General features: G+C 42.1%; 2 protein-coding genes and 1 pseudogene across 6 annotated transcripts; all 3 read right to left on the reverse strand.

The window, feature by feature from the left end:
• Positions 1–533: 533 nt before the first annotated feature.
• On the reverse strand, positions 534–114,436 carry LOC148012074 (ribose-phosphate pyrophosphokinase 1). Of its 4 annotated transcripts, XR_015689040.1 has the most exons (10): positions 114,142–114,434; positions 75,385–75,567; positions 52,191–52,439; positions 51,204–51,347; positions 50,954–51,121; positions 3,066–3,135; positions 2,851–2,932; positions 2,610–2,769; positions 1,980–2,403; positions 547–1,258 (listed from the first exon to the last, which is right to left on the reverse strand). XR_015689040.1 is itself a non-coding variant. In XM_087668990.1 (9 exons), the coding sequence occupies exons 1-9, from the start codon at positions 114,322–114,324 to the stop codon at positions 1,184–1,186; spliced, it is 1,314 nt and encodes a 437-aa protein (XP_087525116.1). In that variant the 5' UTR covers positions 114,325–114,436; the 3' UTR covers positions 534–1,183. The 4 variants fall into 4 exon arrangements, 3 of the variants coding, with proteins under 3 accessions (XP_087525116.1, XP_087525117.1, XP_087525118.1); XM_087668990.1 differs by lacking the exon at positions 1,980–2,403 and having other exon boundaries at positions 534–1,258; positions 114,142–114,436; XM_087668991.1 differs by lacking the exon at positions 547–1,258 and having other exon boundaries at positions 1,922–2,403.
• LOC148012075 (uncharacterized) lies at positions 29,974–32,615 on the reverse strand (annotated as a pseudogene). Its single transcript, XR_015689025.1, has 4 exons — positions 31,248–32,615; positions 30,775–31,121; positions 30,523–30,684; positions 29,974–30,429 (listed from the first exon to the last, which is right to left on the reverse strand). The product of XR_015689025.1 is annotated as an uncharacterized LOC148012075 (transcript).
• Positions 99,746–103,100, reverse strand: LOC148012076 (uncharacterized). The gene is made up of 3 exons (XM_087668709.1): positions 103,041–103,100; positions 102,627–102,820; positions 99,746–100,409 (listed from the first exon to the last, which is right to left on the reverse strand). The coding sequence occupies exons 1-3, from the start codon at positions 103,098–103,100 to the stop codon at positions 99,746–99,748; spliced, it is 918 nt and encodes a 305-aa protein (XP_087524835.1).
• Positions 114,437–144,179: the final 29,743 nt, after the last annotated feature.

Here is a 144,179-nt window from a genome sequence, read left to right on the forward strand (position 1 = left end):
TTGGATCACCCAAGCAAAGCATAGCTAACCCCAAAACATGGCTATTTTCTCCATTGTGCTTGAAACGGGAAAGTATCAAAGTGATCAAAAGTGGATGGCACACAAAGGAAAATCATCCTGGAACACATTCTTAGGCAAGCACAACGTAATTCTCCAAACATGGCCAATACAAATTTTCAAATAGACTCACTTTTAACAAGTCATGTCTTAAAAAGTGGCGGTTTTTAGCTTATTCAATGTTTTGGATCAATCCAAAATTTAACAAGACTTCATAATTAAGTTCAAGATTGAGAAAAAGAACACAAGTGTGATTCATCATTGTGACATCTTTGAGAGAGAGAGAGAGAGAGCTTGGGGGTGGACAAGTGATACTCTCTAACCAAACAAATTACTTTCTTGAAGTTTGTTGATGATTTTCAACACAAAAGTCTTTCAATCTGCTTTGTATCTTGTGTTTATAGTATATATTTGAGCTAGATCTAGGCTTCACACCTTCATAGCTTATAACTATAATGTGTTAATTAAATTGAAAGAAATCATAAACCACAAGTACAAGTTTAAAATCCATGGAGGCACAAAAAAATAGAATATACTTCTGTAGCAACCTCTCATGAAAATAATCACTTTTAAACCCACTTCTTATGGACTAGTTAAGGGCAATTTTCATGAGAGGCTACCAAGTGATTATAGTTCATGCTACACTAGCATATAATGTGTGGCAAATTTTATATTCCTTCTCTATTAACTTATTTGGATCTTGACTGATCAAGGTTCTTCATAGAAAATTAGTTTCCTCCTTCCTTCTCATCCATGCGATACCTCACTTTAAATAAAAACCTCATTTGTCATAGGCGATGGACCCCACACCCAAACATTTCGGATGAAGTAATATTGGTATCTTGGACTTGCAAATTTGGGTTTCTTATGGAAAGAGAGAGCAAAGGTCAGAAAGAGGAGAGACACACCTTTAAGGGTTCCAATGCCTAAGAAATTAATCTGAATTCAAGATGCTAGTTTTAAAATAAAGAGATGTAAATTGCTTAGGCCAAAGGAGATTTAGAAGAGATCACCTTAAAAGGACATAGAGCCCTCTTATATCATAGAGCCAATTGGGACTTTGTTGAGAACAAAAGAGCATCAGCTTTCCAAAGTAGTGATTCAAGAGTCCAGCACATTTCTCATCTCACAACCACATGCTACTCGACAAAGCCAAGGGTGGAAGGCTCAGCATAGAGAGGCAAAGTAAATAAGCTCTTCCCTGCCAAACATACCAACAAGTATTAGAGAGATCAGGTTGCCCATTTTGTTTAGTTTCACTTCTCATAGAGCTATCTATCCATTAAAAAAGTGTCAATCTCTCAAGACAAATCCTCAGTTTGTCAATAGCATACATGTTTTAAAGAAGCAGGCTCCAATAACAAATCAAAATGGTGAATCTGGCAAAGCCCATATGCTAGAGCAGAATGCATGATGAATGCACTCCCATCTGCTGCTGTGATAGTAGTCCAAGAAATGAATAGATATTCCACTAAGAAATTGATGTACTTAATGGCAGAGTTTCATCACTAGAGCTGTATAGTCTCATCTGGACCATATTTTGACTCGGATAATTGGAACAGGCAGGTTGGGCAGGTTATACGCTACCCACTGCAATTCCAACCATATATACCTTTAATAAGAGGCTCATTTAATAAGATATAAAAATATTGGGGAGCACTAGTGACCTCCATTTGAGCAGGTAAAATAGCATCAAGCCACTCCCAGGTAACTTTGAAAATTCGTGAATGTTCTTGCCTCTAAGCTGCGACTCGAATGCTTAGAATGCTTCAGCCATGGAAAATACTTGAGTTGCAGTTGATTTTAAGCTGACTTTATACTACTCCACAGTATTAAGCACAAAGAAAGAGCATGACATTGAAAATCCCTAGAAACTGTTATGATATTGCTCATTATTTAGTGAGCTGAGATGAAGCTCATACCTAATACATGCCAAGGTGTTATACAGTGTACATAACTGATACAAAATTTCCTTCTTGATAAGATAAACCTCCTGTTCTTTATGCCCTCCATTGAAAGGCAGCAGGTCAACCACGGCCATGTCAAGTGAGTACTTAAGATGGTTTTTTCCAAACCAGTTGATCAGAGGCTGCCTCAACAAGTTAACCTACTACTCCATTGTAACTTGACAGGTCTTCATATAATCAGAACTTCTGTGGGACTGAACAGCCAGGTTCTCTTGTCCATACATTCTTTAATATACACGACCATCCCTAAATGGCCCAGAAAACATTATTCCCCAGAAGACAACAAGCCAGCACCTTGACAATAGAAGTGACCTCCAACCGTACCCAGATATGAAGGTCTCTAGTCAATGCCGATGCTCGAATGCCTTTCAGAGCCAGCCTGAGAAACACGGCATTCGACATGCAAGTATCGAAACTCAGTGCCAGCCCAACATGTTCTCTTCTTAAAAACAGCCCAGGATTACATGCAAATCACTCCTAAACAAGTAGAAACTAAATGTCTACAAAAATTTCTCCAGCAACCTCTGAACTGAGGAAGCATCCTCAACTTCTGTTTAGCCAACATCATTGGAAAATGCTACTCACAGAACAGTCATCATAAACGCGCCAGATGGTCTCCCCAAGAAGGTTTGCTACGGAAAGGACAGTCAACTGTGGAAAATAATCTTTTTCTTTTACAGGGATCGTGTTTGTAATAATAACCTCCTGAAACAGGCCTCCAGATAAGCGCTCAATGGCAGGTGGACTGTCACAAACAGAAGCAAGTATTGATCCAATGATGTAAAGAAAAGAGCAGCTCAATATGAGTCAGCATCCAAAAACCCACCTGAAAACTGCATGTGTGCTACATGCATAAACTTCACGAGCACCTTCCTGGTGTAATAGGGCTGCACCATTGGTAATAGTTCCTGGTAGAGTATTATGGTTAGCAAATCCTTTGATCATGTCATTATGTTGTAGATATGACTGGATTAAACAGCAGGTGTAACATATAAATATGTAGACATGCTTCAGTCTTTCCTTAAGAGACAACTTTCATACCAGCTGTATCAATCATATCATCTACCATTACTGCAACCTTTCCCTTAACATCTCCAATGAGATTCATGACCTGTCAACATACACCCAAAAAAAACTTAGTATATCACAGCTCTTTTGTTGAGGCCAAGAAACACACTCACATACAAAAATACCTTATTCTCATGGTGGGTCACGATGAGCTGAATCATCAGGGAAAAAATTCTATTAATGATTTTTGCAGGTCTCTCAATTGAAAGAAGACACCATGTATGTCAGTCTGATTCCCGAGCCACATGATGCGTAGGTTAATTGAGTGCAATGCGAATTCCACTAGACAGAAGTTGAATACTCCTTTGCATATCTCATATCACTGGAGCACTTCTGTTTTTGTTTGCAGAAAAACGTGTGGCTAATTGTATGACTCAGAGAAAAATACAACAAAGTACAAATGCTCAGCAATCTAGCTGAAGCTGTATGCAAATCAAATCATGTATAACAAGGCCTCTCGGTTGAGGAGGGATGGGGTAAAGAAGCCATGGTGGAGTGAAATACTGCTGAAATTTATCATCCTGTAGGATGGAAGAAAGGCTATGACAACACCGAGTGGGAAGAACTGTTACAGAAGCTACTGTCAATGTTGATGGAGACCTTGAAGCTGCTCCCAAACAATGCCCTCTGAGGGAGTGAATAATGAATGACCAGAGCTCCACCAAGATGGCATACATCAAGAGGCTCTTGCCACTAAAGACCAACTAGCAACCGGCATTCCAGATATGCCAGCCTATGAGGCTGCCAATAAATCTCCCACTTCAAATTGTGATGCAGTATACTGCAACACCTAACGGTTGGGTAAAGGCTCCAAGTCAACCACTGCACGCAAGCCAGCCTCAATGATGAAGATCATGTCATGCATCTCCATTTCATAGAGGAGGTAACCAGGGTTGCACTCATACAGGGTACAAACACATGCATACCATTCCGATGTACAAAAAAAGGTATAAATCTGACGCATTCACCAACTTTTCAATCATGGATGCTGCTTGCAGATACTGAGACTAGTCATCAAGTAGGATATACGAGGAGTGATTCTGGTGGGGAGTTTTCTCTCCCACGAGTCCACTAGGTTTCTAGAGAAGTATGGCATCTCACCCCAACTCAACTCACCTCTAGCAACTTCCCCTATCAAGATGGAGTCATAGAGCATAGTAACCAGACTGTGATGAACATAGCATGCTCTATGCTGTTCGCAACAAAGCTTCTTGAGCACCTTTGGCTCAAGGCTGCTAACACTTAGATGTGCATCCTCAACCGGTGTCTGCTTGTGGCAGTTCCTCAAAGGAGCACATTCTGGCACTCTGTTGTCATTTCCCACTTCAAAGTCTTCAAATAACATGCTTACCCACACACACACTCTTGATGATAAGATATGAAAGCTCACTATTCCTTTGATGCAAATGCCTATCCTTTACTTGATCCTTGGACAAACAAGGTGATTGTCCAAAGAGATGTCAGTTTTTATGAGAGGCATATTGTACATTGCACTACACCAACCTCTAAGCCAATCCCTCCTTCCATATCAGAGATAATGCCAACTGATCCATGTCCACTACCCGCTCCTAACCCACCTGTAGTTTCTTCAATACCCAAACCCCCTCCAAGTTACCTGTTATCTTGTTAGTACTAGCACACTATGTGAGATTCCGGAATCCTCCCACCAAATTCCACTCTAAATAGCCCTAGAAGATCTATCCGGTATCTCATTTGCATCTATCTTGATGGCAGATTATATAGCACATTTTAATTGAAGAGTTACCACAAGCCTCTAAAGCATCCCCAATCACAAGAGGCCATGCAAAAGAAGCTTAAAAGCATTGAGCAAAATGAGATTTGGAACTTCATGGATCATCCGAGCCACAAAGTCATTGGACCAATTGGATCTTTAGGACCAAATTGAAAGCTGATGGGACTTTGGATTACAAGGCTCGCCTGACAGTGCAAGGTTCTCAACAAAAGCATAGCATAAATTATGAGGAGACCTTTGCACCCATTGCACAGTTGACATTATTCCATTCATTAGTTGCCATGCCACTCACTACGATTGGCTGCTCTATTAGATGGATATCAAAAGTGCCTTATTAACCACTTATTTGGAGGAGGAAGTCCATGTGGAGCAACCTCCCAAATTTCCTTCTGTGGACAGTAGAGGCAACGTCCTTTTACGGGAAGCCCTTCATGGGCTGAAGCAAGAACCATATTCCTGGTTCCATTGTTAAAGATTAGTCATCCCCTCAACTAGGATTTCTCACGATACAGTTGGTGCGATCAGTTCTCTTGGAGGGACTTACACATTTCCTGTCATTTGTTTGGCCATTCTCATTAGTCGCCAATGTCTACGTAGGCTTCATCAGCAATTCAGTGCCACGTGTGCAGCTTTATAGTGGTCAGTTTTGAGGTGGTCTAAGCCAGATTTGGCTGGTCGACCTACATTATTTTGTGCTATTTATAGCACCACTTCAGCCTGCCCTCCTCACTTGTTCATTTCAGGTTTGGAGAGAGATCCAGGTTGAGGAGGTACACCGATAGCCCATGTATATCTGTCCTCTTCATTTCAGTATCCATTGACTGCACATTCTAACATGGTATTGGAGCAACATAGAAGGGCTGATTGATAATGGGCAGACCTAATCAAGAGGATTCTTCATGACAAAAGTTCGAGCTTTTAGCCTTTGGAGGCTATCATGAACAGGTTGTGTAAGCGCGGGAAGAACCTGAGAATGACAATACTTTGAACTTAACCAACTCAATCAATTATCACCATGAAAATTTGAAGATAGAGAGAGAAAAGAGTCAACACCACCTTGAGGGGAACCGCCGCTCCCCCCCCCCCCCCCCCTCTACAGAACTTTATTGAAACAAAACCATAGGCACCAAGTGCTTGAACCATATATAAAAGGGCTGATTTGTTGCAATTCTAAAATTTAGGGTTTTCAAGCTCTAATTTCTTCAAACTCCAGGTAACAAGTTGATTTTTTTATTTAGTACTTGGATTAGATCAAGCTAAGTAGAAAGTGTTTCTTAGATAAGAGATAGATAGGAGAGTACAAAGTATAATGAGAGCTTGTTTCAAATGTAAAGAGAGACCTCCAATATATAGGTGTGGAACTTGGGTACTCAAAAATGAAAAATAGAGACTACAAATGACAAGTATTTGCTGAAAATGATAAGTGTGGAGCCACTTGTCTCTTCAAAATAACACACGTCCTCTTCTAAATGCCACATGTCACTTTTCTAGAGAAAGAAGCTTTCAAACCTTCTACTCTAAAAATCTCTCAAATGGTTAAGAAATTGAGATAGCTGCTAAAGACAAAATTGTTCCTTGCGAAATTCCAGAGTCTTTGATGCAAACAGAATTTCCATTTGAGTAACTTTGAAAAGTCATAACCTCCTAAATTTTAAGAGTCGCCAAATTTAGCTTCTGGAGAGCTTCATTATATAGGTTCACTGGTTCATGGTTTGTTTCTTCAATCATGAGCATCGGTTTTTACTTTCTGAAACCACTCATTATATGGGCTTCTAGTCAATGTGACTATGTATGTAAAAGTCTTAGTCATCTAAGCTTTCTGGTCACTCTGACCACCCGACTAAACTTTTAATTTCTCTTGGGCATCTTGTCAATAAGAACCCAAGTATAATTATAGTGCATTCTGACCATTGGCCACTCTTAAATAGAAAGATGAACATTAAATCATATTTTGAAATACTTAAATAATACAAATCGCCTTTCAAAAAACATGAGTACAATTAATTTGGAATCATTGAGTCAATATATCTTGGTAACAATTGGTATACAAAAAGTTTGTTACATCCCTCCCTCTTGAAATTCATCTTGTCCTCAAGACGATACACAAAGTATTTTTAATCATGTAACTTTTTCATAACGTATAAGTATTTCTGAATAGTCTTTTAAATACTCTTCTAGCATTCATTTAAAATCTAAACGAGAGTAATTTTTAAATAAATTTTCTAAAAATGATTCTTTCATATTTCCTCATCATATAAAAGACTATTTCCTCTGGTTGAAGTATCTCCTCCTATTCATCTGCTTCAAGTGGATTCTCTAGTAAAATTTTCAATGGTGGAGACCATAAGGCTTCAAAAATTGGATATAAAAAGCATTGTGAATTCTCCAATGCTCTAGAAGTTACAACCTATAACAAACATCATTAATCTTTTCAGTGACTTAAAATGTTTCTAATTTCTTACTACAAGCTTTGTGACTTGGGATGAAGGCTTGTTAGGGCTTTTTAGATGAGCTTTGTTAAATTTCAACCACACCCAATCTTCTTCTTGTAAAATCAATTTCCTTGGATGCTTATCTGTTACTTTCTTTTGTTTTTCTTAAGATCTTTAGATAGCTCATCTAACTTGGGCAAAAGCTATATCCATATCATGCACAAAGTCATATGCACAAAATATCTCCTCCTTGGTTTGAAAATAGGTAATAAAAATGGTTTTTCATATATGATCTCAAATGGTGCTTTACCTATAGAAGTATAAAATGTATTACTATAAGCATATTCTATCAAACGCAAATACTTTCCCATGGTTTATTGGTTTTATGGCAATAGCACTTCAACATATCCAATATTGTGAGATTGGCTATCTCACTTTCTGTCTCTTTAAGGATGATTTTTTAAAGAAAATGTAAGCTTTGCAACTAAATTTTCAAAAAGAGCTCGTCAAAAGAGACTAGTGGTTCGTGGGTCTCTATTACCCACGATGCATTGTGATAACCCATAATACTTAAAGATTTGTTGAATAAGTATTATCACCACATGTTGAGACTTCATAGCCTTCTTGACTAAAATGAAACGAGCATGTTTACTAAACTTGTCAATAACAGTCCATATGTTATCATTGGCATTTGCTAATTTAGGCTAGCCAAAAATTAAATCCATAGCAATGGTTTCCCAAGGGTAGCTTAGAATTGGTAATGGTTACAAAAGCCCTACAAGCTTTTGACACTCAAACTTAACCTTTTGGTAAATTGGCACAATATTCTTTGATAAATTATTTAATGTCTCATCGAAGACTTGACTAAAAAAAATACATTTCAAGTCCCTTGTTTATGAGCAAAATACCACGATGAGCTATGTTAGGAGCCGCATGACATTTTTCCATTATTTTAGGTCTAAAATCTTTAGTAACGCATAACTTTTTCTCCATTAAAAGAAATCTATCTTTGATAACATAAGAGTTCATCCTTTTATGAAGCTGTAAACTCTCCCAAATGATTTTAAAATCTTCATCAAAAACATACATGTTCCTCATACTAGTAAAATCTGTATGATGAATCATGAACACTGCATAAATCTAAGGTCTTCTTGATAAGACATCAGCTATCTTATTTTGCTTCCCAGAAATATGCAATATTTCAAAGTTAAATTAAGCTAAATAATTGGCCCATCCAATATGGTTTCAAAAATCTTTGGTTGGTTAAGAAAATATCTGAAACGGTCATGGCTTTATAAGAAATTCTCCACCTAAAAGATAGTGTCTCCAATCTTTTAAAGCTTAAATAACGGCCATTAACTCCTTTTCATAGATAGTAGCATTCCTTCCTGTATTTTGTAAACTTCTGCTTGCATTAGCAATTGCATGCCCTTCCTGGTTTAAGACTGCACCAATGCAGTCTCCTGAAGCATCACATTTCACAAAGAAAGGTTTTGATAAATTAGATATAACCAAAACAAGTCTTTTTCTGATACAGAACTTTAGAGCTTGCTTCCTTCTCTACTTTGGTCCATCGAAATGTCACTTCTTTCTTCGTTAAATCATGCAATGCCCAAACAACCACTACAAACCATTTAATAAAGTTTCTGTAATAAGAGCATAATCCCAAGAAACTTCGAACTTCATAAACACTGGTCAATTCTAGCCATTCTACAATAGCCTTGACTTTTTTAGGATCCTTCCAAATCCCATCTGTAGATACAATATGGCCCAAGTAGTGAATCTCTTCTAAGAAAAATTTACTATTTTTGCCATTCACATAAAGTTTGTGTTTACAGAGTTCTTAAAACACTATTTTTAAGTATTACTTATGCTCTTCTTCATCTTTTAATAACCAAAATATCATCAAAGAAAGTATATATAAACTTTCCATATGCACTAAAGATTCTTTCCAGATTCTTTCCACCATTCTATTAAAGGTTATAGGAGCATTTGTAAAACCAAATGGTAGCACAATAAACTCGTATACGCCGAAAGTTGTCCTAAATGTTATTTTATGAATATCTTGAGAAGCAATCCTTATCTAATGGTACTCACTCTTTAAGTATCATCAATTCTTGGAATGGAAAACCTATTCCAGATTGTAATTCTGTTGAGGGTCTTATAGTCCACATACATGCACCAAGATCCATCTTTCATCTGCACTAAGAGGATTGGAGAGCAAAAAGCTGAGGAACTGGATCTTATTATACCCTTCTCCAAAAGCTCATTCACTTCCTTCATGAACTCTTGTTGTATTGGACTCACACGATAGGGAGGCCTATTTGGAGGTGAACTCCCAAGAATGAGATCAATGTGATGATCTTTTGGCCTCTCTTGTGGTAGCTCGTAAAGTAAAGTGTCCGCAAAACAATATTCATACTCCTTTACAAAACTCATTTACTCCTTGTTTATATCTAAGATCGACTCTTTAATTCTAGACTCCTTGTTAGAAACTTTAACAAAAATCAAAAACGAGGAAATAGACTTTTTCATTGCTTTACAAATTTGTACATGAGATAGGATGAAAATAGAGTTTTCTTCCACTCCCACATCAAAAGATACATTGAAAGGAAATCTAAACTTATTTTGATTCGAATCAATGCCAGGATCTATTCTTCTATACCAAGGTATTCCTAACACAACATCACAACGACCAAGATCTTCCATGACAAAACTCTCATGATTTGCATAATCTCCTATCTTAATTCGTAGTTTTCCAAGAATGCGAGTAACTTCAGACTCCATTCCTTGAAAAGTGACACCTGACATTTTTGGTGTTTCAAACCCCTCCTTTGATAGATATAGAGCTTCAACAATCCAAGGCTGGATATAATGATATGTAGCCCCTGTATCAAAATGAATAAGAATAGATTGATTAGCAATCTTACACCAAAAAAGCTATTAAAATCTTCATTTTCTCTAATGCAGTTTCATCCTATTGCAAGAATTCCTTGGGTACAGGATTTGCTTGAGGTGTCTTTTGGGACTCATTTCCTTATTTGCCTTATTAGGGCATTGACCAACCATGTATCCTTTTTCTCCACAAGAGAAACATTGTCCTTCTCTTATCTATTCTCTAACTGCTGATATGTTACCTTCTTTTTGGATAGCAAAGATAGTCTACCTCTACCCTTATGCTTTCATTATTGTTTATCTGACTTCCTTTGGTCAAACAACTCGTATTCTTCCTTTCTCTTCTTCTAAGACTTTACCAAGCATCCATGGCATATAGAGTCTTTCAACTTCTAAGGCCGCATCTTAGGCTACTTCCAAAGTATCAAGCTTTGTCATCTTAACACCTTGTCGTACCGTCAGATGTAATCCATGGATAAACTTTCTCATCCCCATATTGGAAGGATTTTCATTAAGAGATGTAAATTTAAGAGAAACAACTACAAACTAGTTGATATATATTTCAACGTTGTGTCCATGACTTTGCTTCAACTCATCTCATTCTTGTTGCACATCAACTTCAAAGGATGAAGACAAAAACTTTTTGTTAAACATCTCCTTAAACTCTTTCCAAGACTTGGGTTCCTCTCCCTCTTGAATAACTTTGAGCAACCAATTCAAAGCAACACCTTTTAAATGCATTTTAACCATTCTAATTCTTTATTTTTCTATATAATCTACATAATCAAAAGCAACATCAAACTGTCTAGTAAAAGACAATTTTTTGAGAATCTCTGTTACCATAGAAAACATCAAAGTTTGACGCTCTTTTCTCCAGGCTAAAAGTCTCTTTTAGCATCGTTTTCCATTGCCAAAAGCATCTTCAAAGATTTGACTACCATGGAAATAGCCGATTCTCTAACTTTCTTTCTCCATGGAGAGATTCTTGGGACAAGAGGAAGCAACTTATGTATCATGAGACTTTGAAGTCATTGCTTGGGTGGACCCTCGAATGATAGGTGATATAGTACCTTTCATAGACTTAGTTGCATCAGTAACATTGATACCTTTCATGCTGAGATAGGCATTCTTAGCCATAATACCATCTATCGCAAGAGTCTTCTCGATAAGAAAATCTTCAAAGGCATTCGCTTCAGCCCCTGCTTTAGCCCTTCTCTCCATCAAAGCTTGAATTTTTGGATCGACCTCCAACTCCTTGTATCTTTGTATATTCTCATAATCAAAGAAGCATACAGATACAAGTGTTAAGAGTCGTCTAGTTGTTCACCAAAATTCTCATTTTTGCCTCTTGACATGGTGACAAAGTTGGGCCCAAAGATCGCCACCTAGAAAAGTTCTTACAAAGAAAAAGCCGTCGCTCTAATACCAATGTAAGTGCAGGGAAGAACGTGAGAATTGCCATGAAAATTAGAAGATAAAGAGAAAAAGAAAGAAAAGAATCGACACCATGTTGAGAGGAGAACGAAGCCTGTCCCCCTTTATAGAAATTTATTGAAACAAAATCATGAGCACCAAGTGTCTAAACCATATACAAAAGGGCTGATTTGCTACAATTCTGAAATTTAGGGTTGAAACCCTAATTTTCTGCAAACTCCCCAGAAGCAAGTTAATTTTCTTCTTTAGTACTTGGATTAGATTAAGCTAAGTAAAAAGTGTTTCTTGGATGAGAGACAGACAACAAAATACAAAGCATGCGGCTGAAATTTAATCATGAAAGCTTGTTTCAAATGTAAAGGGAGACCTCCAATACATAGGTGTAGGGCTTGGGTGCTCAAAAGTGGAAAGTAGAGGCTACAAATGACAAGTGTTTTCTGAAAATGGCAAGTGTAAGGACGCTTGTCTCTTCAAAACCACACATGTCACTTTTTAGAGAAAGAAGCTTACAAACATTCTACTCTAAAAATCTCTCAAAGGGTTAAGAATTTGAGATAGCTACTGCAGACAAATTTGTTCTTTGCGAAATTCTAGAGCCTTTGGCGCAAACAGAATTTCCATTCGAGCAACTTTCAAAAATAGTAACCTCCTAAATTTATAGAAGTCACTAAATTTAGCTTCTAGAGAGCTTCATTATATAGCTTCACTGGTTTATGGTTTGTTTCTTTGATCATGAGCATCTGATTTCACTTTCTGAAACCACTCATTATATAAACTTCTAGTCAATGTGACTATCTGTGTGTAAAAGTCTTAGTCATCTAAGATTTCTAGTCAATCTGACCGTCTGACTAAACTTTTAATTTCTCTTGGACATCTCCTAAACGATGACCCAAGTATAATTATAGGGTGTTCTAGCCATTGGCCACCCTTAAATAGAAAGATGAACATTAAATCATATTTTGGAATACTTAAATAATGCAAATCGCCTTTCAAAGTACATGAGCATCAAATTAATCCAGAATCATAGAGCCAATATGGATCATTCCTCTTCATGAAGGAGGAAAGACTGCATTTTCAGCAAGTTGTTATAGATTTTGAGTTTTCATCGCCTCTGGTGGGTAAAACCAATACTATTCGCAGAGTTAGAGAGGGTTGTTCTTGTTTTTGTGCAGGTCTTTCCATTTACAATGTCAACAAAAACTGACACGCAATTTCAGGGTATTATGGACCATAAGATCCCCATGTTACCAACTCTTCCTTCAGGTCAAAAGCTTGATGGGCAGAATTCCCACATTTGATACGTAATGATGCTTGCCATCTTGGAATCTTATGATTTGGCATAGCTCGTGACCGAGGCTATAGACTCTCCTATAACTCATCATGCCTCCAAGCTTTCTACAGATGAAAAAGATGAGTTGATGAAGATGCAAGCACATTGGCACAAATTGAATACCCGCATCCATTCTTTCCTCTTTTTCTCTTGCACTGTTAGAAATAAAGGGCCATCGTGCCTTTTATATGTGCACAAGTGTGAACACACCCTTAGCACATTGTACTTTCATACATATATCTATCTAAAACCAAAAGTGGTACACTCGTCATTGTACCAAAAAACGTGTTCACTCTATACTCTGCTCTCTTGCACTCTCCTTATCTCTCTCATTGCGCGTAATGACTGTCTGCCTCGATCTCCGTGCCTAATCGATTCCTTCAAATTGGTATCAGAGCGTAAGGTGCTACAGACGATTATCAGGCTGAGGCAGAAGACCAACGTGGTGACGAGAGCTCAAAGGCGAGCAGGAGAGTCACAAGTGTAAGCTGCAACCAGTGACTCTACGACAGGCATGGACCAAGCGTGTGACAGGCTATAGAGCTGACGAACGAGACTATTGTTGCGTGACACAGCGGCCAGACGGAGGACATACGGGCGAGAGGCCACGCCAGTGACGAGGCATCATGGGACGGAGGACACACAGGCAAGAGGCCATGACAACGATGATGCGTCACGAGACAGAGGTCACGCGACGGCGAATAGGCGCCGTGTCTAGCAGACGTCACATCGCACGGCTGATGAGTCTGTTGACCCATCGGATTTTTTTTTCTTTTCCAAAATTCAACCTTGTTTTTCTCTGAAAATTGCTTCACCCACTAACAGGGCTTCGTGCGCGTAAGCACAAAACTTCAAATCTGTGCAAAATTGGCTCAGAAATTTGGGGCTTTTCTCGAATCTGGAGATCTCAACACAAAAGTGGACAGTCTGACTCAGAAATTGCAAAGTCGGTGCACATTTGCCCGGAAATTTTGGGGCTTTTCACTTTTTTAGTGAAATTCTTTTAATTTCACTGAAATTAGTGCACGCAGGACTTGGAAAATTTGGGGATTTATCCAAATTTTATGCACCCAAGATGTAACAATGATATTTGTCTCAGAAATTGCAAGAATTTGTGACATTGTCCCCAACATTTGGGGCTTTTCATGTACATGCACAAATGGGGCTGAAATTGATCCAATTTCTCGACATTGAGGCACATTGGACCCTGTGCAATTTGGGGCTTTTGCGATTTGGGCAAAATTTGTGCAGCATTTGGTCATCTTATGTATATACAGGTTGAATTCCGCACAATTTGGACATCAATACTTTGTGAAATTTGGAGGTTTTTGCTGAAATTGCTTCATTTTGGCAAAATTGGACAGCCCTATGCATGACAGAGGAAATGCAGATGTGTGTTTGACGCTTTTAAGCACAAAATTTTGGGGCTTTTGACCGTTTATGTCAAATTTTATGCCCGTGGTTACACGTACAACAGAAATTGCAGCTGAAATTTTGGGATTTCTCATGTAAAGTGATGCACGTGCCTTTTGGAACAGCTGTATAATGCTGTAGCACTTGGTTTGGTGCTTCTGAAAACTGAATTACAGATATGAAATTTGTACTTCTGCGTGGTCATTTATTGTTGATTGGTACTTGTTTGTACCTTGGTCACTAGGGTGAAAATTTAGGCCTGCATTTACTGGTTTTTTGGTCACTTTTGAGCTGAAAACCATGGCTGGAAGCAATGACAGCAGTAATTTGATGCATATAAAGAAGCTTGAAGGCGCACATCATTTTGCAGTGTGGCAAAACCAGTGCTACAATATCCTGTTACAAAAGAAGCAGGCAAAGCCGATCAAAACAAAAGGGGCAAAGCCTGTGGACATGGATCAAGACGATTGGGATGAGTTAAATGAGCTTGCACGCTCAACCATAGAGCTATCGATTTCTAATGCCTTGCTCTTCAACATTGAAGGTTTGCATTCTGCATATGCTATATGGACTAGACTAGAAGAACTGCATGCACAGAAGAGCGCTGCAAGTAAAGTGTATTGGCTGAAAAATCTTATGGATTTGAGTATGAAAGAAGGTACAGCGATGTCTACTCACTTGAGTGAGTTTAACTCTATTTTCGGCCAGTTGGTTGCCTTGAAGTTCATGATTGATGAGGAATTTAAGGCTACTTTCTTGCTTTGCACTCTACCAGAGAGTTGGAATACATTCACAACTGCCATGAGGAATTCTAATGTGATCCTTTTGTATGCTGATGTAGAGAGTGCTCTACTTATGGAAGAGATGAATCGGCAGAACAATGCATCCAGCAAGTCTTCCAGTGCTTTGCATACTAGGGGCAGATCACAACAAAAGAGCAAATATGATGGAAAGGGACGCAGTAAATCACGTAGCAAAGATGTTGAATGCCATCATTGTGGCAAGAAGGGTCACTTTAAACGTGACTGCTACAAATGGAAGAAAGAGAAAGGAAAAGGCAAGAAGACAGATGATTGCAAGGAAGAGAAGAAGGACATTCAGCCTAAGAAAAGCAGTGTAAAAATTGAAGAGATGAATGTAGTTACTCATGACAGTGACAGTGGGAGTGATGTACTCTTTGTCTCTTCACATTTTGGTATACATGCTCTACTTGCAGATACAAACGATGACATGCATACCTGGATTCTTGATTCACGTGCTTCTTTTCATGTCACCCCTCATCGTGAGTGGTTTTCCGCATATACAGGGAATCGACATGGTGTTGTCCATCTTGGGGACAACTATGCATGTGAGATTATAGGTATTGGCAGTGTGCAGTTACAGTTTCAGCATGGTTCTGTCTTTACACTTCAGCATGTACGGCATGTACCTTAGCTTAAGAGGAGCTTGATCAGCACAGGGCAGCTAGATGATGATGGTTTTCATACCACCTTTGGTGATGGAAAATGGAAGATCTATAAGGGATCTAGGGTTATTGCCAAAGGTTGCAAGAGTGATACGTTGTATCCACTTCATGTATCTAGTGTGCGTGACCATGTTGTTGCCGTGACCGAGCAGCCAAGTGTTTCTTTGTGGCATGGCCGGTTGGGACACATGAGTCAAACAGGAATGAAAGTGCTTTCTCGTTTGGGTTACTTGCCTTGTCTTCATTATGGTGATTTTGAGCACTCTGATCATTGTATTTATGGCAAACATGCACAAACTTCTCACAAAAAGTCTCTTTCATTGAAATCTTCTCCTCTAGAGTTAGTACATTCAGATATATGTCAAATGCCAAGATTATCTTTAGGGACAAAGAAATATTTTGTCACCTTTGTCGATAATGCTTCACGGAAAGTATGGGTTTACCCTATTCGTAGCAAGGATGAAGTGCTTGACAAGTTTAAAAAATTCTTGGCATTGGCTGAAAATCAGACAGATAAGACACTTACGTGTCTTCGCTCTGACAATGGTGGAGACTATGTGCCCAAAGCCTTTCAGGCATTTTGTGACAGCAAAGGGATAAAGAGGGAACCCACTGCCCCTCATAATCCACCCCAAAATGGAGTTGCAGAGCGTATGAATCGGACCATACAGGATAAGGTCCGTACGATGCTGTCTCATGCTGCACTACCCCATGGTTTTTGGGCAGAGGCTGTTATGGCAGCCGTTCACTTGATTAATCGGTCACCAAACAGGTCTTTGGGAAGGGGAGTTCCCTAAGAAGCGTGGTCAGGCAAGCCACCTTCATATGCTCATTTGAAAGTGTTTGGCTGTGAGGCTTTTGTGCACATTCACAAAGAAAAACACACCAAATTTGAGCCAAAGTCCTGTAAATGCATTTTCCTAGGATATGGTGACAAGGGTGAAATGGGGTATAAATTGTGGGATCTGGAGAAAAGGAAAATAGTACACAGCAATGACGTTATCTTCCGGGAAGATCGCATACACAAACAACCCAGCAGCAAATACCTGCTGTAAATGAACCTGTAAATGTAGGATATGATGTTGGAAATGATCAGCCAGTTATTGCCCATGAAAATAAGCCATTACATGTGTAGGAATAGCCAGGACAGCAAGCTGTTAATGCTTATTCGCAAGCTGAAATGCCAGGACAGCATGCTGAAAATGGAAATTTGCAGGAACAGCCAGCAAATAATGACCATTGGGTTAGGAGATCGTCTAGGGCTACTAGACAACCTGACAGATTTGTTCCTGGTGCAATTAATGTGGCTGAGTATGTCATGTTGACAGATTGTGGTGAACCGTCTTGCTTCAAGGAAGCAATGGACAGAAAGGACAGCAAGAAATGGTATAAAGCCATGCTGTCAGAGATGGAATCTCTTGAAAAAAAATGGCACTTGGGACTTGGTGCACTTGCCTAAAGGGCAGAAAACCCTTCCATGTAAATGGGTTTACAAAATGAAGGTCACTTCTGGTTCCTCACCAAAGTAAAAGCAAGATTGGTTGCAAAGGGTTACAAGTAGGAGCATGGAATTGACTTTGATGAGATTTTCTCTCCTGTAGTAAAGATGACTACATTGAGAACCATTTTGGGCTTGGTTGCAGTTGAGGATATGGAGCTCATACAGATGGATGTAAAGACTGCGTTTTTACATGGTGATCTGCATGAAGACATATATATGCAGCAACCTGAAGGGTTTGTTGAACAAGGGAAAGAACAAATGGTATGTAAACTCAAAAGAAGTTTATATGGGCTGAAACAAGCACCAAGAGAATGGTATCATAAGTTTGATACATTCATGCAGTCCCAAGGCTTTCATAGAAATCAAGTGGATCACTGCTTGTACACCAAGAAGGCAGCAGATGGCAGCCTGATTATCTTGGTTTTGTATGTTGATGACATGCTGATTGCTGGCAGGGATACTCATGCCTTGGATTCAATGAAGCAAAGTCTTCATGGCAGCTTTGACATGAAGGATCTGGGTGATGCAAATCACATTCCTGGCATGCAAATACTCAGAGATAGATCTAAAGCAGGAGTATATCTCCAAAGTTTTGCAGCGTTTCAATATGGAGAGGGGGAAAACAATTGGGGTTCCATTGCCTCCATATGTGAAACTCGGTGAAGAGGACAGCCCTACATCTAATGATGAGAAGGCTAAAATGGCCAAGATACCATATGGTTCAGCTGTTGGCAATTTGATGTATGCTATGGTTGCTACACGTCCTGACATTGCTTTTGCAGTGGGAGTGGTTAGCAGATACATGGTAAACCCTGGCAAGAAGCATTGGGATGCAGTGAAAGGTATTATGAGATACCTCAAAGGCACAAAGGAGTTGTGCATCTGCTTTGGAAAGCAGAAAGCATCTGTTGTTGGCTCTACGGAGGCAGACTATGCTGGTCATGCAGACTGCAGGAAGTCCACTTCTAGGTATGTGTTTACTTTCACAGGAGGAGTGGTCTCTTGGATCTCCAGGCTACAAAAGTGTGTTGCATTGTCTACTACAGAGACAGAGTATGTAGCTCCCACTGAGGCATGCAAGGAGGCTTTATGGCTTTCACATCTGGTGGGAGAGCTTGGCATCACAGAGTTACATGTTCTCCATTGTGATAGTCAGAGTGCTATCATGCTAGCACGAAATCCTATCTTTTATGCAAAGACAAAGCAAATACAGGTGAAGTATCACTTCATTAGAGATGTACTTGACAGCAAGAGCATTGAGCTTGTCAAAGTGCATACAGATGATAATCTTGCAGACCTTCTCACAAAGGGTCTTCCAGCAGAGCGGTTTGCTTATTGCCGACAGATGATGAGAGTTGGATAGATATATTTATTTCAGCTTTGTACATACTTAGACTTAGCTGATCCTTTTCTCCTCTTAAGGCACATTGCCTTTAGGCGGGAGGTTGTAGGAAATAAAGGGCCATCGTGCCTTTTATATGTGCACGGGTGTGAACACACCCTTAGCACATTGTACTTTCATACATATATCTATCTAAAACCAAAAGTGGTACACTCGTCATTGTACCGGAAAACGTGTTCACTCTATACTCTGCTCTCTCGCACTCTCCTTGTCTCTCTCTGCGCGTAATGACTGTCTACCTCGACAAAGAGTAGAGAGCAGTAGAAAGGATAGTGAGCACAACACACTTGATGTTCGGTACAAAGACTAGTGTACCACTTTTTAGATTTTGATAATATATATAAGGTACAAGAAGTGTAAGGGTGGTGCGTTCACACCCGAACGCGGTAAAAGGCACGGTGAGTCTTTATTACCAACAACCTCCCACCTAAAGGCAACGTACCTTAAGGGAGAGAAAATAATCAAGTCTATGTATGTATAAAGCTGAAATACACATATACTATCCAACCCCCATCATTTGGTGGCAATGAGCAAACCGCTCGGCTGGAAGACCCTTCGTAAGAAGGTTTGCACGGTTATCATCTATATGTACCTTCACAAGCTCAATGCCCTTGCTGTCAAGTGCATCCGTGATAAAGTGATACTTCACCTATATATGCTGTCTTTGCATGAAAGACAGGATTCCGTGCTAGCACGATAGTACTCTGACTGTCACAGTGAAAGATAGGAGCCTCTGTAATACCAAGCTCTCTCACCAGATGTAAAAGCCATAAAGCCTCTTTGCATGCCTCCGTAGCAGCCACATATTCTGCCTTAGTAGCAGGCAATGCAACACACTTTTGTAGCCTAGATATCCAAGAGATTGCTCCTCCTGTGAACATGAACACATATCCTAAAGTAGACTTTCTGCAGTCAAGATGGCTAGCATAGCCTACATCCATAAAACTGACAACACATGACTTTTGCTTACCAAAGCAGATACACAAATCATTTGTTCTCTTAAGGTATCTCATGATTTCTTCCAAGTAAAATGTGGCTGATAATATTACTCAAAAAAACTGATTACAACAGAGTGCTCATGCGCAACAAACTAGCTGGAGCTGATGCAAAGTCACAAATACATCATGTATACAAGCCTCTCAAGGTAGTCTGAGGGGGATTGGAGCAAGAAGCCATGGGGCGTTCGCCAACTACCTGCATCACGAAAAACAAGTCCTGGCCGCCCCAAGTGCCAAATGGGCTGATTTTAGCGGTCGTGGGCTATAATTTAGGCTGATGGATGCGTGTCCAATAGTCATGCATCAAGATATTACGGTCAGCAACTTCGTGATCAGGGCATCAAAAGAATAAGTCCGTTCTGCGGTGACCGTGATTCGTAGGTAGGCGGGTGCTACTACTTCTTCATCTTGATCTGTTAGTTCCGTAATTGTGGCCATGCATATGTTGACAGGGGCTTCAAGCATAGGTGGCTCGTGCAATGGATGGGAAGGAGGGTAGTACTTTTTCATGCGACTGCCATTGAAGAAGCTTATTCCTTCCCCTTCGAGCTTCTCCAACTGATGAGCCTTGGACTCGCCCTGCACTTGGTCCCATTGGCCGCGGAGGGAGTGGATGATGGAGGTCCAGAGCTCTGCTAAGATTGCCTGTACTGAAAGTCTCTCTCCGCGAAAGTCTCTTGACACTGCACCTTCCATATATGCCATCCAGTAAGACTCCCTATGATCTCCCATACCTCCGAGTGGTGTACTATGGCCTCCAGTTCCTGGCAGATGGGTAGAGCCACCAAACCGACCACTATGCATGACCCTGCCTCGATAATGAATATCGTGTCCTCCCTATGAGATACATCCAAGGCTGGGTGCTATACGGCGAAGGATGCGGCATGCTCCTCTCCACAAGAGTTGCGCCTCCTCACATGACCAAAGGCAGTGCTTTGGCAATGCTTTGGGGTTTCCAAAGGCTGCTGTGTGCCGCGCTTACAACCTCCCTTCTGCATCTGAGCAAGCCAACTTCCCACTACCAAGCCTCCATGTGCCACCAACCATAAGAAATGTGACACCCTCCTTGGCCTTCAGCTGTACCATAGGCGGCGCTAGAAAGGTCCGTCGGAAAGGCTCTGTGATGCTGTGCTCCGCCCATTGTCTGTTAGCAGAGTATTTGTCAGCTCATGTGTAAGTCTGATCTTGATCTGGGCTGGGCATTTTTTAGGTATTTTAGGTATTTTTCTGGTGTGGCATTTTATGCCAGTGGAGCATTTTATGTACCAGTCGGCCAGCATTAAATGCTGTCCGACCAGCATTATTGCTCCCCACTTTTTCAGCCTATTTATACTCAGTGGCTCCTCCTCAGTCAGTCACTTCATCTTCACCATCTGCAGACTCTGTGGAGAGAGAAGCCAGTGCCAGTGTCCACGCAGCCAGTGACTCACTGTTGTATGCGACTGTCTCGTGTTCAGATATATGGATTCCATTTCCCGTGCATACATCTGAGTTCTCATCTGTATCGTGTTCTTTTCTTTTCTCTTTTTGTCTTGTGTTTCAGCAGTTTATTTCAGCACATGTTTATGCTTCCACCGCTGCTCCACTTCTGACATTGTCTACTACGTGGCGGCACCCAATCCATATCCTCTTCCATCAGTACGTGTCTGCCAATCCTGGCAGAGTACTCCAGGAACCTCGGTGACTTCTTGGTGACCACAGTGGCCGGCCATAGCCACTCTCCTGGATTCCACTCCAACTCATCAAGTGGTCTGCCCTCCCAGATCCAAAGGCGTCACTCCCTGAGCTCCTTCCAGAAAACATATGGATCCAGTCGCCATGTCTTCCCCTGAAGGCTTACATCCCGAATCCTCCTCCACAAAAGGGCGGCTATCCCCTCATCCTGCTACCCTCTGTCAAGGGCCAAACGCCCCCCCTCGTAAATGGCGAAGAAAGTCCCCTGCGAGGCGCCACCCACTCTACCTATCACCTCTAGGGGGGTGCTTGCTGGTGAAAACCTAGATGCCCATATCTCCCCGAGCTCTATCGGCTCTCGTATCGGGGGAGCGAGCCACTCCAGAGATATTGCTCTGTCAATCTCCCTTCCCCTCAACTCCACTCCTCTCTAGCAGCTTGATACTCATTGCAGCACCTCCTCGTCTGCCAACCTGTACACCTCCCGCCATGTCCTGATGGTACGAGCCAAGCCAGCCTCCCAACCAGCCCACTGGATGTGGGGGCACTCGCTGATCTGTGCCCCTATCCGATCTTTGACCTGGGGGTTCCAGATCACTGGCTAATGGTCTATCTCCTCCTGACAACCTAGGGGACTTTGAATTAGAGCCTTACGGAGGCCCTGCCATACGCCTCCACTCACCGCCAAGCCTCGGTCTACAGTCTTGAAGGCCCTCCTACAATAAGACCTTCCAGGTCTGCCCACCTGATGTGAGGCCGCGAACAATTAGCTTGCCCAAGAGGGCCATACTCTGATACTCCGGGTCAACGATCCCAAGCCCTCCCTCTAACCGATGCCGTATGATGGTCGCCCATGCCACCTTGGCCCTAGAATCCCTGGAACCATCTAACCCTAACCAAAGGAAGTTCTGCACTAGGCGGAAAATCTGCACTACGCATGATGAGAAGAGGCACCAACACGAGGCGATGTACCACCAGGGCTCGGCCGGCTAGTGAGAGGCGAGCCGTGCTCCAATAGGTCAGTTTCTTCCGAATAGAATCAAGGACAGGAAGAAACTGCTGGGCATGAGTGATGTGGAGTCCCACCTGGAACCCTAGGTATCGAACAGTCTGCCTTCTGCTCATCCATCTAGATCCCAGGTGGACACCCCACTCCGTGCTAGAGTCCGAGTCTATGAAGAAACCAACCGACTTTAGCCAGTTGATTTTCACTCCCGCTGCAGAACAGAACCCATCAAGAGCCAGCCTCACTCTCTTCAACATCAACTCATTGTCCTCTATGTAGAGTGTTGTATCATCTGCGTACTCTTAGTCTAACAACTCTGTCTTCTCTCTCAATGAAAGTCCAAGGCCGCGTAATCCGCTCACACGTGACCTGAGGAAGTGAGACATTGCCTCTGCAAAGAGTAGAAACAGGTATAGAGCCAAGGGGCAGCCCTGTCGAACTGATCTCTCAACTGAAACCCCTCCCCTCACCTTCCAACCTTGCGAGTGGCCAATCTGGAAAGGACGAAGATCCCACGAATCCAAACCTGGGGGAATCCCAACCTCACCATGGTGCCCTCTAGGAAATCCCAATCCACCCTGTCATAAGCTTTCTCGAAATCCAAGGGTAGTACGGCTAGTCTCTGCCCACTATGTTGAGCCCACTCTGTCGCCTCAAAGGAGGTAAATACATTGTCTAGGATGCTTCTATCCTGGACAAAGCCTATCTGTGTGTCATGGATGACGTCTGGAAGCACAGGGGGTAGTTGCCTACCAATCATCTTTGCCAATGCCTTATAGGCCACTCACAATAAGATGATCGGTCTCTACTGGGAAAGCTCCAACCGGTCTCCCCCTTTGGGAAGAAGACTGATAAGGCTTGCCAAAAGACTCCATGACATCTATCTGGAAGTGAAAATCTCCTACAAGGCCATCAGTGGGGGGTCCTTCACCACTTCCCAGTAGGTAGTGAAGAAGGCCTTAGAGAGGCCATCCTCTCCCGAGCATTTCTGCCCATCCTGTGTATGGAAAGCCTCCTCTAGTTCCTTCTCTATGAAGGGGGCTAGGAGGGAGCGTCCCATCTCCTCTATGATGAGGGACGGGATGTGATTCGAGACCTGCTGTATACATCTCTGTCCTCTAGCTGAAGTTGTCTCCTGCTGAAAAAGGCGCATGTAATAGTCAATGGCAATCTCCATCACCTCATCTAGGCTAAAATGAGTCCTCCCATACTGATCCAAAAGGCTACGTATCTGCTCTCCCTTGCGGTGCGAGGCTGGTGCACCTGGAAGAACTCCCTGCACATTGTGTCCCCCTTCCATGCCCAGAAGGTTGTTGAGGTTCAGAAAGAGAACTCCGAGCATCTGTCCTCTAGGCCAACAATGGCTGCTCGTGCGCACATCTTCTATGCGCGGAGGGTGGGATCTCCTGGTGCCTCCTATAGTAATCTGTGCGTGGCTACAAGGTCCCGCCAGACTGCTCTCTCCTCCTCCCAGCTTTACTGCCTGGCCTGTATGGCTGCCTCTTAGCAGATTATGCTCAACTCGGCTAGGACCTCTACAACCTCCTCTGCTATCTGGTCCCTCTTGTCCCCCTCTCTGGTCCAAATCTCCTTCATCTATCTCGTCACCTCCTTCCTCCTATAGATTGAGTCAGGGATCCAATGCGATCATGTGTCTAGGGCGGATGCTAGGGGATCAAGTGTCACGAGAACTGAGCAATGATCAGACAACGTGGTGTCTGCCAACTGCTCAATCTCGCCTCCACGAGAGCCTCCCCACTCTCCCACGTAAAACCTATCCAACCGCTCCAACAAGGCTCCACCTAGCCGCATGTATCTCCAAGAGAAGTCCAATGACCTCTCCCTCCTCTAGAAGGCAAGGTCTCTCCAAGCATTGCGTGCTCCTACTGCCAGCAAAAAGACCTCCCATGCCTCTTGCTCCTCCCTAGCCATACTCTAGTAGTTTCTGACTCTGCCCTGCTGGTTCTCCAAAGCCTCCAAGTTGTTGAAGTCTCCTCCAACAATCCAGGAGTCCATCTCTGGGAGTCCATCCGCAATCTCCACCCAAAACCTATTGCGTACCCTAACCTCTGTAGGGGCATTGACATTGAGGACTCCAAGGCATGAGTCCCCAATATCCAATCTAATCCATAGAACCCTCCCTGCCATTATCGTCCCGTGTCTCATACACAGGCCGTGAGACTCGGGCCAATAGAGGTGCATATGCCTCCACTCCTACTGTGGGCACCTATGGCATGCTCCCAGTAAGTATGCGAGCTGCTCAGAAGTACCTTCCCTACCCGCTGGGCCTGAGTGAGAGTGAGCTTGTGCTCCTGTAGAAGTAAGATGTCGATCCATCCGGCAAGGGCAAGCTGCAGTTCCTACCAAACAATCAATTTCTTGGAACCACGTACCCCACTGTAGTTGGTAGAGACTATTCACATTCCAAGATGCAAGGTGTAAGCTCATGGGGAAACTTGACTAACCGAATAGGTATCTGTTCGGTGTGGAGACTGCTGATGAAGAGAAGAAGCTATGAGGCATGCAAGCATGCTTTGCCACAGTTCTGGACGGTGAACTCCAGCCCCCCATGGTGGCCCTCGGCCGGACCACAGGGGTAATAGATGCTCCAGGTGGTACTATCAATGCATCTATCAACCATGCTGAGAGTGGAGACTCTATACATTGGTAGAAATGGGCCGCCTGTGCCAGGGGCCACTCGATCACATTCCTCCGAGCTCTCCACTGTGGAGGGGCTCGAAAGATAATGCTCAAGTGTGGGACCTCGGCACCAGCCCACCAATTAATGTCCATCATGCAACCATGCCACTGCTGTGCAAATAGTGCTAGTCCTTCTTCTCCCACCCACTGGAAGATGTGGTCCGCCACCTGACTCTTCAACTCTTCCTCTATCTGTGTAGTCATCCACTCCCCTAAGTGAGAGGACTAAAGAAAAAAAACATAGTTTGCTCCATCCGATGGTGCTAGGAGATGGACCTTGCCTCTCCTTGACTTATAAACCACGAAGATCCCCACCTCTAGAGGTAGTGGGAACTCTCTGCGCTCCGCAACTCTCAAGTAGAACCATGGGCCAATGAGAAAGAACTCCTATGGCAACAGTTGTGCCTGTCTCAAGAAAGTGTGACGAGCGGCAGGGGCGGATGAGCTGGTGGCTATATGGGAGGGGGGAGACTGCTGGTGCGAGAAGGATGTAGCCATGTGTGGCTCATCACCTCCTGTGAAAAGAGGGCGGGTGGGTCTGGGGGAGATCACCTGAACCGGGTGTGGATTAGGGGGGTGCTCGGTAGGGGAGGTGGTGGGAGAGAGCAGGATCAAGGGATGGTGGGATGGACAGAGGTGCATGGCGGGTGGGGGGGGAAGGGCCGTGGAGTTCTCTGCCGAGGGAGCATCGCTCACCCACCTGCTCCCTGCCTGTCGAGCCTGGGTCTGAGGAGCTGGTTGTGCCTCTCTTCCGTCTCTCTCTCTGACGTATCTGGACCCGTGTGTAAAGCCGTCAGCATCCACTTGCAAGCCTGTCGGCGGAGCCAACTTGGCTCCAAAATGCGTACAAACTATTGTCTGATGCCCAAAGTCATGGCAACGCAGGCACTGCCCTAGCTGCCCCGTCACAATAACCTGCTGCCTAAAGGAGTATCCGCCCACCTCAATCTCTAAGAACTGTGGGATATTCTTGACCTCTTTCACTGCCACCCGTACCTTTGGGACTCCTGCTGTCACTACATCCGCGAAAGACGCGAGAAGGACAGTGCTGAAGAGCCGTCCAAAGTCTTCCACCAACTGGCCATACTCTATCGCCAAGCCGGGGAAAAGAAGGATGACCGGGTGCCGAAGAAACCTGTTGTGGAGTGCAAATGCCTCCACAGTAAAGCCACTGTACCAAGGGACCATGCATATGACGACCTTCGTGGATGCATATGGTGAACTGACAAGTAACTCACGAGTTGTGTTTGCCGAACTGAGCCTGACCATGAAGATCCCTTGGCCCATTAGGACCGCCTCCACACCATTTGTGCTGTGCCGATACGCAACGTGGAGTGAAGCCAGTCCCAAAGCTGGGCCCTAGCTGGAAAATGTCCTACTACCTGACCAAAAATCGTTGTTTCCTTTAGCTCCAACTCCTTAGCTCGAATAGCTAAGAGCTACTCCTCAGAGAGGACGACATGCAAGGTGTTTGACTAGGGCACACTGGCTAAGTGTGCCGACGTCTGACCAAAGGTTTCCCTTAACGCGATCCTTCTGAGAAAACTACCAATCACGTCGCGGTGCTACCTGACGAGGAAAAGTTGCTGCAGAAGAGGGAGCAACTACAGGATGGGAGGGACAATGGTGAGCGGCGGGGGGGGGGGGGGGGGGGGAGGGGGTGTTGGACACCGCAAACAGAATCGAGATCGCGGACAGAGGCAACGTGCCGGGGATATGGCAGGGTCATCAAGGAGGGGAGGGGGGGAAGTGGGGTGGAATGGCAAGGAGGATGAAATAGGCAGAGACAGGGCGGCTCAGTCCCGAGGATAAGTGGGGCCGGGGGGAGGGGAGGGGAGGGCCTAGCTTGCAACATGACAGGCGTGAGATTTTTAGCAAAAGGATTAAGGTATCTCATGATACCCTTCACTACTTCCCAATGCTTTTTGCCAGGATATGTCGTGTATCTGCTAACCACTCTCACCGCAAATGCAGTGTCAGGACATGTAGCAACCATAACATACATTAAGCTACCAATAGCTGAAGCATAGGGTATATTGGCCATTTCAACCTTTCCATCATCTGATGTAGGGCTGTCATCTGCACTAAGTTTCACATATGGAGGTAATGGTACACTAATAGCTTTCTCCCCCTTCATATTGAAACGCTGCAAAACTTTAGTGACATACTCTTGTGACACATAAAGAAGACCCTTTGATCTGTCTTTGAGAATACGCATCCCAAGAATGTGATAAGCCTCACCAATATCCTTCATATCAAAGCTATTGTGTAGACTCTGCTTCAAGGAGTCTAAGGCATGAACATTCTTACCTACAATCAACATATCATCCACATACAAAACCAAGAGAATAAGGCTATCTTCTTGGTGTATAAGCAGTGATCGACTTGCGATGAAATCCCTGCGATCGCATGAATGTATCAAATTTCTGATACCATTCTTGTGGTGCCTGCTTCATCCCATACAAACTCTCGTTGAGTTTACGGACCATGTACTCTTTTCCCTCTGTAGCAAAATCTTCAAGCTGCTCCTCATGTAGATCACCATGTAAAAAGGTGGTTTTTGCATCCATCTGTATGAGTTCCATGTCTTCGAATGCAACCAAGCCCAAGATGGTTCGGAAAGTAGTCATTTTGACTACAGGAGAAAAGATTTCATCAAAATCCATTCCATGTTCTTGCTTGTACCCTTTAGCAACCAAGTGTGCCTTGTACTTTGGCAAAGAGCCAAAAGTGACTTTCATTTTGTAAACCCATTTGCAAGGTAGCACTTTTTGTCCATTTGGCAAATGTACCAAATCCCAAGTGTCATTTTTCCTAAGAAATTCGATCTCTCATAGCATTGCTTTGTGTCATTTCTTACTATCCTATCTGTCCATTGCTTCCTGAAAGCATGATGGTTCACCACAATCTATTAACATGACATAATTAGCCACATAGTTTACACCATGAACAAATCTATCTGGTTGTTTTTGCACTCTGGTCGACCTACGGACCCAATGGTCAAGATTTGTTGGTTGTTCAGCCTGCAAATCTGTATTAACAGCTTGTTGTTCTGCAGGTTGAGCATGTTGTACACTTGATAAAGGTGTTGCAGAGTGTATGATTAACTTTTACGGACCTTGATTAACAGCAGTTGATTAACTGCTCTCTCATAATCGTACACTTGATTAATCAATAGCAGTTAATCAAGGGAGCAGTTAATCACAAAGTCTAGGTTAATCAACAGCAGTTAATCAAGGGAGCAGTTAAAGGTGTTGCAAAGGGAGCAGTTAATCAAGTGTACGATTATGAGGGGCAGTAAGCTCCCTTTGCGGTCACAAAAGTCTAGAAAGGCTTTGGACACGCATTCCCCACCATTGTCAAAGCAAAGGAATTTTAATGTCTTGCTGATCTGATTTTCAATAAATGCCAAGAATTATTTAAATTTATCCAAGACCTGGATAAACCCATACTTTGCATGTGGCATCATCAAGAAAGGTAATGAAATACTTCTTTCTCCCTAAAGATAATCCTGGCATTTGACATACATCTGAACGTACCAACTCTAAGGGTGAAGACTTTAGAGAAAGAGATTTGTTGTGTAACGTTTGAGCATGTTTACCATAAATACAATGATCGCACTATTCAAAATCAGCATACCTCAAAGATAGTAAATAACCCAAACGAGAGAGCACTTTCATTCCAGATTGACTCATGTGTCCCAACCAGCTATGACACAAAGAAACACTTGGCTGCTCAATTATGGTGACTACATGGTCACACACACTAGATACATGCAAATGATACAAGGTATCACTTTTGGACCCCTTAGCAATAATGCGAGAACCCTTATAGATTTTCCATTTGCTATCCCCAAAGGTGATGTGATAGCCTTCATCATCTAGTTGCCCTTTGCTTATCAAGCTCTTCTTGAGCTGAGGCATATGTCTCACATTATGCAAAACAAGGAGCCATGCTGAAATTCCAGTTTCACACTGCCAATGCCTGCAATTTTACATGCATAGTTATCCCCCAAGTGAACAACACCACGTACACCACCATTGTAATCAAAGAACCACTCATAATGTGGTGTGACATGAAAGGACGCACTTGAATCAAGTATCCAAGTGTGCATATCATCCTGAGAATCTGCAATCAATGCATGTATACTCAAAGAAGAAGTAAGAAGTACATCACCATCACTGTCATTATCATGAGTGACTACATTAACCTCTTCTATTTTCACATTACTCTTCTTTGCACACTGGCTGCCCTTGTTTTCAGCCTTGTTGACTTCAGTGTTTTTGTTTTTGCCCTTCTCTTTCTTCAATTGAAAACAATCCCGTTGGTAGCAAGGTTGATGTGTACGTATTGTACGTAATATACGGTACATATTTGTACATTGTTCCGTACATATAAAAATTTTGTGTACGTAAAAATACATCCCATTGTAAAAAATATCAATCTATATGGCATTTCATATCAAAATAAATCTAAAAAGATCCAAATACATTTGAAATTGTGAGAGAGACCTATAAGACAATCTAATAAGGTATTTGCTAATACGCATTTGATTAGTAATCACAAAACCCTTGCCGCACGTTGTAAAACTTATTACTTCAAAAATCAAACATCAGATACCAAAACCAGTTTTCAATCAGAGATCAATCTTCAATCACCAATCACCACTCTTAGCTCTATATAAACTGATGAATCAATGTTTGCACAACAAAAGTCTCAACTCTCATCCATGTTAAAAGGCTGCAAATGCATCAAAACAAACTGAATACAATGCACATACTACATAGCAAGCTGCAACACAACATCATAGAAACGTCCTCAAAAGGCCCATAAGGGCTAGTCCAGAGTCTAGACTCACAATGAAACGTGATCTAAGAGTCAAAACTCATCATCAAATGATGATGATGACGATGCACCAGAAGAGAGCAAGTCCCCATCTATCAAGACATTGCCCTTGTCGTCATACTCAGGCTCTGCCATCACGGGCACATGTGATGATGTGAAAGATGTATCATGAGATCCATGTGCTACATCATTATCTCCTGGCTCTCTCTGAGTATGAATGAGAGTGATAGCCTCATTCAACCGAGTCCGTTGTGTACGAACAGGAAGCTTCCCCCGACAAATGCTCCTTCGCCTAGCACTCTCTGAATCTGCAGCCTCCTCACGCAAAGGTATCGCCAAAGCCCGTGCGCGTGACCTCGTGACACGGCGATCGATGCTCTCCAACTCTCTATGAAGGAGTCATATAATATATGCCTGCTCGTCTTTAACACGCTGCTCCACATCGTCCTTAGTAGAGACTGGCACCATCTTCACACAGGTCGGATCTGTCTATGGAAAATCCGACAAGTCAGAACCACAAGAAATGACTGAATTATATTGAAATGTGTCAAAAGATGTACGACATCGGACAGTTAAATATACCTGCTAAGGTGTCCCCAAAGCATGATAATCTCGCACGAGCTTCATGTTAGCTCAGCAATACACTAATCGCTCCAGCTGAGCGGTGTTAAGTTGATTGCGGATCTTCGTGTGAACCAAGGAGTAGGCGCTCCAATTGCGCTCACAAGCACCAGCAGAACAATCCTGCAATCACGAATCATGATACGATTTTGGAGTCAAAACCCTTAATTAATTAAACTTTAAAGATGGATGCAATTGTGAAAGAGTCAAGACCTGCGAGAGGATTCGGAGAGCAAGATGAGTCAGCTTTGGAAGACCTTGTCTTCGATAGCTCTGCCACCATGTGAGAGGAAATTTCGTCGCCTCCTCTCTCAAAACCACTACTCTAGCAAAGGATGGTCCTAGATTGTTCATAAAACTCACCATCTCTGCATCAACCTCAAGTTGCTCATCCTCGTTGTACATTATGTTGATGTACTGGTCTTTCTACGTGAGCAAAGTGCTCTCACTAAACAGCTCTAGCTTCCTGTAGAAGGGATGAAGCAATGCAGCCATCCCATGAATGGGACAGCTCATAAACGTCCATCGCCGCTCTACAATAGCCAGGATGTCACCCCGGTTACAAATTGACAAGCCAACATTCCAACAGTCATTATATAATATACCTTTAAACATATTGTTGCAATGTGCATATTATTTAATATTAATATAATCAGCCAAGAACAATATCCAAGTGTACACTCATCGAGACTCCGTCAATGTCGGACAGGTGGTAATATGGCACTTCATCTCCATGAAGAGATGATAGACCAGTCCAAGAGTAGAGCCCTCCATATCTGTGACCCGGAGGAGGACATGGATAGGCTGCAATGCCACTATCAAGCTCTGTACCTCTATCCAAAAGGCCTCGTCAAGCACTTTCCGCTGAATGTATCTAGTGGCCTATGTCTGCGCATGGTGCATAAACCTCCATTTTGAGTCCACCACAGCCTGTAGTACTAGGTCCCACAATCTAATGAGCCTCTGCAAGACCAGGAACATATAAGAAAACCTGATCTTCGAGAGTCGCACCATATCAAGTGCACTATGGCTCCTGAAGATGGGCAAAGCCTGATGTTTTTTTCGAAAAAATGTAGTAATCTTCTTGGCATCTGAAACATGAGGTTGCACCCATGGCAACTTTCCAATATCCTCCATCAACAAGTCCAAGCAATGTGCAGCACAAGGAGTCCAAGCAATGCGAGGAAACTCTGCCTCGACCAATTCACACATACGCTTGCAATTTGAAGCATTGTCTGTCACCATTTGAACCACATTCTCTGGCCCAACATCCAAAATTGCATGTCTGATGTGGTGATAAATAAACTCAGCATTGATGGATTCTCCTGCCTTTCCTGTATCCACAACCCGCAAAAAGTATGTGCCAAGACATGAGGACACCAAAATATTGATAAGGTGTCGTCTATGCATATCACTCCAGCCATCAGATATGATTGTGCATCTAAAAGACTGCCATCCTGCCTTGATAGGTACCAATGCCTTGTCTATCAAGGCTTTCTGCTCTTCAAGCATCGTGGTACGCATTTTGTTATAATCCATCCCGAACCACGAGTCTATGTGGTCAACCTCTGCCATGGCCCTCACCATTCTCTTCCATTGATCAGTCCTCGGTACATTGAAGGAGATGTTGCACTCCACAAGAGTGCGAGCAATCTCCATCTCAGCCACTTTTTGTCTCTCTTTCACCCACGAAAGAGATGACACACATGAAAGCAAAGTACTCTGTCTCAACACATGTGCATCATCATCCTCATCAACCTCCTGCATGACACGAGCCCTCTTTTTGCCCCCTGTAGGCTGGCTATCTTGTGTGGAAGAATCACCCATCTCCCCCACAAGCGCATCATGAAGTGCATCTTGAGTGTGCTGGCTGCCCCTTACCTTCTTTGAACCCTTTGTTGTTGATGAATTCTCAGCAATGAGCTTGTCTCTGATATCCTACGGCACCTACTTGCACCCACCACAATTGCCGGTGGTGCCAATACCTGTCAAGTGTATCACGACACGAGAAATTGTACTCGTGAGCTCAAAGTTGCAATACTTGCACTGCCATCTATGCATGCCAAAACTAGCTTGGGTCGGCATATTAATAACACCGATGACATTGGTGTGCAAATGCCAGTAGGGGTTACACGGCTTCAACATATTGGATCCTGGAAGCTGTGTGACACAAAGAAAGAGAGAGACAGAGCTTAGAGCATACTCCAAAGGAAGAAAGAGAGAGAGAGAGAGAGAGAGAGAGAGAGATTTTACGAAAAAAAAGAGAGAGAGAGAAATTTACGAAAGAAAAAAGAGAGAGAGAGAGAGAAAGGGAGAGGGACTCGGGAGGGAGCGAGAGAGAGACGAGATTAATCATGTAGTACATTGGCCACTCTCAGTTGCGAGAGAGAGAGAGAGAGAGAGAGAGTACAATATGAGACAGAGATGCATCATGAGGGACAAAGGCCATGAACAAGAGAGAGCGTGAGAATTACCTAGTTGCAATATGCACATTGTACAGAGACAAAGCGAAACAAAGCGCTGCAGGCGAAACTCCAAAATAAGCCCAAATTCGTACGTTGAAGGTCAAAAATGGGTTTTCAAAAAAAAATAAACATAAGGATTAATCCATATGCGTACGGATCCATACGTACGTACGGCTGCAACCTTGGTTTGTAGTACCCTTTTTTGCCACAATGATGGCACTTCACATTTTTTCCACGAGATTTTTTGCATGCTCTGTTTTCAGAACTGCCCTTGGGCTGAAATCAGCCTCTAGTGTGTAATGCATTAGAAGACTTGTTTGGTAAGTTATTCTGCCTGTTGAGTTCTCCATCAACAAAGAACTTTCCACACCAGGGTATAACAACTGAGCATTCAAATTACTCAAAGTTGGCTTGAAAGTATCCCAACTTTTAGGCAAAGTACATAGCAAGAAAGTAGCCTTGAACTCTTCATCAATATGGAAATCCAAAGCAATCAGCTGACTGAAAATTGAGTTAAACTCATTCAAATGTACAAACATAGCTATACCTTCTTTCATGTGAAAGTCCATTAGTTTTTTCAGCCAATAAACCTTATTGGCTGCACTTTTCTGAGCATACAATTCTTCAAGCCTTTGCCACATTGCATATACTGAATTCAACTTCTCAATGTTAAAGAGCAAGCTGTCTGACACTGAGAGCTCAATGGTAGAGAGAGCAAGCTCATCCAAGTCATCCCACTCGTCTTGTTCCATGTCTGCTGGTTTGATTCCCTTTGTTTTGATGAGCTTTACATGTTTCTTCTACACTAAGACATTGTAGCATTGTTTTTGCCAAATTGCAAAATTATGTGCACCCTCAAGCTTCTTAATGTGCAAAAGATTACTGCTGTCAATGTTTCTAGCCATAATTTGCAGTCCCAAATTGATGAACCAGTCACCAAAGGCAAGCCCAAATGTGACACAAGTAACCACAATACACAAAAGTACCACCAGCAATGAAAATCCCAAGATTGCAGAAATTTCAGATCTGCAAATAGATTTTCAGAATTAAAAGGTGTCTATTGCTGCACTCCTCGAGCAATTACTGACACATTTACAGACCAAGCCACCAGTTACATGTGAAATCCCCAAAATTTCATTGCAATTTCCGCTCCAAAGGCATTCCCGGGCACAAATTTGACAATTTTGATCAAAAGCCCCAAAAGTTTGAGAGGGTAATCTGTTCAGATTGCATCAATACACGTACCCAAGTGCATATACAAAACATTGGTTGCATAAATTGAAGGGATTTTGCAAAAGCCCTAAATTTATTGGGTTTAGAGTGCACAAATTTTAGTGAAATTGAGGAAATTCCACTAAAATGTGGAAATCCCCAAAATTTCTGAGGCACGTGCACCAAATGTGCAATTTCTGAATCAGATTGTCTTGTCCCACGTTGAGATCCCCAAATCGAAGAAAAGCCCCAATTTTCTTGGGCAAATTTTCACTTTGTGCTTTTGCGTATGAACACCCGGTAGAGAAAAAAAAACAGATATTTCTGAAAAAGAAAAAAAAAGTGTTGACTGCTGCCCGTCATTGCCTGACGCCGCATGCCAGTCTTGTGGCGACTGATCCTCGTCGCTGATCCCGTTCGCCTGGTCGCGTGCAGGTCCTGCGTGACCCCCCGTCGACCTGTCACCTGTCGCCTGCTCTCCAACAGCCTGCCTGATCCGTCGTGCAGCCTTCGCTTGGTCCCCCCATCGACCACCAATCTGTTACACCTGCAGTAGGTGTTAACAAAGCTGCCATTTGTTGGTCTCAATGAAGACAACTGCACTGTCAGCAGTGACTACGGGTCACGACTGCCTGCTTGTGTGAATCATCAACTCTGATTCCAGTTTGATGGATCCTGACGGAGCTAAGAGTGAACGCGACGGATAACACACACAAAGAGTAGAGAGCAGTAGAAAGGAGAGTGAGCACGACACACTTGATGTTCGATACAAAGACTAGTGTATCACTTTTTAGGTTTTGATAATATATATAAGGTACAAGAAGTGTAAGGGTGCATTCACACCCAAACACAGCAAAAGGCACAGTGAGCCTTTATTCCCAACAAGCTTCAAACATGCTCCACGTGCTTGGAACAAGAAGATAGACTCGTTCCTCCGACAAATGTTGGGGTATCGACCTTCCTCTTCCAATCCCCAGTTGTATATCTACACCTCCACTGGAGGGCATATATTGTTCTTGCTTTATATGGATGATCTTATTTTGGCACGTGACCATGCCCAAAAAGTCAAGGAGACAAAGAAGACACTAGATGAGGTGTTCGAGATGACAAATATGGGTCTTCTCCATTTCATTTTAGGCCATGAGATTTTGTTGAGATATTGAGCTCCACTCGTGATATGCCAGGGTGACCGTTGTGCATTTATGTCACCGACTTGTCAGTTGCAGATGCCGTTGGTACACCGCCCATGAATAATAGCTAGATGACAGCTATCCTTATCTACTCTAGTTCGTGGCTCAGTTAGTATGCCACCTTAGTTAGTTGAGTTTGGTTTGAGACCCATATATAGGGTTCTTTTATTTCTATGTACTAGAGTTCTTTTTGGCTTACACAACTAAGAAGAGAAAAACTGTTTTCAGCCTCCACCTTTGTTTCTTTTATTTCTATGTACTAGAGTTCTTTTTGGCTTACACAACTAAGAAGAGAAAAATTGTTTTCAGCCTCCACCTTTGTGTGTATTCCCCCATTGCGCAAGCAAGAAAGCTACAAGTGAGACTCCTTCCTTCTCTCCCACAATCTTGACATGGTATCAGAGCCTTGTTCGTGGTAAGGAGCTCAAGAAAGCAAGCCAAGTTCGCGGTGTTCTGGTAAGAGGACCAGTGTTGCTTTCATTTTTCTGTTTTGGGAGCGAGTCTCTGCAGGTAGCACAACCGGAAAGTGCAAGAGTGCATAGTCTCAGATTGAGACGCCCTTCGTGGTGTAGCAAGAGGGCAGTATATGCTGCGGGACAGGGCTTTAGCCCTTGGTTGCTCTGTTTTTTTTATTTGAGGCCATTTCGGGGCCTGTTTTGAAGGCGGAAGTTTTCTGCACGCACTCAGGAAAAGGCCTTGTTTTATGCTGTGCGACCACTGTTCTACAGGTCGGTGAAAAGTTTGTTAGCAGATATTAGTCAGCTCATGGTGTGAGTCTGTGTTAGAGGCTGGGCATTTTATGCAGTATTTTATGGCACATTTTTGTGGCCATTTATGATATATTTTTAGCATTTATTGCTGGCCGACCTGCATTTTATGCTCCCCACTTTTGTGGCTATTTATTGGGCTCCTCCTCCACAGTCTTCGGTGCTTCAGCCATCAGTGGAGATCCTTCTGGGAGAGAGGAGCCGGTGCTGAGGAGCCCACGCAGCTAGTGACTCACCGTTGTATGCTGCTGTCTCGTGTTCGATATGGATTCCATTTCCCGAGCATACATCTGAGTTCTCATCTGTCTACTGTGTTCATTCATTCTTTCTTTCTTCTGTCTTGTGTTTCAGCATTTATTTCAGCATATTCTTTACGCTTCCATTGCTGCACCACTTCTGACATGGTATCAGATTTCAGGCTGCAACCTATTTGTGCTGTGTTTTCTTGCTGATTTCAGGATTTACACCCTTCCTTACTGATCAGGCAGCTGTCCTTCCTACTGGCGACTGCTGATTTGCTGCTGGCGACAGTGTTTCAGCATTTGCGTTTTGCGTTTTTCTGGACAGATTTGCGTTTACTGCTGTTCCACTCTTTGCTGCCCGTGTTTCCTTCATCAACCTGCTGGCCACAGTCTTTAGACCCTGTTTCTTCAGTTTGCAGCCTGCGTTTTGCTGTTTACAGCATTATTTTTGTCTGTTTTTCTGATTATTCAGGCCGTTTTTGCTGTTTTTGGCAGTTTTTGACTGTCTTTCTGACTTTGTGCAGCAGCTTTTGGCTTATTTTGGTCAGCCTTTGGGTTATATTGCATGTGAACTCACTATTTTTGGTGTTTTTGGTTGCGTTTTGGCTGTGCTCACTCTCCCAACGACCCTCTTTTCTTCTACTTCTCTTCTTATCCTCTCCATATGGCTCCTCCGTGCACTTCCTACAAGCTCCCCCCGGAGTTTGATGGAGTGGCCAATGCTTTGCGGGCGCAGACATCATCGACTCCTGTCAGTTTTACACATATGACCTCGATGCTTCTTGAGCATGAGGCATCCTTGAGATTACAGGGGCGGCTTCTGGCACATTATGGAGGTGAGGCTTATGTAGCTTCAGAGAGGGGTGACGGGAAGAAGAAGTCGAAGGCCCAGTGTTACCACTGTGGCAAGAAGGGACATTTGCGGAAGGACTGCAAGAAGTTAGCGGCTTCCAGGAAGAAGGAGCAGAACACGAAGCGGGATGCTGACTCTACCAATGAGTCCTCTCCTTCATCAGACTCCAACTCCGATCCTCCGACCAAGGAGAAGTCCAAGGCGCGGAAGGGATCCTCTTCTTCGGATCGCGGGAAGGGCTTGGTGGCCCCTTCCTCGGCTGCTTTCTAGTGGTGGTGATGAGGTCATCCCTCACGACTCCTCGGTGCCAGAGAGGGAGTGTGAGCGGGTGTTGGTGGGGCTGCAGTGCCTCATCTATATTTTGATACAGGTGCACAGGTTCCAGAGAGGGATGTCCCTGACGCATCGACGGTATCTGGCAGTGAAATCCTAGAGACTGGAGTTGATTTCTGGGTTCATGATGAGCTATTCTTCTTGACAGAGAGCGAGAGGCTTTCGTCTGGAGCTCACATGAGGGGACACTTTGGTGGTTTGGCCAAAGGCGGGGAATCCATGGTCACATGTTCAGAGACATGTTTGACAGATTGGCTTTATATGTCCTGAGTGACATAGGTGACATTACACAGAGAGCTGCTATGAGTCTTCTCTATTTTCAGGCGTTGTTGGTACGATCGACATCGACATCAGATACTCTCCGAGGCATCTTGGTGGTGGGCTGGCCACTCACCGCTTGGACATCCATGGTCCTTCTGGTGTTTCTTTGTTGTGTAGTTTATGATTCTCCATCATTGTACTATTTCATTGTATCCGATCACACATGATCTGAGAGAGGGTGTTAGCAGATATTAGTCAGCTCATGGTGTGAGTCTGTGTTAGAGGCTGGGCATTTTATGCAGTATTTTATGGCACATTTTTGTGGCCATTTATGATGTATTTTTAGCATTTATTGCTGGCCGACCAGCATTAAATGCTGGCCGACCTGCATTTTATGCTCCCCACTTTTGTGGCTATTTATTGGGCTCCTCCTCCACAGTCTTCGGTGCTTCAGCCATCAGTGGAGATCCTTCTGGGAGAGAGGAGCCGGTGCTGAGGAGCCCACGCAGCCAGTGACTCACCGTTGTATGCTGCTGTCTCGTGTTCGATATGGATTCCATTTCCCGAGCATACATCTGAGTTCTCATCTGTCTACTGTGTTCATTCTTTCTTTCTTTCTTCTGTCTTGTGTTTCAGCATTTATTTCAGTATATTCTTTACGCTTCCATTGCTGCACCACTTCTGACAAAGTTACCATAGAAATTGCATTGTATGCTTGTGTGCAGAGACGTTGGGAGTTACAGAATCATCATTGGTTCTTGTTTATGCAAAATCGTCACTAGGAAGTGACTGTGTGGTCAAATACCACTTTTGCCAGTTTTGCAAATTTGCCCTTGTGAGGGTGAAGCTGTGTTTTTTGCCGTGACAAAATTTTTTGCAGTGTTCTGTAATGGCGTCTGATTTTCTTTCACAGATTGTAACTGAAAAGCTTGACAAGAACAACTTCCAAGCATGGAAGTTTAGAATGATGAATTTCCTTATGGAAAAAGGATATTGGGAATTTGTTGCAAGAAATGAAGAAGAACCAGTTCTTCCTGATATTCCCAATCAACAGCAAATGCATGCATTTAAAGCATGGCATGAGAGAGCCAGGAAAGTTATGTACTGGCTGTCTATCAGTATTTCAGACTCTATGATTGTGCATATTCAGGATGCAAGTATGCCAAAGGAGGCATGGGATACTTTGTCAAAAATGTATAGCACAAATACGCAAGCCAAGAAAATGCAGCTCAAGCAAGAGTTGCATAATGTGCAAAGAGAAAGTATGAGCATCAATGATTACCACATGAAGGTGAAGAAGATTGCAAATGCACTTGCTTCCATTGGGTCACCAGTGGAAGATGATGATTTAGTTTCTGTGACCTTGAATGGTCTAGGAAAGGATTATGCACAGTTTCGGACATCCATTTCAATTCGTGAAAGATTTCCTAATTTTGAGGAGTTGATTGCTATTCTAATTTCTGAGGAGCAGAGAAATGGTGGTGCATCTTCTTCAGGAGGAACTTCAAAAGAAACTATCTTCTACTCAAATGCTGAAAGAGGTAGAGACAGAGGTAGAGGAGGCCGATCTGGAAGCCGTGGTAAAAATCAGAATATGCAGGACTCAAGAAAACCAGTCCTATGGAGGAGGACGTGGTAACTCTAGAGGCAGAGGGAGCCAAAGAGGTCGTGGTGGATGGCAAAGAGGCCAAAATGCAAACAGCAATGTTGAATGCTACTACTGTGGTAAAATGGGTCATATGGCTAAAGACTGCTATAAAAAGCAGAATGACATCATGAATGGGAAATTGCAACAAGGAAATTATGCATCTTCTAGTAGACAGGGTGATGACAAAAATGAGCATTTGTTTATGGTGCAGCACATGAACAATTCTGTGACAAGTGCAAAAGAAAGCAACGAAGTGCGGTATGTTGACTCGGGTGCATCAAACCACATGACAGGTCATGCAGAATGGATGCATGATGCAAGAAAAATGAAAAAACCAGGATTTGTGGAGACTGGTGATGATACTGCACATCCTATTATGCAGATTGGAAAAATTCCTTTGTCTATGCAGGATGGGAAAAAGAAATACCTGTCAAATGTATTTCATGTCCCGAATATCACCAAGAATCTGGTTTCTGTTGGTCAAATGATTGAGCAGGGCTTGCAGGTCAGATTTAATCCTCATGGATGCTTTGTTGAGGATATGAAAAATAAAGGTCGCTTGATAGCAAAAGGAAAGAAGAAGGGCAGAATGTTTACATTGGATATAGACATGCCTGAATTGAGTGCAGCAATGTTTGCACATGGAACCGGTGTAGTTGCAGATATTGATATCTGGCATAAACGCATTGGTCATGTTAATGTACAGCGACTTAAATCAATGCAGACCCAAAATATTGTTGCAAGATTGCCTAAATTCAAGGTTGCAGAAATGCATAAGGTATGTGAAGCCTGTCAGTTTGGAAAACAGACAAGGAAACCATTTCCTAGACATGTTCAAGAGAGTAAGAAGCCATTGGAATTAATCCACTCTGATATGTGGACTACTAAAGCTGCATCTCTTGGAGGCTGTCATTATTTTGTCACTTTTATTGATGACTATAGCAGAAAAGTTTGGGTGTATTTTATGAAAAAGAAAAGTGAAGTTTTTGGGCATTTCAAAACTCTTAAAGCTATGGTTGAAAAAGAAACAGGCCTGCAAATAAAATGCCTAAGGTCAGAGGGAGGGGGAGAGTACCTCTCAAATGAGTTTACAAGGTTCCTGCAGGAGGATAGCATAAAGCAGCAATATTCATGCAGTCATACCCCACAACAAAATGGAATTGCAGAAAGGAAAAACAGGCATATTGAAGAGGTATCGACCTACCAGATTTTTATTGGGCTGAGGCAGTTGCTACAGCAGTCTACATAATGAACAGGACTCCCACTGCAGCAATACATGGGATGACTCCAGAGGAGAGGTATACTGGTAGGAAACCAGATATTTCTCATTTGAAAATTTTTTGTTGCATTGCCTATGTTCATGTGCCAGATGAGTTGAGATCCAAGTTGGATCCAAAAGCTGAGAAGTGCATCTTTATTAGTTACTCTCTGCAGCAGAAAGGGTATAGATGCTATAACCCTTCTACTCGTAAGTTTACAGTGAGCAGAGATGTTTTTTATGAGATGAGTAGCTGGTATAGTCCACATTGCAGTATGGACTATTTTATGAGACTCGGGTTCAGATACAGTTGCATGGATACACTGATGCTGATTGGGCTGGTAGTATTTCTGATAGACGATCTACCAGTGGATATGTGTTCTCTTTTGGGAGTGCTGCAGTCACTTGGAGCAGCAAGAAACAGCCTACAGTTGCCTTGTCGAGCACAGAGGCTGAGTACAGGGGTGCAGCAATGGCTGCATGTGAGGTAGCTTGGTTGCATAAGCTACTTTATGATATGCATCAGCCTATAGATGGAACAATTGTCATTTATTGTGACAACATGAGTAGTATACACTTGGCAAATAACCCAGTCTATCATGCTAGAACAAAGCACATTGAGGTGCATTATCACTATGTGCGGGAGAGGGTTTTACCAGGTCTTATTGATCTAGTTTATGTCAGCACAGAGGATCAGGTAGCTGACATATTCACGAAGGCATTGGGCGCAGAGAAGCTGCGCAAGTTCAGAGACCTGCTTGGTGTGCAGGAATTGGGATTGAGCTCGAGGGGGAGTGTTGAGATATCGAGCTCCACTCGTGATATGCCAGGGTGACCGTTGTGCATTTATGTCACCGACTTGTCAATTGCAGATGCGGTTGGTACACCGCCCATGAATAATAGCTAGATAACGCTATCGTTATCTACTCTAGTTCGTGGCTCAGTTAGTATGCTACCTTAGTTAGTTGAGTTTGGTTTGAGACCCATATATAGGGTTCTTCTATTTCTATGTACTAGAGTTCTTTTTGGCTTACACAACTACGAAGAGGAAAACTGTTTTCAGCCTCCACCTTTGTGTGTATTCTCCCATTGCGCAAGCAAGAAAGCTACAAGTGAGACTCCTTCCTTCTCTCCCACAATCTTGACAGATTTATTATGCTTCAAGGGGGATTTTCATCTCCCAGCAATGGTATATGCAAGAGCTTTTGACCACATTTGAGATGGATGGAGGTAAGGCCATTTCTACTCATATGAATCTGAACTAGAAGGCTACAGCCCATGCAAATTCACCGACGGGCTAGATTTGGCATGTCCACTACGTCTGGCAACAATCAGCTCGATTTGGCTATCTAGCTTGCATTCTTTTATGCTATTTATAGCACCACTTCAGCCTATCCTCCTCACTTGTCCATTTGAGGTTGGAAGTGAGATTCGGCTCGAGGAGATACATCGACAACCCTTGTACATCTGCCCTCTTTCAGCATTTGTTAACTGTAGATTTTGGCATTCTTCTATCTCTTTTCTCTCTCCCTTTTTCTCATGTTCATTGTCTTTCAGTCTTATTCATATGCTTTCGCATCCACTCCACTTGAGCATTCATAGCATGGATGAGTTTCCTAGAACTCATGGTTATCAATCTTCCCCTTATGACCCTAACTTATATATAGAAACCACTTCAAATGGGGTCAGCTATATTCTGTTATATGTTAATGATTCACTTAGTCTCATGAGTATGTAAAATTTTATTGTTTTGCTTAGCATTTGATTAAAAGTTAATCAAATGTGTTGATGTCACTGGCACATGTGAGGTGCAAGTTAATTATTTCACAATGTGAAAACCAAGACCTATAGATATCAATTGGTGCCAAATATAAAATTTGTAATAAGTTATGTCCAACAAGTACTAGGTAGTATCCGGTGTCAGATTTGGCATATTTGGGCCTAGACCAATTTATTGGCCATTAATATCAATGATGACATAAGAGACTAGCCATTAATTAATTAATTAATTAATGTCGGTCTAGGAATCAATAACTGCTCAAGGATACTTGGAAGACAAATTGGCCTAGCCAATTTAATTATTGACTAATGAAATTATTTTTTTGGGTACTAAAATAATTATTATATCACTTTTCAAAATTAATCTTCTGAAAAGTAATTTAATAAGTTCAATAATACTAAAAAATGGAATTAGAAAGCTACCACTTGGCAAAACCTGCCGATGCAAGTGAAAAAAACATTTTTAAAGGTTGGCGAAAGTCTATTCCAATCATTGTGAGAGAGAGAAGGCTGTTAGAGAGAAAGGATGTTAGTGGTCATGGTTGTCTTTTGGTTGCAACCTCTACACCAAGTTAATACTAGATATAAGAATATCTATTTGAGACTATTGATTTTCATCACTTTTAGTTATGTTGTCCTTTGTCTCTATTTTTGGGTCCCATCCATCTTTTTTGCATGAAACGCCATACCAAAAAAATTTAGGATTTATTTCAGGTTTCTTGCCTATTTATCTTAGGTTAGGATTCATCAGCACAAACACATTGTCACACATTGACAGCAAACACATAAACAGCAAGAGAGAAGAGTGCTAGAATATCACATCCACTATGTGAGAATGATATGAAAGTACAATCCCTAAGGTACTAAGTACTACAAGCTTACCCTAGGCATCCATGGTTGTTATGCATGACTGAATACACGGTATAACCTATCTTTTGCACAAGAGTGTAGTCAAAGCATATACTTGAGCATTGAGTCCACCCCATCTCAACTAATCAATGGTAGGAGTGTAGTAAGGGGCTGAGTCAAAGATCCACTTCTGGCAATGGATGAACTAGATGAACCTATAGCATTTTGTGTAGTGGGACTTGCAAGCCTAACCTTTGAACCACATGCATAACCCCAAGCCACATGGAATAATTAGTGTCAACGTATCAGAGTCCCCAAATATCTTTAGCAAACCATTTTACCTACCATTGCTTATTGCGTACAACTGATTTTTCACAATAGCTACTACTAAACGTGTACATTAGGTGCAGCAGTATTAAAAAGCAAAGAAAAGACCAAAAATTTTCAAACAATCGATAATGGCAAAGAAAATTTTGCAACTGAAAAGGCTCCAATCTCTATGAATGCCTCAACATCAATGGATTTGGACAAATTTTGCAAAAACACCAAATTTATTTTCTGAAATTATGTGAAAAGCCCCAAATCTTTTGTGTGAATTGGACAACTTTTGTACACCAAGCATACAGTCTAAGAAATTTCAGTGAAATTTGGGAGTTCAAAAAAAAAGCCCCAATTTTTTAGATGAAATTGAGTGAAAATAGAAGTCCTGCAAAAATCCCCAAAATTTGTGCCTATTAAGAGGGCTACATGTAAACAAGAGTTTAGTTATGGGACTAATGCTGATTAAGGCTTGGAAGGCATGAATATTGGGCTGAATTTAATTGTCGCAAACGAAGTAGCATGGCTATCGGCACATGTCTTGCATGAACCGCATCAAGTGGATATTGCTGGACAAGGTGGACTAGGTTGCTGGTCAAAGTTTGATCGCAGCGTGGCAAGCTGACAGAGCTTGGATAAAACGCACTAAACTATTGCGTGCCCGACAAGGATAGTGCCTCGAGAGAATGCAACAAACTGTCGGCTGCAAGAGCAAGGCGAGCAATAGGTCAACACATGCATGCAGATGCCACAGCACAAGGCGGCAGATTTGACGAGACTGATTGATATGAAGCGTGCTACTGGACAAGCTAAAGCAACAACCAATATATGGGAGAGCAGCCGAGCGCGAGGCTCAATGGCAATAGTAGCGGCAATGGTTTATGAGCTGAGTGGTCACGGCTAAGAAGAAGTATGGCATGGCTCTAATACCACTTTTAGGTTAGAATTCAACAGCACGCACACACTCGCACACACTCATAGTGAACAAGTGAACAACCGGAGAAAAGAGAGGGCTAGAATATCACATCCACTATGTGAGAATCATATGAAAGTATAATCTCTAAGGTACTAAGTACCACACCCACTGACAAGTGTTCACATAGGCAAAAAACCCTTCTCTCGCTAGAAGGTTAAAAGTACTTGTGGATAAGGGAGCGTTCACATCAAAACTTTGGAGAAACACGCTTAAGTGTAAAATTTTATGGGCACACCTATCAATTGATCATTATTACTTCCTGCCTTCTCTCTTCTAGCACCCACATTGCAGCTACATACTATAGCACATGGAGAGATTGATCATTTTATTCAACTTTCATTTGGTATTTATTGAGTTCTCTCTTCATTGCCTTCATATTTCCATTCTTCTTCCGCTACCATCTCTTACATACTCATTGGCAATAGACTTTCTCTCTCGATGGAGTGGATTATGGAATCAAAGGTGGCGAAAAGCCACTATGGCTAGAGAATAAGAGAGAATTTTGAAGAGAGAGACATGACATAAGCTTTCCAATAGATCTACACTTTAACATAAGTTTTATACGTGGAACAATCGGAAAATGTCGCAAAACCTTACGAGGCACATCCATTGACTTCATCTCCACTTCGTATCTTGATTCGCCACAAATAGGACACTCTCGTGCAAACTCATGAATCCCACGAAATAAGACGCAATCATTGACACATGCATGGATCTTGACATAGTCGAGGCCTCCCAAAGATGTCAAGCAATGTCTTGCTTGCTCTCTCTTAGTTGACAATTTGCTTCCTTTTGGAAGCATTTGTGATAATAACCTACATATATTTTTAAAAGTGAGTTAAAAAACCACCAACATATATTTCTGCCTGATTTCAAAATAGAACAATTAATATTATGATTCATAAGCCAAACTAAATTGATACCTACTTCAATAACGTATCCAATCCCTTGATGCACCATCTCTTGATTTGAGTAGGTTAGAGATTCGCAAGATCATCATGATGGACCTTACCCAATTGGATATTAAGCGAGCATGGTTGATGCAAGGGCAGGAGCTAGGGACAATGTGTCAGTTTGCCCCTATGACCATTAATTGGCCATTAAGTGTCAGTGGTGACACTAGGGACTAGGCATTAATTAATGGATTAATGCTTGTCCAAGGGTCAATTAATGCATGGGACCACTTTGGGTTACAAATGGCCTAGCCAATTAGTTTTTGGATGGGCAAGGTTAATTTTCTGGGCATGGATTAAGGGCTGAATTAATTTTCAGAATTAATTAATTCTGAAAATTAATTAAATGGTTGGAAATTGCTGAAAATGAATTAAGAAAGCTGCCACATGGCAAAACTTTCCCACGCAAGTGGGGGAAAGGCTAAATAGGGCTGAAGGGAGAGGGAAATCTCATTTTTTCATTTTTGAATTGTTGGGAAGAGGTGTTGGACTATTGCTGCCGGCTTTTGGGACCATTTCCCAGCCATTGGAGACCATTTTGGTGATGGAGATTGCATATTCTTGACCTTGCGAAGCTTGCAATCGCTGCTAATGCACTTTCTCCAAAAGATCACAGTCTCTGATGCTCCTATTGTTGTTGGTGCACCCGTTTGGGGCTGGTACAACAAGGCAGCAGCTGATTTTGATCAGTTCTTCGCGACAAATCTCAGAATTCTCTCTCTACAGCATTCTCTCATCCCCTTCAGCCTATGCTCAGCCATTCTCAGCAATTATTAGCCATTCGGAGGAGATCTCAACCATTTTTGGTGGGCTGATCTGTAATTTCTGCAACAAACCCAAATTTATAGCAGAAATTAGGGTTTGGCAACCACCTTGGGATCTGTGCCAGAGATTGAAGGCTCAAGGTACTTAAATCAACAACTGATAATTGAAAATTATCAAGGGATTTCAGGAGCCAGCCCATCCCAAATGGATAGCATGCACCGCACTCTTTCACATAAAGTCCTATTGTATCTTTCAGCCACCCCATTTGAAGAAGGGTTGTAAGGAGCTGTAAGCTCCCTTAATTCCATGCAAGTCACAAAAGGACTTCAATTCAGTAGATGTGAGCTCACCCCCATTACCAGTTCTCAAGCATTTCAACTTTCTACCTTTCTAAGTGGTCACAAATGCATAAAAAGTTTTAAAAACAGCAAACACTTTACTTTTCTTTTCCAACAGGTATACCGAAATCTTTTTGGAACCATCAATAAAGGAGACAAAATATGCAACACCACCCAACGATTTCACGGGCATACTATATACATCAGAATGCACTAAGTCCAAGATATTGGACTTACGAGAGACACTAGAGTAAAAGGAATTTTTAATTTGCTTTCCAAACTGACACTCATTACAAAAATCAAGTTTAGAGCCTTTTCCATCAACCCTCTTCATAAAGGTAACGACATCAAGTCCTTTCTGGCTCATATGGCCTAATCTCTTATGCCATAACGCCAAGTGACTACAAAATTGAGCAATTGCAAGAAACTTGCCATTCAAGGCTTTACAGTGTAAACAATACAAAATGCCCTTCTTGGTTCCTTTTGCAATCAACGTGGAACCCTTTTTCACTTTCCACAATACACCACCAAACAATGTAGTGTAACCATACAAGTCAAGCTAACCAACAGATAGTAAACTCTTTTTAATGCCACGCACATCTTTCAACACAAACTCTTACCCATTGTCTAAAGACAAGTCTATAGTGCCAATCCCATCAATGCCGCAAGCATGGTTATTTCCAAGATACACCTTTCCATAACTGCCTGCATTGAACATAGCAAAACACTCCAAGCAAGGCGTTACATAGAGAGAGGTACCAAAGTCTACAATCCGAGTCCGAGTGACACTATCATCAGCTAACAAAAGTGCATCAATCACATCAGCCTTGGTAATCTTCATATCCTATATGTGACATACAAAGGCATCATAATCAACTGCACATAATACATCAGCCTCTGTATTTGAAAGCTCCTCTATGATCACACTAGAGGCCACATTGGCCTTTTCCTTGCCTCTGGCTGCCTCATATGCATTTGTCTTATCCTCCTTCCTTTTATCTCCTACATTCTTCTTTCTCTCTTGTTCCTTCTTGTAATACCTGCAATCAAGTTTCTTGTGGCCCTTCCAACCACAGTGATAACAAGTAATGTCACTCTTTTCCTTTGCTTTGCTCTTGCTCCTATTTCTCTATCCTGCATTTGCATTTTTTTTTTCAACCATGTCTCTTATATTATAAGCTGAGTTGTTGCCTTCTCCACTAAACATACATCTAATTTCTTCATTCAAGATTGAACCCCTCACCCCATCATATGAGAGATTGGGGTTATTGCTAAGAGAAACCACCAAGGTCTCCCAAGAATCGAGCAGTGTCATGATCAAAAAGATCACCCTCAACTTATCATCAATGTCCAAATTTGCATCCTTGAGCTGATTTAAAATACCTATAAATGCACTCAAGTGCTCAGCTATAGGCTTAGACTCACCCAGTCACATATTCACTAACTTGCGTATTAAATGCAACTGATTCACAGGTGTGGTGATCTCATATGTAGTTTTCAGCTTCTCCCATATTGCATAACCTGTATCCAAACCCTTAATATCTATCAAGATGTCATCAGTGTGACACCCATCTTAATGTAAGCCACAGCCTTTTTTTTTTACTCTAGCCCAATCTGCATCAGACATTAGTGTGGGTTTATCTTCCTGCAAAGCATCCTCACAATCCTTTAGGAACAATATGCCCAACTCTTTCCAAAGGTCAAAGCCATGACCATCAAACTGTTTGATTTCCATCAAACTCTTGATGTCTGAACTGGAAGAAGTTATAGCTATTTTATCACAAGCACAAGAGTAAATGTCCCTGAATTGCAAAAGCACAAGCTAAACCAACAAACACACTATTGTTCTTCCTCAACCAGAAATAAGTCTCTACTGTTTGTACATGAACCAGCCATCACATGGGCAAAAATGCAGAAATTTACCAAATTCTACACAAACCCCCAAATTTTCAAGTCCAAAATTGCATAAATGTCAACCAATCTGACCCAGCTGAGCAAAATTTTACCAATACATGAAAAGCCCCAATTTTTTGGGATCCAATGTCAAGAAATTTTGCTCAAATAAGAAAAATTCTGGCAAATTTGACAAAATCCCTAATTTAATTGAGGTCACCACACTGTCTGCAATTTCAAACTTGAAAATCACTGCTAGGCATAAACGAGGTCAAATCTGGGAAAAGCCCCAAATTTTCGGGTTTAGATTTGCACAAATCTGAGTTTTGTGCCTCCAACATGTGACCTCCGGTAAGAGGAAGGAGTTTCAAAAAAACTTTGAAGAAAATAATGGTTTTTGCAAAGAAAAATAAAGAACCATGGAATGACGGGTTTGTTGACCTGTCAGGTCTGACGGCACCTAATCTGATCACGTGGCTCCCATCGACTACCCTGTCTGTCAGCTGTCCGCTGCATCAACGCCCCACCGGTCCCGTTCGCAGCGTCAGCCCTGCTGGTCACGGTTGCTGCGTCAACCCCGCTGGTCACGTTTTCAAGTTGTCTGCCCCTCTTGCCTAAGTGCTGTGCCTGCCACTACCCGACACGCTTAGCACCTAGACTCTCCGTTACCACACAGCAGGTCGCCTTCACTCGCTGCAGAGTCACCTACGACTTGGATTTCGCCTGCTGACGTCTGTTGACTGGGAAAGCATTGGGAAGCATGCACAAAACCTTAAGCTTTGATACCAATTGTTGGAGCTCAGCTGTGGATGTGCAGAAGTTTGAGGAGGAGTGAGCATGACAGTGTGATGACTGGTGAGCCAGAGAGAAGAGTGAAAGTACGATTCGATATGAAGTGTACCAACAATCTATTGGTACACAAAGGATAAAATGTATTTATACTTAGGGCACGTAAGGGTGCATTCACATGTACATCTAAATAATGTGTGTACTATACACACAGGTTAAATGGTGGGCCTTTATCATCCCAACACACCTATGGTGAATATACCTCCTAAGAATGGAGATCCTAGAGCCAATCTTCTCAATGAGCCATATGACTTGTAGCATTGCTATGGATGGCAAAGCTTTTTTGATAACAAAATAGCAAAAGGACACTCCTCCAACGGATGGATTTGAAAGAACACTAACTCTGTCATAATGGTAGAAGTATAGGTAGATGTAGAGGCAAGCTCCATCGCTCCTTCGTTCACACCAAGAGCATTGGACAAATTGATACAGACCCACTTAATCATCCTCACTCCCAAAGCATCCAACAAAAAACAGAAGATAAAAAGGAGGAAAAACTTGACACCTTCACATAGGCTCCTTGAGAAAATAAACACTATATGATAAACATTATTTCAACAAGAGCTTGAGACATCAAAGGAAATGATGTAGCAAAGACACCCCACCCCCGCACAAGAGTATTGGACATATCAATGTGAAGACCCAATTGATCATCCTCACTCCCAAAACATCCAGGAAAAGACAGAAGATAAAAAGGAGGAAAGACTTGACCCCTTCACCTAGATCTCCTTCAGAAAACAAGTGCAAAGACAGATGATAAGCAAACAGATTCACGAGATAGGTATGTCTACACCCACTGCGTTTGGCTTTTACATGAAATGAACCTAAGGCTTTAGCCATGGGTGGAGAATCAGTCCCTAGTATGCTTCATCCAATGGAAGTATCCTCGCAACAACCACACCGACACCAAAATGAATTACATAGTTTTGTAGACAATAAGATGTCCCATGAGCCAAGGCATGAGTAAAGGTATGATCATTAATTGATGACCAGAAATTGACAAGGATTCTAGGTTAAGCAGCTTGCACGATCACTATATGCAGATTGATATCTTCTGGCTTGTTGCAAGATGCTGCAGGCTTCTATATAAATATTTCTGTTTGCCCTTCCACAAGATCCTTGAAAAGTGGGTCAAGCTGGCAACCAGGCATGCGACATGAAACAAGTTGATGAGCCCTCATTGCAAAAGGTTTGTGTATGTTGTGGCCATTTCCTGACATTTTACATTAAATACAGCACCTTTAGTGATGGGTTGAGTGGCAAGCATCACAATATCATTAGCATCAACATCATTGTACCAGACCAATTCATAAAAGACATTGCTTAATCTTTTATCATTGAATCATTATATGTGAGTCCAATATTAAGCAATGTGCATCAAAGACTGTGCAGTGTGCCTTAAAACAACCAAAGGTGTCCCTCCTTAGTAGGTTAAGTAGGTACCTCTGCAACATTATGACCTTGTCGCCTTTTGTCCACAATTGCTAAAGGTGCGTCAGACAGCTTTTTAGCAAAGGCTCTAGCTCGTGCAACTCCACCAACATCAGGTGAGACAACCACAAGGTCTTGTGAAGAGATCATCTTGCTCGCCAAGTAATCCAAAATAACAGGCTGAAAGTACTCGAGTAAGACAATATTTAAGAACCAAAAAATATTAGCTTAGAGAGAATTTCATGGAATACTCAGTGATAACCTGGCCATAAACATGATCTACAGGGATGTCAAAATACCCCATTGACTGTCCAGAATGCAAATCGCATGCAAGCACACGATGTGCTCCTGCTTCTGTAATCAGGTTGGCAACTAGCTTTGCTGCAATAGATTCTCGTCCATGGGTCTGGTCAGTACAAAACAATGTATTTAAAATAGCATCAACCGTCAAAATACTAAACATAAGAAGTGAAAGTGAGTCTTACAGTTATTTAAAGTGAGGAGCAAAGTTACGAATGATGTAAGAAAGGAAATCATGCAGGCTAGACAGTACATGAGTCTGACAACTTAATATAGACCTGTTTGTAAGACAAAGGCTCCCCCAGGTGTGAGACTAAGCATGCATGTATACCCTTGTACCGTTTTTGTTAACACAAAGGCTCCCAGGTTTCAGACTCAGCCTACATTCTATTAAGGGCCTGAAGACTCAACAATTCAAAGAGTATAGATAAGGAAACCAGACTGATGAAGTTATTGATAGAACATACAACATGAAAGTGCACATGTTCACACCTTAACATTTTTCATTTTGTGAGAGCACTGCTTCTATTACTTCAACGCACAAGAAGGGAGGTTACCCATCTGAGGGAGCTTCCCTTAATAGCACAGAAACAAGTCCCCAAGCTGCTTCAACTCAAGAGTAAAAGAATGACTTTGAAGATGAGAGCAATCATACTTGTCATTACTTCAGAAATTTCTTTTTGGGCACATAAGACACACGACAAAGGAATATTATCACTGCAAGTAAAAACTTTTCAAAACAAGAAGAAACCTCTGTCACATCAGAGCACATATATTTCTTCCCTATCAGTGCTTTAGCAATCAAAACATCTTTTACAATGCCTCAGTCCAATCAAACGAAATGCCTATAGCCACCACATCAGTTTCTGTGAACTTACAAGCTTTTCTCTTCCAACTTTATTATATTATCTCGGAACATTTACATTGAAGTCAATAAGCCAAATATCACCTTACGATCTGCCCGTGCATAACCAAAATATGGAATAACAGCAGTGATAGTTTTTGCAGAGGCTCGTCGACATGCATCAATCATAACAAGTAATTCCATCAAGTTTTCATTTGCAGGGGGACAAGTTGGCTGCACCAAGAACACGTCACATCCTCTCACACTTTCTTGAAGTTGCACATATATTTCGCCATCCGCAAACCGCTTAATATTGATTTTGCTCAGGTCAAGCCCCATATAACAAGCAATTTCCTACAAGTTGAGAAATATGCTTTACAATTCAGACGAAATTGAATAATCACAGCTGAAGAAGGAAAATTCTGCAAATTCTAAACAATAAAATGATGTGCCCACTGACATAATTTGCACATTCACAAGTCTACTGAAATCATGATCAAAACTGAAACCATAAATCATTTGACATGACATAACATTTCTTAAACAAAAAGTCATTATATTAGTTAGAAAGACACCAATTTCGATCATTTAGATGGCCATGCTTAGCATCCCAAATTAACCACTCTTAAATCACAGCATAACAGAAACAAGAGCGACGGAAAAAGAAATTGCATTGGAACACGAATGAATATACTTTTGGTGGCATATCCAAATTTATTGTTTCTATAAGTAGTTGAAGTGCAAATTTGCAAAAAACATGCAAGTTCACTAAAAGAGGTATGTGATGTGAAGCTATATGGTATGAACACTGCATAGAAGATTGAGATAAAGAAAGAAGCATAACAATCAATACAGATGTGCTGAGATTAAAAGTATTGTTGCTACACTTCGCATCTCTAGGGCATATTACAATGAAAATGACCTTGATTCAGTTAGTTTGAATGGTTTGAAAGACAAGAAATAGATGCCTTTCCTTACATCTATTTTGGTACATGATATAGTTCCTGGTTTTTAAGATCTCATCTCACTAATGACTAGTTGTTTTTCATTAAGGTTAATAGTCAACTACTACAAAGCTGGTACACTTGTAACACTAGCCTATCTACTTTCATTAGTACACTTGAGAGTCTACTTCCATATAGTCTTTTATTGTCAAAAGAAGAAGAAAAAGAAAAAATGAAAGATCAGAAGTAGCTTAGCAATGGAAGCATAAACATGTGCTGAAATAAACTGCTGAATGCAACACCAAAGAGAAAGGAAAGAAGGAATATTGAAGAACACAATATAGATGAGATCTCAAGTGTATGCTCGAGAAATGGAATCCATATATATCCAACACAAGATAGTCGCATACAACAATGAGTCACTGGCTATGTGGACACCGACACTGGCTCCTCTCTCCAGCAGAAAATCCACATGCATGATGGTGTATGAGTGACTGAGGAGAAGCCTGAATAAATAGGACAAAAATATTTCCTCAATATGATCAGGTCAGCCAGCATTAGATGCTGGTTGGCCAGCAATAAATGTTAAATATGACCAAAATGAAGACCATTAAAAATGCCTAAAATAATCTCAATAATGCCTAGCCCTAAACATGCACAAACTCACGCAAGAGCTGACATATATGCTAACACCCTCTGTCAGATCATGGGCGATTTGATACAAACAATGGTACAATGATAATTTATCATAAACCATACAACATAGAACCACCAAGTAGAACCATGGATACCCAAGCAGTGGTGGGTGCACAAGTCACTACCACAGTGCCTTGGAGAAAACCTAATGTCGATGTCAATTGTACTAACACCTAAAAATAGAGAAGATCATAGCATATCTCTATGTTTGTCGCAATATCTCTCAGTAGCATACATGAATATCCTGTCAAAAATGCCTCTACAACATACATGACCATGGATTTCCCGACTTTAACCGACCGCCAAAGTGTCCCCTCATGTAAGCTCATGACTAGTAACAAATCCCGTTCATTGTCAAACAGCCCATCATGAACATGGATGTCAATATCAGTTCTAGGATTTGAATCTACCAGACTTTGATCAATACGTCGAGGAAGTCCCACTTTGGATCATGTGCATCTGTATAGACGTATAGATGAGATGCGGTTGCCCCATCTATCTACCCTCACAATCCCTCTCTGGTACTAGAGAGTCCTGAGGGATGCCATCATCACCACCACATGTAAGCAGTAGAGGAAGGGGCCATCAATGGAAGCATAAACATGTGCTGAAATAAACTGCTAAACGCAAGACCAAAGAGAAAGGAAAGAAGGAATATTAAAGAACACAATATAGATGAGAACTCAGGTGTATGCTCGAGAAATGGAATCCATATATATCCAATACGAGACATTCACATACAACACTGAGTCATTGGCTATGTGGACACTGACAACGGTTCCTCTCTCCAGCAGAAAATCCACATGTGTCATGGTGTATGAGTGACTGAGGAGAAGCCTGAATAAATAGGACAAAAATATGTCCTTAATATGATCAGGTCTGCCAGCGTTTAATGTTGGTTGGCCAACAATAAATGCTAAATATGACCAAAATAAAAGCCATTAAAAATGCCTAGAATAATTTAAATAATGCCCAGCCCTAAACATGCACAGACTCACACATGAGCTGACACATCTCCTAGCACCCTCATGTTGATCATACTAGCACCTAAAAATAGAGAAAATCATAGCATATCTCTGTGTTTGTCGCAATATTTCTCAGTAGCATACATGAACATCCTGTCAAAAATGCCTCTACAACATACGTGACCATGGATTCCCCGCCTTTGACCAGACCGCCAAAGTGTCCCCTCATGTGAGCTCATGACTAGTAACCAATCCTGTTCGCTATTAGACAATCCATTATGAACATGGATTTCAATATCGGTTCTAGGATTTGAATCAGCCAGACTTTGATCAATGCGTCAAGGAAGTCCCGCTTTGGATCCTGTGCATCTGTATAGATGTATAGATGAGATGCGGCTGCCTCATCTGTCCACCCTCTCATACTCTCTCTCTGGCACTGGAGAGTCATGAGGGATGCCATCATCACCACTACTTGTAAGCAGTAGAGAAAGGGACCATCAATCCCTTCCCGCGATCCGAAGAAGCTAATTCTTTGTGCGCCTTGACCCTCGCTTTGGTCGGAGGATCAGAATCTGAGCCTGAGGCATATGATGACTCGGGAGATGCTTCTGTGTCCCGTTCGTCTTCTTCTACTTCTACTTCGTAGAAGCTACTAACTCTTTACAATCCTTCCGTAAAGGACCTTTCTTCCCACAATGGTAACATTGGGTCTTCGACCTCTTCTTCTTTGAAACCCTCTTTGAAGCTACAAAAGCCTCACTTGAACCTCCATAAGATACTAAAAGCCTCCCCTGTAACCGCAAAGATGCCTCATACTCAAGTAGCATCGAGGTCATATGTGTAAAACTAACAAGAGTGGATGATGTCAGCGCCCTCAAAGCATTCGCCACTCCATCAAACACCAGAGGAAGTTTGAAGAGTATGTCGAAGTTGGTCTTGGATCTAGGTCACACGAAGTAGAAAAGACTAGACAATATCTTTGGCCTCGAACGTGGTTTGCTGGAGTTGCATGTAAAGAGTGGCTACCTTCATGGTGGAAGGTGCCGCATACATTAGCTGCTCCAACTTCGTCCATACTTCGAAAGATGTCCTATAGGAGATAACCACCAATAGGACTTCTTTAGAAATACATTGAAGCAAGGCCAAATAGGCATGTGCATCATCTGAATCCCATGTAAGCATCACTTCCTCATGGTTGTCGTAATCAAAATCATCCGGTGTCGGAGTAGGATGCTGGGGACGAGGAATAGCTCCACATATTACATACCATAACCACTTCTGCACAAATCAAGCTTTCATCACAGCACTCCATGTAAGATATTCAAGTTCATGTAACTTATCATCAGTGGATGTGCACAGAGGAGCCATCGATAGAGGATGAGAAGATAAGGAGAGAAAAGAAGGGATTTGGAGAAGGAACACAACCAAGCCACAAGCATTGATTGCAAAAAATAAGAGTTCACATGCAATATTCACCAAAATCTGACCAAAACAAGAAGAAATTTGCTGCAAAAAGTCAAAAAATCAGCCAAAATTTATCTAAAACAGCAAAACGCCCAATGATGCAATCCCCCAGCCAAAAGGAGATGCAGAAACATCAAAACGCAAGTTGAACACTGCCGCCGGAAGGAGAAAACTGTCACAAATGCAGGCTGGATCAAAAACGCAGGCAGCAAAGGGGCAGACGTAGGTTGTGCAGATGCTAACATCAGCAAACGCAGCATTAAATACAAGAAAACAGGTAGCCTTGGTCAGAACAGAATCGCTTGATCATCAATGGTCAAAACAGTCCTGAAATCAGTAAAGAAAACACAACAAGAGCACAGATCCTGAGCTTTGATACCATGGCAGAAGTGGATGCAGCAATGGTCAAAACAGTCCTGAAATCAGTAAAGAAAACACAACAAGAGCACAAATCCTAAGCTTTGATACCATGGCAGAAGTGGATGCAGCAATGGAAGCATAAGCATGTGCTAAAATAAACTACTGAACACAAGACAAAAGAGAAAGGAAAGAAGCAACATTGAAGAACACAATACAAACTCAAATGTATGCTCAGGAAATGGAATCCATATATATCTAACACAAGACAATCGCATACAACAATGAGTTAGTGGTTGTGTGGGCACCGGCACCGGCTCATCTCTCCAGCAAAAGATCCACATGTGTGATGGTGTATGAGTACCTGAGGAGGAGAAGCCTAAATAAATAGGACAAAAATATGTCCTCAATATGATCAGGTCGGCCAGCATTTAATGCTGGTCAGCCAGCAATAAATGCTAAATATAACCAAAATGAAGACCATAAAAAATGCCTAAAATAATATGACTTCATGATAAATTCTATGTTACTCAAAAATCAGGAGCTCCATATCATAACATTTACAATTTGCCTTAGATTCCACAAAAAATGCTACACATCCTATCTTTGATAAATCTAGAGCCGCCTCATCAATCTAGTAAATAGAATGTGCTTTGAGATTGGGGGTTCTAGGTTTGTAATCACTCATATTTTTTTATTTTTTGGAAAATTCTCTTTTGACAAGCAGCCCATCAAATTTCTTGACCTACTAAAATTTGAAACTATGTATAGCCATCCTGGCTAAGTAGGTGAGATCTCCTCAATCTTGGGGCAATCGATATCTTGATCCTCTTTCACTTCATCTCCTTGCATGTGTGCATCTGTTTAATTGTTAGCCACTGCTTCGCCTACCTCATCGTCATCTAGTTCTTCAAACTCTATTATCCAATCTGATTCTATCATATACAAGTTACAATTATACGAAGGCTTGAAGAGGAGAGAGGAGAAGATGGAGAGCTTCTCCACCACGGTCCCTCACCCTCACACGTTTACTCCCTCACTCTCACACTCCCTCTCTCAAGCACAAGCACATGCACAAGCAAGCAAGCAAGAAGAAGAAGAAGAAGAAGAGGAGCCACTTTTGCCACACACCAAGAATGAGTTTCTCTATTTACTTTTTGGCTTTTATACATGCCCTTATCCCTTTGGGCACCCAACCCTTTTTTATATGACCGGCCATCTTACCAAGGTCCTCTTTTCCCATTTCCTTCTATTTACATTATGCCTTTACTTATGCTTGTCTACTCTTTACAACTTGCACAAGAGGGAACCTAGCACTCTTTTACAAAAATTTGGGAGTGTCTTTATATTTTAAAATGCGCCTTTGCCTTTGCCTGGACTTTTAAGGTTCCCCTTGTGCTTTTGGCCTTTTCCTCTCTTATTCTTTTGTCAGGCCACCTTTTTCCGCTTTGCTCCGCATTTTTCAATTTTCTTTTACTTCCTTTTTCTCTGTCTTGCACTGGGGTTTGTAATGGCTAGGAGCACAAAGATCGAGATAGTTAGTAGCTGTTAGCACGGGGAGAGACAGAGTAGAAAGTGAGTACATTTTTGTTTGGGTACACTGACGAGTATACCACTTTAGGTTTATATATACATATATATACATATATATATATATATATATATATATATATATGTATATGTATATATACATATGTATACATATATATGTATATGTATACATACATATGTATACATATATATGTATATGTATATACATATGTATATACATATACATATATATGTATACATATGTATATATACATATACATACATACATATATATATATATATATATATATGTATACATATGTATATATATGTATATATATATATTTTATTTATATATATATATATATATATATATATTATATATATATATATATATATATATATATATATATATATATATATATGTATGTATGTATGTATGTATGTATGTATGTATGTATGTACAAGTGCTAAGGGTGTGTTCACCCCCGAGCACATTAAAATGCACGAGGGCCTTTATTTCCAACCACCTCTTACCTTAAGGCAATGTGCCTTAAGAGGAGAAAAGAATCAGCCAAGTCGAGGTATGTACAAAGCTGAAATACATATATCTATCCAACTCCCATCATCTGTCGGCAATGAGCAAACCGCTCTGCTCGAAGACCCTTCGTGAGAAGGTCTGCAAGACTATCATCTATATGCACTTTAACAAGCTCAATGCTCTTGCTGTCAAGTACATCTCTAATGAAGTGATACTTCACCTATATGTGCTTCATCTTTGCATGAAAGACGGGATTCTATGCTAGCATGATAGCACTCTGACTGTCACAATGAAGAACAGTAACTCTGTAATGCCAAGCCCTCCCACCAGACGTGAAAGCCATAAAGCCTCCTTGCATGTATTATATTTATAAGGTAAATTAAGGGAAACATGCAGGAGGCATGACCGTTCGGGGCCTTGGGCGCCCGAACGGGGTTTAGGGGAGCCTAGAATTAAAGAGAGTCCAAGAATAGTAGGACTCACCAAGATTTGACGGCTGGCAATCGGATCACGATGAGGGTGGCCAGCAATTAACTAGGCAAGGCTGGGAGGTGAAACGGATCTCGTGCCCTTTGAGTGTCGGACTGTTTTCCTCAAGAATTCTGCTTCATCTTCTTAGATGTCTTACATTGGTATCAGAGCCGCCATCGCATCTTGTTGGAGCTGTCGGGTCTTCATCTTGCTAGTCAGTCGTGAAGTTTTTTTTCGCGGTTACAAGCGCAAGGGCCAGACGATTTGACTGCCACGACACGTCATCTGTCAGTCGTTTAAGGTCGCCGCCCGTCTTCCGTCAATCGTTGAAGGTCACCACACGAAGTTGTAAGCTGTGATCGTGACACGTCACGAAAGTGTGACACGTAGCAGGGAGACGAAAGGCGTATGACGAAAAGCGTGAGGCGATTGTTGTAAGCAGCCGTGACGAAAAGCTTGAGGCGACTGGTGTAAGACGTGACGGAAAACATCAAATGGTACTTCAGGTGTTACACGTCATATGACTGTCTTTGAGGAGTAGTTTTACAGCAGGATCGTGTCCACCCGACTGAAGCCAGGAGTCAGATCACTACAGCTGACTGAAGTCAATCAGACCCGCTTTATACATAGAAGATATACCGGTCGTTCCCGTGATTCTTCCGTTTCTACCACAGAACTTCATTTCCAGCATGACTGGTTTACTGCTTTAGTTCGGGAAGGCAAAATTTGTTCCTTACTCTTCGGGTTTATTTACAAAACCAGCAACGGTTGCCTGCCATTATAATCAGGGAAGTACTTTACCTTGTATGCAAATTTTTTATCTTTGCTTTCCAATTCCAGTGTATTAATGGCAGAAAAAAAGAAAGAGGGAGTAATGGAAAGTTCTAGTTCTGGGGACCACCCTATGGTAGATCCCCATGAAATGGAGATGCAAGAAGAACAGTGGGAAGAATTCTTTGCTACACGAGAACAATTTGATGATCTTACTGCTCGTATGCAGGCTCAGGGGGTTCAAATGGAATTTTTAACTCAAACACTCACTGAAATAAAATCTCAATTAACTTTATTGTTAGAAAGGGATAAAAATAAGGTAGAAACCTCGGATATCCCATCTTCATCGAAAGATTTAGATGTGACTATGCGAGATCCTAAGGAACCCCACCACAAGTTGAGGGATAATCCAGTTCTAAAAGATATGAAACCCACTTAGTTTCACGGGGAGGAAAAAGATAGAAATAAAGATACAATCTTTAATTTTCTCCAAAAATGGGAAGATTTACACAAACTTAAAAATACTCCACCACATCTCCAAGCACTGGAGGCTAGTTTAACTTTGGGGCCCAAAGTGTATAAATGGCAGCAAACTTTAAAGGAGGCAAATAAAATATCTAAAACTTGGGCTCAATTTGAATCCGTCTTTTTGAAAGAATTCCTTCCTGAAAATGAAATGGAAAGAAATTGGGAAGATTGGGATTATGTCAGACAAAAGAGAAGACCCCTGCTGACATATTTGGAGGAATATCGTGAGATAATCCTCAAATTGGAAGGAATAGATGAATTTCAAAAGACAAGAGGATTCATTAGGGGACTAGATAAAGCCTGTAAAAAGAAAGTAAAAAGGAGTTCACCTAAGACGCTAGAAGAGGCAATTAAATTTGCATTAATCAATGAAAATAGTATACATCCAGGTACACTCACTAGTCTCACTGATATGGAGCCCAAGTCTAAGGAATTGGAAACCTCAAAATTTGTGGGCAAATTTAAAAGGAAAATGCCATTTTTTAAGGGTAAAAAACAACCTTTTGAAAAGAAACAATATGTAAGGCCAAAGTTAAGTCCAGACGACTTTGATAAGGCCAAAAAAGAAAAGCTGTGTTTCAATTGCCTATCCCCTAACCATGCTGCTTGGAATTGCCCTCAAAGGAAAAAGGGGAAAGGCAAAGGAAAGGATAAGGACAAGGGCAAGGGAAAAGAAAAACAAATCCATGTAGTGCAGACCTTAGAATTAAAGGGGCATGAAAGGTATAAATCTTTAGAGGTCTTGCACATGGATGTACAACACAAGTGTTGTATGTCAACTTCTATGTGGCAGCCTACCTTTGGTCCACATGATTTAGTTAGAGTACATGGATTGATAGCTGAAAAGAGGGTTAGAGTCATGATTGATGACTCTGCTACACATAATTTTATTAATTATGCACTTGTCAAAAAATTGCAACTTCCCCAACAAAAGAGTGGGCATCAATATGTTGTTCGTATGATGCAAGGACAAGATAATAAAATATGGGATACAATGGTATCCAATTTGGAAATTGAGATTCAAGGATATAAAGATAAACTTGATTTCCAAATTATGAACATGGAAAGAGCCGATATTGCTCTAGGGAGGGAGTGGCTATGGGGATTGGAACCATCCTTAAAACGTAGTTATCATCATAATACACTGGAATTTGAAAGGGATGGTAAGAATTTTGTCATTCAAGGTGAACATGAAATATCTGATAATCCTTTGCTGTGTTCCATTGAGGTTCAGAAGCTGATAAAGAAGGAAGTTTGTGAGGTATACATGTTATGGTCTCTTCCTATACAAAACACTTTTACTTTTTGTAATATAAAGCAACAATTTTCTTATGTTTGTGAGTTGAATGTAAATAATGAATTAAGTAGTCTGTTAGATGAATTTAAAGATGTGTTTCTTTCTGATTTACCAAGCGGCCTTCCACCAAATAGGGGTGATATAAATCACCCAATTGATACAAATAAGGATACTCACCCTATTTCTAAACCACCTTATAAGTTAAGTGAAACGCAGCACCAAGAAGTTGAAAGACAAATTAAGGATTACCTCGATAAAGGATTTATACAACCCAGTAATTCACCTTGGGCTTCGCCAATTTTATTAGTAAAGAAAAAAGATGGTTCTATGCGACTTTGTGTTGATTATAGAGCACTTAATAAAATAACGGTGAAGAATAAATTTCCTATGCCCAGAATGGAAGATCTTTTTGATCAATTACAAGGGGCAAAATTCTTCACCAAGATAGATTTAAGATCAAGCTATCACCAAGTAAGAATTAAGGCACAGGATGTTTCTAAGACAGCATTTCGTACTAGATACGGGCATTACGATTTTTTGGTGATGCCTTTTGGCCTCACTAATGCACCAGCTACCTTTATGAAGCTGATGAATAGTGTCTTACGGCCCTATCTAGGACATTTTGTAGTAGTCTTCTTAGATGATATCTTGATCTTTAGTAAATCAAGAGAAGAACATTTGGAACATTTACAATTAGTATTCCAACTGTTAAGAACACATTCTCTTTATGCGAAGAAAACTAAATGTGAATTCTTTGCACAAGAGGTCAAATATTTGGGGCATATTATCTCGAAAGAAGGAATCAAAATGGATCCAGAAAAAGTTAGGGCAATTATTGAATGGCCATCTCCAAGGAACCTGGAAGAGCTGTAAATCTTCCTAGGCTTATTCGGATTTTATCGTAGATTCATTTGAGATTATGCCAAAATAGTTGTTCCAATGAGACAGACCAACTTAAAGGGAAAGGAAAGAGCTTTAATTGGGAAACAGACCAAAAGAAAAGTTTTCAAAAAATTAAAGTAGCTATTGCTATAGCTCCAGTATTATTAATAGTGGATCCCAATAAACCATTTGTGGTTGAAGCTGATGCCAGTGATAAGGCGATAGGTGCGGTCTTATTACAAGAAGGTCGACCAGTTGCTTTTGAAAGCAAGAAATTAGACCGTGCAAAACAGAATTATTCTGTTTATGAGAGGGAGTTGTATGCAATAGTACATGCAATGAAGAAATGGAGGCACTATCTGTACGGTGCCAAACTTTTGATTTTATCGGATCATGAAAGCATTAAGTGGCTTAATGATCAACCGGATTTACACGGGCGTAAAGCCAGATGGGCCGAACTTCTCCAAGAGTTCAACTATGAGAGAAGATATAGAAAAGGAAAGTATAATATAGTAGCTGATGCACTTAGCAGAATGCCCATCATAAATGAATTGAGTTTTACTCAGTTCACTTCCAACTTGCTTGAATCTTTAAAAGGGAAATGCCAGGTTGATCCGGCATATTCCAACATATGGGAAGCAATAAAAAATGGGGATCCAAATGAAAGTGCTTCTACTGAGGAAGGAATATCTGAGGATGTTCAACAAGGAAATGGAGCATTAGGGGTTGCTCAAACCGGATTCAAGTGGAAGAATTTTACCATTGATAATGGTTATTTACTCTACAAGGGTAGGGTATGTGTCTCGAAAGATACAGAAATAAGGCGCCAGATAGCAGAAATTTCAGATCTATATGTAAATTTTCAGAAGCACCAAACCATGTGCTACTGTTGTACATGTACCCACGGGCATAAAATTTGACACGCACGGTCAAAAGCCCCAAAAAAATTTGTGCTTAAAGCATTAACCATACATCTAAACTGTCTTTGGCATGCATAGAATAGGCCAATTTTGCCAAAATAGAGCAATTTCAGCAAAACCCCCAAATTTTACTGACCAAACTGTCCCAATTGCATTAATACATGTTCCCGAAAGCATAAAACGGGCAAAATTAGCAAACTTTCACAAAATTTTGCAAAAGCCCCAAATTTCTCGGGTCCAGTGCACCAATGTCAGCCAATCTAACTCAGCTGAACAGATTTTCACCAATACAATAAAAACCCCAAATTTTATGGGTCCAATGTTGAGAAATTTCACTCAGATGAGAAAAATTTCAATAATTTTGGTGAAATCCCCAATTGAAATGCACACAATGTCTACAATTTCTGACATAGATGCCTCAATTTTGCATGAGCAATGCTCAGTCTAGAGAAGCCCTAAATTTCTGGGCTTAGATTGCATGAAAATTTGAATTTGTACCTCCACACGTGAACCCTTAGTAGGGGAAGAGGAATTTCAAAAAAGATTTTGAAAAAAAAAGAAATAGATGACGATTGACGGACTTACGGGTCCGTTGAGGGACGCGTCAGTCTACTGCCCACCAAGAGTTCGCCTATCAACTGGTCTGCTGCCCGTGGTCTACTGCCCGCCGAGAGCTCGCCTGTCAGCTGCCTTGTCATGCCTGCAACAACCGTCGCCCACGAACTCACGACCAACTCACCTTCTACAGCCCGGCACACTTTTGACGTCTTGAGAAGCATGCACTCCTTGCCCGCTCTGATACCAATTTGTAGTGGTTGGGAGCACGAAGATCGAGACAGTTAGTAGCTGTTAGCACGGGGAGAGACAAAGAGTAGAGAGTGAGCACATTTTTGTTTGGGTACAATGACAAGTGTACCACTTTAGGTTTTTAGATAGATAGATAGATAGATAGATAGATATGTATGTATGTATGTATGTATGTATGTACAAGTGCTAAGGGTGTGTTCACACCCGAGCACATTAAAAGGCACATTCAAATTGTTAACAAACATGCTATAAATTCTTCACAACAAGCACATACTGCATCATGTAAGCACACATTGGGTAATTGGTGTCATCGAGCTTGTCGTCGGCACCAAGCATACCCAGCAAATCACTATTATTGTTGGCCGTGAGTAACAGCAATAAAATAATATTTCCAAGTGAAGAGAAAAATAAATGCCCAAATATTAATTAACTAATGATAGACCACCTAAGAATTTTCTCTTGCTATTTTCCTACTTGGGAGAGAGAAATATATATGCTAATAATAATCATTTTTAGAAATAAAAATCAAACATTAGTGGCTGAGATGCTTCGATAATATGGGCAACAACAAAATTTTAAGAGAATTTGCCCACTAATGCACCTATTATAGATCCCCCTCGGTCCCGGCTTCATGCATCGTGACGCAGACCATCTCAGCATGGCCCCCCAACTCAACACAGCATCATAACTCAACACGGCACAACATGTCATGGCTTCCCCTTCAAGCTAGGAACCCACCTCAACACAGTCACGCAACATGGAAGTCAACACAACACAGTATCGCATCATGGCATAGCACCAACACGTCACAATAATCCACCTTGACACCTCCCCCCAACAGGTAGGGAGTTCAACATTCACCGAAACTTTTCTGGTGCTCGCATAGCGTCGAACCTCCAAAACCCATCATGGTAGCACAACATCCCACTCACCTCTCGCCCCACAAAACTCAAGCCCGCCCCCCTCACTAGTCACTGAATGCACTCACCATCCCTACTCTAATATTCTGTGTGGAGGCCCCAAGCCACCTAACCATGCCCAGGCATAATGCACGACGGCCCCATGCCGTGACGCACCCTAGGGAGCCAGGCCTCGAGAGGAAGATACCCCCCAATATAACCACTCCCCCTACAAAAAACTTGAAGCCCACTTTGAGTTGTGTAGTTACTAAGATTTTGTATATACAAGAATAAACCCAATACTCATGAGTAGATTCAAAAGAGTGAATATAACTATACGAATACCCCTACTTAGTTATGCTCTCAAAGTGTATTTACAAGCCGTGTCATGGTGTCGTCACCATGGTAGATGTGCCAATGCTAAAGTGCGGTGTCAACATCGTGACCTATCTCACCTGTTGAGCTCTTGATAGCTAGATCGTCCTTTGATGTGCTGCTAGAGTAAGTCATGGCTGTGCGTCGAATGGCCACGTATCGCTTTGCTCTCCTTGCCCTATTCATGGCGCACGCATCAAGGTGTCCCCTGCATCGTGTCTTACTTTGGAATGCGCACATTGACTTGCATCGGAGGGTTGGACTTTGCAACTCCTTCTATGGTGGACCGTCTCTTCGTGAAGGACGCATGTCGCCTGGCGTGAAAATCGCGATCCCATCTAGCCGCACCGTCCTTGGGTCTACGTCTTCTACTTTAAGTGCCCTTTCTGGCACAAATCTTCGAAAAAGTACCTATGAGGCATGCACTGACTCCTTTCAAAGCCACATGCTGACACTCTCTCCTTGCGAGGTCCATTGTCCCCGCATGTGTTATCCTTCTCCTTTTTGCACCACTCCATACGAAAGGGGTGTGGAGAAGAGAAGAGTTATGCTTGGTAGAACAAACTCGATAGCACCTGCCTACTGAAATCAAATGTATTGGCCCTCTCTCGCCGAATCTATCTCGGTGATGCACAAATAGATACAAAGGCCATTGCTATTAAGTTGCCACATTGCACTGGTTTGCACTAGAAGGCCTTGCTTGGCCAAATTGAGCTAGATCACCCATGTGTAAGTTAGAGCAACTTGGCCAGAACCATCAAACCGTCTAGCCTACAGCGCGAGGGCCATCTCCCTCGCTATGTCCACCTCAACATAGCCTTGTATGGCCTGATATTGCAAGTGGATCCAAAATAGCTTATACAAGTCAATACACAAGGTGGCCACATAGTGCCTTGTCCTCACAACCAAATCCATTTCTTTGGTTGTTAACAACGGCTGCCTAAGCTTTGTGGCCCGAGTTGAGACCACACCTTCAAACCTGGCCTCAACAACTAAGCTAGGCTCCTCGTCAAGCCGGATCTATCTTTTGTCATATGGAGGGTGAAGCCTCTGCACAACTTGCTCAGTTTCGCCATGAAGCCATCCAACCACAATAATGTCACCTAACAAGTTGCAACCCTTTGGTCCTGAGACCGGAATGGGCTTAAGCGCACATGTAGACTTTGTCACAACTCTATAGAAACAGAATATGTATCCTTTTTTATCAATTTGTCTATATAATGATTTATTAAATTTGTTTCCTTTGCACTAATTAGATATAAAGAAAAGTGCATTGGAGCTGGCCACTGATGAGTGGTCACAAATTATGGTGGACCCACACGGTGGGTTAGAGAAAAGATAGTTCACACTTCCATCTATATGGCCCGATTGGGCGCCTGTGACCAGAACTCACGCATATCAGGTTTAGACTCGCACACAGAAAGGATTGATACCTTGAAGTGTGGGCTAGATCCGCCAGAACAGACAATTACAATCAACAAGATGGCATGATCATGAAAAGCTTGTACAATGTGCATGTGTGGTCTGAAAGCTAGAAATGCACATTTCTTTGCATAGGAAAGTCACATGAAGATTCTGATACCGTTTTTGCAATGTACACGGAAAAAGCTTTCATATGACACCCATATTGGGCGTCCCTAAATTTTAGGAGCCTCGAATTAGCCTAAAAATGCTAGTCCTAAAAAATAGGAATGTCATTCTAAAAATAGTAAATTCTGTACTCTGACTGTGCTTACTAAATTTGGTTGTTTCTATTCTTGACAGTATTCAGCCCAAAAAGGAAGGCCATAGAGAAGAGATAAGTGTCAAGACACTTGTCACACAAGTTTCTAAGAGTCCCACCACTTGTCACATCTCATGACATGTGGCTGGACACTTGTCTTGTGCTACTCCACTTTTCCCTTTTGTACTAGCTCTTCCCTCTCCTATAAATAAGAGCTCGTTTTTCTTCATTCAGCATCATTTTTCTTTGCTGTAAACTCATGTACAGCACCCACAGATAGCCAGAAACTGGCCCCATCCATCCCCATCATCATCCCCCACTTCTCCATTATCAAATTCCTCCATATTTCCTCTTCTATCACTGCTGTTTTACAGGACAGCAAGCCTGTAAATTCATTACAGCACCTCCTTCTCGAGCTCTTTCTTCCATTTTAGCAACAAGAAGCAAGCCCTATCCATGTACTGCTGATCAACGATGGAGAAAGGCTGATTTCCCCTCTTTCTTCTCTCGTACTGTAAAGAAATCAGTTCTTATCATTGCATAATAGATAATGCATGTGTCTTTGTATATCTTTGCATGATCTTGTGAGGGTGAGAATTACTTCTCCTCACTCTCAGGTTGATTGTAACTGAGCTCTTCCCTAAGGGACTTGGGGGGGGGGGGGGGGGCCATCTTCAACCCTCAATCTTGTCTCCATTACTTTTACATTTTCATGGCTGTAATTTTGTGAGTAATTTTCATTTTCAGCTTTAAGTGTTCATTCTCTTTTATATTAAATCTCGAAAACAAGCGAATATCATAATTGTTAAGCATACTACGTTGTTCGGAGCTATTACAGATTTCAATGATGATGAAGATTCTCTGAAAGACACCCTCATCCGAAGCACAAGACTGCCACCATCCTGCACCTCTGCAACTTGAGTCCCATTCCAGAAAATCCATTCGTCATTGTCTATCCACACTAGGGGCACCCCAGTACCCCCGTCTTCTTCGCTATATGAGGGCTCACCTCCCTCGCAACCAACCACTATAGCATGTTGGGGGTAAAGGTGCCTCCACCTAGCCGCTCGTATATTACTACACTGACACTACCCACGCCTGCACACTGCAGGCGACGGATGCCCGTCACCATCACTTTATTCTTTTTTTTTTAGTGACAGATGAATAAAGGAAAGGCCGCTCACACATTGTGACTATTGGAGTTCCCACATTGTGAGTCTCTCTCTCTCTCACTCTTGCTCTCCCGCCATAGCTCTCTTGTGCAAGCTTCGATCCTTCTCACCTTTCAACTAGTATCAAAGTATGGTTGCTTGAGCATTCGAGCTTGGTCCATGACTCCTTCAACATTTATTTGAATCCCTACACCATTAGTTCTCACTCTTGGCAGCCATATCCGACTCCTTCGAGCTCCGATCACTCCTCCACTCCCCGAGCACCTACTCGGCCCATTTGGGCATCCTCAGGGCATTCCTTTAGAGCTATTGAAGCATTCTTTTAAGTGTGTATTTCAGTTTGCAAGGTATAGCAGGAAGGGGCAGCCATAACTCCAGCGTTGGAGCTCCCCCATTTCATATCTTGGCTCCTGCCTAATTAGGCTTGACAAGGCTTTGTGTAGGCATTCTTTAGGCCCTACTTAAGTCCCCCCTTCCACCTCATTAATGCCACGTGGACCAGCAACATCAGCCCGGTTTGGGCTAGCTTGAAGACCTGCAAAAATTCGTTTTTTTACTTCAGTCTTCCCTTGGCACTCATTGGCAGCTTAAAAACACTTCATTTGGCACTTGGGAACACCCCCTTGATCCTCGGCATTGGTGGTTATCATTGGCATTGATTTGTAGACTGATTTACCTCAGTCCAAGACTATTTTCCACAGTCCACAAGCAGCCACAAACAATGTTACATCAGCATTTATGTTTATGCTTGGTTGGCATTGACATTTGATGCCCAATTGGTCCCAAATGGTCCCCGAATGTTAGGGGAATGTATGCCTATTGATTGGCCATCATTTAGAGCTGATTTAGTGGCCTAAAATACTTAGTTTTACATAGTAAATCATTACTGTATACTCCAGGGCTGAAGCTTATTTAGTCACTTTATGCTTTGCCTATTGGTCACAAGTGCTTCTCGGGTGTTTCATATGACTATTGGAATGTAAATGAAGGTTGGCAAATGCTTTGGATGGTTTCGAAATATATTTTGGGCCTTGTTTGAGCTCTGTATTGGTTGGCATTTACTTGACCTTGGTCTACACTGGCATGCTTTGTGATAGAGGTTATATCTATGGTCTATGTATAACCCGTTGGTACATGCTTGATGCTTATGTTACCTACACATACTAGTTACATTGTTTGGACTTGAATGCTACTGGAGCTTTGTTTGGGCTCGGCTTTGGATATTCTAGAGCTTATTTTGGTCTTGCTTTGGCTTGTCAGAGATTGATTGGAATTGTGTTCATGACATTGGATACTATCATTAGATACTTGACCGCTCATATGCTCCGGATGTCCTACTGATGTATGATCTTGGATACTCCGTCACTGGTGCTCTTACATGCTTTGTTTGAGCTTATTTGCTTGACACTTACAGCTTTTGTACCAGTATGAGCATCTTTGTACGCTTACCAAACATTGAGCAGTGTGGGTTATGCATATTGAGCTTTTGGATCTTTGAGACTGAGATCTCCTAGTGAATGATGTATGGTTGATACGCCTTGGTCCGTGTAGATGTACTTGGGCTGATTCGACTTTATATTCACTGAGCAGACACCGACTTGTGTCAAGTCTTGGTAGTGGTATGTACATTTTGCCCTTTTGATTGGGGGGTGTACCGACTTTACTAACGGACTTTGTCTGACATGCTTGGGTGTTGACTCATGTCAATTTGACTGTTACATGCTTGTTTATGCCCACTTGATGCTGGTTTTGCATTGACAATCAGTGATTGACTTTGAATATTGGGTTTTGCCTACTGTCAGCTCTCATTGTACACTGCTGTCATAAATTACAGCAAGCATATATCTCCAAACTGTCATGTATTTTTCATGCTGAATCATCCTGGTTTGATGTACTTTTGATGGTACTTGGTGGGCAGCATCATTAAATACTCGTTTCTCACCATTTTGCCTTGGTTTTGGTTGTTTTTTTTGTCATTTTTTGTAATTTACAATAAGCAATTTTGAACTATCTGCACTGTTTCAGCTTGCAGTATGGCATCGTCTTCCACTGACAATCCTATCTTCAACATCATTAAGCTAGATGGTACGAATTATGCCTATTGGAAGAGCCAAGCTTGGCAGGTATTGGTGCAGAAATCGCAGATAAAGCCACTAAGGTTGAGTGGAGAGCAACCTAAAACTATGACTAATGACCATAGTTGTCGGGTACGAAAAGTACGATATGGTACGGTACGATAAAATACGGTATTAAATGGTACCTTAAGATTTTATAAGGTACAGTACGATATTAGTACGAAAAAAAATTAACTTCATTATTTTAAACTATAGATGATAGAACAGATGTTTAAAGTCTAAATAGCAATGCTATTGGAGTATATAAGATGAATACTTAAGGCTAACACGCCAAAACCTCTATGGCATATGCCGCATGCGCAACATGAGCTAGAACTTACAAGTACATACATAGGAGTGGATACATCATACATGAATGATCATACAAATAAGAGGCATGTATGCTTGAGAGAGAGAAGGTTGAGAGAGAGAGAGAGAGAAAGAGAGAGAGAGAGATGAAATCACGTTTACGAAAAAAAAAAAAAGAGATGAAATCACATGAGATGCTTTATTAATGTCTACAAGAGGCCAAAATGACCTGTGAGACCAACAGTTACCAAACAAACCACCAAAGGTTTTGCTAAAAGATTTATGAATTTTGTTATGGTTTTGTTTGGCATTGCTAAGGCTAAAGTAGCTACCGATGGTACATTCACTAATTCGTGTACTCTCAGAAGGTACATTAGGCCAAGCTATCCTCTGGGCTAGTTTTATTAGCAATGTGTACTAATGCTGAGGGTTGGGTGGTGCAAAATGAGCTGTGAACAAAGGTAAAATCAATAGGATTAAGCTACTTGATGATTCTCAAATGGTGTTGAGTTTATTTATTAATGACACTAACATATTGTGAAAAATAATGGGCCATCAATTAGAAACGTTTGGAACTGCTTGACTACCTTATGTATGGCCTTTGGCTCTAGGATAAATCATAACAAAACATGTATGAGGAGTGACGAGTCTAATCAAGCTTCCACCCCCTTTCTTGGTTGATCGATCAAGGCTACAAAATCACCACCACCACAACAACAGTCAACAACCCAAACCACCACCACCACCAACAACAACCACGCAAAAAAAAAAGCTTGTTTTTTTGTACGAATTCGTACGGTATGGTTTGTACCGTACTGTATAGTACGAACTAGTTCGTACTACGTACAAGTGCAACTATGCTAATGACGAATGGATGGAGCTTGATGAGTTATGCAAGTCCACCCTCATCTTGTCTCTCACTGAACAGATGCATTACAATGTGGTTGAGGAAGCACAGAGTGCTTGGCAGCTTTGGGATAAAATCAAGAACCTCTATGACAAGCAAAGTCCTACAAATCAAATGTATTGGCTGAAACAGCTTATGGATCTCTGCATGAAAGAGAATGTGACCATGTCAGCTCATCTAAGCCAATTTCATGCTATTCTTAAAAACTTGGTTTCGAAGGGCATTGATTTCAAAGAGGATATCACTCTGTTGTTTTTGCTTGGAACTCTTAATGAGTCTTGGGATGTATTCCGCATTGCCTTACGTGCTTCTGCCACTACTCTGAAGCTATCTGATGTTGAGAGCTCTCTTCTACAGGAAGAGATAAACCATAAAATTTTGAATGCCTCTCGTATGTCTCATGCTTTGACAGTGAGGCCAGCATGATGGAAATACAAAGAATGACCATGGTAATGGCCGTGGACAGGATTCGCAAAAAACTCGGTCCAAGTTGCATGGCAAGTCGCACGGTAAGTCTCGTGGAAGAAATGCAAATCTGACTTGTCATCATTGTGGAAAGAAAGGCCACATAAGGCCATAGTGTCATGAATTGCGCAATGAAAGGCGCAAAGACAAGGGGAAAGAGAAAGTGCATGAAAAGTTTTCTGATTGCGGTATAGTACCTGCTAAGTCAAGTGTTAAAATTGAAGTATGCATCCCCAAGATAGTGATGGGGATTATATCCTTGCAGCAACATCATCTAGTGCTTTGTAAATGACAAAGATACACTATATGTATGCATAGTGTTGGCTCTTGGACTCAAGTGCATCCTTTCATGTAACACCTTGCCGAGAGTGGTTCCATTCATACCGTTTTGTTTCAGGTTCTTTGCGCTTGGGGTGATGACAACAGGTCTCTTGAGATTGTCAGCATTGGTGATGTTAGGATACAATTTTCTTCTCACAGTAGCTTTGTTATGCACAATGTACGTCGTGTACCTACACTAACACGCAGTCTCATGTTCGCTAAACAAGTTGATGATGCAAGATATCATGTATCTTTTGGAGACTCTGCGTGGAAGATTACTCATGGTACGCTTGTGCTTGCGAGAGGTGCCAAGGCTAGCAACCTCTACCCCTTAGTTGTTTCTGGATCTACAGTTGATCATGTTTTGTCTATGGAATCTTTACCTCATGTATCTCTTTGGCATGCCCGTTTGGAGCACATGTCCATTAAGTAAAATGAAAATGCTTTTTGGTTTGCAATACTTGGAAGCTATACAGAAGGCACAAAATGCTGCAGAATGATATCTCAATCCTCTTGAATTGCTTTGCAGAAGAGAAACAAAATGCTACATAATGAAGATGCTCCATTAGACTTGATTAATAGCAGTAACTCCGTAATCCTGATTTGATAAGAACCTCAAGCATGCCAGCATTTTGATTCTTGTGATCATAAAATTAACTTTCAACTAGAGAAAAAAAACAAAACAAAACAAAGACAAAAACAAAAGTTCAATGTGATTCCATCCACCTTTGTAAGGCTTGGTAGGCCATTGGGCAACTAACAAGCACCCTTTGCCTAATGCCCTGTCCTCTCTAGGGTGACTACTTAGACTCCCTTGATAAGATAATCATCGCCTCTATAGCCTTGGTAGGCCACTGGGCAGCCATCATGTACCCTTTGTCCAATGCCCTGTGGCTGCTTTGGGGTGGAACCCCTCAAGGTAAACATTGTTGGCCTTCCCTTTTGGCTCAGTTTCGGACTTGAGAAGGGGTGTTGAGCTAAGACACACTTTACAGTTGATTAGCATCTTTAAACAACCCCAAAACATACATAATTAATGAAAAGCCCTAGCATATCTTCACATCCAAGTCTATCCAAAGCTATTGTAAAGCATCAAAAATCACCAAAATCATTGAGCCAAAGACAAATAAAATCCCAAATTCTATATATCCCAATGTAATGTCTCACCCAACCATGTATGCCATGATGCTATCAAGCCAAAGAAATGTATCTTTGTGTATCCATCTTATTAAGCAAAAAGAAATTGTAATGTATCTTATTAAGCAATGTATCTTTATGTATCCATCTTATTAAGAAGACTTGAAGTTAAAGAGCAATTGATCAAAGGAAATACCGAGATAAAAGACCAAAAAGAAATCAAGAAGATCAAGATTAGAGCCAAAGCCAAGGAGAAAAAGATCAATCAAGACTAAGGGTCGAAGAACGGCACGCACCAAAGATGGAAAACAAAATTGTAATATCCATTGTATACAATGTATTCAAAGAGGTTACACACAAATGTATGCAATGTATTCCATAAGTAAAAAGAGGTAAGAGAAGTATTAGCTGAAAAGCTATAAAACAATGTACTACCTTCACCATCAAATCAATCAAATCTACTTTGTGTTATCATTCTTCTCTTGCTCAATGATGTTTTACAACAAAAAAACCCTTCTCCAGCTAGAATGTAAAAAATGCACATGGATAAGGGAGCATTCACACCAGTACTTCAAAGGAAAACAATAAGTGCAACACATTTTTCAAGGCCAACTTGAAGAGACAAGGAAGCCACTACAACTAGAGAGACTAATGGTGGGCCTCCTTAATCTAACCCTCATGTACTCCGAAGAAGAAGAAGAAGAAGAGAGTAGGAGTCTTTTCACAACTAGAGAGGTGGATTGTCACCTATCTCCTCAACATTACAATATTATCACCAATGACTACACTCATCTCCCTAAAGGATAGGATTTATCATCATCTTCATTATGCAATGCACTAAAGATCGTTATACCTTAATGTCTTGGTTATCCTTTGTCTCGATTATGCTCTCCAATCTCATGATTACTACCATATCTAATTCAATAAAAAGAGATTACTAGAAACACAAGTGGTATTTGTATGGGTCGTAATAGTGGTGTCCAAGGTTTCTTCTTGTACATGAACCACAAGATTTTAGTTGAGGAATTCATGTTAACACTAACCCTAACTGTGTTTCTTTAACAATCTGTGCGTTTATCGTACAATTGTGTTCGTATTCCATAGACAAGCATTTCTTTACACAACCAAGTACAAGGGGCCAGCCTAAAAACTGTAATACAATGGCTGGAAATAATGAACAGCCAGAGTGAATACAGTCTAAACTGAAATACACTCAAATACAAGGCTGGAAACAGTTGAGCCCCTCTGTCTCCATCAGATTCTGACATAGCTCACAGTTAGCAGATGATAGCGCAAAATAAAACAGGCTAACACTTTGTTCATTGTCTCATCTTGTTACTTTTCCATCTTGTGTTGCTCTCACATTCTTGTTAGGGCACCATTGCATAGCTCTTGAAATAATGTATATGGTGGTTTGGATGAATTCTAAAACCAAATATGACAATCTATCATAGAGTCGAGCCATTACAAAAGATGCAACATAATACAGAGACTCCATATATCGGTGGAATTCTAAAACAAAATATGACGATTTATCATAGAGTCAAGCCATCCCAAAAATATGCAACATTATGCATAGACTCTTACAGTGAATAAAAATCTGCCAAGCAGTAAGACAACTTAAAAACTAGGAACTCATGCACACATTATGCTGAAATAAATTTGGCAGCTACAAGATAACATGGTGCACCCCACTGCAAGCACCTGAGAGAGTGGAAGATTGGCCGTGCCTGAAAATATACGAAGACGAGTATCACGACCATCTTCTAAACCCAAGTTTTTTAGGTCCTTTGGAAAAGGAACCCCATATGCTAGGCCTTGTTGTGCTGGAATAAGTGGTGTTCCTGGGCTTCCATTCCAAATTGCAGTTTCAGATAGGGAACACAGCTGCAATAAATGAAATCAACAACATAGAAAGTCAATTTTCTATACATTCACTGCACAAAAAAAGCATGTGCACCTACACAATTATGAAACTTTGAAGCAACTGTTATAGAAGGATAAACAATGCACTTGAAAATGGCATGATAAATACATCTTACAATTAATCCTCGTAAAATTTTACTCATCAAACTGCAGACTACATCCTATGTACCTCAGCTTAATCACATAAGACCTCAACTTAATCATCTAAGTATTCTTAGTGACCAAATTGGACTCTAATAACTAGTGCTGATCATACAATAAATATGAGGTTTTGACTCAAATAAGGCTCACAAGTGTCTTTTAAGTTTTAGGGCTTCTTAGTTAAATAAGGTTATGTATGTTTGTTGGATGCAACCTGCTCATGAAAAAATGTCCTAAATTGGAGATAACGATGGTCCTTCCAACCAAAAGATTATACCACAAGGCTCTTGAGTTGCAGTGGTGGGAACCTTAAGGCTCAAGCACACACCGATGGAATTATCCAAGGCTAAGGTGAAGGTGACCGATGTCTCAAAACAAACCAGCTAGGTAAGTAGAAAGTCACCTTGTTTAGTAATTTTCCTTATCGAGCAAGGTAGTGCGTAAAGTCTCAAAAGAGGGAGGCACATAGTTAGGTCCATACTCTCCAACCTTCTTCAACATGGCTCTAAAGTACTCCAACCTAGGGACATAAAATAATAAACACAATAACTATCATGATGCCATGATTTTAGAATAAGTTATAAGTTTATATTATATAAGTTATAACAAAGTTATAAATTTAAAATTTATATTATTTAAGGGAAAAAAATGTAAATAGTAAAGATTCGAGCATATCAATGTGTCACGACTCAAAACCTAGCTGTATGAAATGCAATATGGTTGTAGTAGAAGAAACAAGCCACTGCTGAATCTATCTCCTCTTTTCTGATTGGGTTCTAACTTCCCTCAAGAGTAGTCTGCCGTCTAATGGTTGAGGACGAAGGCACTAATGGTGAACATGGACTCAATCCAACGACTCCATGTGGTGTGGATGCCATACTCGTTACTGTAGATGAAGCTCTAGGCCTATCAACTGCTGCTGCTGCTGTTGCAACAAGTGTAGCTGGATTGACCGTCACTCGTGCACGCCTCGATGCAAATAGAGCCTCTTGTCCAACCACACAATCTAGAAGCTCCCTTCTCTTCTCCGCCGTGACATTGGGACAAAATTGCACTTCCAATCTTGGCTCATGCAATAAATGGACACTTACTTTATTTGTGCCACTCATATGCTGATATGGACACAGCTTGCATGACCAAGGGCATGATCCGCCTCCACTTGATGGGCATTCAACATTTACCTCATCCCACCACGACCATGTGTCGGTACATCTGCCTCTTCCTCCGACCCGACAAGCCGGTCGTAAAGAAGTCATGTTGGTTGCTCAGTTGCTCACTGAGGGACCCGCGTGCCCGATGTAGGGAGGCTAGGAGCCCAAGCTATAAGGAGCAAGAAGGAAGAGAAAATGATGATGATGATAATAAAGAAGAGGAGGAGGAGGAGGAGGAGACTAGAAGAAGAAGAAGAAGGACTATGGGCCAGGCTACATGGCAAGTAGTAAGGTGGGCAGTAAGGATGGCTCCAGGACGGGCTCCAAGGCAAGCAGTAAGGCGGGCTGCAAGGGGAGTGGGAGTTGGTAGCTAGAGTAGGCGTCGCAGGAGCCGCAAGTCAAGCGAGAGATGCATGAGGCGGCCTGGCAGGAGTTGCACAGGAGGCAAGACAGCCCAAAAGAGGGGGACAATAACTGTTCGTCTCTCGACAATCCATCCCCAACAGGCAACATGTACCCGCGACCAGGGGGGAGGACGGCCGTCCCCTTGTGACGCTTCTGGACGGGGACATCCCCCGTTCCACCTCCACCTCCCGCACATGCGTCCCGTCACGGGACAGCGTTCCAGCGTCTTGGGGACTTGGGACGGGCATCCCCTGGTACTATGTTCTTGAGCCACTACCACACCTCTATCAAAGTGCAACGATGCGAAAGCCTAGGACAAAGACTGAGAGAGAGTGAACACGGAGAGAGAGAGAGGAGCCAGTGTAAACGCAGAAAATCTGCAGTGTAGTATATTGTATGAGAGCGCAAAAAATACACGAGGGCAGAGAAAATATCTGCATGTGTCTCCAACTTGATGACCTCAATCTCCGTCAACTCAAGCACAATCGGTCTCAACCAACAAATCTCAAGATCATAATGATAACTGAGAGTGTGCCACAACCTGTCTATAAATAGCCAGGAAATAAAGAATGCCTAGCACCAGGTCGACTGCATTAAATGCAGCCGACCACAGAAAAAATAATAAAAAACTCACTGCAGCCTGCCACATGGCACTTGCACAGACTACTGACATGGTTGCTGACATATGTACTGCTGACGTGGCACTATAATCCTGTCCAAGAAATGACTCTCTAACAACCTCATGCAATTACCTAAGGGCTGCACTGTAGCCACAAGCTAAAGATGTTAATGCAAATGTTGATGCTCCAAAGCTAGTGGCACAAGCTCAAACGATTACACTCCGTCAAGCATGGGTGCCGAATCCATCTCATCAATGCTCCACAACTAGTGGCACAAGCTCAAACAACTAAACTCCATCAACCATGGGTGCCACATCCATCTCATCTAGCTCTTATAGAGGTCTCAGAATATTTGCTCCTCCTCTAGATCATGCTCTTTCTTTACACTTTTGGGTGTGCTTGTTGAGAGCATAAGCACGTCTACATTCACCTATCAATTCAAGATACAACTTAGTGTTGAGCTAAAAATGCATTAGCTTCACTTAAACAACCCCAAAACATGTTTAATTAAGGAAGAAACCTTGTTTATATTAAAGAAATGTGTTCCCAAACAGTGTCTTTATCCCATAAGCACAAACCCACTTGGGAGGGCCCAAACTTTTTATAAATAGGTATGCTACCCTCCATTCAGTCTTAGTCTCGTTTTTGCAGGTTTTAGGTGTCTTCACCTTGCTACCCACACCCCGTACGCGGAGGACATCGTAGTCCAAGCTGTCCATTGCAGTCTTCACTCATTTGGTGCCTACTTCCAACCCTCCATCATCATTTGCTTGCTGTTTCCAGCCAGGCGACTGCTGCTGTCCACCCATCCAGCTGTCGTAAGCCTACCACGTCAGCATATTGCTGTGTTTGCAGGACCCAGCTATTGCCCTCCTAGTTTTCTCTCTCCTCTAGCTGTCGCCATCATCATCTCAGCCTATGTTTGCAGATTTTCTCTCTTCTCAGCCTGCGTTTGCAGATTTTCTCTCTTGAATCTGCGTTTACAACACTCTCTCTCTAGACTGCCATTTGCATCAAGTCCAGCCACACATAGGCTGAGTTTACTCTTGTTCAACACTCCAAGGTTGCCTTGCGGCGGTTCGGGAGCCATTTGGAGTATGACACACTCTCCAGCTCATTACCCCTGCCCTGATCCTTGAGATACACGAGTTCTAGGATCAGTATTCATTCACTGCATATTGTGTTTTTTGCATGAGCATTGTATATTCCATAGTCATATCACTTCATTCATTCTCTGTGTTCATTGCCTCTAAGTTACCCTAACCCTAACTGTGTTCTTCTATCAGTCTATGCTTTGTCATACGGTGTTATTTGTGTTTCTGTGTTAGGATATTTTCTTTACATGGTATCAGAGCCGAGTTCTCTAAGAGAAACCTAGGCCTTGATCTGAAAGCTCTACACAAGAAGTAAGAACAATAGAAGGGCAAATGACTTTGAATACTACTTTTGTACCACTTCTCACACCCAAGCTAAATCCATCGAGGAATGAGTCGAAGTGGGCCTCACAGATTGCTTCACAAGCTCCTGACATGGCCAAACAAACATTGGACTACCATGGAGTTCCACAACCTTACGAGATCACTGCAGCTAAATACAATCTCATTTTGATGCATAGAGTCCAATAGCAAATAGAAGGTAAGTTTGAATTTCACCCTTTAGATTCGTCACCGATCTACTAACCATGGAAGAAAGGCGGAATCTCCACTTAGGATTGGCCATCTGCACGTGGAAACTTGCATAGAGTACACTCCATTGCCTTCATACTTATTCTCTTCGATGCCAGGTATACCTACCATTTCAGATTCTGTTAATGATGCTTCCCCTTCTCCTATTGGTATGGATGATTTTCATGATGAAGGATGTATGCAAAACAATTTCTGATTTATGAGTAATGAGGAAGACATATATTTCTTTATGAACTCAAGACTAGGTAAGTAATTGAAACAAAAAACTATGAGTACTCCTTCCCTTTCTTTTCCTTCAAACAATTATGTTTTTAAAGGTTAAAATGAAGTAAGTGCATCTTCATCATCATCATTTCAATTTAATGCATATAATGGACAAAGGGAATTTCCCACATCTACACCTATCACAAATCCATTTAATCTCCCTCCCATCCCACCCTCTTATTCCACTACCACATCCTTTCAACCTCTATGAAGTGCACCGCATGTTGCATCTCATGTAGGATCACATGTGTTTTCATTCACCACACTAGGAGGTTCTTCAAACTTAGGCACAGCTGTTAGTACCTCATCTTTTCCTCAACTGGGTGGTGTTCCACATTTTCCTCACAAACTTTCGGGATCATTGCAACCTGTGTGTTTCCGCCCAATGTCTCCCAAGTGTGGATCAATTGGTGCCACGGTTTGCCTCCATGGCATTATCTAATTGATCCTCTGGTCATTATGTTGTGTCCCAGCCAGCATTTGAACAAAGCTTACGTATCCCAATGCCTCCACCTCCACCAGCACCTCATGGAAACATTCATGTTCCAGTGCCTCTCCATCAATCAGCACTCATTGAACACACACAACCTATTTCTGCCTACCTACCTCTTCCCCCTCCTCCTCCTTATCAGACACATCCGACACCACCACATCCATCTTACTCCACATTCCCGATACCTCATGATTCTACCTCATCTTTCACCAAGCATGCATTGAATGACAAGACTCGTTTTAACAAGTCAAACTTTACAACTTGGTTAAACTTGATAAGACATGTCTTTGACTCATAGAAACTACGGGATCTTATGCAAGGGTTGGAACCCCAACCCGATCCCACACTTGTTCCATACAAGGTCGTCAACACATGGAAGGCTAGGAATGCATTCGCTATTGTCAAGCTGATACAGGACTTATTGCCCAAGTTTCATTCTCAACTTTGGCATTTTGACTTAGCGTTAGAGTGATGGGCACACTTGACTAACCGCTATGCAACTCGGGATAGGTCCCATCAAATAAATCTTGACCATGAGCTTTAAAACTTCAAAATCTCTGACCGGGATGACTTGAAAGTCAAGCTGGCTGAGTATCGGCGTCTCCTTGCCGAATTCTCCACTACAAGGACTCCTAAGTCCTCTAACGATCAAGTCACATTGCTTCTTTAAAAATTGCCACGTAAATACTTCAATTTTGTACAGCAAATGGTTTCTTTGCCCAATTTACCCACATTCTATGAATTTAAGTGTCAATTATTACATTATGCACGGTTGTTCAATCAATTTCATATGAATAATCCCTCAAAGGGGACTCTTGTTGCTCATTCTCAAAAGGAGCAATAAGGGAAGGATAAACAAAATCAAACTTCAAATCACAATCAAAATCAAAATCAAAATCAAGCAAGGGAATCACAAGGAAACTCCTAGTCTCAACTCAAACCCGGGTGGCAAAATGTACCTAAGAAGAAATGGTATTATGAACATTGTCAAAAGGCTAGCCAATTTGACGACAAGTGTCAATCACAAGTAAGAAGCATAGCACCAAAACCCAAGTCATAGACCCTCACCCCTCAATCGGGCAACCCCCCTCACGGGAGACATGGTGATGGCAAGGAGCAGTGGAAAGGACAAACTCACACTACCACCGGTCAACCATCTTAGTTGACAATGTTCTCAACTCCAGAGGGCTTGTCTGACTGGTCTGCAGAGGCCCACATCATCTCCGTAGAGACGTCCAATGTAAGTCTCGTTCATATATATGAGTTGCCTCTGGACAAGGTTATCACAAAGGCCCACTTGTCACAGCCGAGCACATCAACACCTATTTGGATTGTAGACAGTGGAGCTACACATCACATGACTCCTATAGAGGACATCTTTTGTACTCGAGCCCCTGCAGCCGCGCGAGTCCACGTAGGAAACAACTCCTCGGTCAAGATCCAGACTCAAGGTTGCATCAGTTTTGCCATTGATAAGGATTCGGATCTGGCTTCGTTAAACAACGTATACTATGGCCCTCATCTTGGGGTGAACTTGTTATCTATTCAACAGCTTTGCCATTGGGGTGAGCAGTTTTCTTTAGAGCGACCATAGTCGAGGTCCTTGACTCTCGGACTGGTTTAGTGATTGCTTCTGGTGAGGCACAACCTAATGGCCTATACCACATGACCCATTTTCTTATGGAGCCGACAACAGAGGGCTTCGTATTCCATTGCTTCCAAGCATTAGCCACATCTCAAGAGCCTATGACAAATGAGCGTCTTTAGCATTTTCGCCTAGGGCATCTTGGCTATGACTCTCTTTATGAGTTGTCTTGCTGTGAGATAGTTGAGGGCCTTCCTCGCCTAAAGCTAGCTTGAGATATCTGTAAAGCATATCAGCTTGGAAAGCAACATTGTAGACCCATTTCCTTAGCAATCTACACATAGAGGTGAGGCACCTCTGATTCACGTTGATCTTACAGGGCCAACATCCACTGCCACTTTGAACGGCGCACTGTACTTTTTTATAGTAAATGATCATTCGAGATACATGTGGGTGTACTTCCTCAAGCATAAGTCCGATGCTTTCACATATTTCTCTGCTTTGGTATTGCTAGTTCATAACCAAACACGTCATCATCTTGGTTGCATGAGGAATGATAGCAATGGTGAGTTCATCTCCCATGAGTTTTCCGAGTTTCTACAATAGCATGGAATCTCTCGCTAACTCACCTCTACCAACTCCCCCTCTCAGAATGGAGTCGTAGAGCGTAGGAACCGAATAGTCATGGAAATGGCATGCTCTATACTCTTCACAGCAAAGCTCCCTGAGCGCCTTTGGGTTGAGGCTACTAACACTGCAGTGCACATCCTCAACTAGTGTTCGACTATGGCTCTTCGGCATTCTTTGGCTCTCGACCTGTCATATCCCACTTCAAAGTCTTTGGGTGTCGTGCATACACATGCACGCCTAATGATAACATAGGGAAGCTCACTCCCCGAGCTGATCTCCTTATCTTTGTCAGATATTCCTTTGAGGTGAAAGCCTACTGTTTGTTTGATCCTCGGACGAACAAGGTGATTGTTAAGCGGAACGTCATCTTTGACAAGAGAAATATCATGCAATCCTCTGCACCAAATTCCGATCCAATTTATCCTTCCACATCATTGGAGATCATGCCTGCTAAGCGTGGTCTACTACCCGCTCTAGACCCACTTGCGGATTCTTCAACTCCCAAGCCCCCCCTGCAAGACCCATTACCTCGTTGGTACCAACAGACCATGCATGATTTGGGGATCTTACCACCAGATTCCACTTCATAGGGACCTAGAAGATCTTCCCGGCTTGCATCTCAGGCATCAATTGCGACATCATTTACAGTTGATTATGTAGCGCATTCTGAGCCGAATACATGGCAAGAGGCTTTTCAGCATCCTCAATGGTAAGAGGCCATGGAGAAGCAACTAGAAAGTATTGATTGAAATAAGACTTGGACATTGGCGGATCGTCTGAGCCACAAGAAAGCCATTGGGACAAATGGATTTTTAGGACCAACCTAAAGGCTGATGGGACTTTAGACAAGTACAAGGCTCGCCTTGTCATGCAAGGGTTTCGACAAAAACATGATATTGATTATCAAGAGACCTTTGAACCTACTACGTAGTTGACATCTTTTCAGTTATAGCTCGCACTAGCCGCTCACTACGGTTAACCGATACATTAGATATATCAAGAGTGCCTTTCTGAATGGTTATCTAGAGGAGGAAGTCTATGTGGAGTACCCACCAAGATTTTCTTCTGCAAAACCTGAGGGATAAGATATTCCGCTAGCAAAAAGCTCTTTATGGACTGAAGCAAGCACCGTGGTCTTGGTTCCATAGGATAGACAAGTTTTTACAAACTCACAAATACCATTCTACCCCTTATGACCCGAACTTATATATTCGATCTACTGCAGAGGGGATTAGCTACATCTTGTTGTACGTAGATGACTTACTCCTCACAGACTTAGATTCTACTGCCATAGCGGAAATCAAGGCAGAGCTTAGTGCAACATTTGAGATGATAAATCTCAATTTGTTGTTTTACTTCTTGGAGATAGAGGTAGTTCGATCTGGGGGTTGTATTTTTGTGTCATGGCAAAAGTACGCACTTCAACTCATGGAACAATTCACTACAAATTAGACACAGCCAATAGCTACGCCTCTCAATCCTAGTGTCCACTTGTCGAAGGATATCCTAGGTCAGCCCTTCACTACGCATACATATAGGTTTGTTTTAGAGAAACTTATTTGGTTAATTTATACTAGACCACACTTAGCTTACTATGTCAACATTCTCAGTCAATATTTCACAACACCCAGGATGTTACATTGGATTGCATATCTTTATGTCATGTTATTTACGATATACTTAATCTTAGGGCCTCACTTATGATTCTAGTTTATGTTTACAAGGATACACTAATTAATGAATGGGCAGGAGATCTTGACACCCGGCATTTCCATGGTGGCTACCTCTTCACCTTGGGCACGGCCCCCATTTCTTGGTCCAACCATAACCAAGAGATGGTGGCGGCTTCCACGACTGAGGCTGAGTATAGTGCTCTCTTCGATGGCACCACCCAAACCATCTATCTCAGAAGCTTATAGCAACGCTTCACTTCCCTTGTGACTCTCCCACCATTGTCTACTATGACAACTAAAGTGTCATTGCCCTTGCAAGCAATCCAATCATCACACCATAGATGTGGCATGTGGAAGTCCACTTTCACTTTTCCACAAAGCAAATTGAGCTAGGCACTATCTACCTAGAGTTTGTGCCTTCATCACACAATTTTGCAAACATTCTAACCAAAGCGGTGAACCGGCCGGTTCTTCAATACCTTCTACCTAGGATCGGCTTGGGTACACCCTCCCCTACTTCTTTAGATTGACATTCATTCATTCATCTTGCTTTCCTCTTGCTTTCCCTTCTAGTTTGAGAGGGGATGGCTACTTCTCTTAATAGTGACCGTGATGGTGCTTATGGTTTTTAGGCATTCATTCATTCATTTATTCTTATGTATTGTACTTATGAACAATTGTAACTTCTTCGCACTATCAAGATAACAAGATTGTAAAAAGACACTTGGACAAGTGAACAATTTTCCTGCAAGGACACTGTCCAAGTGGCACCATTACATTGCATTTTGTATGAGCAAGACATCTTGCATCTTCCTTTGCATTACCCCATGCATTAGCATTCTATTCATGTAAACATACATCTATACGCATTTATCCATTTTTTGTCTTTTGGAGTAGTCAACTATTGATCCACCATATTCGTGGCATTGCACATGGCAATCTCCAAGGCAATCCTCCCTAGCTTGCTTGTTTGCTTTGCTTGTCTTGCTTGCTTCACATCTTAGCTATAATTGTATTATCCAAACCTTAGCAATTTTCCTTTTTCACCGACACCCAATAATGGTAGGGATAGTATACTTGTCTGAAGGTCTTGGGTCTGACCATCCCTTATCACTCTCCCGTCCAGGGCACGGATACTCAATAGGAAGAAAGCCAACTTGAAACCCTAAATGTTAAATCTATCAAAACTACAAAGCTCTCAAAAAAAAAAAAACAAAGCTAATTCCATCCGCCTTTGCAGGTCTTCATACGCCACTAGGCAGCCGTCGTACACACTTTGTCCAATATCCTAGCCTCTCTAGGGTGATCACTTGGGCTCCCTTGGTAAGCTTACCATCTCCTCTGTAGTCTTAGTAGTCCACTAGGCAGCCGATGCATACCCTTTGTCCGATCCTCTAGCTGCTTTGGGGTGGGACGCCTTAGGGTAAAAGATAAAGAAAAAACAGGCTTGGCTGGCCTACTTCTCATGGCAACATTGTTGGGCCTAAGAGAGGGTGTTGAGCTAAAAATGCATTAGCTTTACTTAAACAACCCCAAAAAAAGCTTAATTAAGGAAGAGAGAAGAGAAGAGGAGCAGAGCAGACGAGATGCTGCCCTGAGAGAGAGAGAGAGAGAGAGAGAGAGACTGATTCGCAGCAGACATGTCTGAGTTAAACACTGTTTTTATCGACCCACTGGTGGATTCTTTGGGACCTGATTCAGATGCTAAGGGGATGACATGATTCCCTGTACTAAGATGGAGGTCTCTGTTGCCCTCATGCACAGCCACCAATTAAACAAAACAAATATGCCTCTGATGCCTTCAAGGAGGAAACTAATGGAGTGCCGCCAACTGATAATCAGGTGCGCTCTTATGTGCAGGTCACATCCATCACTAAAGACTCTCAGGACTTTGATTGGGAACACTTGTTGGAGTTTGCCAATACTTTGCTGCGTGATTACGATCAACACAACCATGAAGCATCCTCTAATCAAGATCAGGAAGATGTTTTAGATGCAAACATTGATACCAAGACAATGCTGTGTTCTTTCTTGGCATTTTATGAAAGAGGGATCATCCTCCTTTTCAGGGCTGGAACCCAATGCAGTCTTTCTTGGCATTTTAGGAAAGAGGGGTCATCCTCTTTTTCATGGGCAGGAACCCAATGTGTTCATGGATCCATCAATGGCTCAACTTCATACCATTGGGTGACTGTGGAGGAATTTTATGTGGGACCACAGGGCTTCTATGAAGTAGTTCTCAAATCAACAATGCTCCGCAACAACCTCTTGGCAAAGGTGCCTCTATAATCTATTTTTTGATCCATGCCTTGTTCATGTGGTACCATGGAGTCCGATGGATGACTTTCAACACCTGCTCCAACAGGAATGCCTGGTTTGGGAGGAAGTGGAGGCCTGCGCTGTTGTGTATTGGCCTTTACTTATGGAAGCTCTAGCAGCCATTGGCATGATCTTGGTGCCCTCCAGCTTGAGGGCCACCAATCGCAATCACATGTGCATGTTGTTGAATACTGCTTGCAAGCGGCCTAACTGGTTAAGGCTAAATTGTATTGGAATGCCATCTTTGCATTACCATTTGAAATGGGGCACTTTTGTTTGTCATTGTTTCTCTTACAGGCAGCTAGGGCATTTTATGGCTGAGTGCCTGGATAAGGTAATTCCAGAGGTGGGAATTCCACCAGTGGTGCTAAGGAAGATCTCATGACTAAAGGCCCTCAAGATGAGGAGGTTCCAACACCCACCAACATAAACAAAGGGAAAAAACCTATGCAATCCCATGATCAATCGGAACACAGTTGGATGGATGTCCATTCCAAAAGGAGCAAAAAGATTATTATGGACATCTCGGCTACTAAATCCGGCACTCCCAAAGACTCCTTATGAACCCTATGTGTGACATAAGGATAAGCAATCCATGGTGCATCCATCTGTTGACAAGGTCTCTTTTGCTCCACGAAATGCTTTTGCAGGGAAAACCCCTGTAGATCGCTTCAAGACCCCCACCCACACTTGCTTTTGATACACAAGGCAAGGTGATCACTGCATGGGATTGGCATTATTCCAGGTTTGTTCCCAAGAAAGGGAATGATCCCTCTACCTCTAACTCAATGAGTCAACACATGAACTCGTTCACAGTATTGGCAGATTTCTTGGACACGGGAATGCTTCAGTTGTTAGCACAAAAAGTTAAAGCAAGGCATGACCAACCTTGGCCTTGATTTTGCTCCTGATTACATATGAAAGTTCCTACTTGGAATGTGCGTGGCATTTGCTCATGCAACAATCAGCATGACATGTGGTACAACTTGCACAAGAATCAATGGGATGCCTTATGCACCCTTGGACACAAAAGTCATGGTGAAGCAAAAAAGAATGTGGATTGTAATGGTTTTCGTCTATTTTATGATGGGGGCTCTGCACAACACTACTCTGGTATTCTCGTGCCGGTTCTAAGAGATTTCAGCCGATCCTTGTCATAACTGATGTGCATGGCCACTTTGTGGCGATCGAAATTGTACTTGATGGGGAGGTCCTATGGCTGGATGGTCTCTATGCTTCAAATGATCATGTGTCTAAACGTGATTTGTGGAGTAGATTAACAACCTCTTTGACACTTGGCGAACCGAGGTTGCTAATGGGAGACTTCAACATGTGTGTGGATTCATTGCAATCTACTTTTGGGCATTCAATGACCAATGCTCCTAAGAATCGAGTCAGGCAAGAGTTTGCCTTCAATATTCTTAAACAAGACCTTTGGTCTTGGCTGCATCTATCAGATTTTGAACTCGCATTTCATTTGGCGCAATATTCCGCTGCATGGTCTAGATTGGATTGCACGTTTGTCATGCACGATGATGCATTTCTACCAAAGGTCCTAGATATGCAAGTCCAGAATCAATATGTCTTATTAGATCATTTTCCTCTGCAATTCAAGATGCTTGCACAATCTGTTGCGCCTTTTGCACAATTCTTGGAAAAGCTTCCTTTGCGTTTTAATTCCTCGTATTTGAAACACCCAATTTTTAATGCCTACATGGGACAATTGCTTGACCACTTCTTGTCAGACTTTCCAATGAGCAACAATCAATCCTTTGAGCAATTGATTAGTAACGTGCAGTGGGTTGCTCAACAGTATGGTATTCATCATGCACCCCTTTGCAAACAGCACCAGTAGGCGGCAAACAAACTCCTAGCCTTGGTTCGTTCATTGCTTGTTGAGACACCAAATGAAGTGTTTCAGCCCCCATTGGCCACAAGATTGGTTGATCTTATTCAACAATTCCAGTTAGAATCTTCGCACCAAGCAAAATTGAAATCTCTAGCTGAAAATTTGCAAGATGCCTCCTGCCAAACCCATAAATTATTTCTGGGTTGGCACCCTTCCCCTACGCAAGAAAATATGGTTAGACTATTATTCGAATGTGCCAAAACTATTTTCTACATCTTCTTGGCTTGGCTCAAAGCCCTTCTACACTGTTCTCTAACGCTCGTGTGGCTTTATATCACTGGTCAGGAGTCATGTTTTGCCAACATCCATACTACCTTGGAAAGTGACATTCGTGAGTATACAAGTCATGAATGTATTATTGCATTTACCCATGGATGAAAGTCCTTGTTGGGATGGCCTCACGAACGAGTTTTTTGACACTTATGCCACTAGTCTAGTGAAACCCTTAACCACCATGTACCAACAGGTCTAGGAAACAAGATTTATGCCACAAACATTGGAGACCGTCTCTCTAATGTCAGAGTGCAGCAATGCGGAAGCATAGGACAAAGACTAAGAGAGAGTGAACACTGAGAGAAGAGAGAGAGAGAGAGAAAAGGAGATAATGTAAACACAGAAAATCTGCGGTGTAATATGTTGTATAAGAGTGCAGAAATACAAAAGGGGACAGAGGAAATATCTCTGTATGTCTCCGACTTGATGACCTTGATCTCCGTCAGCCCGAGCACAATCTGTCTCAGCCAATGGATCTCAAGATCAGAATCTGAAAAGAATAATGACTGGAGTGTGGCACCAACTGGCTATAAATAGCCCAAAAAAAAAAAGAATGCCCAGCACCAGGTCGGCTGCATTAAATGCAGCCGAATGTAGAAAAATAATTAAAAATTGTCCGACTGCAGTCTGTCCTGTCCGACTGCAGGCTGCCACGTGGCACCTGCGCAGATTGCTGACGTGGCTGCTGACATCCGTACTGCTGACGTGGCAATCTGCTGTCCACTGTCTGTCCAAGAAATGACTGTCTAACACCCCCTCTCAGATCCTGGACGGGTCAAAAGACTAAGGGATCTGGAATGCTGCCGAAGAAGACCCTAGGGAAGCGCCTTCGTAAACAAATCTGCAATATTATCCTCCGTCTTGCAATACTCCACATCAATGGTCCCATCCAGAAGCTTCTCCCGAATGAAGTGATACTGGATCTCAAAGTGCTTCGTCCGGGCATGAAATACAGGATTCCATACCAAGGCAATGCAACTCTCATTGTCGCACCGCAAAAGAGTAGGACGAGTCTGGGGGCAGCCAAGCTCCTCCAACAATCTCCGAAGCCACACAACCTCACATGTGGTGGAAGACGCAGCCCGATACTCCGCCTCAGTAGAAGAAAGGGCTACCGTGGGCTGCTTCTTGCTACTCCAAGAGATAACACCTGTACCCAAGGTAAAACAGTAGCCTGTAGTAGACCATCGGTGGTCCACATTGCCAGCCCAATCTGAGTCACTCCAACCTGCAAGAACCAGATCGGAAGCATATGTACCTGCGGGATAAGAAATCCCTAAGTCGGAGGTCCCCCTCAAATACCGAAGAATCCTCAGGGCAGCCTGCCAATGCACCTGTTTAGGTTCAGTCATGAACCCTGCCAAAAGACCCACATCAAAACAAAGATCAACAAGAGTGTTGAGAAGCTAAATGAAGGATCCAATCAACTGACGGTAGCATGAAGCATCCATCACGGGAGAATCTAAGTTTGAAGTGGCCTTCCAATTCTGATCCATAGGAGTAGTAATGGGCCGACAAGTCTCAATCTCAAAAGTCACTAAGAGCTCCTGAGTGTACCTCTGTTGAGAGAGAGATGAAAATCCCCCTCTGAGACTGATAAATCTCGTGACCCAAGAAGAAATTAAGAAGCCCCAAATCCGTCATCTCGAATGCCTGATGTAAAGCTGTCTTGGTCTCTCAGACCTTCTTTGCATGATCCCCTGTCAAAATCAAATCATCAACATATAACATAAACAGCACACGACCAACCTCAAAAGTGTGCACATAAAGCTGCGGATCCACCTGGGAGCGCCGATATCCCAACTTCAACTGAAGAAACAAGTCAATCTTCTCGTTCCATACACGCGGAGCCTACTTGAGGCCATACAAGGCCTTCTTCAACCAGTAAACTTTCCCATCCGAGGATCCAAAGCCAAGAGACTACTCAACATAGATCTCCTCCAGCAAAGTCACCATTCAGAAAGGCCGACTTCACATCCAACCGATAGACAAGCCATCTCCTATGGCCAACCAAGGCAAGAACAGCTCGAATAGTCGCCATACAAGCAGTGGGGGCAAAAGTATCATGGAAATCAATGCCTAGGCGCTGAGCAAAACCTTTAGCAACAAGGCGAGCCTTGTGCTTGTCCAAAGAACCTTCACTAAGGTACTTGGTCTTGAAGACCCACTTTACACCAATCACCTTCTTATGAGAGGGTGAGACACAAGAGACCAAGTGCCATTCCTCTCAATAGCCTCCAACTCGTCTTCCATGGCCTTCCGCCAATGATCAAACTGCAAAGCCTCCTTCATTGAAGTGGGCTCACGATCTTGCATAACACGGGTCAGCAAACAATAGTTGGAGCAAACAAGCTCCAAAGAATGTGTCTGGTTCCTCCGTGACCTCCACGGTCCATCCTACGGTTCCCACTCCTCAGGGACCCCCTCGATCCCTGAATCTCGAAGGGTGTCACAGGCCCAACGAGGAGGACGAACCTCTCCCCATCACTCTCCATCTGCTGAAGCCTCAGGAACATCCATCGACGGAAGCTCCTCGGGGGTTGCCGATGGAAGAGAAGACTCAGAATCAGAAGAAGAATCTCCATCAAGAAGCTCTGGCTCCAAAGGAACTGTCTCGGAACCCAACTCTTCCCTGGATCTCCAAGAACAGGGTGCTCCTCACCCCCCTCTATGGTCGGAACTTCCACGAATTGCACATCTCGGCTCGTGTAGACATCCCGCTTGACGGGATCAAACAAACGATAACCTTGGGACTGGGAGCTATAGCCAACAAAAACCTATCGTCAGGAAGTCGCCTTGAACTTATCACGCTATGTCTTCGGAATGTGCACATAAGCGTCACACCCAAAGATCCTGAAATAAGAGACATCAGGCTTAGTCCCAAAGTAAGCCTCAAAAGGTGTCATCCTGTCAACGGCCGAAGTGGGAGATCGATTGAGGATGTGAACTGCGGTAGCCACTGCCTCAACCCACAGAAACTGAGGTGTCTGTCGGTGCTCCATCATGGTGCGTGCCATTTCGATCACACTTCGGTTCTTCCGCTCCAAAATGCCATTCTCTTGGGAAGTGTTGGTGTTAGCAACTCCTAGTGAATGCCCCTATCTGCACAAAAACGAGCAAACTCATTAGACATAAATTCACCTCCCTTGTCTGAACGCCGGGTCTTCAGTCACCAGCCAGAACGGTTCTCTTCAAAGAGAAGCCAATCCTTGAAGTCAGAGAAAGCCTCCAACTTCAAAGTCAAGAAATAGGCCAAGTCATCCTGCTGTAGTCATCTATAACCAAGATGAAGTACAAGCTCCCCTTCAGGGACTCAGTCCTCATCAGGCCACAAAGATCCGTACATACAAGCTCCATGGGTAAAGTAGATTGCCTAGAAGCTTTGTTAGGAATCGCACCCCGATGCAATTTCCCACAAATGCAGGAGACGCATGGCTAATGGCTCACCACTATGTCTGGCAATCCTCGGACAAACGACCCTCACGATGCCTTCTGGTACTCGTAGTTCAAGTGGCCAAACCGAGTATGCCATAGCTCGGACTATGTCTGAGAAGTAAGAAGAAGAGAAGTAAGAGCTAAAGAGGACTTCAATTTGTAGACGCCATGACTTGAACAGCATCACTGTCAAACTCCACCAAGAGGCCAAGAGCACAAATCTTATGGACCGAAAGTAAATGATACCCCAAACTTGACACATGCAACACCTCAGAAGTGTGGGTACCACCACGTCCATCTAGAATAAGCTGCATCTGATTCCGCACAGTAATAGACACAGAAGAGCTGTCTCCAATGAGAATCTGCCTACACGAAGGTCGCAAATGGGCAACACCAACGGGAGAAGTCATGTGCCGAGAGGCACCACTGTCCACAATCCACTCACGAGCCTGGGGAGCTGCCATCGCAACATCAGAAGTCTTCGGTGTAGAGTCCTCAATGACTGCTAAGTGTAGAAAAGCAGCTGATGAGGGTGCAGCCACCACTCTAGAATCCTTCGCGTCCTTCTTCTTGGTGTCCTCCTCTTTGTCGGAGCAATCCTTCTTCCAATGACCGGTCTTTCCACAAATATGGCAAGTCGATTCCTTCTCCTTGTCCTTCTTGGATTTGTTGTCCTCTTTTTTCTTCTTTTGGTCCTTCCCCTTCTTCTGAGAGACTTGACCAACCAATGCCTCCAATTTGGAAGCATTCTCTCCCTTCAATTGTTCCTCCTGGTCCAAGACCATTGGTACCAACTCTTCCCACCGAAGAGTCGACTCCCGCCCTGATGCAATAAGAGCGGAATAAAAAGTACTGAATCGTGGCAGCAACTGGGATAGTAAAGTGATCGCCATGTCTTCGGAGAAAATAGGCTTCCTCGCATTTTGAACCTGCATCTAAAGCTGCCGAAGCTTGTTGATGTGTTCCCTAAGCAAAGAAGACTTATTCACGAACAAGATCCGCATCTGCACCTCCAAAGAAACCCTCTTCATCATGGTTATCCGCTTGTGCATCTGATCAAGCTCCAGCCATATCTCTCGAGCCACCGTCAAGTGCTCGATGTGAGCTATCATGGCTGTAGTGAAAGACAAAAACAGAAAAGATCAAATCCTGGCATTCAGTTTGCCCCAATGAGACTAGGCCTTGGTCAACTCCACGCGAGCATTGGAAGAGAGTTTGAACTAATCCCTCACCGAGGACCTGTTAAACTTCTCCATCACCAATTCTGCCAAATCATAAGACTCCAAAATGGCCAACATCATCACCCGCCAGATGCGGTAATTGTCACCATCAAGCTTTTGATCCGATGGAAGAGCTGGTAGGACAGACAACTTCCTGTCCATTATCGACTGGAACTCCAAATCAATCTCCGTAGACATGTTAACCTACAATACCTGCACAAACGCAAAATCAACCCCCTCTGACTATAAAAACGCAGCCTTCTATGGCTGGTTCCTCCGCTGCCCAAACCTTCTTCACCCGCCGAAGGCAATGAAAAGATAAAATCTGCACTGGAAGGCCTCAAACGCAGCTTTTCTCCCCTTCGTACAGCAATAACCTAGAGCAAATTCACCGATTAGACTCCTTTCCCGCACGCCCACGCTTGCTTCAGCCTTGATCCGATGCGCAGCCCTCCCACTCGCCCTCAAATCCTGGAAACGCAGTCATATGTCGCGCTGAAATCTCCTCTTCAGATAGGTTCAGCCCTTAGTTAGTCCATCTTCACCGCTCTGATACCATGTCAGAGTGCAACGATGCAGAAGCATAGGACAAAGACTAAGAGAGAGTGAACACTGAGAGAAGAGAGAGAGAGAAAAGGAGACAGTGTAAACGCAGAAAATCTGCAATGTAATATGCTGTATAAGAGTGCAGAAATGCACAAGGGGATAGAGGAAATATCTGCGTATGTCTCCAACTTGATGACCTTGATCTCCGTCAGCCTACGCACAATCTGTCTTAGCCAACAGATCTCAAGATCAGAATCTGAAAAGAATAATGACTGGAGTGTGCCACCAACTGGCTATAAATAGCCAAAAAGAAAAAGAATGCCCAGCACCAGGTTGGCTGCATTAAATGCAGCCGACTGCAGAAAAATAATTAAAAACTGTCCGACTGCAGCCTGTCCTGTCCGACTGCAGGCTGCCACGTGGCACCTGCGCAATTGCTGACGTAGCTGCTAACATCCGTACTGCTGATGTGGCACTCTGCTGTCCACCGTCTGTCCAGGAAATGACTGTCTAACATCTAATGGGGTCAATGTATAAAATCTTCCCCGAAGTCTTGGCCAATCGCCTCCACAAAAGTTTGTATGACATTGTGCACCCCAACTAGTATGGATTCATCAAGGGCAGGAACATATTGCATAATATACTAAATATACAAATGGGAATCAACTATACTAAGCATTCTAATCAGAAAGTAGTCTTACTACAGCTAGACTTGAAAAAGGCATTTGATTATCTAATTGGTCCTTACATTGCAAAACTTATACATATTATGGAATTTGGAATTGCCTATGTCCCAGTTGATCTACACAATCAGTACTAATGCATCCTCCCAAGTGATATTAAATGGTGGTGTCACTGATTCCACTCCCCTTCAGCAATCAATCGAACAGGCCTGCCCTTTGAGTCCTTTGTTTTTTGCTTTGCCAACTCATCCAATCCTTACTATGTTATCTCATATGGTGGCCACTATCAACCGTCTGGTTTATCCCTTCCTTATGGACAACATTTTATTAGTCAATCTTTGGCCGATGACAACTTCATGATCCTTAATGCAGAAAGGGATAATCTTTGTAAGGCATTGGATGTTTGGGATCTCTTTGATCATGCTTTTGGTCTTCATGTCAATGCTACAACATCCTCTCTTGTTAGCTGCATGAATCTGATCTTTAGTCCCTAGGATGGCAAGGGTTGATCATACCTTGTGACAATGTTGTCGGACATTTGGGGTATCCCTTAGGGGTCAATGTTCAGCCCAAAGTTTTATTGGATTGGATTTCACGAAAAATAAGAGGAAAAGATTGCCTATTAGAAATCCTAGGCTTAGCCCTTCCATGTGTCTCAAGATTGCACAAGCTATCATGTTACCGATGCTCACTTACTTCTTCCCACTCTTGCCCTTGGCTATTACCACTCTAAACACCCTTACAAAGCATATACGCTTCATGTTGTGAAAGAAGTATTCTTTGCATGCAAGAATATCTTGGGTTTCTTCGAGTCATGCTTGTATCCCTAAAAGTATGGGTGGTGGAGCTATTCTTGATGCAAAGACTCACATGGTGGCCCTTCGTTGATCACTCCTTCAAGCTATGTGCTCTAATTATTGCCCTTGGGTCTTTATTGTCCGATTTATCTTGAAAGATCAAGGTCTCATCCGTGGTGATACTAGCATCCAAGCTTCATGGTGGCACGTTCTTAATTTTGATACCCGCTTTTCAACACCTTCATCTTCTTTGATGAATCATTTGGTTTGTTCTTGATGCTTGGTTCTTCGAAAGATGTGTTGGCATCCTGCAAAGGATTGGTCAATGGCTAATTCTTTTCAGCTAGAGCTGATGGTTGTCGTGGCTGCTCTCCTAGGATGGAAAACAAGAGGGATCACCCCAAATTTAACCATATGGCGCATCTAAGTTTAACTTCTATTGTCAGCGCCACTCTTGTCAGCCATGGGCATGTCATACTGCACAACTAGGAGACGTTTTCAGATTCCTCATGGATATCGTGAGTTGGGAGGTTAGCTAGATATGATGCTACGGCCTCTGCAGCCCTTTCCTGTGCTTGTTCTTCCTAATTGTCCCTAGCAAGACTAGAATCTTCTTAGTCATCTTAACCTTCAAAAGGCTTCAACTAACCAAGTTTATCATCTCATGATTAAGGATCATCATTGGCTGGTCGATAACGCCAATGCGACTTGGAGTATACATAAATCTAAGGTTTGGTGAAAGATGACTGTAATGAAGAGCTAGTTGAATAAGACACCCTTTAAATGCAAGGTGTTTCTTTGGCAAGTGATCATTGGTGGGTTGCCTCTTGTCTCGGCTCTTTAGAAGTATCAAAGATCGAATACATATCACTTTCCTAGAGAAAGAAGCTTTCAAACTTTCTACTCTGAAAATCTCTCAAATGGTTAAGAATTTGAGATAGATGTTGAAGACAAAATTGTTCCTTGAGAAATTCTAGAGCCTTTGACACATACAAAATTTCCATTTGAGCAACTTTCAAAAATAGTAACCTCCTAAATTTTAGGAGTTGCTCAATTTAGCTTTTGGAGAGCTTCATTATATAGGTTCACTAGTTTATGGTTTGTTTCTTTGATCATGAGCATTTGGTTTCACTTTCTAAAATGACTTACTATATACGCTTTTTCTACTCAATGTGACTATCTAAGTGTAAAAGTCTTAATCATCTGAGCTTTTTGATCAATCTGACCACTCAAGTAAACTTTTAATTTCTCTTGGGCATCTCATCAATGACGACCCAAGTATAATTATAGGCATTCTGGCCATTGGCCACCCTTAGATAGAAAGATAAACGTTTAATCATATTTTGAAACACTTAAATAATACAAATTGCCTTTCAAAGTACATGAGTATCAAATTATTTTGTAATCATTGAATCAATATGTCTTTGTAATAATTGATATACAAAAGTTTTGTTACATGAAGTGACCAAACAGAGCATAACAAACCTTGGTGTGGAACTAAGAAGAAAGAAAATTGGAGAGAGCAACAATATCTATTAGGCTTGCAGGTACCATACTCCTATCGACTATGGCAAACCACCTTTCTTATCTGTCCAACCACCATCCCGAATCTGAAATGACTCAACATCAAACTCCACAATAAGCCCTAATTCACAAATTATGCTTATGAATAGCAAAACCCATTTCATATCTCTAATTTCAAAAGCCCTTGGCAATTAGGAGTGCAACTAGATTTTAGCAAAGTATATCAGCTCATATGTGAGTCTGAGTATGTATTGTGGACTGGGGACATTATGTAGATATTTTAGGCATTTTTACTGTGTAGCATTTTATGCTTTAAACCATTTATCGTTGCCAATTGGCCAGCATTAATACTAGCCGACCTGACATATTTTATGGCATTATTCATGCCTATATATTCTAGGCTACTCCTGCTCAGTCAGTCTGAAACCAGCCTTCCTTCTCAGATAGGGTGGTTTAACTTGATTAAGCACTTAATTACAGCAATCAATAAATGAACATAAACTGAAATGCTCACTTTACCTTCATAATCTTGGACAGTGGACACCCTGTTGGCCCCAAAACTGGTGCCCCTTTCGGTATTTCTTTAATTTCAATTGCCAATGGATAAATTACAAGCCGAGATTTCACGATCTCCTTGGTTGATTCAAAAGCCCCTTGCTGTTCCAATAATCAACAAAGCATTCGGGCAAATTGCCCCTTGATTTTCACCCAGGACTTGCTCTAATGGAACCCCAACTGGTCAAATGCCGCCCCAAATTCACAATAGATGGGCTGGCATTTGAAATCCTCACAATTCCACAAATTTCCGGTGTTGATTTCAATGTACAATGCCTTTGACTGATGGCACGGGTCCCAAGGTGGCTGCTAAACCATAATTACTGCTGTAATTTAGGGTTTACAGCAGTAAACTCTCTGTTGTCTACCAAATTTGGGTGTACTCTGCTACCAATGGCTGAGAATTACTAAGAATGCTTGAGCATAGACTGGAGGAGATAAGAGAATGCTGCAGAGACAGAGAAAATCAACTGAAATGTATCTTTTGATTCATAGCTCTGATGACAAATCTGATGGCACCTGTTGGGAATAAAGGGCCATCGTGCCTTTTATATGTGCACGGGTGTGAACACACCCTTAGCACATTGTACTTTCATACATATATCTATCTAAAAACCTAAAGTGGTACACTCGTCATTGTACCTAAAAACGTGTTCACTCTCTACTCTGCTCTCTCGCACTCTCTCTATCTCTCTCATTGCACGTAATGACTATCTACCTTGATCTCCATGCCTAACCTTTTCCTATAGCACCAACAGCTTCAAAAGGGGAGTAAAACACCAGCTCAGCTCAGCTCAGCTAGCGGGCCCTCCTCTTCTACCACCGCCTCTCTTGAGGCGGAAGAGAAAACCTGCTGCCCCCTGTCCTATCGCGGTGCGCGCGATCAATCATCGTGGCCTCTCAAAGTCAAATCTGATCACCTTTTCTCCCTCCACCAAGCTCAAAATGGCTGCCATTCAGCTTTCACCACCCTCCAACAGCCTTCTCCCTAGTTGCATGGGAAAGTTTTGCCAAGTGGCAGCCTTCCTAATGCTTTTTCAGCCATTAAATTAATTTTTCACAATTCATTCTGAAAATTAATTTCAGCCCTTTTGACCCTGCCCAAAATTAAACGTGCCCATCTGTAATGAAATTGGCTAGGCCATTTGCAACTTGGAGTGGTTCCCAACCTCTGTTGACCCTTAGACTAGCATTAATTAATTAATTAATGCTAGTCCCTAGTGTCACCACTGACACTTAATGGCCAAACAATTGTCCTAGAGTCCCCAACCTAGCACCAACTGACCACCAAAACCCAGTTGGCATAACTTAACACAACTTTTGCCTTTAACACCCACTCCATCCTCGGGGTCCTTGGCCCGTTCCCATGAAATAACTGCCATGTGCATCACGTGCTAAACAACCTTGCACATTTGATTAATAACTTAATCAAATGTTACTAGCAAGATTAAAGCATCTCAAAATCTCACATCCCCGTGACAGACCTCCCCCTTGAAAACCTTGCAATCGTTCTCGATTGCATTGCATTGGGCCAAAGCAAAAGTATATAACACTCGAATTTCAATTTGGCATGACAGTCACCACAACATGGGCCACTGTTGTCGAATTGTTGCATATGCGCAAAACTTATTGAAAATTTCCAGCCAGCAAAACATAATAGAAAACTGAAAAACTGTCCAAAACTGTTGCTAGAAACCATTGGATGCATCCATAACTCATGTTTCTCAACCGTTCTGACTTCAAAACCATAGTAAAGCATATTCTCAGCATAAACCATGGCTGAAACTGTCAATGACATTCGTTTACATGCGGCTGTCCATGGAATCAACTGTAAACCATTAAAAACTGAGCATGACCTGATCATAAACTGATCATGGACTGATATGAGAACTGATCACAAATGGCTGCAAATGTGACTCCAAACTGATCACAAGCTGATGGTAAAAAAACTTATCAGAAACTGATGCAAAACTGATCCCAAAGTGATCATAAACGGTTCTCAAACTGATCAAAAACTGAGCTGAAACTAATCAAAAATTGATCTCAAAACTGAGGAAAACTCATGCCAAACTAGTTCAAAAACTCATGCATAAGTATAGTCTCAGAGCCGCGGTGACAACCATACTCATATACATGTGTCTCACAGTGACTAGTACACCGAGTAGTGACCTCATGGCAGACATACTGTCAGTATAGTACCTTGGATGCATGCTGAATACATCCGAGATCCACTACATACAAGAGTTGTCCAAAACCGGCGAAGTGAAAGTGGTACCTCCCCCTTGAGCATCAGGCAATGCTCCGAACCCCCGCTCTACTGAACTTGAGTAAGCCCGATCCAAAGTCGGCTCTAGCTGAAAGGCATCAAGATAAAGTTGCAACAGCTGAGGATGGTCTGCCAAGTCATCCTCTTCCATCCATTTTGCATCCATTGGTGAATAGTTTTGAAACTTCACCAAATATCTTCTGGAAACTTTACCTCTGACCTTCCTTTCCTTATGTGCCAAAATCTGCTCGGGTACCAAGATCTCATCTAGTTCCTCAACCTCTGGCTGAATTTCAGCAGATACATCTTCTGGCACATCACCACGAAAAGGTCTCAACAAACTGACATGAAAGGCATTGTGTATCCGCCGATGTGGAGGTAATTTCAGCCGATATGCGACGTCGCTAATCTTTTCCAACACTTGAAAGGGCCCATAGTATCTCATGCTTAACTTCGGATACAACCTCTCTCTTCCCTTCATCTTTTTCAGCCTTGCCTTTTCAAAACGCAGCAATATGTAATCGCCCTCTGCAAACTGCAAAGCACGTCTATGGCGATCAGCTACCCGCTTTTGCTTGTCTTGTGATCTTTGAAGTGCATACTTTATCTTTCCATAGGCTGCATCCAAGCTTTCCACAAAGCGATCAACCTCAAAGATCTTAACCTTAGTGTGTAAAATAGGTAGAACCTTCTTGCCACCCTCAACCACCTCAAATGGAGCCTTGCCAGTGGAACTATGCACCGTACTCTTGTATGCAAACTCAACCAATGGCAAATACTGCTCCCATTGTGTCTTGTGGTCTGAAACATAGCACCTCAAAAGATCCAACACTGTGGAATTTGCTTCCTCAGACCAACCATCTGTCTGCGGATGGAAGGATAATGAGAATTTCAACGTGATACCCATATTCTCAAACAACCCTTCCAAAATAAACTGGTCCTCCGAGAGTCTCGATCACTGATGATCGACTCAGGCATACCATGATAATTGAAAATGTGCTACATAAATAATCATGTCATATGATCAGCCTTTATCTTCTTCCTCACCAGAATGAAATGGGCGTGTTTGCTAAACCTGCAAATAATAGTCTATATCACATCATTCCCTATAGGTGTCCTAGGAAGCTCAAAGATAAAGTCCATAGCAATGCTCTGCCAAGGCCTATCTAAAATAGGCAAGGGCTGCAACAAGCCCGGCATCTTTTGCCTATCATGCTTTACCTTCTGACATATGATGCATGCCCTAACATACTGCTCTACATCATGCATCAAAGCTGGCCAATAAAAGAAATGCTCCACTGCCTTGACTGTGGCATCAATACCTCTGTGTCCTGCATACAAAGGAGCATGACTTTCAATGATCACTCTAGGCCTCAACTGCTTTGTGGCACACAGTCGTCCATGCATCATCAAAAATCCATCTCTTAGCATAAAATGCTCATGCCTTTATCCATTGCAAAGCTGATCATAAACATTAGCAAAGTCTGAATCAACAGCATATTGCTCTTTCATGGCATCCAACTCAATGTGATAAACCATAGTGATGGCTAAAATTTGTGGCTTACGTGACAATGCATCAGCCACAACATTCTTTTTACCATCAATGTGTACAATCTGAAAATGAAACATAGAGAGAAAATTTGCCCATCTCATATGCTTCTCTGACAACTTTGTTTGCATCAGAAAGTACCTCAAAGTCTGATGTTCTGTCTGCACTGTAAAATCAGTCCCCCAACAAATAATGTTTCCACGTAGACAGTGCATAAATTACAGCCAAGAGCTCTTTCTCATAAACCTGTAAATTCCTCTCTGCACTGTGGAGAATTCGGCTCTCATAAGCCACAACTCGGCCATCTTGCATAAGGACAGCCCCAATGTTGTTACCACATGCATCACACCGAACCACAAATGACTTCCTTAGATCAGGCAACACAAGCACACGATCTGAAGACATCTTTTCCTTCAACTTTTCAAATGCTAAAATTTCCACTAATGTCCATCTAAATGGCACATCTTTCTTTTGCAAAGCATGCAATGGAGATACAATTTCAGCAAACCCGCGTACATACTTTCTATAGTAATAACATAAACCCAAGAAGCTGCAGATCTCATGAATATTCTTCAAAGCTAGCCATGAACGTATTGCTTTAACCTTAGAAGGGTCCATATGAATACCATCAGCCAATACAATGTCCCAAGAAGTGGATTTCATGGAAAAAAATTCACTCTTCTAGTCATTGATAACCAGCCTATGCTTACGTAGCTCATTGAAAACAATGTCCAAGTGCTTTCTATGCTCCGTCTCATTCTTTGAATAGACAATCATGTCATCAAAGAAAGTACCCACAAATGCTCTATATGGCCAAAAGATACGATCCATCATCCGATTAAAAGTGGCAGGAGCATTCATAAGTCCAAAAGGCATGACAAGAAATTCATACAACCCAAAAGATGTCCTGAAAGTTGTCTTAGGCACATCCTCCGGTCCAATGCGTATCTGATGATACCCACTTTTCAAATCTATACGACTGCATATTGCTGCCCCCTGTAATCTATCCATAACATCATCGATCCGAGGGATCGGAAAGCGGTTCTTTATCGTGATCTTGTTCAGAGCACGATAGTCAATGCACATACGCCATGAACTATCCTTTTTCTGAACCAAAAGCACTGGAGAACAGAAAGGAGATGAGCTGGGCTAAATCAGTCATTTTTCTAACAGCTCATTTACCCGACTCATAATCTCCTATTGGGCTGCACTGACTCTATAGGGTGGTTTATTAGGAGGGCTACTTCCAATGATAAGATCTATGCCATGATCTTTGGGTCTTTCAGGTGGTAGCTACCTTGGAAGTGACTGAGACAAGCAATCAGCATACATTTTCAGAAATGACATACGATCCTTCTCTAATTTAGACATATTCCCAACATTCTCACTATCATCCTTATCCTTAGCAAAAACTAAATATACTGAAAGATGATTTTTCATTACTTTAGAAATAGCAGCTACAGATACAACAAGGACAGATTCCCCTTTCAACTTTACATCAAGTGTGAGTGTCTTTCCCTTATGTTCAACAGTGATCTCTTTTGCATATGAATCAATCACTACATGAATACGATGGCACCATGGCATACCAAGCAACACATCACAACCCTCAAGTGGAGCAATGTAAAACTCTTCGCTGTCCGCATATCCCTGTATGTGCAACGAAGCTTTCCAATGAGTGGTGAACAGGTTCTGCATGACCCTTACATACCATTCCAACTTTCCCCATGGCTCCCATCTCATCCCCTTTGATGCCTAGACAGGCTGCCATTTCAATAGAGATGAAGTTGGCTCGTGCACCATTATCAAAGAAGATTAGCGCATGCTAATCCCTAATTTTGCCCCATGCTCTGCACAACTCAGTAGCATCATCATTGGGCTGATCATTAACAACATCGAGCACCAATCCCACTGATGTTTTGGGCCTTTTACCCTTAGGATCTCCCTAATTTTCTGATTTTGCAACTTGCTGTCTATTGGGACAGTTCTTTGCAATATAACCCTCCTGTTCACAAATAAAGCATTTATTTGCAACTATCAAATTCACTGCGTTGTGCCAATGTTTTCGAGCCCTTTCTTTGCTGTTTTGGCCTCTTTTTCGGCTGGTTTTCAAATATGCCCCTTTTCTCAGCCTTAAACAACTTTTTATTCAGCTTCTCCCCACTCTCTTGGAAGCCTGAATCCTTTGCACGTAGCAAAGCATCCGCTGTAGCAGTAGTCTCTATGAGCTGAGACATGCTACACACTGTGGATTTTATGCAAAAATCCTTAATTCCTTTTGGTAGCCCACATACATATTTTTCCACTAGCTCATGAAGGGGTACGGCACGATAAGAAGTGGCGGGCAGCAATGCATCCCAAAACTTCTTATTGTATTGCTCTAAATTATTGCATTCCTTTGCATCAAGCTTGTTCCAAGCTGTCATGATGTCCACCTCAAAGGTACTAGTCAACCAATTCAATGTAAACATTTGCTTGAATTGTACCCATGTTGACGGTGCTCTACCTTGCATCAAGAGCGTGGACCACCACTGCAATGCATTTCCCTTCAATAAAGTGGCTGCCTTTCGAATCTTAGAGGATTCGGTGAAGTTTCCCCCTGAATAGGCTGCATCAAACTGCTGAATGAAGGTCAAAGCTCAGCCTATCTTGTGCACCACTGAAGGACTCAAACTTCACTGCTTTTCCACCCTCATCATAGTCTTTTGCTTCCCCTTTGGGAGTCAAGTTGTCATACACTGGTTGATGCAAAAAGTGTGCATTTGTTGTATTTACAACATGACCAAGCCCAAATGAAGCATTTGGATGACCAGCAGTCATTCCTTGAGCCCCATACGAATTCGGGGGTGCAGATGCATTGCCAAACATTCCACTTTGTGCCCTAGGCATCAAGCCAATGCTACCATACATAGGGTTTTGCACATTTCCAGCCATACCCGAATACAATGGGCCTTGCACACCATGCATTGGCTGCTGCATACCATAGGAATTTGTGCCATGCATTCCCGTATGCAGCCCTTGGCTAACCATTGCATGAAAAATATGCTACCACCAAAGTATCCTGGCTGCCCCATCATAGCATGCATGCCCAGTTGTCCAAAATCCATTGGATTGGCACTTCCATAATGGCCTTGCATTTGCATTCCTTGCCCCATAGGAATCAACTATTTAGCTTCATTGGCCTCTTTAGGAGCTTCAAGTGAAGGATTTGGCACTACCTTCGGTGCACCTTAATGTCCCGAAGGTGTAGAAGTTGACTTCTTCTTCTTGCCCTTGCTGTCCTTCTTCGGAGCATTCAAAAATCAGGTGAACTGAGGATCCTTTGCCAATTCAGCAAAGAGATTTGTTGCAGTCCTCGTCCGATTCTTGAACTGGCCATCAAATTCCTCTTCACTTTGCTGGTCATCTACCTCATGACGGCTTGAAGGCCCTGCATCTTGTCCAACAGCAACATTTTCAGCTTGTTGTCCATCATGAGAGCCTTCTCCAAGATTAGGCATTGCATTTCCTTCATTCCCATGAGAATGTCCATACTGAGAGGCATCATCACTGCTTGATTCCATCTCACTGTATGAAGACATATTGCTGTAATTTCTCAGCTCAGCACAAAAATCAGCACTAGCACAAAGCTTTGGCTTGCAATTAGGTGCCTCAGGCTCACCAAATCAAGAGATTGAGTGATTGTCCCGGTAATGGAACCATGAAACCAGCCTTCCTTCTCGGATAGGGTGGGTTAACCTAATTAAGCACTTAATTACAGCAATCAATAAATGAACATAAACTGAAATGCTCACTTTACCTTCATAATCTTGGACAGTGGACACCCTGTTGGCCCCAAAACTCGCGCCCCTTTCGGTAGTTCTTTAATTTCAATTGCTAATGGGTAAATTACAAGCCAAGATTTCACAATCTCCTTGGCTGATTCAAAAGCCCCTTGCTGTTCCAATAATCAACAAAGCATTCGGGCAGATTGCCCCTTGATTTTCACCCAGGACTTGCTCTAATGGAACCCCACCTGGTCAAATGCTGCCCCAAATTCACAATAGATGGGCTGGCATTTGAAATCCTCACAATTCCACAAACTTCTGGTGCTGATTTCAGTGTACAATGCCTTTGACTGATGGCATGGGTCCCAAGGTGGCTGCTAAACCCTAATTACTGCTGTAATTTAGGGTTTACAGTAGTAAACTCTCTGTTGTCCACCAAATTTGGCTGTACTCTGCTACCAATGGCTGACAATTATTGAGAATGCTTGAGCATAGACTGGAGGAGATGAGAGAATGCTGTAGAGAGAGAAAATCAGCTGAAATGTATCTTTTGATTCGTAGCTCTGATGGCAAATCTGATGGCACCAACAGCTTCAAAAGGGGGGTAAAACACCGGCTCAACTCAGCTGGCGGGCCCTCCTCTTCTACCGCCACCTCTCTTGAGGTGGAAGAGAAAACTTGTTGCCCCCTGTCCTATCGCGGCGCGCGCGATCAGTCATCGTCGCCTCTCAGAGCCAAATCTGATCACCCCCTCCCCCTCCACCAAGCTCAAAATGGCTGCCATTCAGCTTCCACCACCCTCCAACAGCCTTCTCCACAGTTGCATGGGAAAGTTTTGCCAAGCGGCAGCCTTCCTAATGCATTTTCAACCATTAAATTAATTTTTCAGAATTAATTAATTCTGAAAATTAATTTCAGCCCTTTTGACCCTGCGCAAAATTAAACATGCCCATCTGTAATGAAATTGGCTAGGCCATTTGCAACTTGGAGTGGTTCCCAACCTCTGTTGACCCTTAGACTAGTATTAATTAATTAATTAATTAATTGCTAGTCCCTAGTGTCACCACTGACACTTAATGGCCAAACAATTGTCCTAGAGTCCAACCTGGCACCAACTGACCACCAAAACCCAGTTGGCATAACTTAACACAACTTTTGCCTTTAACACCCACTGCATCCTCGGGGTCCTTGGCCCGTTCCCATGAAATAACTGCCATGTGCATCACATGCTAAACCACCTTGCACATTTGATTAATAACTTAATCAAACGTTACTAGCAAGATTAAAGCATCTCAAAATTTCACGTCCCCGTGACATAGTCAGTTCACCACCTGGAGGTCCCATGGAGAGAGGAGCCGATGTCAGTGCCCATGCAACCAGTGACTCACTGTTGTATGTGACAGCCTCGTGTCTGATACATGGATTCCATTTCCCAAGCATACATCTAAGTTCTCATCTATATTGTATTCTCTTTCTTTTCTTTTCTTTTCTTTTCTCTTTTGTCTTGTATTCAGCAATTTATTTCAGCACATGTTTATGCTTCCATTGCTGCATCACTTTTGACATGGTATCAGATTTGGGGATCTATGCTCCTGCTATATTTTCTTTGCTGATTTCAGGACTGTTTTGACCATTGCTGATCAAGCGACTACTGCTCCAACCAACCAACATGTTTTTCCTGCGTTTTTGCTAACGTCAGCATCTGTACAGCCTGCGACAACCCCTTTACTGCCTACGTATCAATTCTAGCCTGCGTTTTGGTGTCTCCGCATCTCCTTTTGGCTGGACAACTGCATTCGCATTACGTTTTTGCTGCCTCAAGCAGTTTCTAGCTAATTTTTTGCATTTTCGCAGCAGATTTCCTATTGTTTTGGTCAGATTTTGGTGAATACTGCATGTGGACTCTCATTTTCTGCAGTCAATGCTTGCGGTTTGGCTGTACTCCCTCTCCAAATACCTTCTTTTCTCTACTTCTCTTCTAAATCCTCTTTAGATGGCTCCTCCGTGCACATCTACTAATGATACATTATATGGAGATTCTAGTGAGGCTTTTGCAGCTTCAGAGGGGCTTGAAGAAGAAACAATATACGCAATGTTACCATTGTGGAAAGAAAGGTCATTTACGAAAGGATTGCAAAGAGTTAGCGGCTTCCAAGAAGGAGAAGAAGACGAAGCCAGATGTGGACTCCTCCGACGAGTCATCATCTACCTCAGACTCAGACTTTAATCCTCCGGCCAAGGAGCAGTCCAAGGCGCAGAAAGGATCAGCTTCTTCAAATCGCGGGAAGGGCTTAATGGCCCCTTCCTCAGCTGCTTTCTAGCAGTGGTGATGATGGCATCCCTCACAACTCTCCAATGTCAGAGGAGTGTGAGAGGGTGGTGAGATGGGGCAACCACGCCTTATCTATACATTTATACATATGCACAAGATCCAAAGAGGGACTTTTCTAATGCATTGACCAAAGTCTGGACCAAAGTCTGGTAGGTTCAAATCTTGGAGCAGGGATTGGCATCCAAGTTCATGATGCGCTCGTTCTTTGACAAAGAGCAGGTGGCTTTCGTCTGGAGCTCACACGAGGGGACACCTTGGCGGTCTGGCCAAAGGAGGGGGATCCATGGTCATTTATGCGTTGCAGCATTGGTGACAGGATGGTCACGTGTGCTACATCAAAGGCATTGTTAATAGACATTGAGAGCTACTATGATCTTCTCTATCTTCAAGAGCTAGTACAATCGACATCAACATCAGGTTCTCTCCGAGGCACCTTGGCAGTGGCTTGATCACCCACTGCCTGGATATCCATGGTTCTACTTGGTGGTTCTATGTTGTATGAACTATGATGAGTCATTTATCATTGTATCATTGTATTGTATCAAATCACCCATGATCTAAGAGACTCGAGAGGGTGTTAGCAGAGTATGTCAACTCATGTGTGAGTCTAAGTATGTATCGTGGGTTGGGTACATTATGTAGATATTTTAGGCATTTTTATTGTGTAGCATTTTATGCTTTATAGCATTTATTGCTGCGAATCAGTCAAGATTAATGCTGGTCAACCTAACATATTTTATGGCATTATTCATGCCTATATATTCTGGGCTCCTCCTCAGTTGGTCAGTTCACCACCTGGAGGTCTCATGGAGAGAGAAGCCGAGGCTAGTGCCCACGGAGTCAGTGACTCTTTGTTGTATGCGACAGTCTCGTGTCTGATATATGGATTCCATTTCCCGACTATACATTTGAGTTCTCATCTGTATTGTGTTCTCTCTTTCTTTTCTTTTCTTTTCTTTTCTCTTTTGTCTTATGTTCAGCAGTTTATTTCAGCACATGTTTATGCTTCCATTGTTGCACCACTTCTAACACTAAAGATACTCGCAATGCTAATAGGAGAAAATGTAGTGCATATGTTATTGCGGCTAGAGTTCCACAAGACAGGAGATAAAATAGTAAGCCATGGGTGTTATGATCGCATGTGTAGCAAGCACCGATCGCCTATGCATCAGTTGTGAGGAGTAATCGCCATGTCTCAACATGTCACGCATATTATCACGACAACAAGTCATCATTTTTATTGTTGTCTTTTTTTTTAATTGCTAGTGGGCGGCCCTGGCCAAGTTATTGCTGACGTGGCAACATTTAATACGAGTGAAAACACATAGTCAACACTTTGAAGTGATTGAGCAAATTTTGAAAAAGACTGTTTTATTATGTACCACCAATGACCAAGTCTCAATATCATCTCAAATATTCACCTCGACTCAAATGGCATACCAAACTTAGAATCAAAGGTTCTAGACAAGGCTTTAAACCCCACTCAAACTAGAATGTAATAAAAGTAACTTCTTCACATCCAAGTACATCACAATCATGGATTGTCTTTATGACTCATGGTGACAAATAGCCTCACTAAGGCTCTCATAATCAACACTATATGTTCCTAACTATGTAACTATAGCACTTATAACTCATGTCAATGTGATCCCAATGTGAGTGGAAGCACAAGACCATTGCATGCCAATATATAATCCATTAAAGCAATCTTATTTATGGAAACTTCAACAAAAGCATATTCTCTTTCCCATCTATCACACAAGCTAAGATGAATTAGATGTGTCAGAGATAGAAGATGGTCTTCATGAGAAACCTATTCATCTACACTAAGATAGGGCTCCTTGCCAGCCCATTCATTCCATGCATTGTCTCAAATGTCCCTCATCCTGTGACCTTTTTCCTTTCCAAAGAACCCTCATCCTTAGACTTGCAAAGCACCAAAATTATAAAGTGATCTAGATAAGGTGAGAAATCTCAACCCTCATCCTAGAGAAGGTGGCCAAGGCATTAGAATGCCTGAGGGGGAGAATCAAGAGCTTGAAAAACCCAAAAGTGTGAGAGTGCGCTGCGGAAGAGGGAATACAAACACGAAGGGAGAGAGAGAGAAAGCAGAAAATAAGGAAGAGAAATCTGCACTGACTGAAATGAATACTGAATACAAACGAGAAGGCGGAAGGAGACTGATCAATCCCTGCACGCAGCCCACAGCGTCAGTGAGGGCACCAGATCAGGCTGATGATGATGGCAGCACCACCACGGGGGAGAAGGAGTGTCGGAATCTGCAAGAAGACAAGTGATCAAGTGGGGAGGGGGGCCGCCTATAAATAGGCAAAAGGACAAACCCTAACCCTAACCCTAAAATGGGCGCAAACCCTAAAAATGCCCTAAAATGGACGCCCCACATCAGTGACCAAAAAAGTGGCCGGGCAGCCAGTGGCTGCCCACTAAAAGAGGCCAAAAAGAAATGCACATTCTAAGGCAACCAGTCGAGAGTGACTAGCCTCCCCCATCAATACACATGACGGACATGTCAGAGCTCCTAATGTCCTCGTCTGACTCAGACTGAGGCTCACAGGCAGGAGATGACAAGGCATGACAAACATGACTGCTAACACCCCCTCTCAGATCCTGGATGTGGCTGAAGGCCGAAGAAGAAATAGATCCTAGGGTGGCAACAAGAATGCCAATGTCGATGAAGTCCGTTGATGTAGACTGCCGCTGAAGGAGCTCCGCACGATCCTGGGAATCCCCCTCTAAAACACTAGGGGCCACGAAATCCACAGCCGCATCACCGAGATCGTCCCCCTCTGAAAGGGATGGGGGGTACGAGAGAACCACCGGAGGAGAAGGTGGGGGATGGGAAGGAACCTGTGGAATAGAAGGTGCACAAGCGGGAACAGCTGTAGCAATAGACTGCCGTGGAGAACCCTGTATCGAAGAAGGGGAATGGAGCCTGTAAAGCCCGCTCTCCTGCCAACCTATAGATAAGACAGCTCCTGTAAAAGAATCCTCAATAACAACGGCATGCTCGGTGAAGATCACTCGTGTGCCAAGCCTCGTAAGGCCATAAATTGAGAGGAGGGGAAGGCCCAAAGCCGGAACATGTAGGGCTTGCGAAAAGGAGCTCGAAGGTCGGGCGGTAAACAAAGGCAATGTGCCAACACCACTAATAGGCACCGATAAAATGTCACCAACAGTGACTGAACCCTCTAATGGACGAAGATCCTGTAACAAATCACCTCGGGGAGTCATATGACTCGAAGCACCACTATCCACTAACCAAGGCTGCGCAGAAGACACTGCAACCACGGAAGAAGGATCCTCCTCCAAAGCATGGATATGAAGGAACATTGACTCGTGGGTAACAGCTGGTGTAGAGGTAGAAGAAGGCTCCGATGTAGATCCACCCTTCGCTCCCGGACGAAGGTGAGGGTACTTCTTTCAGCATTTCTCCTCAGGATGTGTCCCTTTCCCACAGTGTGGGCACTTCGGTCTCTCTAAATCTGGGTCAGAGCCTGAAGAACGGTCCTTCTTCTTAGCCTGTGACTTCTTCTTCTTCTTCTGTCCTCCCGAACCTGCAACAAAGGCTCTAGTGGAGTCGGATCCACTAGCACTAACCTCTCTGAGTCACTCGTCATGCTCCAAGACAAGCGGGGATAGCTCCTCCCATAGAAGCTAGGCACGGGTCCTCGAAGTAAGAAGGCTGGTGTAGAAGATATCAAACCGAGGCGATAGCAGCTGAGTCAAAAGAATCATAGCCATGTCTTCAGAAGATATCCTCCGACCGAGGGATGCAAGCTCATCCCTCATATCCTGTAATCTGTTGATGTGGTCCTTCATGGAAGGACTATCATCAATAGCGAGCATCCGCAACTTCTTTTTGAGAGATATCCGATGGGCAAACATCTTCTGTTGATAGAGAGACGCGAGCTTTCTCCACACATCTGCTGCAATCTTCAACCTGTGAACATGAACAAGGACAGAATCCTGCAAACTCAGAAAGAGGAAAGATCTGGCTCTAGAATTGAGCCGATCCCATAAGGCTGCACAATCCATAGATATCCCATCTACAGGATCCACCTTAGGCCGGGGAATAGGAACAGAAACAAGCTCCCAAAGATCGAAGGAGTCCAAGATACACTCCACCTTGCAAGACCATAGAGAAAAGTTGGAGCCATCCAACCGGTCCTCTTTGGGCAGCTGAGGAAGTACGGGTACCTGTACAGGGGGTACCAAAGGCTGCATCTTTGGCCCACTGGAAGGGGCTCGCCGAGATACATGAATAGAAGGGGGACGGGAAAGAGGAATAGACTCCGGACGACGGTCCTCATGATAGAAATCACGCCTCCGTTCAGATGAGTGTCAAGACAAAAGCTCGTCATCTGAGTAATCAAAGCCCGTAAACTGATGAGAAGACATCTTCCAATCTGCAAAACACCAAACACCAAATAAAACTTTGCCGATGCCGAATAATGACCAGCAATATGGTCACCAATCACCAAAAAGCAGGCGGGGGAGGCCTACAGACACCTGGAGCTGCAAAACGCAAGGTTGTCTGATGAATAGCACCAAGACAGAAGCCGGCAGCACCAAAATGCCTCCTAGAGATGGAACGACAACCAGATCAGCAAAACGCAGACTGGAGGAATGTCGCCCAGCTATAGGAGTGGCCGCCCTGACTGAAAACGCAAGCAGGAAGTGGTGGTTGATGACGTGGCAGGCTCTGGAGGAGGCGCCTGCAGCAAACGCAAGGATGGTGACCTCCTGGAAGGGCCGCCTTGGCTGTTGGGGATGAGGCCAGCAGCAAACGCAAAGATTTGGATGATCTCCCGCGTAAATCTCAGCTCCGTGTACTCTCCTTCGGCTCTGATACCATGTGAGAGTGCGCTGCGGAAGAGGAAATACAAACACGAAGGGAAAGAGAGAGAAAGCAGAAAATAAGGAAGAGAAATCTGCACTGACTGAAATGAATGCTGAATACAAACGGGAAGGCAGAAGGAGACTAATCAGTCCCTGCACGCAGCCCACAGCATCAGTGAGGGCACCAGATCAGGCTGATGATGATGGCAACACCACCACGGGGGAGAAGGAGTGTCGGAATCTACAAGAAGACAAGTGATCAAGTGGGGAGGGGGGCTGCCTATAAATAGGCAAAAGGACAAACCCTAACCCTAACCCTAAAATGGGCGCAAACCCTAAAAATGCCCTAAAATGGGCGGCCCACATCAGTGACCAAAAAAGTGGCCGGGCAGCCAATGGCTGCCCGCTAAAAGAGGCCAAAAAGAAATGCACATTCTAAGACAGCCAGTAGAGAGCGACTAGCCTCCCCCATCATAACACATGACAGACATGTCAGAGCTCTTAATGTCCTCGTCTGACTCAGACTGAGGCTCACAAGCAAGAGATGACAAGGCATGACAAACATGACTGCTAACAGAACTTAAAAATGCCATCCTGAAAATGTCTTGTTTGAGTTATCTAAATTTAGAAGTGGAAAGATTTCAAGCCTAGCTTCTTAGAGATCTCAGCTCCAACCAATTGGACAAGAAGGTCATTTAGACTAATATAAAGCTGTGAAACCAAGGCAGTTCTTTAGACACAAACTGCATCTAGGGTTATTGCACCACTAATGAACCACCCCATCACTTCCCTGATCAAGATTAATAAGGTACTATATACAAAATCAAACAATTGCATGCAAAAGAGCTTGATAAAGACTGGCTTCACATGTGTTGAGGTTGAAAGTTTTGAGAAGTCAATAAGACTATAGCCACTATAAGCTCTCGTATCAGCATGAGTAAAATATCCTAAGGGATTCTCTTAAGGAACGCATTATTATTTTGCTCATATCAGCATAGGCAAAATGTCCTAACAGGCTGTCTTAAGGGATAAAGACTAGTTTCACATGCATTGAAGTTGAAATTCTCGAGAAGTTGATATGACAAAGCATGGTCTCTACAAGCTCTCAAATCAGCATGAGCAAAATGTCCTAAGGAATTGTCTTCAAAGCTGCATTATTAGCTTATATTATTAGGATTTATGTAATATCTTACAATGCTTACAATATCAACATCGACCACTTTTCAGCCCTGCCAATCTGGGGATTTTAACATTGGGCACAATTCGCCCTTAACTTGAACCAAACCTTCAAAATTTTGTGTGTGAGAGCGAGCTTCAAAGTGCACATGCAAGAAGTTGAAATGCAAAATGAGTACCGTTATCGTGGCCTCATTATCAACATTGAGAAAACATAATCCAGATCGTGCATTATGTGGACACTATAATAATATATTATACTCTCTGCAATTACACAGTTGCAACTTGCATCCATACACCAGAAGTTTAAGACAAATTCCCACTATAATTCCCACATGTGATTATAACAACATCATGAGCTTCTGCAAGAGAGGGACCGCACACCTAGCTATGTTCGGATTCACGGCAGGAGTTCCCCTGCCCCCACCCACACCTAGCTAGTTCTGTAGTCCCTCCCTCACAGAAGCTCAGGAGGGGGCTGTCCCCCGACCATACCTAGCTAGGTGTGCGGTCTCTGCTTCCCCGAAGCTCATGATGTTGGACACTATAAGGAAAAGCAAGGGAAAAGACCACTTTTTCCTACTTGGAAACATGTCAAAAATTTCTTGCGATATGATCCGAAAACAGCTAACAGAAAAACCCCTAGATTTCATGATGTAGAGAGAAGAGCTCCATACAGTTTTCGACGCAGTGGCAGTTCGATGAAGGGCTCTATGGAAGTCGTGACCTCTGGAGCTCAAGTTGGCGGAGAGAGGGGAGGAATGATGGAAGAGACCCCTTCGGCCTTTCTGTGAGCCTTCGGGAGGAGGGAGGTTCGAAACCAGGCCCGTGAGACTGTTGGAGCAGGACACAGCTTCCATGGCTGCGCTGGTCGTACAGCTTAGGGGGCCCTTCAACTCAGGCCCTTCGCCAGAATTTCAAGGGTCTTAGCAAGCGAAGGCAAGCGCATGTTATTTTAGTAAATACAAGGGGACAAAATATCATACCACACACCATGTTTACTTTACGACAATGAGAGCTTGGTAGAAAATTTCCTATACAAAAAGTAACACCAAAAGTTTTACACCATGAGTTTCTGCAAAGAGGGAGGCATTGTATACCTAGCTAGGTGCAATTAGGGGCAAGGGGAGACCGTTGCGGTTGACTGCATGGAACTATTAACCCCCACACCAAGCTAGTAGCTCCTTCCCCTTATCGCACATAACTAGGTATCCAGTGCCTCCCGAGCAAAGCTTATGATGCTAAGCACTATAGGCCAAAAGAAGGGAAAGTGGCCCCTTTTCCTACAACAAATTTTCCCACTTGGGAAAATGTCAAAAACTTCTTGTGTAACAATAAGTTGTGTTTTTTTATCATAATGAGGCAAAAGATCATGGCGTACAATGTTTACAAGATTAGCATTAGAAAAATACATCTACAAAACATAAAGATAAACTACATGTGTCTTAATATATTTATTTATTTATTTAGGGGGAGGAAGAGGAGGAGGGGATCATGTTTTAAATTCCTAGTCTTAAACTTAAACAAGTGAAGAACCCAAAGAGAAGTAAAACCTAAATGATTGAAATCCAACTCGATATAAAAAGAATATTAGGCACACAATTTTATTAAAAATAATCCAAAAAGAGACAAAGACAAGAGGAAAGAAATACCAATATAAATATAAAATAAGCCAAGATGGCCCACCAATATTACGAATAGTTATTTTTCTTCATCTCACTTTGACTTCCCTTTGTTTCCTTAGTGAGTGTCACAACTCAAATGAAAAGGAGCATGTATCCTTTTGATGGAGTTTTCACATTTAATTAGTGTAATATATTCTTCTTTAAAGTTGAAAGATATCTAAAATGATGCATTAGAGTTCTTTTACACATAATGAAATTCTATTAATGACATCTCCGATGAAAACCCCTTGAGGTAAAACATACAATGTACTATGAAATCCCTCTAAATACAATGGTTGAGTAAACAACCAATATAGTGTGCTATAGTGCCATACAATATGAAAAGCTAGGTGGAAAATCTTACACATGCTCAATGTTGCACCCACATAAGGTGCCATCAATGATCCATGGTGCTCAACGTTCTAAGGCCCCCATTATGAGGAGAAGTCATGCTAAGCCTTGAGTAAATCAAACAAGGTCTATATGAGCAAATGGTAAAAAGGTGACCTTTGTGGGTCTAGCCTTTAGGTTAGATGGAGACCAACTTAAGGCACTCTACATGGAGTTGTGGGGTGTGTGAGTTATCAAGGATCCCTATTTTGGGTCCCAGAGGCAATGGAATCAACCCTCGATTAGGGAGTCTAGGGGGTTCCAATGGCCCTTCTAGCAAGGGTTTTGAGAGAATGGAGTCCATGACCCAACAATAAAGGAAATATTTAGCCAACTAGCAAAGGTTAACGATACGGTGTGTTGACCAAACCTAACTACCTTCGAGGGCTATAAAAAGGAGATCCCTTCAAAAATATGACCATCAATCATTCACCTAGTCAAAGTTCATCTAGCTAACACTATTTAGATTGCCATGTAAGCTTCACTTTAGAAGCACATGGGTTGATAGAACCATCATTGTTGTATCCCCTTGTTTACAATTAAAGAAATCTTAGTTCTTCTCTGATTTGTTGTGTGCTCTTTGCTCTTTGTTCAGATTCTATTTGTACACCATGTAATTTTTACAAGAGAAGGTGTTGATCTCTCCTCCTCCTCATCAAGCGAAAACCACCCTACAACTTATTCCATCTTTATAGAGAGTATGAACTAGCACCTCTATAGTGGAAACATCCTAAAGGTCATATATCATGGCTACACCTTATAGTCCAAATAAACCAAGAAATAATAAGAGCATAATCAACTCCTATCTATGATAGCGCCCTTGAGTTTGCTTTGTTGTGTACAAAATCTTTTATTCTTATGAGCTTCAAGAGACAATGGTGGGGACTAACCCATAACAACAACTTGGCCTCGACCCATGAAATTCCTCCAAATGCTAATCTATTAAAAGCTTGAAAACGAGGGAATGCAAATGATATGTGTGCCTAAGCAAATTTGGCCATGTGTTGAGCTTGATTTAGCATACAACCAAGGCATTAGTTGCTTGGAACATCTCAAATAGTCAATACAAAATGTGAAACCAAATAAGGATCTAAAACCTAAAGAATGAACTAGCAACAAAGAACTTTATTGAAGGGAGACAAATGCAACATCACTCAGATCAAGAATATGCATGACATGATGGTTGGCACTAGGATATAGACGACTAGTGAGCAAGGAGCTAGCTCCATAATATATTTGGATCTCCACTAAAGTTTGATGGATTGATAATAGCTCTTAACACTCAAGTGAGACATGAAGCATTGACATTTGAGGAATTCTGTGCATTGCTAATGGAGGAGAAGTTGTAGCTTAAAGCTTGAGAAGGAAGCAATAGTAGAGATACTGCATTCTCCAGTTCCTCCATCAAAGGCAATGGTGCAAAAAGAAGAAGTTCCAAGGAGACTATTTATATTGTAAGAAGAAGAGACATGCACTTGCAAATTGTCATGTTGATAACATAGAAAAAATAGTTGTCCCATGAAAAGTAAAAGGAAGGAGATAGGCAACATAGCTGAAGAAAAGCTAGAGTTATTCATGAACACCTTTGAGGAAGTATGCTACTTGATGCAAGAAGCACGTCCCACTCATGGGTGTTGGATAGTGAAGCCTCCCATCACATGATCAATAACAGAGATTTACATGGTTTTGTGTAGCCTTTACAAATGCAAGTCATGCTAAGGGCACTTTGTTGCTAGAAATGGTGAAGTAAAAAAGATTTCAATTTTGATGTATGTGCTAGTGATTAAGGGAAATTAGTTGTCAATTGCTTAGTGAAGTGCAAAAACTCTTGACTGTGTTGGCAATGGAGAATGAAGGAACAATCTATGTCAAGACATTGCTCATATGACCATTGCTAGAGTGGAGACGAGCAGACTTTGGCATGAAAGATTTGGTCACATGGGATTTGTTGTGTTAAGGAGATGCACGAGGTATAGTTTCTCACCTACTTATAGTCATTAAAACAAAGTAATCATGCAAAGCTTGTATAATAGACAAGCGACAAAGAAAGGCATTTTGATAATAATGTAAGAAGTGAGTAAAGTCTCCTCTAGAGTTTGTGCATGTTGGCTCATGTAGTAAGATGCCTACATAAGCCTTGAGGGGGATCTTCTTATCTTTGACCATTTTTGGTCTACAAATCCTACTAATGGTAGGGGGTAGGGGGTTAAACCTCAATAATGTTAGCATAAATTAACCATAGTAAGAATATGGGGCTTTATAAACATGATTTAAATTAACTCTAAACCTTTAAATTGTAGTTATGCACTAGTAGTATCACCAAGAAACTAACGCTTCCTCTAAATTATGTCAATGAACTCATAATGAAATTTTTGCTTGGAAATGCCAAGCCCCTCTCCTAAGGTGAATTCCACCCGATTGTTTAAGATCCGTTCTTCAAGAACCTTCTTAAGATCTGTAGCTGTCCCAATGTCAAATTGCAACTTATATCCTGGCTGCTTGCCCTTCTTTTTGCCCTCTTATTTATTATCATGTTTTTGCTCCTGACTAACCTCTTCCATAACATGCTCGGGAGGTGGCTGATTTGTAGCTTTAGGCTTATCCACACTTCTTCTTGTCATTTTTTTAGATGTCCCTACAATATCCTCATCTCTTTTTCGTTTTTCTTCCACAAGTGCATCTATGTTTTGTACCTTTGCTAATGGACCAAAATATGAAGATGAAGACCACCAGGATTGGAATGACAAGACTCATCAGTCCTTCTACTCTCATTACTCTGATAGACTGTTTTAAAAGCCTTGTATTTCCTTGCCCTAATGCTTCTTGCCATAAGCTTTGTAAACTCCTCATGTAACTTGGCACTACAGTCCCTGTACACTTTGTGAGGCCCCTGTTACAGCCTCCGGATGTCCATCATGTTTTGGTGTCCACACTTAGCCTTTTCTGCGACAGACTCTGGTGTCTACCATGTTTGTGGTGTGCCCACACTTTGCAGGTGGTTCTCATTACAGCCTCTACACACTTTGTGCCTTTCTAGTTGTGATTGAGGAGGGGTGTTGAGATTCAGCAATCACACTCACTAACAGCCTCTTTGTATGGAGCTTCAGGGCCAAGGACATCCAGGCTTACCTATCCCATATGCACAGTGGTGCCTACTGCAGTTTCCTACTTTCTTATAAAGCATTGTACTTGCTTCCTTTTCTTAATGCAATGATAATACTCTTTTCTTATCAGTAAAGTGTCAGTGTCATTGTCCACATACACAAGATTGTGTTTATGAGTCCAAGTCTCAATCTTGGAACCTAATTCACTTGTGTAACAAACAGTGTCTTTGTCTTCTCCATCATGAGTTTACTCTTCTTCTTTCATCCACCATAACTAACTGCCATGTCCTAGATCCGGCTCATTCGACACTTTTAACCAATCATTCCTTGAATATAATTTTAATCACATACGTGGAAACAATTGTAAATAGTCCTTTAAAAATAGTTTATTGAAAACAACTTGGTGTAACTTGTACCATTTTTTGCTCCCTTTGAGACAAATATGCAATCATTTGAATATCCCAACACTTCTTGGGATCCACCATGCCCTTATCTCGAATTGGGCATTTCAATAACCATACATATTGCTCGCATAGATTTTTTCTCCATCTTAGGACCATTTATGGGGTTACCACATGACTAGAACCCCCACTAATTTTCATGCTGCCATAGGAGTAAACCTTCCTCCATGGTTGTCCTTTAACTTAAGTGTTGGTTAGCACTCTAGGTAAAATGGTTCTTGGTGTGAGAGTCGTTGACAAGGACCTTGGGGAGCTATAATCATTGAAATTAATTATGTTTAGCTAGAAACACAAATGTTATCGATAACCTCCTTTCAAATAAGAACATGCAACCAAGTACAAAAACAATCTTTTCAAGGTATTCATCCCACTTCATGGTAATGCAAACTCATGATTCCAATCATTACTACTTAGCAATACATACTTGCCAACATTCAATCCTAAACAAAACACATAACCACAAGGGAGAAATACGCACTTAATTATTGTCGTGACTAAATGTTTCCCATAAATACCCTCAACTAGATATGATTAACTCTAGGGGTTTCACTATATGAAGACCCTTACTATCACGTTTGGTTTTAGAATCCCCTTATCTATACATTTATCATGAATAAAACATGCCTTTTCCCTATTCAACTTGTGAATATCCCTATTAAATAATACCCCTTTGTATGCAAAAAGCGACTTTTATAAATCCTTTCTATTGAACTCACATGATAGACTTGCATATTCATCACTATCCTCAAAGGAGATTAAATCCTTGCAAACAAGACTATCTTTAGATTGGCTCAAGAACAATTAGGAAATGTTTACCCTAATTAAGGTAAGTTTAGGATTTCTAGTTCATCATACTATATGCTCTTTCAAAAATGTTTATTCTATTTTAGTCTCTTAGGAAGCTATACATTTCTTAAGCTAGTGCTACTTTAGCAAATCTCTCTTGCAAGATCTAGTGACTTACTTTAAGGTTCGCTCTTTTCAAGTGTTAGTGTCATCTTTATCTACTCACCATTTCCTTTTTTAGTGCTTGATACATTATCATAGGCAGGAGGGAGACTTTTTAACAAGACACCAATACAAACATCTTCATCCATTTTTAGCTTTATCCCTGCAAGTTGAGTAAGCAGGCTTTCCATGTAGTTCAGACGGGATGCCAGGGATGTATGAGGCTTCATATCAAGTCGGAAAAATTCAATCAATAGACCATACTTAGACGACTTTGACTGTGCACCAAATAAGGTATCCAATTTGTCCCAAGTGTCATGGGACGTGTCACAGGCATCCACATGATGGATGTAGCTGTCATCCAATTCCAGCTTAATGATGGCTTGTGCCTTGTCATCATTCTTCTGCCAAGTAACTGCAAGGTCCGCATCCCGAGGTTTCTTCTCTTTGCCATTGGTAATGGCCCAAAGACCCTTCTTCATCAGAATGAGCTTGATGCGGGTTTGCCAGGTGTGAAACCGACTCCCTTGAACCGAGCATTTGGAGAGTCTTTTCCCATGTTGGATAGCTGAAGCAGCAGCAAATCAGTACCAAGATTCTCAGGTGTTACAGGTGAAGGAGCAGATTACAATGTGTCAAGAGACACAAGTAATGGTAGTGTGAAAACACACTATGTAGAGACTTGATGTTGAGCTTGAATCTTCCTTGCTCGGGGTCATTGATCCTTCTTCAATCTTCTCAGGTCCTTCCCCTCCTTGATTTGGTGCTGGGACAGTAGATCAGAGTGGGCTTTAGCTTGGTTTAGTGGCAGGAGTGAGAAAATGAGAGAAAAATGAGCTTGGGAGATTTTGGCTATGATGGAATTAGGGTTTCTGAGACAGGGGCCTGGTTTTTCAGTCTGTGTGGGTTGTAGCCTTGATCATTTTCCAAACTTTTTTTATGGATAGAGAGCTTATGACATGGGCTTCCAAAGCCCTAAGGTCATGGACCAGATTGCGCTGCGTGGGAGACGAACAGCTGTACGAACCGGGACTGGCGCATATCTGGACAGCAAGGACGAAAATTCGCACTGCCAGGGCTGTCGGTTGCCAATATGCCTCTGTGATGTGCCAGGAAGGAGCGTAGGGAGTCAAGGAATGATCCTCCAGAAGAGAGATTGGGGAGATATTGCCTGGTTCAAGAGATCTAAGAGCTCCAAGGAGGCAGGGTCCTGCAGGCTATGGCAGCCATTGGAGCTTTATTGAAGGTAGAGTCAAAATTGAGCTGGGAGTGAAGTCATGAACTCAAGCCGAGCTGAGGAAAGATAAAGAAGAGCTGGAAGAGCAGAGACGAGGCTAGGCCATGCCCAATCGAGCTCTGATACCATGTCGAATGAGCCGGATCTAGGACATGGTAGTTAGTTATGGTGGATGAAAGAAGAAGAGTAAACTCATGATGAAGAAGACAAAGACACTGTTTGTTACACAAGTGAATTAGGTTCTAAGATTGAGACTTGGACTCATAAACACAATCTTGTGTATGTGGACAATGACACTGACACTTTACTGATAAGAAAATAGTACTATCATTGCATTAAGAAAAGGAAGCAAGTACAATGCTTTATAGGAAAGTAGGAAACTGCAGTAGGCACCACTGTGCATATGGGATAGGTAAGCCTGCATGTCCTTGGCCCTGAAGCTCCATACAAAGAGGCTGTTAGTGAGTGTGATTGTTGAATCTCAACAAAAAGGAAGTTGCTTTTTAACCTATACATTGTGTGGCAAGATGCTTAATTAGAAAACTAAAGAACACCGTAGGTGTGTGAGTGGAAAGTGGGTGGATGTTACCTTAAGATGCTTAATTAGAAAACTAAAGAACACCGTAGGTGTGTGAGCGGAAAGTGGGTGGATGTTACCTTAAGATGCTTAATTAGAAAACTAAAGAACACCGTAGGTGTGTGAGTGGAAAGTGGGTGGATGTTACCTTACCCCCCCTGATGGGTGTGTTCTATGATTGGATTGACCCGATTTGTCATTTTACTTTCTGAAATGACAAATGTTAAATTAGTATACAAATTAGAGCATTATAATCCTAAAGAAACTTATTTTAGGGAAATTAGATGGTAGACCATTAGTCCTTAAGACTATCAAAGTTGGTGCCACCTTCCATGAACTAAGAGTGAGTTGATCTACATTTTATGCTAGTGCCATGGCTGAAAGGGTGTACCATTTAGCAGAATTAGAATTATTTAAGATGATCAAGATTGTTTTCACTTGATTCAGGTCATGTAATGAATGTAAGGTAGTTTGGGAGTTTGGACAATCCTTAGAGCTATGCATGAGGTAGTTTTTAGGAGAATAGTCAATTCCTCATAGCTATTAATTTATCGTTTTTCTAGTTAGAATGGCTCCATCACATCAATTGTGATCGATGGTAGTTGATGAAAGCCATATGAAAGAGATCTCTGTGCTCTAATTATGGAAGATGCAAATATACCTCAAAACCACTCCCTACCACCAAGGTCTCTTATTTTGATCTATTGAAAAATACAATGAGTGGTAGGCTGCAATGTCCTTCAAGTTCAGGTGTAGTAAGTTGTAACTTCCTCACAATAGGCTTTTCTATATCTCCACACCTAAAACGATACCCCTAATAAGGCTCTCCTTTGGCTATGTGGATCAATGATCCCCAAATCACCAAGCCATCTTTGCCTTGGTTGAGCTCATGTCTCCTCCTTAACAAATCAAATTCTCAATAAGGTGCTTGAATTGGTCAATGCATGACTTAAAGAATAGCTAATCAAAAGTCATATTCCACATGGTTGTAAGAAGAACTGATTGTTAACCACTACTAACTACTAAAGAAAGCTTCATGGAGCTCCATTAAAGGGGTTTCTCTCCAATGCTCTAGAGAAGAAGTGCCAACTATTGCTCTAAGGTTACGTTAGTGCCCACATGCCATCCAATATATCTCAACATGGTCCCATGGGGACCTCAAGTGAGATCCTCATGAGGCCTCTTGCCTTTTGTCTGATTGTTTAGTGACACACACCCAAAAACCATAAGATATGCCAATTGACAATATCAACACATAGAGAAAGTCAACTCAAGACACACATAGTCATCTTAGATATGTCATTTCAGTACACCAAGAGCTCTATTAGAGAGCCATCACGATAGCTTCCACCATGCATAGTATTAAGGATGTGGCAAAAGTGAAGGCTAAATTGAATCTTGTCACTACTGCATTAGAAAACCTAAACAATGGCCAATAAGTACACCACCTACATGGCATTGTATATGGTGACCTAAAGAGAGTTGAGAAGCCTTATGAATCCAATGGAAGAAGCCCATCAGCTTCCAAAAAGCAAAGTTTTACCAAGGTAAGCAATTGATCAAGAAAGGAGGAAAAGCGGACCAAACCAAACGACCCCTTCTACTTCAAAACAAATAGTAGCTCCCACAAAAGCCTTTCATCTTCTCAGTGTCATCTCATGTCTTTTTTGTGGATCCTTATCAAGTGATAAAGTGTCACATGCTCATGGAAGGTCTCATAATCAACAAAGACATCAATGTTCTCCACCTTCATTTCCATCTTCATGCTCATCAAAGCACTTCGTCCTCTTTCACATCAATATTTGGGAATGGACAAGACACAATAAGGTAAATATAAAATCATGTCCAAAGGAGATTACATTTCATGTGTATAATGGTTCAAATAGGCCTACTCTTTTTCTTAAATTTATTCATAAAGTCCAAACATTGTGTGGCCATAATAATTATATATAAAAATCCTAAGTTTGAAACTCTACATTGGTTAACCTAGCTCACATGGGGTGGACAAGTTGGAATATGCTCATACTACTCCAAAAACTTGGGGGTCTTTCATTTGTATGTTATAAGCCCAAAATTTGCATGTTCAATTCACAAGAGATACAAAGATGGAATGGGATCGGCTCTAACAAAGAAAAATTGAACCATTTGATGACTAAATAATGTGATTTTGGACATTTCTCTTGAAGTCTCAACACTTCAAGAGAAAATCAATAGCCTTGATAGATTGAGAAAGCCCTAGAATTGTTTGCATTTCAAGCTTCATACTACTCTCAATCACTATCATTGTTCTAATCTCAAGGAGCTCATTAACCATACTAATTCATGGAAAATATGGCAACAAATCATTCCAAAATAATAGCAAGTGATCAAGAGTAGTATTTAGCCTCTAAATAATGACAATAAAAAAGGAAAAAGGAATCACTAAGTTGGGAGAAGATGAAGCCCTACATGCCTTCTAACGCTCCCTAATTTCATTCCAACCTATACCCACTGTTGATAAAGCAATTTAATGAAGAGTAACATCAATGCTATATGAAGAAGGGGACATAAGGAAGGGGAGTTTCAAACGTGGGTAAACAAACTATGTAATTAAGACAAGATCTCTAACAACAAATCTAAGCACCAATTTGAATCAACACTACGAGTGATATGATGGAACAAACGCCACAAGTGACATGATGACACAAATACACATCAAAATTTGTAGATGGAGGATCTACTAAAGTCTTGGCAATAATTTCAAGGTAAGCAAGCATGGCTCTTGATAAACCCTAGGGCAATGAAAACTTCATTTATCTAAAGAGCCGGGCCTAAAGAATGAAGACATGGAGATAGGAATCTACCAAGATTTTAATGCTTATGATGGTGATACAATGAAGATAGTTGTACCATATATTGATAGGCTTAGGTTGTAGCTCCAAGGTTACAATGAAGCCAAGTTACCTTCTATGTTGGAGAACTTGATGGTTGAAATACACTTCATGGTATGCCTTTGAACCACAAGATAGACTCATATATGTATCCTATAAGAATAAGGTAAAATTTGCATACAAAGGCAAGAAGTATATAACTCAAAGCAAGAGTGATCAAAGACACCATATTAATGGTCACCCATATGCAAGCCTCTATAGTAATTAAGGGTCATGTTCAATGTTTTATGGTTTCGATAAGTGATATGCAAGATAATTCCAATGTTAAAACTAATAGCACCTCAATCTTAGCAAAGTAGAAAGACTATTCTTTAGAAAATCTTTCTTCTCAACTTTCTCAAGAAAGGCCAATTAACCATTAGATATATATTATGGTTGGTCGATCATCTCCAACTATTGTACACTACAATATATACCACCTTCATCAAATTTAAAAAAAGCTAGCGAGAGACTAACTTGATTGTTGGCTAATTAGGCCAAGTAGCTCACTTTTCTATTCTCTTATTTACCACATTTAAGATGTTCAATTACTCACAAGTACTCGATTAAAAAAGGGTTTATCCTTGAATCTGACAATATTTTATATCGACTGGGAGGCTCAACAATCTTTTGATACATTGTTCCAAAGAGTAGTTATCAGTAGATCAAGGCGATGCTATAAGATGTGTGCAAATTTTCTTTATTTTGGATTTAGGGTTATAGGAATGCACATACATAACCTTAGAGAAGAAAAAGATTGAGAGCACAAAACAAAAATTGCAATGAGAAGTATCAACATAAAATACTTACAAGACAATGTTTCCCTTAGAATGAATGGCATATATACAAAATCAATAAAAAAGCGACCTCCTAGTGAGGGAAAAAAGTACCTTGGTGGTCTTATGTGTGTGCACATATATCACTACCAATATATGGTAGCAAATTCCCCATGGAAGTGTTGTAATGGACAAAAGTTGATGCTTGTATAGAGGGAAGTGACAAGTTGGTAGACTGTGATCTATCAAAGGGGAGTAACCTCTTTTGTAAAAGGATCCACAAGGTTGTTCTTATATGTGCAAAGAGTCTCTCCCTATTATAATAATAATGCACCTCGATATGCTAAATTCTAGTATGGAACACTAGGCTCTATCCAATGCACTCTCATTGTCAATGATGAAAGTGGCAACATATGGTTTATCAAGGTCCAAATCAGCCAAAAGGTATACAAGGCAAACATACTCATCTCTAGATTGGAAAAGCTACCTTATACTTTGCTTCACAACTGAAATGGGAGCAATAGGATGCTTCTTGCCCAACCTCAATATAAATTATTCATTGACAAACTAATGATCTATCAATGAGCCCCTTCAAAATCCAAAAAAACATATAAGTCTAGCATGAATGACCCCCTTGGGATCAAACAACCCAAGGTGTTAAGTACCACTCAAATAGTGGAGAAGCACTTCATTGTGTGCCAACGCTTAGTGTATGGGCTATGCATAAACCTGCTCATCTATGCTAATGCAAACTAAGTATTAGGCCTTGTAATATGTACATAAAAGAATGGATGTAGTGCTACCTAATGGCTTATTTTAAGTAGCATTAAATATATTAGACCTCGTTAATGTTGACTTTAAATTACTCTTATTCAAACAACATTCCTAGCTATTAAAGTATATTCATGCATCACTTTGAGAGAGAAATAACAATGGGGTGTGAGATGGAAGCTATGGTGTGCAAGATGATTGAGAGAGAGAAGCACATAAGAGAATTTTGTGGATACAATGAATGCTACCCCTATTCTTTGTTATCTTCACATATATATGATTATACAGTGTGCACTTATACAAGGGGAGTCTACCCAACTATTGCCATTGGCCTTTAGCCAAAAAAACCTCCCATTTAACGACCAATGTGCCATTACAAGGAATAATGAGAAAGTGAAAATACTATCCAATGTCCATCAACACTCGGTAGTATGTGAAACACTTAGAAGGTAAACTCTTCGTGAAGATCTGTATATGGTTATTATCCGTATGGAGCTTGATAAGCTTGACAAGCTCAATGTGCTTATTCTCGAGTACCTCCCTTTTGAAGTGATACTTCATTTCTGTGTGCTTTGTCATTACATGAAAGGTAGGGTTCTGTGCCAATTGAATGGCACTTTGACTATCACGGTGGAATGAGGTAACATCTCCTACAATGCCCAAGTCTCTCACCTGATACATAAGCTATATAGATTTGTTTGTTGAGATATCAAGCTCTACATGAGTTGCATCCATTATGTGCCTTGATGATATGGTAGGATATTATTCACTGACATGATAGGTGACCGACATGAGGATATGCTAGTGACTTGGTTATGTCACATTCATTGTGCCATTTCTTCTTTCCTAGTGGGTTCACACTTAGTGACCACATGTACATATGTTGTGTGGTGGTACTTTCATATTAGTCTTTTATCATGTTGTGGACTTAGTTCTTTTGTGTGGAATAAGAAGAAAGAAAAAGAAGAAGATTTTAGCCCTATCTACATGTGCTTAAGTCTCTATTGCTTTTGTATGTGTTCTTTTAGTTTCTTCACCTCTCTTCCCTCTTGTCTGTTTTCATGGTATCAAAGTCGTCCCATGGCTGTGCTGAGCTCAATTAAAGGTTGAGGTGAAGGCATTGGAGCATGAAAGTAAGAGTGCAAAGCTCTTCTAGCTTGCTTGATTTGCCTTAGGTTATAGCCTATAGGAGGCTCCTAAGGCTAGTAGGATTGCAGTCTCTGATTGCACTGAAACTTGATGAGCAAATAGAATGGTGTATATACTATAGATAGGCCCTTTTGGGCTTGTTCACTTATGATTTTTGGCATCCAAGGTCATTTCGGTCTCCATTCTGGACTTGCAAGTGGTCCCGAGAGCAAACTTTGGGTGTATTGTAGTTTTCATTGTGTCCGTTGTTTATAGATGCACAGGTTATTGATTTCAAATGTGTAAGGTTTCACGTGTTTGGTAGATAGTGGACAAAAAAGGCATCTACATACAAATTGTTAATTGTAGGTATTGTTGTGCAGTCATTAGTGAAAAAGGCTACATATTTAGTTGTGGTGCACCTAGTATCAACTTGCTTGCAGATTACATATTTTAGCAAGGTTTTTTGTTTTGTCAAAATGCCTAATAACTTCAACTAGATTGTCAGCGGTGATGAGAACAATTATCATACATGAAAGTTCAAGATGACAAATTTCTAGAGGGGCAAAGGTGTTTGGAATTATATTGAAGGAGACATGGCAGTAGTACCTGAAGTTCCTACATGAAATGCTATTGTAGAATAGGTAAAGGCTAAGAAAGGTTGGGAGGAGCTGATATAGAATAAAGTAATGTATTGGCTATCTATCGGTGTCATAGATAGCATGATAGGCTATTTGCAAGAATCTGAAATCCCCACTATTGCATGGAAAATTTTGGCAAGGCTATTACAAGTAAATACAAAGGCCAGAAAGTTACAGCTCAAGTTAGAGTTGAACCAAGTGAAAAGAGGGAACTTATCCATTAATGATTATGCCTTGAAGATCAAGAGTATTGTGGAAGCTCTTGGATCTATTAGTGTGATAGTTGATGATGATGATGTTATGCATGCATGCTTAGATGGACTTGGAGATGAATACAAGAGCTTCAAGTTATCTATGAATACAAGGGATGATATCCCGAATTTTGCAGACTTGATTTCTATGTTGATACTTGAGAAGAAGAACCTTGACTTAGATTCCTCTTCTTCTCAAAGAAAAAACAAGTCTAACTATGTATTTTACTCTACTAGTAGAGGTAGAGGTCATGGTAGAGGCCAAGGTGGTAGTTGTGGTCAATGATATGATACACAACAAAATTGAGGAGGACAATCCCAAGGTAGGGGGAGTCAAAGAGGGCAAGTTGTAGATTCTAAAATGTAAAAAAGTTCTCATGTTGATAGCAAAGAGTGTCGATATTCTAGTAGAAAAGGTCACATTTTTAAAATTTACTTCAAAAAGAAGGTTGAAATTAGAAATTGAAAAAATCAATAAGGAAATTAAGCATCTAGTAGCAAAAAAATAATTATAGAAGTGAATAATTATTTATTATGCAACACCTTAAGAATACTATAACTATTGATGGTTCATCAAAGATTGATGTATGGTATGTAGATTCAAGTATCTCTAACCACATGACTTCTCATGGAGAGTGGTTTAGAGAGATACACAATCTAGAGTCTTTGGGCTATGTGGAGATAGGGGATGATAGAGCTCACTCGATTACTCATATTGGAATAATCCTTTGAGTACGTAGGATGGCAAAACTAAGTACTTGGTTAATATGTTGTATGTACCAAATATTGCAAAAAACTTGGTTTCTATTGGTTAGATAGTAGAACATGGATTACAAGTTTGATTTACATTTAATGGTTGTTATGTAGAAGATCTCAAAAATGTTTGTAGGTTGATTGTAAAAGGAAAACATGTTGGTAGATTGTTTACTCTTGATGTAAGCCTACCTGAAATGGATGTTGCCATGTGTTGGACAAGGTTTAGGTGTTGTGGCTAATATTGAAATTTGGTATAAGAGAATTGGTCATGTGAATGTGTAGCCACTAAAAGACATGCAATTTGTGGATGGCTTGCCCAAGTTTAGGGTTGATGGGATACATGAAGTATGTGAAGCATCCAATTTGGAAAGCAAGCAAGGCATGAGTTTCCACATGAAAAGCATGTATGCAAGAAGCCACTTCAATTGACACATTCTGATGTGTGGGGTCCTACAAAGATTCCAACTTTGAGTGGTTGTTGCAGGCATTATGCTTCCTTCATTGATGATCATATTGGCAAAGTATGGTTTTACTTTATGCATGAGAAAAGTGAGGTGTTTACTCACTTTAAAAGCTTTGATTGAGAAGGACATGGAGTTGTATATTTAAATGCCTAAGGTCAGATAGAGGGGAAGAATATATCTCAAGTAAGTTTTTTTAATTTTTTGTAGAAAAATGGTATATAGCGGCAATATACATGTAGATATACTCCATAGCAAAATGGAGTTACTTAATGAAAAAATAGGCATATTACAGAGGTGACTTGAGCACTGATGTTAGAAAAAAACTTGCCTAATTTACTATTGGATTAGAGTAGTTGCTACTACTAGATACATTATGAATAGGATACCCATTGCTATTGTACATGGTATGACATTCAAAGAGAAGTTTACGGGTAGAACACCAAATATGTCCCATCTGAAAGTATTTGGATGTATTGCTTATGTGCATATTCTTGATGAGTTGTGTAGTAAATTGGATCCCAAAATAGAAAAATGTGTATTTTTTGGATATTATCTTGATGATAAGGGATATATATGTTATAACCCGATTACATACGAGTTGAGAGTTAGCAGGGATGTTATTTTTGATGAAACAAGTAGCTGGTATAGTAATGTGTAGAATACAGTTGGGGTTGATGAACATGAGAGTGTGGTTGTGTTGAAAATATGTCAACAGTCACAAACATTGAGTGAACCATAAGAGTCTCCTAGTCATGGTTCTATTGATAGACCTTGGAGTGGCAGATTGAGGTCACAGGTTATTCCACCAAGTACATCTCAGATGTCAAGAAAAGGTAAAGAGAAAGTTGGAAACTCACCCAACCACTGTGACAAATGTATCATCAAGTTTTTGAAAAAAATAGTATAAACGTCAAAAAGACCCCTACATTAGCACTTCTTACATTTTTATAGTAAACCCTAGTATCATCATGGCTAAGGTATTTACATGGTTTATTTTGGTAAAGGTAAGTGAACTAATGTGACTAATTTGCTTCATTACAAAATCTTAAAGGGGTAGTTTGATAATTGTCTAGGGATCCACGATCCAAGCTGTCACCATCCATGCTACTCATGGATTTGCGGAGTTAGGCAACTAGTTGATCTTTAGGTTTACTTACCATGCAAAGCATTTGGCCTCATACCATGAGGATCGACTTGTATGTTTCTATTGACACATCTATAGTCTCTAGTTGTATTTTAGCACCAAGCTAGGATGGTCATTATTGTGTGAGCCATCAAACACTTTAAGGTAGGCAAGCACTACACTTGGTTCAATGAGAGTAAGAAATGAGGGGGAGTTAACCCCTCTACACATAAGGCATAGTCTCACACTGGCCCCTTAAAATGGTGCTAAATTGGATCTAGAACTCGACCCTAGGATGGTCACAATTTCCTTATCTTTTCTAATTTTTAGGAGAGAAGCCACCTGGCTAATCGGGTCCAACTTGCCATAGGATGGTTTCATCAGCAATGAAAGGTGAGAAGGATTGAAGCTTGCTTGGAAGAGCTATGGCAGGAGAGCAAGAGAAAGAAAGAGAGAAAGACCAAATGGGAACTCCAACAAACACAATGTGTGATTGGGCCTTCCTTTATTCAAACCATCACTAAAAGAATAAAGAAGAAAGCGATAGTGACAGGTGCCCGCCACCTGCAGTGTGTAGTGGCAGGTACTGTCAGTCTAGTAATACACGGGTGGCTAGGCGGAGGCACATTTACCCCCCCAACAACCTTCCACTTAAAGGTGAATCTACCCCAGTGAGGAGTGAAAAGAAAAAGAAAAGATAGTACAATGTACACATGTACAACAGGACGAGGAAAAACATTATCTCATCCAATGCCCATCAATCTCCTGAGGAAGGCAAAGCGCTCAGTAGTGAGGCTTTTTGTGAGCAGATTTGCAGGATTTTTGTTAGTGGAGATCTTGACAAGGTCAACAAACTTGTCCTCCACGACCCCATGTATGAAGTGATACCTCACCTCAATGTGTTTAGTCTTCGCATGGAAGATCGGATTCTTGGCTAGTTGAATAGCACTCATAGAATCCAAATGCAGCATAGGTACAATATCAATCCCAAGGTCATGAACCAAATGACCCAACCATATGGACTCCTTGCAAGCCTCAGTGGCTGCAACATACTTGGCCTTAGTGGTAGAGGGAGCCATATACTTCAGAACCCTGGACATCCAAGAGACAGCACCTCCAGCATAGGTGAGTACATAGCCAGAAGTGGACTTCTTACTATTTGCATGTCCTGCATAATCGGAGTCTGTGTACCCCACAACTCCTGTATCCTAGTTGCCATAGCAAATACACATATTTGCTATGCCCTTCTTTCAGGTATCTCATGACACTCTTCACGGCATCCCAATGTTTCTTACTAGGTGTAGCCATATAGTGAGCCACAACACCAACTGCAAAGGCAATATTTGGACGAGTGGCTATCATAGCATACATCAAACTACCCACGACTGATGCATAAGGGATGTTGGCCATCTCGGTCCTTTGCTCATCTGTTTGTGGACAATCGACTTGTGAGACCTTCACATAAGAAGGTAATGGACAACCAATAGGCTTCATGTCTTGCATGCGGAAATGCTCAAGGACTTTATGAATGTACTCCCTTTGTGAGAGGTAGAGTAGTTCCTGATGCCTATCATGCTTAATGTGCATACCGAGAATGTGAGAGGCGTGTCCCAAATCCCTCATCTCAAAGCTCTTCTTCAATTGAGATTTAAGAGCATCCAGCTCATCATGAGCTTTCCCTGCTATCAACATATCCACATAAAGTACCAAAATAAGCAATGAGCCATCACGAGCTGACTTCATATAAAGACACGAATCCATAGCACTTCTGCTGTAGTCCTGTGACTGCATAAAGGCATCAAACTTATGATACCACTCCCTAGGTGCTTGCTTCAAGCCATAAAGACTTTTTTTCAACTTGCACACTAGGTGCTCCTTGCCAAGTTCTGCAAAGCCCTTGGGCTACTCCATGTAAATCTCATCATGCAAGAATGAAGTGTTGACATCCATCTAATACATGTCCAAGTCAAGCTACGTGATTAAGGACAAAACCGTGGTCATCTTGACCACAGGAGAAAAGACTTCATCAAAGTCAACTCCATGCTCTTGTTTAAAACCCTTAGCAATAAGTCTTGTCTTATAAGCCGGCTTGGGGTGTCCAAGGGTATTTTTCAGCTTGTACACTCATTTGCATGGCAAAGCCTTCGTGCCATGAGGTAGTGCAACCAAATCCCAAGTCATATTCTTATGCAGGGAGTCCATCTCAGACTGCTTGCCCTCTTCTAGGAGTGACTGTCACCCCTACGCATAACCTAACCATAGGTGAGAGGCTCTCCTGCATTTGTAACCAAGAAATAATGCATCGAGGGCTCAAATATATGAGGTGGACGTCTAGCTCTAGTAGACTGTCTCACTACAAGCTCTGCTGCATATCTAATATCTTTTGTCGACACCCTGTCTATGTGTACCAACTGCTGCTGCAGACTGTCCAACTGGTTGTGCAGAAACACGTGGCTCCTCCTGAAATATAACCCTGCATATCTCTACCATCTTCTCAGGCTGCCTATGCATCTTGTCTTCATGGAATACTATATCATGGCTGCGGATGACTTTCCACGCTTGCGGAGCCTAGAGGTGGTAACCCATCTCATCTGTATCTCCATAGCCAAGGAAAATGCATTTTATACTCTTAGGATATAGCTTACTACACTTGTCCTTGGGCACATGGTAGAATGCCTCACATCCAAAGACATGTAGATGTGCATAAGATAAAGGTTTCCCTGTCCATACCTCCTTTGCAACCTAGAAATCCAAACCATTGGAAGGTGATCTATTTATAACATGTATAGTTGTATTGATTGCCTTAACCCAAAAGCTCTATGGTAGGTCTACATGGCTAAGCATACTGCGTATACGCTCCTGGATGGTTCTATTCATCTGCTCAGCCAAACCATTCTAGGGTGGGATACAGGGGGCGGTCAACTGACGCTTAATACCCCTTTCGTCACATAGTTGCTCAAAGGCACGTGACACATATTCTCCCCCATTATCAATCTTAAGGAATTTTAGCCTGTGCCCAGTCTGGTTCTCAACCAATGCAAGCCATCTCTGAAACATAGCCAAGACATATGACTTAAGCTTAATGGGGAAAGCCCATACTTTATGTGAAAAATCGTCAATGAATGTCACAAAATACTTTGCACCACCCATAGACTGATAGGGCATGGGCCCACAGACATCCGAATGTACCAATGCCAATGCTCACTCATGCATGTCCTACCAAACTTCTTATGCATATTCCTAGTCTGTCTACCATAAAGACAATGCTCACATGAATCAAAACATGCATAGTCAAGGGGCAGTAAGTACTGCAAACTAGAAAACATTTTCATTCCCTTCAAGGACGTATGGCCAAAATGGGCATGCCAAAGAGATACATGTGGGATGGAACTGACTGAAAAACATGGTCAATAAAGAACCCATCAACTACAAGAGGATAGAGGCTGCCAGCCTTGGCACCTCTAGCAAGCACAAGTCTACCACGGGTGATCTTCTAGGTAGAATCCCTAGGAAGAGCAAGAGCAAGAAAGGGAGAGACTAGAAATGGGAACTCCAGTAGTCACAATGTGTGACCCGGCCTTCCTTTATTCAAACTGTCACTAAAAGAATAAAGAATAAAGTGACGGTGACGGGCGTCCACCACCTGCAGTGTGCAGTGGCGGTGACTCTCAGTGTAGTAATACACGGGCGGCTAGGCAGAGGCGCCTTTACCCCCGTGACTGTCAGTGTAGTAATACACGAGCGGCTAGGTAGAGGCACCTTTACCCCCAACAACCTCCCACTTAAAGGCGAATCTGCCCTAGTGAGGAGTGAAAAGAAAAAGAAAAAGACAGTACAACATGTACACATGTGCAATAGGATGAGGAAAGACGTCATCTCATCCCATGCCCATCAACCTTCTAAGAGGAAGGCAAAGCGCTCTGTAGAGTGGCTTTTCATGAGCAGATCTGCAGGATTCTGGTCAGTCGAGATCTTGACAAGATCAACAGACTTGTCCTCAATGACCCCACGTATGAAGTGATACCTCACCTTAATGTGTTTCCTCTTCGTATGGAAGACCGGATTCTTAGCTAACTGAATAGCACTCATAGAATCCGAATGCAGTATAGGGAGAGCATCAACACCAAGTTCAGCAACCAAACAACCCAACCAAATGGCCTCCTTGCAAGCCTCAGTGGGGCTGCAACATACTCGGCCTCTGTAGTAGAAAGGGCCGTGCATTTCTGCACCTTGGACATCCAAGAAACAGCACCTCCAGTATATGTGAATACATAGCCGGAAGTGGACTTCCTACTATCTGCATGTCCTGCATAATCAGAGTCAGTGTACCCCATGACTCCTGTATCTTGGTTGCCATAGCATATGCACATATCTGCAGTGCCCTTCAGGTACCTCATGATACCCTTCATGGTATCCCAATGCGCCAGGTGTAACCATATAGCGCGCCACAACACCCACTTCAAAGGTAATATCTGGACGAGTGGCTATCATGGCATACATAAGATTGTCCACTGCGGATGCATAGGGAATCTTGGCCATCTCGGCCTTCTGCTCTTCTGTCTGCAGACAATCAGCCTGTGATACCTTCACATAAGAAGGCAATGGACAGCCAATAGGCTTTACGTCCTGCATGCGGAAGCGCTCAAGGACTTTATGAATGTACTCCTTCTGTGACAAGTAGAGGAGTCCCTAATGCCTGTCGCACGTAATGCGCATACCAAGTATGTGAGCAGCTTGTCCTAGATCTTTCATCTCAAAGCTCTTCTTGAGCTGAGTCTTAAGAGCATCTAGCTCATCATGAGCTTTCCCTGCTATCAATATATCATCCAGATAGAGTACCAAAATCAATAAAGAACCATCATGAGCTTTCTTCGTGTAAAGACACAGATCCATAGCACTCCGGCTGTAGCCCTGTGACTGCATAAAGGCATCAAACTTATGATACCACTCCCTAGGTGCCTGTTTCAAGCCATAAAGACTTTTCTTCAATTTGCACACTAGGTACTCCCTGCTAGGTTCTGCAAAGCCCTTAGGCTGCTCCATATAAATCTCATCATGCAAGTCCCCATGTAAAAAAGCCGTCTTGACACCGATTTGGTATAAATCCAAGTCAAGCTGAGCAACCAAAGCCAAGACTAAGCGCAGGGTGGTCATCTTAACCACAAGAGAAAAGACCCTATCAAAGTCCACACCATGCTCCTGATTAAAACCCTTTGCTACCAATCTAGCCTTTATGCCGGCTTGGGGTGTCCAGGGGTACTTTTTAGCTTGTATACCCACTTGCATGGCAAAGCCTTCTTGCTTGTAGGCAAGGAAACCAAATCCCAAGTGTCATTCTTATACAGGGAGTCTATCTCAGACTGCATAGCCCTCTCCCAAGAGTGACTGTCACCCCTGCTCATAGCCTCATCATAAGTGAAAGGCTCTCCTGCATCTGTAACCAAGACATAATGCATCGAGGGCTGAAATCTATCTGGTGGACGTTTGTCTCTAGTAGACCGTCTCACGGCGGCAGGCTCTGCTGTCTGCTCAGCTGCCTGTCCAACGCTCTGACCATGAGCATCTACTACAGTTGTAGGCTGTCCAACTGGTTGTGCGGAAGCTCTCGGCTCCTCATGCGGATCTCAACAAATCTCTCAGGTTGCCTATGCATCTTGTCTTTATGGAAAGACTACATCATGATTGCGGATGACTTTCCGCGCTTGCGAATCCCAAAGATGGTAACCCATCTCGCTTGCATCCCGATAACCAAGGAAAGTGCATTTGACACTCTTGGGATCTAGCTTACTTCTCTTGTCCCTGGGCACATGGCAAAATGCCTCACATCCAAAGACACAGAGATGCGCATAAGAGGGGGGTTTTCCAGTCCATACTTCCTTTGCAACCTGGAAATCCAAACCACTAGAAGGTGATCTGTTTATGACATACACAGCTGTAATAACTGCCTTAGCCCAAAAGCTCTGTGGGGGTAGGCCTACATGACTAAGCATACTGCGTACACGCTCCTGGATGGTTCTATTCATCCGCTCAGCCAAACCATTCTAGGGGGGGTGTAGGGGGCGGTCGACTGACGCTTAATACCCCTCTCATCACATAATTGCTCGAAAGCACGTGAGAGATACTCACCCCCATTATTTGTCCTTAGGCATTTTAGCCTATACCCAGACTGGTTCTCAACCAATGCAAGCCATCTCTAAAACATAACCAATACATCAGATTTCAGCTTAATGGGATAAGCCCAAACTTTCCGTGAAAAATCATCTATGAACGTAACAAAATACTTTGCACCACCCATAGACTGACAAGGCATGGGCCCACAGACATCTGAATGTACCAATGCCAAGGGCTCACTCATGCGTGGCCTACCAGACTTCTTATGCGTAGACCTAGTTTGCCTGCCATAAAGACAATGCTCACATGAATCAAAACATGCATAATCAAGGGGCGGTAAGTACTACAAACCAGAAAGCATTTTCATTCCCTTCAAAGACATATGGCCCAAACGGGCATGCCAAAGAGATACATGTAGGATAGAACCCACAGACAAAACATGATTAAGGGAAGAAGTTGATACAATCAAGGGGTGGAGACTGCCTTGGCAGCCTCTCACAATCACAAGTCTGCTACGAGTGATCTTCCATGCAGAGTCTCCAAAAGATATATGATAACCTGCATCATCAAGCTGCCCAGCTGACATGAGACTGTGTGTCAAAGCAGGTACATGACGTACATCCTGCATAACAAAACTGCTGCCAGAAGGAAACTGCAGCCTAACATTACCGATGCCCACAATATCAAGAGAGCTGTCATCACCCAAGCGCACAGTACCCGAAACAGTACGGTATGAATGAAACCACTCTCGACAAGGTGTCACATGAAAGGATGCACCTGAGTCCAAGAGCCAACACTGTGCATACATAGAGTGTATCTCTGTCATCTGCGAAGCACTAGAAGAAGCTGCAAGGATATAATCATCATCATCAACATCCTCAGGTTGCATAACATTGATCTCTTCAATTTTAACACTGGACTTTGCAGACACTATGCTGCGATCAAAAGACTTATCCTGCACTTTGTCTTTTCCCTTATCTTTGCGCCTTTCATTGCGCAATTCATGGCATTGTGGCCTAATATGGCCCTTTTTCCCACAATGGTGACAAGTAACATCTGCATTCCTGCCATGGGATTTGCTACGTGACTTCCCACGAGACTTGGACCGAGATTTCTGAGAATCTTGTCCACGGCCACTACCACTGCCATGCTTTCCATATCCATCATTCCTGCCTCTAACTATCATAGCATGAGACACACGAGAGGCATCCAAATTCTTACGGTTAACCTCTTCCTGCAGAAGAGCACTCTCAACATCAGATAATTTCAAGGTAGCAGTAGAGGCACATAATGCAGTGCGGAATACATCCCATGACTCATTAAGAGTACCAAGTAAGAAAAAAGGAGTGACATCCTCTGCAAAAGTGATGTCCTACGAAGTCAAGTTCTTGAGTATAGCATGGAACTGGCTCGAGTGAGCAGACATAGTCACATTCTCCTTCATGCGGCGCAGATGCATAAGCTACTTTAGCCAATACATTTGACTCGCTGGACTTTTCTTGTCATAGAGATTCTTGATTTTATCCCACAACTGCCATGCACTCTGTTCTTTCTCAAATACATTGTAGTGAACCTGTTCTGTGAGAGACAATACAATGGTGGACTTGCATAACTCATCAAGCTCAAGCCATTCCTCATCTAGCATAGTTGCAGGCAGATGCCCGCTTAACCTCAAAGATTTGATCTGCGATTTCTGCACCAACACCTGCCAAATCTGGCTCTTCCAATAAGAGTAATTCGTACCATCAAGCTTAGTGATGTTAAAAATAGCATAATCAGTGGACGAACTCGCCATAATGCAAGCTGGAAGACTGTAGACAGTTCAAAACTGCTTGCTGTTTACTGCAGAAAATGATAAAAAAATCACCAAAATCGAGGAAAAATGGTGAGGAAAGTGGAATCAAAGCTGCTACCCACCAAGTACTAGTGAAAGTACATCATTTCAGAGTGTTTCAGCATGAAAAATCCATGTTAGTCCATACATATATACTTGCTGTAATAAATTTCAGATTTCAGTAAAAGAGAGCTAACTGTGCCAAAATCGGATCCCAAGGCAATCAGATACTGCCAAGACCAAAGCTGGCATCATGCGGGCATAGCATAAGCATATGACAGTCGATAAGCATGAATCCAATACCCAAGTATGTCATACAAACATCTGCCAGTGAGTAGGCACACCCCCAAGGCAACGGGGCAAAGTGTTCCTGGTACTACCAAAACTTGACGCAAGTAGGTGTCAGTTCACAAAGATATGGATCCAAAACTAGGACTTAGCTCATAAGCATACAGTGAACCAAGAAATATGATGTATCATCCCAAAAGGTAAGAAGTCCCAAAGTCTCAAGTGCCTGTAACTGCTCAATAGCATGTAACGGCTCAATGCATAAAAGTACCACCTGCTCAATGTCTAATAAGCATTCAAAAATGCTCCCACTGGCACAAAAGCCATATGTATGAGCTCAAGAGATCAAGCCAAGGCAAGACACAGTGCCAATGACATAAGTCCAAGACAATACATCAATAGTACATCTCAAACATGTAGGCGGTAGAGCATCCGTATGTAGCATTCGTAAGCATGTAAGACATCAAATACATCCCAATCCAAATTCTGACAAGCCAAGTAGCATCCAAGGATACTCCAAATAATCCAAAATGCATCTAAGGTGGAGCTTCAATGAGCACTCAAGCTCAATGTATGCATAGGGTAATCAACCGTGACATGAGCATCAAGCCGTAGGCAATCGGTATGCATAAACACAATAAGCATCACTCTCAAAGCATATACCAATGTCAATAAGTGAGAGTTGAAATAAGCTCAAGCTTCCAAAAGCATCCGGATTCAATGACAAGCTCAAAGCCATCCCTCGATGATCAATACATCATAGCATAACCCAAGACATACATCCGGAACCAATAGACATATGTCAAAGCATGAAAGATAGCTTCAGTCCAAGAGTATTCAGCATGCATTTATGTTATAAACTGTGTATTTCTAGCCCCAAAATCAGGCCAAAATCATAGCATTACATGTAGCTTCAATCCCCCAATGCAATATGCATCAAATCGGCTATGTAGTCATGCCCAAACAAGCATAGGTATACAAATACATACTGTCTCAGACCTGAAATCTATTGCAGAAGATTCTGTCATCAGAATTTGGCAAATCTGACATCACCACCGTGTCCGAAGCATGCCAAAACCCCAACTCAGACTCTTAGCTTGCCTAAATCGGGTTTCGAATGCCCGAGATATGACAAAAAGTGTGATTTTTGGGCCAGATTTTGAAACAGGCGCAAAAAAAACGTGAGCTGGCTAAGGGGTCTGTTGTATCACGTGTCAACAATGGGGCCTAAAGGGGGCACAAATGAGGGCCAAAGAAGGCCTACACCAAGCCTCAGCAAGCCTTAATAGGCTGGAAGCAAGATCCAGGTGAGGAAAGCTCCAAGAGGTGTGAGCTATGGCTGCCCACAACTTGTTTACAGCCTGTGAGACTTGAGAATTGAAGTAAACCCTGAAGAAAATGATCAAATACCTCTGATGTAATGCCCTGAAGGTGCCCAACAATGCCGAGAAGGTGCTCGGCAAGCCGGGGAGTGACGGGAGCTCGAAGGAGTCGGATATGGCTGCCGGGAAGGAGACCCAATGCAAGTAGGGAGTCGATGGGATGCTGAGAATGCCACGAACCAAGCTCAAGAGTCGGAAAGCAAAGCTCTGATACTAGTTGAAAGGGAGCGATGGATCGAAGGTTGGACTCGAGAGCTATGGCGGGAGAGCAAGAGCAAGAAAGGGAGAGACTAGAAATGGGAACTTCAACAGTCACAATGTGTGACCGGGCCTTCCTTTATTCAAACTGTCACTAAAAGAATAAAGAATAAAGTGACAGTGATGACGGGCGCCCGCCACCTGCAGTGTGCAATGGCGGTGACTGTTAGTGTAGTGATACACGGGCGGCTAGACAGAGGCGCCTTACCCCCGTGACTATCAGTGTAGTAATACACGGGCGGTTAGGCAGAGGCGCCTTTACCCCCAATAGAAACACAACATCATCAAGCTGCCCTGCAGACATAAGAATGCGTGTAAGCGTAGGTACATGATGTACATCTTGTATCATAAAAGTACTGTGAGTAGAGAACTATAGTCATACATCCCCAATGCCAACAATAGCAAGTGACCTATCATCACCCAAGCGAACTGAACTAGAGACAGTGTGGTAGGAATGGAACCACTTACGGCATTCTGTAACATGAAATGAAGCACTAGAATCCAAAAGCCAGCACTCTGCATACATAGAGTGAACCTCGGTCAACAGTGTAGCATCACAAGAACTAGTTGCAAGTATGTACTCCCCATCGGAGTCATCAGTTTGCATGACATTTATATCCTCAATTTTCACATTGGATTTCGTAGGTACCATACTGCGATTAGAGGACTTTTCTTGTACTTTGTCTTTCCCCTTCTCATTGCGCAACTCATGACACTGTGGGCATATATGATCTTTCTTGCCGCAACGATGACATATCACATTAGCATTTCTCCTAGGAGACTTGCTGTGCGACTTACCAAGCAACTTAGACCTAGACTTCAGCGAGTCTCTGCCATGGCCATTACCACGGTCATTCTTTCTATTACTATCTCTGCCTCTAATAGTCAAAGCATGCGACACACGAGAGGCATCTTCATGCGCAGATCCATAAGTTGCTTATATGACTTGTTGGACTTTTCTTGTCATAGAGATTCTTGATTTTATCCTCCCAAAGCTGCCAAGCACTCTGTACTTCCTCAACCACATTGTAATGCACCTGTTTAGTGAGAGACAAGATGAGGGTGGACTTGTATAACTCATCAAGCTCATCCCATTCGTCATCAGTCATAGTCCTAGGCTACTTGCCATGCATCCTTAGTGGCTTGATATGAGATTTCTGCACCAATACCTGCTAAACTTGGCTCTTCCAATAGGCATAATTTGTACCATCAAGCTTAGTGATGTTGAAGATAGCACTAGAAGAAGATGCCACACTACAGTCCAAAATGGTGCAGACAATTCAAAACTGCTTGTTGTTTTTTGCTGTAAACAGCCAAAATACCACCAAAACCAAGACAAAATGACCATGAACTGATAGCTAACGATGTTGCCTACCAAGTATCATCAAAAGTACATAAAATCAAGATGATTCAACATGAAATTCCATGTCATTCCTTGCATAACTACTTGCTGTAATAAATTACAGCTAGGTACAATGAGAGCAAATTGTAGGCAAAATGAATGCACCAAGTCAACCACTGATTGTCAAAGCATAACTGGCATCAAGCGGGCATAAATTAGCATGTGACAGTCATATGGACATCGAGCAAACACTCAAGCATGTCAAATGAATCCTGAGTAAGCCGGCACACCCCCTGTGTAATAGGACAAAGTGGACACAACATTGGCAAGACTTGACACAAAGAGGTGCATACTCAGAGAGTGCAAAGCCCAAATCAGCCCAAGTATATCTGTGAAGACTATGGCATATCAACCATGCAACATCCAAGTGAAGATCGTAGTCTCAAGTATTCGAATGCTCAAGTAGCATAACTGCCTCTGCTCAATGTCTATTAAGCGTATCAAGATACTCCCACTGGCACAAAAGCCGTAAATATCAAGCAAAGAAGCTCAACAAGGGCATATGATAGCACTAGTGCCAGAAGATCCAAGATCAAGTATCAATAAGACCTCATGAGCATATAGGCTGTGTAGCATCCGTACATAGCATCCATAGAGATCAAGTACATCCAAACTGTAACTTTGGCAAGCCGAGAAATAGCCAAAATAAGCTTCGGGCAAGCTCGAGGCAATCAAATGTCAGTAGCATCCAACTCCAAACAATGTAACGGGCATGTGGTAGTGGCATAGGCCAAGCATGTCAAGACTGGTCAGACATAAGCAAAGTACATGCCATAAGTACAACAGAGATGAAGATCCAAATGCTATGTGAAGTGAGCTCAAGCTCAACCAATGATTCAAGAGAAAATCCAACTATGTCGATCCTCGAGAGTCATTACATCAATGTCGATCCTCGAGAGTCACTACATCAATGTATACATCCAAGACATAGCTTGAATCCAATAGGCATACCCAAACATAAGCAAAATGAGCTTCAACCCTGAATATTCCAACATCAAATAAATGTCCAAAACTGAGCAAATAGTGGCTCAACCTAAGCTCAAACCCATAGACAAACCATAGGCATACTTTCCCATATGTATAGGCACCAACCGGCATAATTGGTCATCAAATGATCATCACATGTACCTATAAAGATCAATGACAGGGAAAATGAGCTTCAGCCTTGAATATTCTAGCAATAAATAACCTCTATAAACTGAGCAAATCAGTACTCAAACCAAGCTTAAATCGATAGGCAAACCATAGGCATACATTCCCTGACATATAGGTGTCATCAGAGGATAATTAGGCATCAAATGACCATCACATGTACTTGTAAAGATCAATGACAGGGTGTTGCCCTGTTTATGACAATCACGAGACTATTCAAAAAATCCATGGCTGAGCTAAATCAGCTCCAAGCTCAATGCCAACCATAAATATCAGTACCCAAACCCAAAGCCAAGTGTCGAGAGGCTTCAACAAGCCATAACCAAGTGCTAAATAAAGTAAATGAGCTGGGGCTGATGTAAATGTTTGATATAGGTTGAAATCAGGCCTTCTATTGTTTATACAGCCAAGAGGAGCTCAAGATCAAAGCCCCAAGTCATGTGGAAGTGCCCAAGCTCAATACCAATTGCTAGGGGGTCTCAATAGACCATAAATAAGTGCCAAGTGGGTGAGGAGCTATTGTAGATCTTTGTCATGCTGGAAAAAACGTATGTCAACATGGCCTAATTGCGCCAGTTGTAGATATGGGGCTGGGGGGCTGCTACAAAGGTTGCAAGTGGTGGGGGGTGCCCAAGGGGCTGAGGAAGTCCACAAATCAAGCTAAGTAAGCAACCAAGCTCTCCCATGGCTGCCACAAGCTAAAACCATGCTACGAATTTGTGAGCTGAAAACTGAGTGAGAGAAGAACTCCCATACCTTGTGTCTATGCTGGGAAGCACTCGCAAAGGACCAACTCTGATACCAGTTGAAAGGTGAGAAGGATCAAAGCTTGCTTGGAAGAGCTATGGTGGGAGAGCAAGAGGAAGAAAGAGAGAGAGACCAAATGGGAACTCCAACTGTCACAATGTGTGACTAGGCATTCCTTTATTCAATTTGTCACTAAAGAATAAAGAATAAAGTGATGATGACGGGCACCTGCCACCTGCAATGTGCAGTGGCGGGTACTGTCAGTGTAGTAATACATGGGGGATGGCTAGGGAGAGGCACACTCAAGCAAACATGCTACTCAGGTTGTGAAATACATAAAG

Source organism: Lygodium microphyllum, chromosome 27 (genome assembly GCF_053477565.2).
Source record: "Lygodium microphyllum isolate KBCC chromosome 27, Lygodium_microphyllum_v1.1.10, whole genome shotgun sequence".
In the NCBI taxonomy this organism is placed as follows: domain Eukaryota; kingdom Viridiplantae; phylum Streptophyta; class Polypodiopsida; order Schizaeales; family Lygodiaceae; genus Lygodium; species Lygodium microphyllum.

Bases quoted from the DNA above. Each gene is read 5' to 3' on its own strand.
- LOC148012076 (XM_087668709.1), bottom strand. From the start codon at position 103,100: ATGGCAGCCTGTCTAGGCATCAAAGGGGATGAGATGGGAGCCATGGGG. The intron at 102,821-103,040 runs GTATGTAAGGGT...CTTGATGTAAAG, and splicing joins CCATGGGGAAAGTTGGAATG to TTGAAAGGGGAATCTGTCCT. The intron at 100,410-102,626 runs GTAGCTACCACC...CTTTGTGGAAAG, and splicing joins TTGTCTCAGTCACTTCCAAG to CTTGGATGCAGCCTATGGAA.
- LOC148012074 (XM_087668990.1), bottom strand. From the start codon at position 114,324: ATGGAAGCTGTGTCCTGCTCCAACAGTCTCACGGGCCTGGTTTCGAAC. The intron at 75,568-114,141 runs GTATGGAGCTCT...CATTTATTGCAG, and splicing joins CTGCCACTGCGTCGAAAACT to CTGTGTTCCCTATCTGAAAC. The intron at 2,770-2,850 runs GTGGGTTTTTGG...TGTTTGTGACAG, and splicing joins AGCACACATGCAGTTTTCAG to TCCACCTGCCATTGAGCGCT.